The 143,779-nt window shown below is 35.9% G+C and overlaps 19 protein-coding genes and 2 non-coding genes across 21 annotated transcripts; 11 read left to right on the top strand and 10 right to left on the bottom strand.

Annotated features, from left to right (window-relative positions):
• The first annotated feature begins 201 nt into the window (after positions 1 to 201).
• On the top strand, positions 202 to 1,185 carry LOC136412445 (putative carboxypeptidase RC0549). The gene has a single exon (XM_066395508.1). The coding sequence runs from the start codon at positions 202 to 204 to the stop codon at positions 1,183 to 1,185; it is 984 nt and encodes a 327-aa protein (XP_066251605.1).
• An 8,833-nt stretch (positions 1,186 to 10,018) lies between these two features.
• Positions 10,019 to 10,417, bottom strand: LOC136412446 (possible hemolysin C-like). Its single transcript, XM_066395510.1, has one exon. The coding sequence runs from the start codon at positions 10,415 to 10,417 to the stop codon at positions 10,019 to 10,021; it is 399 nt and encodes a 132-aa protein (XP_066251607.1).
• A 1,908-nt stretch (positions 10,418 to 12,325) lies between these two features.
• LOC136412447 (probable aspartate/prephenate aminotransferase) lies at positions 12,326 to 13,519 on the top strand. Its single transcript, XM_066395511.1, has one exon. It carries the CDS (start codon positions 12,326 to 12,328, stop codon positions 13,517 to 13,519), a length of 1,194 nt encoding a protein of 397 aa, XP_066251608.1.
• Positions 13,520 to 25,943: 12,424 nt separating this feature from the next.
• On the top strand, positions 25,944 to 26,016 carry TRNAM-CAU (transfer RNA methionine (anticodon CAU)). Its single transcript has one exon. It is a non-coding gene; the product is annotated as a tRNA-Met (tRNA).
• Positions 26,017 to 26,186: 170 nt separating this feature from the next.
• Positions 26,187 to 27,194, bottom strand: LOC136412448 (glycerol-1-phosphate dehydrogenase [NAD(P)+]-like). The gene has a single exon (XM_066395512.1). It carries the CDS (start codon positions 27,192 to 27,194, stop codon positions 26,187 to 26,189), a length of 1,008 nt encoding a protein of 335 aa, XP_066251609.1.
• A 1,629-nt stretch (positions 27,195 to 28,823) lies between these two features.
• Positions 28,824 to 29,462, bottom strand: LOC136412449 (endonuclease III-like). Its single transcript, XM_066395514.1, has one exon. The coding sequence runs from the start codon at positions 29,460 to 29,462 to the stop codon at positions 28,824 to 28,826; it is 639 nt and encodes a 212-aa protein (XP_066251611.1).
• Positions 29,463 to 35,403: 5,941 nt separating this feature from the next.
• Positions 35,404 to 36,378, top strand: LOC136412450 ((3aS,4S,5R,7aS)-5-hydroxy-7a-methyl-1-oxo-octahydro-1H-indene-4-carboxyl-CoA dehydrogenase-like). Its single transcript, XM_066395515.1, has one exon. The coding sequence runs from the start codon at positions 35,404 to 35,406 to the stop codon at positions 36,376 to 36,378; it is 975 nt and encodes a 324-aa protein (XP_066251612.1).
• Positions 36,379 to 44,487: 8,109 nt separating this feature from the next.
• Positions 44,488 to 45,813, top strand: LOC136412451 (dihydrolipoyllysine-residue acetyltransferase component of pyruvate dehydrogenase complex-like). Its single transcript, XM_066395516.1, has one exon. The coding sequence runs from the start codon at positions 44,488 to 44,490 to the stop codon at positions 45,811 to 45,813; it is 1,326 nt and encodes a 441-aa protein (XP_066251613.1).
• Positions 45,814 to 48,054: 2,241 nt separating this feature from the next.
• Positions 48,055 to 49,410, bottom strand: LOC136412452 (phosphomannomutase-like). Its single transcript, XM_066395518.1, has one exon. It carries the CDS (start codon positions 49,408 to 49,410, stop codon positions 48,055 to 48,057), a length of 1,356 nt encoding a protein of 451 aa, XP_066251615.1.
• A 128-nt stretch (positions 49,411 to 49,538) lies between these two features.
• LOC136412453 (myosin heavy chain, clone 203-like) lies at positions 49,539 to 51,452 on the top strand. The gene has a single exon (XM_066395519.1). The coding sequence runs from the start codon at positions 49,539 to 49,541 to the stop codon at positions 51,450 to 51,452; it is 1,914 nt and encodes a 637-aa protein (XP_066251616.1).
• A 5,496-nt stretch (positions 51,453 to 56,948) lies between these two features.
• On the bottom strand, positions 56,949 to 58,085 carry LOC136412454 (cysteine desulfurase IscS-like). The gene has a single exon (XM_066395520.1). The coding sequence runs from the start codon at positions 58,083 to 58,085 to the stop codon at positions 56,949 to 56,951; it is 1,137 nt and encodes a 378-aa protein (XP_066251617.1).
• Positions 58,086 to 58,240: 155 nt separating this feature from the next.
• Positions 58,241 to 58,939, top strand: LOC136412455 (uncharacterized protein RP471-like). The gene has a single exon (XM_066395521.1). The coding sequence runs from the start codon at positions 58,241 to 58,243 to the stop codon at positions 58,937 to 58,939; it is 699 nt and encodes a 232-aa protein (XP_066251618.1).
• A 238-nt stretch (positions 58,940 to 59,177) lies between these two features.
• LOC136412456 (lipoprotein-releasing system ATP-binding protein LolD-like) lies at positions 59,178 to 60,628 on the bottom strand. Its single transcript, XM_066395522.1, has 3 exons — positions 60,349 to 60,628; positions 59,669 to 59,863; positions 59,178 to 59,512 (listed from the first exon to the last, which is right to left on the bottom strand). The coding sequence occupies exons 1-3, from the start codon at positions 60,626 to 60,628 to the stop codon at positions 59,178 to 59,180; spliced, it is 810 nt and encodes a 269-aa protein (XP_066251619.1).
• Positions 60,629 to 60,675: 47 nt separating this feature from the next.
• On the top strand, positions 60,676 to 61,875 carry LOC136412457 (deoxyguanosinetriphosphate triphosphohydrolase-like protein). The gene has a single exon (XM_066395523.1). The coding sequence runs from the start codon at positions 60,676 to 60,678 to the stop codon at positions 61,873 to 61,875; it is 1,200 nt and encodes a 399-aa protein (XP_066251620.1).
• On the top strand, positions 61,875 to 63,083 carry LOC136412458 (riboflavin biosynthesis protein RibD-like). The gene is made up of 2 exons (XM_066395525.1): positions 61,875 to 62,586; positions 62,719 to 63,083. The coding sequence occupies exons 1-2, from the start codon at positions 61,875 to 61,877 to the stop codon at positions 63,081 to 63,083; spliced, it is 1,077 nt and encodes a 358-aa protein (XP_066251622.1).
• Positions 63,084 to 64,734: 1,651 nt separating this feature from the next.
• LOC136412459 (ribulose-phosphate 3-epimerase-like) lies at positions 64,735 to 67,505 on the bottom strand. Its single transcript, XM_066395526.1, has 2 exons — positions 67,229 to 67,505; positions 64,735 to 65,381 (listed from the first exon to the last, which is right to left on the bottom strand). The coding sequence occupies exons 1-2, from the start codon at positions 67,503 to 67,505 to the stop codon at positions 64,735 to 64,737; spliced, it is 924 nt and encodes a 307-aa protein (XP_066251623.1).
• A 101-nt stretch (positions 67,506 to 67,606) lies between these two features.
• Positions 67,607 to 68,647, top strand: LOC136412460 (protein arginine methyltransferase NDUFAF7 homolog, mitochondrial-like). Its single transcript, XM_066395527.1, has one exon. The coding sequence runs from the start codon at positions 67,607 to 67,609 to the stop codon at positions 68,645 to 68,647; it is 1,041 nt and encodes a 346-aa protein (XP_066251624.1).
• Positions 68,648 to 69,871: 1,224 nt separating this feature from the next.
• On the bottom strand, positions 69,872 to 71,089 carry LOC136412461 (peptidoglycan D,D-transpeptidase MrdA-like). Its single transcript, XM_066395528.1, has one exon. The coding sequence runs from the start codon at positions 71,087 to 71,089 to the stop codon at positions 69,872 to 69,874; it is 1,218 nt and encodes a 405-aa protein (XP_066251625.1).
• Positions 71,090 to 120,249: 49,160 nt separating this feature from the next.
• On the bottom strand, positions 120,250 to 120,984 carry LOC136412462 (pilin gene-inverting protein-like). The gene has a single exon (XM_066395529.1). It carries the CDS (start codon positions 120,982 to 120,984, stop codon positions 120,250 to 120,252), a length of 735 nt encoding a protein of 244 aa, XP_066251626.1.
• An 8,227-nt stretch (positions 120,985 to 129,211) lies between these two features.
• LOC136412463 (protein YkfC-like) lies at positions 129,212 to 130,438 on the bottom strand. Its single transcript, XM_066395530.1, has one exon. It carries the CDS (start codon positions 130,436 to 130,438, stop codon positions 129,212 to 129,214), a length of 1,227 nt encoding a protein of 408 aa, XP_066251627.1.
• Positions 130,439 to 139,396: 8,958 nt separating this feature from the next.
• Positions 139,397 to 139,471, top strand: TRNAR-ACG (transfer RNA arginine (anticodon ACG)). The gene has a single exon. It is a non-coding gene; the product is annotated as a tRNA-Arg (tRNA).
• Positions 139,472 to 143,779: the final 4,308 nt, after the last annotated feature.

A 143,779-nucleotide genomic window follows, 5' to 3' on the forward strand; every position in this document is an offset into this window, starting at 1 on the left:
AGCTTTTGGTATTCGCTTAAGAAAATGGGTAACTTATCATGGCATAGCGCTTAACGTCTTTCCAGACCTCTCTCACTATAAGGGTATTATTCCTTGTGGGTTGCAAGGTTATGGCGTCACGTCAATGGAAGAACTAGGAGTGAAAGTTCCACTCTCTGAATTGGATGATATACTAAAAAAAGAGTTTTATAAGATATTTTAATGATTGTTTATCTTTTATATTTCATTCTCACTTTATGTGCTAACACAAGTATTCATGCAATCGACCAAGTTGATATTATTGCTCCTTCTTCGAAGGGAAAAGAATCAGATCTGACTACTATAAAAGAATATGTAGAAGCTTTGGATTTTAATCCCCACATTTCGGAGAAAATATATAGTAATGATAATCCATTTTATTCCAACTCTGATGAATTCAGAGCAAATGATTTGATTAGTGCACTAACTAATGACAGTAAAATAATTTGGTGTATCAGAGGAGGAGAAGGGGCTTCTCGGTTAATTCCCTATCTAGAAAAGCTACCCAATGATAAAAAAGAAAGGATTGCTCAAAACAAAAAAATCCTCATAGGCTATAGCGATATAACTGCCTTGCACATTCATCTACAAGCTAAATATGATTGGCAAACTCTTCACGGCACCATGTTGGAAATGATAGTAAATAACTCCGTTTCTGAAAGCTCTGTTGAAAAATTGAAAGAGTTAATTCTTAACAAGCGGGATTCTATCAGATTTAATAACCTAAAGACGATAAATAATGGCATTAGACTAAAAGATGGCAGATTAGAGTCTAAAATCATCGGTGGTAATATGACTCTAGTTGAAAATAGTATAGGAACCGCTTGGCAAATAAATGCGAAAGGTAAAATTCTATTTTTAGAGGACATAAGAGTTTACCCATACGCAATAGAGCGCAGTTTAGATCACCTAAAACAAGCCCACATCTTTGATGGAGTACATGCAGTAATCTTTGGGGATTTCGTTAACTGCTATAACGATAACCTTGTTGAAGTTATAAAAGAAAGGTTTGCAAAAAGTGTTAACTTTCCTGTATTTACAATGAAAGGGGTAGGCCATGGACATACAAATGATCCTTTACCTTTTAACACTCACGCTATTATTAGCGTTCAAGACGAAAAAGAAGGTTTGTTTTTTATGGACGTGCAGAATGTTAGCTACACATAGCTGATAGCTCACTAGGCTTCTTTTGAAATTGTTAAGGTAATTGTCATCCCAGTGCCCTGACTACTTGGATCCAGAAGACTTAATTTTAACCAAGCAGGCTGCATAATAAAGGCTGGATTCCAGCGTCACGCGCTGGAATGACAAGGTATAAACCTTATCGTCATGCCGCCGCGAACCGTCATACCGCGATTCATTCGCGGTATCTCATCAGCTAACAAGCAGCAGTTCTACGTCATACCGCCGTGGTATCTTTTAGCATAGATCCCGCTAACACGTAGCGGGATGACGAGCTTATCGTCATGCTGCCGCGAACCGTCATACCGCCACGAACTGTCATACCACCACGAACCGTCATACCGCGATTCATTCGCGGTATCTCTAGATCCCGCTAACACGTAGCGGGATGACGGTTGTCAGGGTGTCATGCAAGTAGCTGACTCTTGGATCTGGTAGACTCAAATTACAATGCCCGTAAAGCTGCGACCCTAGAGCTACTATCTCTCACCCACTGCAAATATTGCACGGTACTATCCACTTGATCATCGTGTCGAGTTTCAGGAAACATTAAAATCTCATACTCAAAATCGTTCAGCCATACTGCTTGGTGCGGCAGAAAAACCTTGCCAGACTCTATAATCGGAACAATTTGATAAAATCGAGTGAGTTTGTCATCATGTGGTACTATTTCGATAATTGGTAAATCACTGTTTGTCTTTAGCTCTTGCACCAATTGCTGACCACTTGTTTTTGCTTCGATTAAAATTGCGTGCGGTGTCCATCTTGCAGCTAGTGACAGAACTTGCTCTTTAAGCTTTGGATACTCAAGTTTTGCGCGATATACATCGAGTAAATAGAATTTATTGCCCACTTTTGTCCAGGTGGTGCAGACGCTAAAGTTGCTCATGCTGCTTGTTGAAACTGCAGTGTCCCAGCTCTGAGTGACATATGAGAGACTATCAGAAAAATTTCTATAGCGCTTCAGCCACTCTCGTTTAATTATACCACTTGAAAGTGGCAGAGGGTTTTGTTGATATTGTGCAGCAAAAGCATAACTCCCAAGTTCAACTTTTATCGTCTCAACTTCTTCTTTTCCTCCATCTAGGTGGTATAGCAACTGACCTTCTTCTCTTAAGTATAGTATTTTTGCAGGTAATGCTGTTTTATTTCTGGTGTACTCATTTATAGTTGACCAAGCTATTCTGGTGACAGGAACAGGAGGCGCTGGCTTTTTGATTGAATAAGTAATCTCCTTATTTTCAGCTATTATTGGTAAACAAATATGATGCCATATGCTTTTCGGTTTGGAGAGAAGGTGTCCGGTCAAATCTTCCAGGTGGAGCCTATGCATCACAAGAACAATTACTCCTTTTTTTCTATTGTTGAGCCTGGCTACTAAAGTCTGGTCAAACCAGTTTGTAGCACGCTTTCTAAGCGTTTCACTCAAAGCTTGGGCGGGACTCAGTGGATCATCCACGATGATGAAATCACCACCTTCACCTGTTAACGTCCCTCCAACTGATGTTGCGATTCTGTATCCTCTCTGCACTGTTTGGAATTTGTATTTGGTATTTTGATCTTTGGATAGTTCTACCTCTGGAAACAGCTCTCTATACCAACTAGACTGCATTATACACCTTGTATCGAGCGAGTGTTTTTCGCTAAGCAGCCGGGAGTAACTTGCAACTATTATTCTTGCAGTTGGCTGATTTCCCAGTATCCATGCGGGCCACGCAACACTTACACATATGGACTTCATCGAGCGCGGAGGCATATTGAATATTATTCGTTTCACTTCACCAGCGCTCGCTGCTTCCAGCCTATCTGCTATGACTTTTATGTACCGATAATTATTATACTCACACCCCGGCACTACCGTTTGAAAGCATAACTCAATGAATTTTATAAAGTTCATGATATAATGTTGAAACCAGCGCGTGACGCTGGGATGACAAAAAAAGGAGCACTGGAATGACAAGGCTATAGGTTGCAAGCGAGACGTCATACCGCCACGGTATCTCGGCAGATCCCGCTAACACGTAGCGGGATGACGAGGCTTATCATCATGCCACCGCGAACCGTCATACCGCCGCAGACCGTCATACCGTCACGGTATCTCTAGATCCCGCTAACACGTAGCGGGATGACGAGCTTATCGTCATGCCACCATGAACCGTCATACCTTAACATAGATCCCGCTAACAAGCAGCGGGATGACGGTTGTTGTTTAGCTATAAATGTTAAGAAATTTACCAAACGAAAAAAAAGGCAAAAGAAGCCCCGTGGTGGTTGGCTATTCACTATGTACTAAAATATCGGCGCTTTTTTTATTCTAAAACGCTTGATTAAGAGCGATTTAGCTGCTTTTAACTTGCAACTAACCTACACCGCAAGTGTTTAAGAAATTTACTAAGCAGGAAAAAAGGCAAAGAAACCCCGTAGTAGCTAGCATTCAAATTCTCCCTTGTCAATTTGACGTTTTTTGCTGTCTTAAACGCTTTGTAAGCGCGTTTCGGCTTATATAGGTAAAAACCCAGAATTTTTAAAGACATGCGATGCACGTAGTGCGAAAAATTAAACATGAGACGCCAAATACCCTAAGTTTTTTGTCATTAACCTGCACAGATTGCGAAGATAAATAAATAGCTTCAGTTTCATGATAAGGGGGCTGGCAAGGCTTGTCAAGCAAGTTTTTTGCAATATCAGGGGATAATTTCGACCATAAATCCCTATCAATAAATTTTAACAAAAATACTTCAGTGCATTTTCAAATATAAGCATTCCATCGCCATATTTTGGCACAGCAACACCTAAACGCTTGCTCTTTTCTTTTTCAAGGGGCCAATTATCTTGCTGGGTAAAAAATATTCCCCTTTCTGGATGGGGCATTAAAGCTAGCACTCTTCCACTTTTATCTGATAAAGCTGCTAGGTCATATGTAGATCCATTCGGATTGTAAGGAAATTGTAGGTTAGCATAGTTGCCATTTTTATCAATGTAACGTAATGCGGTGGAATTGCTCTCAATCAATTGGTTCAAAATATCTTGATCCATAAAAAATTTGCCTTCCCCATGAGCAACAGGGAGATATAGTTCACTCAGACCCCGTAGCCAAACAGAATTACTCTGCGGATTAACTCTCACTCTAATCCAGCGGCATTGGTAATTGCCTATATCATTATGGATTAAAGCTAGATTAGAGAACTCTGGAATTAATTTTACTAATATCTGACAACCATTACATATTCCTATAATCAGCTTGTCCTGAGATAAAAACTCTTGAAACTCATCCAACAAGTTGTTTTTAATACGTAAAGCAAACGCATTACCAGCACCAGTGTCATCACCATAGGAAAAACCCCCTGGAATTGCAAGTATATTGCTTAATTTCAGTTCACCTGGATTATCTATGATATCGTTAATGTGAACGATTTTTACTTCAATATTACCAATACCAAGTTTTCTGCTGCATTTCATAAATGCAAATGCAGTTTCTTTTTCGCAATTTAAGCCATAACCAGATAGGACTGTGATTTTCATGAATTGCTAAAAATTAAAAAATTCGAATTTCCTTTTTACAAAATTTGCTACTAAATTTAACGCAAATAACATCAATAATAAAGCTATAATTGCAATAGCAGCAAGTTCAATAAATGCAATTTCAGGACTACTTGACCATATGTATATTTGTACAGGCAGAACAGTCGCCGGATCGAAAAAGGACGTAGGTGTATCAGCAATAAATGCCACCATACCCATCATAAGTAAAGGAGAAGATTCACCTAAAATCCTTGCAATTGCAAGCACAGTACCATGTATTATTCTTGGTAACGCAATCGGTAAAGAGTGATCTAATATCACCTTGATGTGAGGTGCACCGAGCGCAAACGCTGCATCTTTTATCGTAATAGGAACATTCGCAAAGGCATTTTTTGTTGCAATTATAATATTAGGTAACATCATAAATGAAAGAGTCATTCCACCAACAAGTGGTGAAGAGCGTGGTAGCCCAAATATGCCAAGATAGAGAGTTAAGCCCACTACACCAAATATTATTGAAGGTACTGCAGCAAGATTATTTATGCTAATTTCTACAATATTAGTCATTAGCCTATTTTTAGGCATAAATTCGTAAAGACAGATGCCCGACATAATTCCTATTGGTAATGCTAATGCTAGGCACACTATAATTGTCATTAATGAACCGATAAATGCCCCTAAAATCCCTGCATTCTCAGGTTCACGAGAGTCAGATTTAAGGAATAAAGACTTATTAAAAAATTTTTTCACTCTCCTCTTTTCTTTTAGCCAATCAAGTAATTTAGCATAACGATCATTCAAATGTTTATCTTTATTTATTGAATTAATTATACTTGACGCGGTAAACCAGATCTCATATTCACCACTATCTTTTACTTTCTTACGAAAAAATTTCTCTAGTTCTTTGTAAGAATTACGACTTAAAATTTCGTCACCGTCTTTAAAATCAGTTCCTCCAAACACCTTACGTAAAGAATCGTTGAGTAAGCCAATGGACTTATACCGCAAATCACTAGGATTACTCGCCAAAGTAAGATCAGCATTTATTTCAACTGGCAATAAAATTTTCGTTACTGTTAAGGCACTGTAAGAGTTAACTAATATACTCAACAATATACACACAGGACAGCCAAGTGAGATAACTAGTGCCGTGAAAGAACAAAAGCGTAGCGCTCTGTTCTTTTTATTTTTCCTTTTTATACGAGCATGTACACGCCTTGACTGAAGTAATTTAAGGAATTTTTTCTTTATACTCATTTACTTTTCTTTACACGAGGATTTGAAAAAACTTTCCCCTTTTTTGTCATGCAAGTAGCTGACACTGGGATCCAGCAGGCTTTGCCTGCAAATAATTTTTACATTTTCCATGAAAGCACAAACCAAAAGGAGAATAATGAATGCTGGATCCCAGTGTCGGAGCACTGGGATGACACCACAGCGGGAGGCAAACACAATGTTCGTACAGTTGTGTGTCACGCACTGGGATGACAAGAGAGAGTTCTGAGATGATACAATTGACATCACTCCCTATTGTATCTACTTAGATTTCTTTTTAACATAAGTAGTACGCTCTTTGATCCTTGCAGCTTTTCCAAATAGTTTGCACAGATAATACAGTTTTGCTCTACGAACCTTTCCTTTTCTTGTCACTTGCACTGAAACCAGTGCAGGAGAATAAACAAAAAACTGAGACACTATACTTTCTCCATGGCTCACTTTTCTGACTGCAAAAGAAGAATGTAACCCGCGGTTCCTTTTTGATATACATACACCTTCAAATATCTGTATACGTTCACTTGTACCGTCAACTACTTTAAAAGTGACCTTCAAATCATCGCCAGGACGAAATTCTGGTATTTCTTTAGCTAACACTTGCATTTGCTGTTCGTTAAATTTTTTAAGTAAATTTGTCATTTATCTCTCCATTCAATAATTCAGGCCTACGCTTTTTTGTTATAACATGAGACTGCTTCTGCCTCCAATCACTTATTTTTTTGTGATTGCCAGATAACAAAACCTCAGGTACTTTATATCCCTTCCACTGCTCAGGTCTAGTATATTGAGGATATTCAAGTACACCACCACCATAATTAAAACTTTCTTCAGTAATACTATCGGTATTATTTACTACACCTGGGAGAAGTCTAATGCATGCATCAAGAACCACCATTGCAGCTGGCTCACCTCCTGAAAGTATATAATCTCCAATACTTAACTCATAAGGAGTATACGCATCAATTATCCTTTGGTCAATACCTTCAAATCGACCACACAATATTGTTATATGAGGAAACTCTAATAATTCTCTGGCAATATTCTGATTAAACTTAGTTCCAGATGGAGTCATGTAAATAAACTTAGTGTTTTTATGAACAGAGAGCATACTATCTACTGCATCACCAACTACATCAGAACGCATAACCATTCCTGCTCCACCTCCATATGGAACATCATCCACAGTTGAATGTTTATCTTTCGCAAAAGAACGAATATTTATTACTTCAAGGTTCCATATTTTTTTTTCTAACGCTTTTCCGGCAAGAGAATAGTTCAAAAACCCGGGGAACATTTCTGGAAATATGGTTAATATTGTAACATTGAATGCCATTAAGGTTTATTTTAAGTTATTTGGGACTATACTCTAAGAACAGTAAATTGATATAATATATAGTTAAATTAAGCATGTCACTGAATAAAACGATATACGAAGGTAAAGCGAAAGCCATTATTGAAACTGAAGACTCATCAACTGTTATACAGCACTTTAAAGATGATGTTACAGCATTCAATAAGGAAAAATATGAAATTATTGAGAGCAAAGGAATAATTAATAATCATGTTAGTGCTTTTATCATGGAAAAGCTTGAGAAAGCAGGAATTAGCACACACTTTATAAAAACTCTGAATGAAAGAGAGCAGCTAGTCAAAAAACTCAAAATCATACCTCTTGAAGTAGTAGTGAGGAATGTTGCAGCTGGCAGCTTTTGCAAACGTTTTAATATCAAAGAAGGTGAGAGGCTTGCATCTCCTATAATCGAGTTTTTTTACAAAAATGATGACCTAGCCGACCCAATGGTAAATGAAAATCACATACTGTATTTTGATTGGCTATCTAGCAAAGAAATGGATGAAGTAAAAACTACAACTTTAAAGATCAACGAAATCCTAATTGATTTATTCTCAAATGCAGGCATAGATCTAGTTGACCTTAAATTGGAATTTGGCAGATTGATAAATGACAGTACTAAAATCATTTTAGCCGATGAAATCAGCCCTGATAACTGCAGGTTATGGGATAAAAATACTTATAAAAAGCTAGATAAAGACGTCTTTCGTTTGAATTTAGGCAACTTGAAAAAAGCATACTTAGAAGTTGCGGAAAGATTGTCAGTAGAGTTAGGTTAACTAAATACTACTCTATCAAGTGGAGGGTTACATGCCTCATCAAGTTTTCCAATAATTTCAATTTTTTCTCCACGTTTTTGGAAATGATTTTTCACGTTTTGCATATTCTCAGAACTTACGATCAATACCATACCAATACCACAATTAAATGTTTTTAGCATTTCTTTCTTCTCTATTTTACCCTCCTTTGTTAGCCATAAAAATATATCTGGCCATTTCCAGGAATTAATGTCTATGTTTGCAAATAAGTTTTTTGGAAGAATTCGCGGAATATTGTCTACCAAACCACCACCCGTGATGTGCGCAATACCTTTTACTTGTGACATGATAGGCAGCAAAGAATCAACATATATTTTTGTTGGTTCAAGTAGTATTTCACTCCAAGATTTATTATTCCATAGAGATGTATCGTTATAATTTATACCTAAGCTTTTGAAAACATGGCGCACTAAAGAAAACCCATTTGAGTGAATTCCACTTGACTCTAAGCCAACTATATAATCACCTGCTTTCATCATACTACAGTTTGGAAGAATTTGCTTTCGATCAACTACACCAACCACAAACCCTGCAAGGTCATAGTGATTATTACCATACATTCCAGGCATTTCTGCAGTTTCCCCACCAACCAATGCTATTTTAGCTTGCTTGCACCCCTTTGCAATGCCTTGGACCACAGATAATAAAACGTCCTTGCTCAAAACACCTGTTGCAAAGTAATCAAGGAAAAATAAAGGCGTTGCTCCTTGTGCAAGTAAGTCATTTACACACATTGCAACTAAATCTATACCTATAGTATCATGTTTATTCACTTCTTGAGCTATCAACAGTTTCGTACCTACTCCATCAGTTGAGGAAACGAGTACTGGATGGTCATACTTCTTACTTAGTGCAGCAAAATCAAATAACGCAGAAAATGAACCTATTTCGCTGATTACTTCTTCTCTAGTAGTTTCTTGAGCAATAGGCTTGACTTCTTTTATTAACTTATTGTATAGTTCAAGATCTATTCCTGATCTGATATAAGTATTCATAATCCTTCTATAAATTTTAAAATTGTTAATACTATATTAATGCCTTGATATAAAAAGTGCAACGAAACTTTCTCTTAATTGACTATTATATGCTTACCAATATAGGGTAACTTAAATCATTTATAATTATCCAATGAACGAAAATACCAAAAACATACTGTTAATAACGGAACTGCTATCAGGACGGCTGCTTCATGACTTTGCTAACTCTATGAATGGAATAACGTTTGGCGTAGAAGAGCTTGAAGTAATAGATAAGAATGATGCTGATGCGCAGAAGGAAGCGTTGTTGTTTCTTAAAGAAAGCTCCGATGATTTAATATATAAACATAAAGTTATGAAGCAGGCATATTCTTCTTCAATGGATAATTATAGCTTTGATAAGACCAAATCTAATATCGAAAATTATTTATTAAAAAAAAAGTAAAGCTTACGTGGAAAATAGACGCATACTCTGCAAAAAATAAGGAAGATTTAATTGAAAAGATAAATAAGATAATTTCTAATATGGTGCTAACTATAGCCAGTGCAGTGGCGGAAGTTGAACTAGTATCTGTTTTACTGAGTCAAACAGAAGATAAAATGCTATTAACTATAAAAATTCTAAATGAACACAAACCAATAAGCAAATCATTAGTAGACAAATTAATCAAAAAAAATGACACTAATTTAAATACAAAAGATATTAATATCTATATGACCTCTTTATTATTAGAGTACTATAACACTGAAATGCATTATACTTGCGAAAATAATTTGCTGGAAATAGGTTTAACTATAACTTGAGTTGCATATTTGGTTATTACAACTTTTTCTTCGTGTCAAGGCAAGGCATTCCCCGACAAGGGGTACCAAATCTAATTTTTGTAATCACTTAAGTCTAGTACTATTTTATTAATGTAGCGCTCATTTGCATCTTTGATGATAAACTTCATACCATTCTTATATTTAATGACTTCATCTACAGAAGGCACTTTACCAGCAATCGAAAGAATCAAACCACCAAGTGTAACATAGTCTTCTTCAGGGTCACGTAATTCTATTTTTAGATCCTCTTCTGTATCTTTTATAAGAGCCCTTGCTGATACTTCAAACTTATTTTGAGACAATTCAGTAATGGTATATTCTGAATTTATTTCGTTTTCACTATCAACGTTTGGTATTAGTTCCTCTATAAGATCAGTCATTGAAATTAAACCATCAGTTCCACCATATTCATCCAATACGATAGCTAAGCATGATTTAGAAGAGTTCATCCTAACAAAAAGATTAGTTGTCTTCATCGAGGGTGGAACAAATATTACGCTTTGTATAATATGTTTCAGATTAAAATTTTTATCCCTATTAAAAATAACATCTTTTACATAAAAAAAGCCTATTACGTTATCAAAGTTATTTTTATAAATTGGTATTTTAGTGTGGCAAGTGTTTTTTATCTTCTTTATTATTTCACGCTTGCTTGACTCAATATCTACTGCGCATATCTCTGTACGTGGAGTCATTATATCCATTATACCACAATCGCGGAATTTTAATAGACCATTAAATATATTAAGGTCTGGCAGATCTTTCATTAATGCCTCAGTCGCACACTTTTTCAACACAGAAGCTTTTTTGAAAAGGAAGAGAAAAATTCTATATGCTATTTTTTCTACTAAGGTTCTTTTTTTACTCAATTTATTCCCTGTAATGGCAAAAACGTTTTCAGATTAGATTTATCAAGAAAACTGTTATTAAATGTTTAATAAGCATGTGAATAATGTCAAATTAATTTGTGAATTATTTGTTGATATAAAATACCAACAATTGATCAACAACTTTTTCAACAACATATACATAGTTGTGTAACAATGCATGATGGTAAAGTATTTTCCATAAAAGAAAATTACTGACACTCTAAACACCTTACTTATACACATAAATCATAACAGAAAATCAATAATATACGAAAGTTACTCACATATTTATCCACAAGTTGAACAACGCCAATTTTTACTGAATTTTAAGTTAGTAACAAGTTATTGATAGAACTATTATTACTACTATACTTTAACATACAAAAGAATAAACAGAATAGGTTGGAAAGCAGCAAAACAACAATAGCGAGAATTATTAAGAGAAATGAGCCAGGTGGAAGAGTGCCTATCTGGCTAATGCGTCAGGCTGGCAGGTCTCTTCCTGAGTACCGCGAAGCAGTAGAAAATATGAATAATTTTATGGAGATATGCTACAACACAGATTTAGTGACAGAATTGACGTTACAGCCGGTGACAAGATTTGACATGGATGCGGCGATAATTTTTTCAGACATTTTAATAATAGCTGATGTTTTGGGTTGTAACGTGAATTTCGTACGCGGTGTGGGTCCAATAATAAAACCCGTGGAAAGTCCTAAGGAATTGAAGGGTCCACAAGAAATTGAAACTAAAACCTTACCAATTCTAAACGCTATAAAAAAAGTCAGAAGCCAATTACCAAAAGAAAAATCTCTCATAGGATTTGCTGGTGGACCATGGACAGTAGCCTCATACATCATAGAAGGTGGGAGCAGCAAAACTTTTTCTAAAGTATTAAATTTTTATCCTTCGTGTTTGAAGGAAATAATTGAACGAATAACGGAAGCAACGATTATTTATCTAATTAAACAGATAGAATTTGGAGCAGATGTTATTCAGCTATTTGACAGTAATGCTGGTGCGTTATCGGAACCATTGTTTAAAGAATATGTTATCGAACCAACAAAGAGAATTATCTTGGCAATAAAGGATAGATTTTCTGATTTTCCAATAATAGGTTTTCCAAGGTCTGCTGGAAATCTTTATAAGGATTACTGCGAACAAACAGGTGTATCTGCAGTAAGTATAGATTATAATGTTCCAATAAAATGGGCGAAAGCGAATCTAAACATCCCTCTACAAGGAAACCTTGATCCTAATCTTTTAGCCTATAATAAAACGGAAGCAATCAAAGAAGCAAAACGTATAATAGATTGCTTTAGAGATTTACCCTTCATATTTAATCTCGGACATGGAGTACTCCCTGATACTCCAGTTGAAAATATTGCTGCGTTGGTAAACCTGGTAAAAAGCTACTAATACAATACACAAAGTTCCTAGCTTTTTTGTTGTACGGGGTTTATCATTTAAATTTAGCTTCAGTAAAATATGTCAGACCTTGCAAAAAGAATGTTCCTAATAAAACCATCACCTACGATTGCTGTAACTGATAAGGCAAATAAGTTGAAAAATGAAGGAAAAAAGATCTGTGTTTTAGCTGCAGGAGAACCGGATTTTGATACTCCAGATCATATAAAAAAAGCAGCTATTCAAGCAATAAGTGAAGGTAAAACTAAATATACTGCTGTTGATGGAACGCGTGAGCTGAAAGAAGCAATAATTAATAAGTTAAGAAAGGATAATAACCTCGAGTACACGCTTAACCAAATCTGTGTTGGTACAGGTGCTAAGCAGGTGTTATTCAATTTGTTCATGGCAACAATTAACTCTGGAGATGAAGTTATTATTCCAGCTCCTTATTGGGTTTCATATGTTGATATGGTAAGTCTTTTTGGCGGCTTGCCAGTTGTAGTAGAATGCAAACAAAATTTTAAACTGACAGCGGAATTATTGAAAAGCAAAATAACTAAAAAAACTAAATGGTTAATTCTTAACTCACCGAACAACCCTGCAGGAGCTGTGTACACATGTGATGAATTGAAAGACATAGCACAAATATTGCTTGAATATCCACATATGAATGTCGTTACAGATGATATTTATGAGCATATAATATACGACGAAAAGTTTTTTACTATCGCTCAGGTTGAGCCGAAGCTTTATGATAGAGTTTTTGTAGTCAATGGAGTATCAAAAGCCTATGCAATGACAGGCTGGAGAATAGGGTATATTGCAGGTAGAAGTGATGTAGTAAAAGCTATCTCTACGCTGCAGTCTCAAAGCACTTCTAATCCAAATTCGATAGCACAAGCAGCAGCAGCAGCAGCATTAAACGGTGAACATAGTTTTTTGAAGGAAAGAACAAGGATTTTTAAGAGTCGTAGAGATTTTATGGTGAAAAAGCTAAATTCTGCCCCGGGATTATCAGCATCTGTTCCACAAGGTGCGTTTTATTTATTTGTCTCATGTGAAGGATTGCTCAGTAAAAGCACAAAAAGTGGTAAGATAATAAATAATGATTTAGATTTTACTGAATACTTACTGGAAGATCATTTGGTTGCTGTGGTTCCAGGAATTGCATTTGGTCTAGAAAATTTTATCAGAATTTCTTATGCAACCTCTCAGGAACAATTAGAAATTGGATGTGATAGTATTACTAAAGCGTGCCAGGAGTTAAAATGAAATAGACTAGGGAATGTTAAATAAACTGTGTCAAACCGCATTTTTAATTCAACTCAATTTTCAATCTACCAGGAAAGAAAATATCAAGCTGAGAGATGGTTAACGCCCAGTCATGTACAGGCATAGTCCATTTTTCCTCTGCTTTCTTTATAGCACAATATACCTGTTTATACAAGGCATTTGTGCTGGTAAATGAACCCTTAGTTTTAGTGAATTTTCTGATCTGTCTATGCAACCCCTCAATTGGGTTGGTAGTATAAATTAGGCTTCTAACAGGGCCAGAATACTTGAAATAACCAGACAAATTTTCCCAATTGTTCTGCCACGATTTTACAACCAATGGATACTTTTCTCCCCATTTTTCTTCCAGCTCAAGTAAGTAATTCTCAGCAATTTCTCTACTTGTAGCACGATATATTTTTTTCAAATCATTCATGAAAACTTTTACATCTTTGCTCGATACATATTTTAGTAAATTCCTTATTTGATGCACGATACATAGCTGTACCTCTGCGTTAGGAAATACGCTGTTTATTGCTGTAGGAAAGCTTTTTAGACCATCAACACATGCAATTAGAACATCTTCTACCCCTCTTTCTTTGAGGTCATTTAGCACCCCTAACCAGAAGTTAACTCCTTCGCTTTCAGCTAAATAAAAGCCCAAAACTTCTTTTCTGCCATTCTGGTCTATACCTAATATATTGTACATACATTTACTTACACAACGTCCATCTTCTTTCACTTTAAAGAACATTCCATCCATAAAAACTATTGGATAAATCGCTTGCAGCGGACGGTTGCGCCATTCATTGATTACTGGTAGCAGTTTATCAGTAATGCTGGATATCTCTGCTGCCGATATTTTGTGATCATAAATTTCCTCGACATGTGACGCTATATCTCTATAGCCCATACCACTGGCAAATGTACTTAATACCTTTGCTTCAAGCTCTGGATGTAGGCTTGTTTGTCTTTTTCTGACTATTTGCGGTTCAAAACTTCCTTCTCTATCTCTTGGCGTTAAAAGCTCAAACGACCCTGCACTTGTGCGCAAAGTCTTCGCATTTCTTCATCTTCATTTGATAAGTGATTTTCTATTTCACCTTCCAAGCTTGCCTCCAACAGCCTTTTTATCAATGGTGTTAATGCTCCACCCCTTCCTGTTAGCGGTTTACCTTCTCTGATAGATGATAAAATATTTGATTCTAGTTCTTTGTAATCTACCAATCCGTTAGTTCTATTTGCTATTTTTTGACTCATGTCAAACCTCCATTTTTTTATATCAATTATTACTTTGTTTTTCGGTTTGACACAGTTTATTTAACACTCCCTTCCAGTGTCAGCTACTTGCATGACACCATTTGTTGTAAACTCACTTTTACTCTATGGTCTTGCCGCTATCCTGAACGGATACATCCAAGTATCATTTGAACACTCCCAAACTTATCACTTTATGCCACTGGTCTTCATCTAAAATTTCTACACCTAATTCCACTGCCTTTTTATATTTGGATCCTGGTTTTTCTCCTGCAATTAGGTAGTCAGTTTTAGCAGAAAGATGTGAGCTGACCTTTGCTCCCAGAGTTTTGGCTCTTACTTTTGCCTCCCCTCTACTCATGGCAAGTAGCTTACCAGTAAACACTATAATTTTATTATTTAAAACAGAGTCACTAGAGTTGGAGCGCGCAGGAAGAATTTGAAGACAAGCAGTAAGATCATTTAACATTTTGATGTTATGTTCCTTAGAAAAAAATGATTCCAAAGATTCAGCCACTTTTTTTCCTATGCCGTCTATACTGACTAGCTCAGTATTATCTGATGACAGTTCAATCATCGAATTATACCAATTATCATAAGAAACATAATAATCTGCAAGCAATTCTGCTGCAACTTGGCCAATAAATCTAATACCTAAAGAAAATATAAACCTATCTAGAGTTATTACCCTTCTGCTTTGTATAGAATTTAACAAATTAGCTATTGATTTCTTGCCCCAACCAGACTGTTCTTCCAGATTAAATTCATCCAATTTTTCTTCTAAAGTAAAAATATCATGGATTTGTTTTATCAGACCAAGGTCGTAAAAAAACTCTATCTGCTTATCACCAAGGCCAACAATGTCAAATGCATCTTTCGATACAAAATGCTTTAGTTTTTCTATTATTTGAGCTTTACAGGCAAATTCCTCAGGACATCTTACTGCCGCCTCTCCCTCAACCTGACGTACTTTACTACCACATTCAGGGCATACTCCAGGAAACACAAATTCAGGTGTATTTGGAAGACGAGAATCTCTGCTTACTTCAATGATCTGGGGAATTACATCTCCTGCCCTTTTGATTGTTACAATATCTCCCTCTCTTATGTCTTTACGTTTTATCTCATCTTGGTTATGCAGACTTGCTCTACTAACTAGCACCCCACCAATATTGACTGGCACTAAATCTGCAACTGGAGTTAAAACCCCTGTTCTGCCCACCTGTATAAATATTTTATTTAACTTTGTTTTTGCATAAACCGCAGAAAACTTGTATGCAAGTGCTGAGCGCGGTGCTTTGTGAGTATTCCCTAGACGATTTTGTAGTACCAAATCATTCACTTTATAGACTATTCCATCAATATCATAATCCAAGTTATAGCGACAGTTATAGACCTCGTTATAGAACTTCAGCATTCCATCTAAACTACTCGTTAAGGACTGATGCTCATTTACGCAAAAACCAAGTGCCTCAAGCTTATTTAGTACCTCACTTTGACTTTTCTCTGCCCCACCAATTAAAGAATAAGCAAAATATCTAAGAGGTCTGCTTGCTGTAATGTTTGCATCCAATTGCTTTAGAGAACCAGCGGCTGCATTTCGAGGATTGGCAAATTCATCGTTTTCATTTAACTTTAAAAAGTCGCTGTTACTGATGTATATTTCACCTCTTACTTCTAGTCTTCCTTGCACACCTTGCAAAAACTTAGGAAAGCCTTTTATTGTTGCAACATTGTGAGTGACATCTTCTCCTACAAAACCGTCGCCTCGAGTTGCAGCTTTAACAAATCTTCCATCCTCATAAATTGCAGAAAACGACAACCCATCAATTTTTGGCTCACATAATATCTCTATTTTGTCCTCAATTAAAAACCTCTTTATTTTAGACAAAAATTTCTCTACACCTTGTTCATCATAAGCATTCTCAAGGGAAAGCATAGGTTCTTGATGTTCCACCTTAGAAAACCTCTCATCAGGTGAAGCACCAACACTATCTTGTGTTGCATAAGCTTCTGGAAGTTGTGCCTCTATTTCAGCTAACTTTTTCTTCAGTTCATCATATTCAGCATCACTTATTTCTGGCTTATTTTTTTGGTGATATAAAACATTATGATAATTTATTTGATCTTGCAGTTTTTCTCTCATCTTTTCTAAGTTAGTCATGATACCAATATAATGCTACATTAACCTTTGTCGTCAAGCCATGAATTTTCTTGAATTCATCATATGGTAGGAAATATACCCTAATCCACCAAATATCAAAGGTGCCACAATGCCATAGCCATACTTATTCTTCTTTTGCTCAATTGTATTAGCAGATCTCGCTTGCTCTAGCCATATATTTATATAAAATTAGAACAAATAAGTTATTATTTTACAATATTGCTATTTAAATGCTAACAAGATTCGCTCCAAGCCCAACTGGCTACCTCCACGTAGGAAACGTACGAACTGCCTTGGTTTGTTGGATGTACACACGCAATCAAAATGGAAAATTTTTACTCCGTTTTGATGATACTGACCTTCAGCGTTCAGATGTCAAATATATAAATGATATCATACAAGATTTGAAATGGATTGGTATCAATTGGAGTGCAAGTTTCAAGCAATCAGAGCGCTTTGAGCGTTACAATGAGGTGTTTTTGCAGTTAATAAAAGAAGGGCATATTTATGCATGCTATGAAACAAGAGAAGAGTTAGACATTAAACGAAAATTGCAGTTAAAACAAGGACTTCCCCCTGTATATGACAGAAGCGCGTTACTTCTAACTGAGCAAGAGAAAATTAGTTATGGGCAAGAAGGAAGAAGACCACATTTTAGATTTAAGTTGGATAGAAATGAGGTTGTTAAATGGAATGATAAAGTTAAAGGCGAAATAAATATTGCAACCAATAGCATCAGCGACCCTGTGGTAAAAAGAGAAGATGGAATGTACACATACATGTTACCTTCTGCTATCGATGATGTTGACTTTAATGTAACCCATGTTGTACGTGGGGAAGATCATGTAACTAATACCGCAGTGCAAATCCAAATGATTAAAGCATTAAAAGCGAAAATTCCTATGTTTGCTCACCTTTCTCTGCTACATTTTGATGATAGCAAGATATCGAAACGGAAAGGCGGGCTGGATATCAAGTCCATAAGAGAAGATGAAATTGAACCAATGGCACTAACTAGCTATTTAGTGAAGCTCGGAACATCTGATCCGATAGAAGCTTATGTTGACATACAGTCTTTAATTGACTCATTTGACATTAAAAAATTTAGCTCAGCATCTGTACAATTCATCTTGAGTGAAATATATAAGCTGAATAGCAAAGTTCTGCAACAAATACCATTTGAAATGGTGCAAGACCGTTTAAATCAAATTGGAGTGGACTCCTCAGAGTTTTGGTATTTTATAAGGAACAATATAGAAAGGTTTTCTGAGGTGGCCAAGTGGTGGAAAATATGCAAATCTGATATAGAGCCTGTGATTCTTGATAAGGAGCTTATAAAAATTGCGTTCAATGCATTGCCCCAAGGTGATTGTAATGAAAACACGTTGTCAGAATGGGTCAAAACTATTCGACAAACAGTGGATATAAAGGCAAAAAACCTATTTACGCAGTTGCGTTCAGCTTTAACAGGAACAGAAACAGGACCAGAGCTCGCTAAACTATTAATTTTTATCGGCAAAGAAAATATCATTGCAAGGTTAAAAGAAAAGTGAAAACTAAAGAATTATAGCTAATGCAATCCCTACATTATACCGCGATTCATTCGCGGTATCTCTTAGCCGCTAACAAGTAGCGGAATGACGATTGTCAGGGTGTCACTCCAGCGCCCCTATGACGTCATCCGAGTAGCCGACACTGGTTTCCATCCAAGACGGTGTCATTCCAGTGCTTGACACTGGAATCCAGACTTTAATTGTTATACTTGTAAATAATCTGGTGAAAATAAACGTTCATCTCAAAATGCAGTATTTTTGTTGAAATAGCTCAACTGGATCCCAGTGTCTGGGCACTGGGATGACACCATAGGAGGCTACTTGGATGACAAAAAAAGGAGCACTGACCTCTCTTGGGCTCTTTTAGCTACAAACGTTAAGAAATTTACCAAATGAAAAAAAAGGCAAAAGAAGCCCTGGGGTTATTATCCGCTTTAAAATATTGGCGTTTTTTATGTTTTAAACGCTTGACAAGCGAAATTCAGCTGCTTTTAATTGCAACTAACCTACACTGCAAATGTTTAAGAAATTTACTAAGCAGAAAAAAAGACAAAGAATCCCCGAGTTAGCTAGTCTTTTACTATCTCTGTCGAGTATTGGCATTTTTTGATGTCTTGTAACGCTTTATAAGCGCGTTCAGCTTATTTAGATAAAAATCTAGATGTAGATGAAGTCTTGTAAAGACATACAGTATCTATATACTGCAAAAAATTGAACATAAGACGCCGATACATTAAGTAATCCTTACCTTTTAATCTGCAGATTGGCGAAAGCAAATACAATAGTTTCACTATCATGATAAGGGAGCTGGCGGAGTTTGTCAAGTAAGTTTTTGTATTTTAATTTTAGAATTTTATAGGCTTTTGTTCTCATGAAAATTATGTTCTCATGAGTAAATTAATGTTATCCTTTTTTGTTGATCTAAAGTTTTTTATGTTCATACACTTGCGTGTTCATAGTGTTTATTCGCTGCTTGAAAGCTCGGTTAAAATTGAGGAGCTGATCGGCCTTTGTTTGCGAAATAAAATGCCAGCGGTTGCAATTACTGATTCAGGTAACTTGTTTGGCTCACTTGAATTTGCAGAATATGCGGCAAGTAGGGGAATACAGCTAATAATAGGATGCAATATTATAGTTAAACATTCAGAACAAAATTTACCTATATTATTGCTTGCAAAAAATGAGCAAGGGTACACTAATTTAGTCACTTTGGTGAGTGAGTCTTTTAGAAAGCGCAAGAATAACAGCGATATTCCTTACGTTGATTTTGATGAGCTATTGAATTTAAGTACGGGTCTGATCGCTTTAACCGGTGGATGTTTGGCTCAACTATTGTTGGGGCAAGATAAAGAAACGGTTGAAAAACTGCTTTCAGCATTCAATGGTCATTTATATGTTGAATTGCAGCGTCATGGGTTGAATAAAGAGCTAGAGCTTGAAGAAGCTTTGATAGACTTTGCTTATCAGCGCAATATACCACTAGTTGCAACGAACGATGTGTTTTTTCCAAATAGGTCTGACTATGAGGCTTATGATATATTAACGTGTATATCGGAGGGGAGTTATGCCCTGGAGAATAACAGAAAGAAGTTAACTACCGAGCATTACTTCAAGTCTGTGGCAGAAATGGAGGAGCTGTTCAGCGACATTCCCGAAGCAATTCATAACACTTTAGTGATAGCTAAGCGGTGCTCTTACATGCCAAGAAGCAGGCAGCCTATTTTGCCTAAATTTCCTTGTCGAGAAAATAAAACTGAGAATGAAGAACTGAGGGAGCAGGCAGTTGCAGGATTAGAATTCCGTATTGCGAATGAGACAGACATAGACCTTAAACAATACTACGATCGGCTGAATTACGAACTGAGTGTGATAACTTCGATGAACTACGCTGGCTACTTTTTGATAGTTTCTGATTTCATTCGTTGGAGCAAAGCAAATGGCATTCCAGTTGGTCCAGGAAGAGGCTCTGGTGCTGGATCAATTGTTGCTTGGGGCTTGCAGATTACAGACCTTGATCCAATAAAGTTTGGCCTAATATTTGAAAGATTTTTGAATCCTGATCGTGTATCGATGCCTGACTTTGATATCGATTTCTGCCAAGAGAAAAGGGACCTGGTTATTGATTATGTTCAGAAAAAGTACGGTTATGTTGCTCAAATAATCACTTTTGGTAAATTGCAGGCAAGGGCAGTATTGCGTGATGTTGGTAGAGTATTGCAAATGCCTTACTCTCAAGTGGATAAAATATCTAAAATGGTTCCATTTAATCCAGTAAATCCTGTAACTTTATCACAAGCGATAGAGTTTGATCAAAACCTGCAGAAAGAGCGGGATAGTGATGAGGTAATTGCAAAGCTTCTTGATATATCTCTTAAGCTTGAAGGAATATATCGTCACGTTTCAACCCATGCTGCTGGAATTGTAATATGTGATCAAAAGTTGGAAAATTTTGTTCCTGTGTATTATGATCCAAATTCAGCTTTGCCAATCACTCAATACAGCATGAAATATGTGGAGAAAGCTGGGCTAATAAAATTTGATTTTCTTGGGCTTGGTACGCTAACGCTAATAGATCATGTATGTCGTTTAATTAATCGTGATGGAAAAAAGATTGATATTTCTTCAGTTCCTTTGAATGACCAAAAAACCTATGAGATACTCTCAAGCGGTGACTCAATTGGAGTGTTTCAGCTTGAAAGTTCGGGAATGAGAGAAGCTTTAATTAAACTAAAACCGGACTGCATTGAAGATATTATCGCTTTAATTTCCCTTTATCGTCCAGGACCTATGGATAACATTCCAACTTATGTTGCAAGAAAACACGGACTTGAAAAGCCAGATTATATTCATCCGTTACTTGAGGAAGTATTAAAAGAGACATTTGGGGTAATAATTTACCAAGAACAAGTAATGGAAATAGCCCGTATTCTTTCCGGGTATAGCTTAGCGGAAGCAGATCTGCTGAGACGTGCCATGGGTAAGAAAATCAAGGAAGAGATGGATAAACAACGTGAACTTTTCATCCAAGGGGCAACGAAGAATGGCGTTGATTATGACAGGGCAAGTTATATTTTTGACCTTGTTGCAAAATTTGCTGGTTATGGGTTCAATAAATCTCACGCAGCCGCATATGCGGTTATATCTTATCAAACGGCTTACCTTAAAGCTAATTATCCGTTAGAATTTTTTACAGCACTAATGAATCTGAATATTGATGATAGAGATAAACTGAATTTATTTTATCATGCAGCAAAGTTTAGTGGCGTTACCGTTCTTCCACCTGATATAAACAAATCTAAAGCTGAATTCTCAATAGAGAACGAACGCATACGTTATGGTATTGCTGCCTTGAGGAATGTTGGTTTTTCTATAGCGGAAGGAATAGTGAACATACGTTCAAGCGCTTGTAAGGACATATGGAAATTCATTCAAAATTCAGGTCATATAATAAATAAGAGAGCGCTAGAAAGCCTGATTAAATCCGGAGCATTCGATAGCGTGCATAAGAACAGAAAGCAGCTATATGAGTCAATGGACATGCTGATTTACTTTGCAAATAAAAACAAACAGGATAGAGAATCAAGTCAAGCTGCTTTGTTTGGTAGTCTTGATGTCCTCAAACCGAAACTTGAGAATGTGGAAGATTTTGATGAGGAGGAAAAATTAGAACATGAGTTATTTTCACTAGGATTTTATTTAACTAATCATCCACTTGAAAAATTTAGAACTCTTCTGGAAAAGTTAAATATTGGGTTTATCGGAGAAAATAGAACAGCAAAAACTGCTGGGGTAATATTAAATGCACGTATGAGAACTTCAGAGCGTGGAAGGTTTGTTATCCTCACACTTTCTGATCCCCATAACGTTTCTGAAATAGCATTCTATAATAATGAAATAATAGAAGAAAAAAGAGATTTATTTTCACCAGGAACATTTGTGATAATTGATCTTGAAGCTTCGGAAAATACGACAAGATTAGCAGGCAAGGATATATCTGAGTTTACAAAAAGAGTCACTTCTACAATAAAAGAATTAGTTCTCACCACTGAGTGCACGGATTCGCAAAAAGCCGCTATGGAATTAAACACAATATTGAAAGATGAAGGCAGAACCAAAATAATGCTAAAACTTCTTCTCGAAAAACATAAAGTGAGCATCTTATTACCAGGTGCATACTCAATTGCTCCTCAAGTAATTTATGAAATATCTAACTTAAGCTGGATTAAAGGCGTAGAAATTAATACAAATAACTTGCTTATATAAAAAAGCTTTATATAATGAAATATTTAATCGGTATTAAAGGAAGATATAGTGAATCTTTATGAATTTACTTTTATAGCACAACAAGGATTATTACAGCAAGAAGTAGAGGAGATGGTCCAAGAGCTAGCTGTCTTGTTGAAAAACATTAAAACAGATGTTATGTTCCAGCAAATTAGGGATATTCTGAAAAAAGGAAATGACAAGCTTACAAAACAAGAGTTAGAAGTGCGTGCTGAGAACATTAAAGAAAGTCTAGTTGCTTACTCTGATTTCTTGGAAGATCTTACAAAAATTTTATGGGTTGAATTAGAAGAAGATTTTTCAAATTTGAAAGAAGTGAAGTCAAAAATCGATAAAGAGTTGAAAGATGACCTAAAAGATTTAGGAATAACGCAAGATTTTACAAAATTTCTAGGAGGCAGTACTAAAAGTGCGTTTATCCATAACGCAGTAAATGCTTTGAAGAGAAATATTTCAGAACATCTAATAAAGATTTTTCAAGATATTTTGAAAGATTTTAGAATAAACGGTCCAACTCAATCGAGCAAAGCGTTGGAAATGCTTTTGAAAAACATTGAAGCATCAGGATTAATCAAGTATGAACATTGGGGTCTTTTGGATTTTGCATATCACAAAAATAAAATGAAGAGCGGTCATTATTGTATAATGTGCATAAGTTCTACTGCAAGCATTCTGGATGAATTTATGCGTAGAATGAAACTTAATGAGAACGTTATTCGCCACTTTCCTGTGCAGGTTGATAAAATTTTTGAAGGTAAATCTCATATGATGAATAAACAAATTGAGGAGCAAAGCGCATAATGATGAAAAGACGAAATAGTTTTAATAATTCTTACGTATCTGTAAATAATAGGACTGGCTTTAGGTGTTCTAAAGTTTGCCCTCTTGCTGCGTCTAAAGATGAAGACATAGATTATAAGAATATAGATTTATTATCCAAGTTTACCTCTGACTATGGTAGGATATTACCTAGAAGATTAACAGGCGTATGTGCAAAAAAACAAAGGAAGTTACGCTTAGCGATCATAAGGGCACGTTTTTTAGCTCTTATTCCTTACTGTACTAAAAAAGTTTAGGTAATTTATGTTGATAATTTTAAAGGAAAATATAAGGACTTTAGGTAAGCTTGGTGAAGTTGTCAAAGTTAAACCAGGTTATGCACGTAATTTTCTTTTTCCACAAAGAAAAGCGGTGAAAGCTACCAAGGAAAATTTAACAAAGCTAGAGGAGCAACGTTTATTACTGGAAGAAGAGAATATAAAAAGATTAAATGTAGCAAAAGAGCTTGCATTGTCACTACATGATAAGTTTGTGGTATTGATAAAGCAAGCTTCAGAGGATGGTAAAATTTTTGGTTCTGTAACAACACGTGAAATTGCGAAAATTTTACTACAAGAAGGACATGTGATAGATCACCGTAGTTTATCTTTTGGTGGAGTAAGCATCAAAAACTTGGGTGAATACCAAGTAAACGTAGAATTACATAGTGAAGTAGTGGTACCAATTACTATATACGTCGTAAAATCCGAAACAGACGCAAATGAGCTAAGGCAAGTAAAATTGCAAAATCAGAAGTCTGAGCAACAAGAGGCAGAGCAAGATGCGAATAAAAAAGCTACTGATGGTGATGATAGCTGATCAAAGATGATCCCTTGTTATAGTCGTAAAGAAATGTCTGCCATGGCTAAGCTGGTGTCATCCCAGTGCTCCCCTCATGTCATCCCAGTGCGTGACACTGGGATCCAGTTTATTTCATCATGGACATTATTTTATGCTTCTAGAATCCGTTGTCCATTGAATAATTTGCAAATACTTTTATATCTGGATTCCAGTGTCACGCACTGGAATGACACCATTATTGGAATAAATCAAAAATGATTCCCCGCTATAGCAGAAAAGAAATGTCTTCCATTTGGGAGGAAAATAATAAATTTAATATATGGCTTAAAATAGAAAAATCAGCGTGTGAAGCTCAAGCAAAGTTAGGAGTGATTCCGAATAATATTGCTGAGAACCTCTCTGGTGCTATTGAATTTGATGTTGAATGTATCAACGAAATTGAATCCATTGTAAAACATGATGTTATAGCTTTTCTGACATATGTTGCTGAAAAAGCGGGAGTTGATGTTCGTTATCTTCATTATGGAATGACAAGTTCTGATGTTTTGGATACATGCCTTGCGGTGCAACTGAAAGAGTCCTGTGATATTTTGCTCGAGAATCTAAAAAATTTACTTGCAGCATTGAAAAAAAAAGCTGAGGACTATAAAGATATTGTTTGTGTTGGACGCAGTCACGGAATGCATGCAGAACCAACAACTCTTGGAATAAAATTTGCCAGATTTTATGCTGAATTTAAACGCAATTATCAGAGATTAATTAGCGCGCAAAAAGAGATCTCAATTTGTAAAATATCAGGTGCAGTAGGCAATTTTGCAAATGTTGATCCGTTTGTTGAAGAATATGTAGCGAAAGAAATAGGACTCATACCTGAAATCATATCGTCTCAAGTCATTCCTCGTGATAGACATGCTATGTTCTTTTCAGTTTTGGGAGTGATTGCAAGCTCAATAGAAAATGTTGCTGTTGAAATTCGTCATTTGCAAAGAACTGAAATCGGCGAAATTTCTGAGCATTTTTCCACTGGGCAGAAGGGAAGCTCTGCTATGCCACACAAATGTAATCCTATTTTAAGTGAAAATCTGACTGGACTCTCACGTTTAATACGCAGTTATGTTTTTCCTGCGTTAGAAAATGTTGCATTGTGGCACGAACGTGATATATCACACTCGTCTGTGGAAAGATGCATTGCTCCTGATGCTTGTATAACAATGGATTTTGCTTTAGTGCGATTAACAGATTTGATAGATAAATTGGTGATCAATAAGGAAAACATTGAAAAGAACTTAAATTCTTCAAAAGGTTTAGTTTTCTCACAGCGTGTATTGCTTAAGTTAGTAAATAGTGGTTTGGCGAGGGAAGAGGCGTATAAAATTGTTCAGAGCAATGCAATGAAAGTGAAACAAAACAACAGTGATTTTCTGGCCGAATTGAAACAAGATAAACCCTTACTTAAGGTTATTAACTCGGAAAAACTTGAATCTTTGTTTGATTTGAAGTATTATACGAAACATATAGATCGTGTGTATAATAAGGTTTTTAATTAGGCTGAGTAGCTCAGTTGGTAGAGCAGGAGGATCATAATCTCTTGGTCGGGGGTTCAAGTCCCTCCTCAGCCACTCGAACTAAACTATGTTTAGCAAAGCAGTGCTATTGGTGAAACCCAGTGTCAGTTACTTGGAATGAGTTGTATATCCACTCAGGTGAGGAGACAATGGATAAGAGATTGTGAAAAGGGTTTAGCTTTTGGCCTATGATCTCTTTAAATGACAGAATTTCACTACAAAACTTAACTTTCTTCTATGCAGTTAGCTAAGTCAAGAAAGGTGAATCTATCTCTTGTTATAAACGCAAGATCGACCACTTTACAATATTGTTCTTTATTCCAACTGAGGTGCTCTGGTAAGTGTGGAATTGATAGATCTTCAAATATTTTTTGCAGGTGTTTTGCAGGTAGTAAATTTTGCTTAATTAAACTGGAAATATTATGCCATTCTTTACAAATAATCTCTTGGATTTTTTGCTGCATAATTTGCTTCTGTTCAAAAGTTCTTACAAATTCGATATTATCAAAGCACTGAGTTATATGTTTTACATCTAAAGTGGTCGGTTTGATAATCGGGTTTTGTATTGATAATATCTTTTCCTGCAAATTAGCCATGGTAATCGTCGTAACAGCAATTTTCTCGCCATGTAGTAAGGAATGATCTCTTGTTACCATTTCCATTGCGTGAGCTATCATATGCTCTCCTTGGCTTGCAGAATAGCTGCCTTTTGATATTACCATTCCAAGTCCTGAAATTAGTAGAACTTCCATAAGTAATAGGACCACTTTTCTACTTCTTTTAGTAAGCGCCGTATACTCTCTTAGCAAAATTTGCTCCAAATCGCGAACAAGTGTAAAAGGTAATTCATTGTATTCTGTGCCAAGCAACAAATGAGATAGTAGCCAGTCAGCCTGAACTGTTGAACGACAAATGAAATCTGCAAATCCGCTTAATGTGAGACGCAGTGGTGCATTGGCAAGTATGTCTATATCTATATATACTGCTCTTGGAAGATGTGCTTTGAACGATTTTTTATATCCATTTACTAATATTGAAGCATTTGCAGAGGTATATCCATTCATAGAAGCGGCTGTTGGGAACGATATATAATCTTTTTTCTCGAGGTAGCTTGCATATTTGCAGATATCGTTAACAGTGCCGCTACCAAATGCAACTATTAAGTCACTGTCTTTTGCTTTGTTTCTAACTAGATTTACGGTTTCAAGAGAGGCAGCTCTGCTTGGTGTCATGCAAGTAGCTGACACTGGGATCCAGGAAAACAACTTATGGATTCCAGTGTCACGCGCTGGAATGACAGGTGGAGCTGGAATAATTAAGTTAGGAATTTTATTAAGTACGTTTTTGTTTAAAAGTTTTGCTGTATTTTTATCTGCAACTAGAAAGACGTCATTTCCGTGTCGTGTGCATATTTCATAGATATCATCAGCAAGGTAGTAATCTGTTATTACTTCCCTTAGAAAAGTTTGTTCGGTTTGATGTAATATTTGTTTTAAATAGTGCATAGAGTGTTTACAATATAGCAGTATAAGTATTTTAAGATTGACATGAAAATTGACCCCGTAGAGCTAACTAGGAAATTGATCTCTTTTGAGAGTATAACACCAGAAGACAGCGGGGCAATAGAGTATATGGCAACAATCTTCAAGAAGAGCGGCTTTGATTGTGAGATTTTAGAATTTGGTGATAAAGTTAAAAATCTTTATGCGAAATATATAAATGGAGTACCAAATTTGTGCTTTGCTGGGCACGTTGATGTTGTACCACCGGGTCAGTTAAAAGATTGGGCATTTGGTCCATTTAATCCAGAAGTGAGGGATGGAATGCTATATGGAAGAGGGGCCGCTGATATGAAAAGCGGAGTAGCTGCATTTATTGCTGCTATGGTAAATTTGATTGCAGAGAAGTTTCAATTTAATGGTTCGATAAGTGCATTGATTACCAGTGCTGAAGAAAGCATGGAAGAATATGGAACAAAGGCAGTTTTGGAATGGATGAAAAATAAGCAGAAAAAGATAGATTTTTGTGTGGTTGGCGAACCAACCAGTAGTGAGAAATTAGGTGATACCATAAAAATAGGCAGAAGAGGTTCTGTAACATTTGAATTAATTTGCCATGGAAAACAAGGGCACGTTGCCTACCCAGACCTAGCAGACAATCCAATATATAAGGTAATATCGATATTGAGTAAGGTAAAAAATACTACTTTTGATCATGGTAATAAATATTTTCAGCCTTCACATTGCGAAGTTACTACTATCGATGTTGGAAATAATACTAGCAATCTAATACCTGGCTCAGCAACTACACGTTTTAACATTCGATATAACAATGAACAAACACCGGGTGGCTTATATAAGCTGATTGATGAAATATGCTCCAGTGTAACTAGCGATTATAAACTTTCTGTGCATAGCAGCAGGGACGTTTTCCTCTCTACTCCCGATAGAAATACTGATATTATGCTTGATGCAATAAGTAAGGTTACCAACATTGATGCTATACTTAGCACAAGTGGTGGCACATCTGACGCTGCGTTTATCAAAGATGTTTGTCCAGTGATTGAATTTGGTATAATCAACAAAACCGCACATCAGATAAACGAATGCGTATCAGTAAACGATATACACAAGTTAACAGCTATATATAAGGAATTTATAGAAAATTATTTCAATCCCACTAATAAAATATTGAATCAGGTCAACGTGGTTAGTAATATATCTAGTGGTCCATTGTTAGCTTAGATGTAATCAGATCTCTTGCATAACTGTTGTTTGAATAATAACTTGTATCATTCCAGCAAAATGTGTCAAGTAAGTTTTTTCGTTTCTATAGCTACTTGGATGACAAAAAAAGAAATACTAGACTTTATACCTTTTGCACTCAAATTCACATAAATCATGAATTATGCACGTTTCACACGAAGGTTTCTGTGCTTTGCAAACATATCTACCATGCAAAACTAGCCAATGATGAGCATAAAGCAGGTATTTTTTGGGAACCACATTTAAAAGAGATTGTTCTGTTTTAAACACATCTTTTTCTTTCACAAGCCCGATTCTATTGCTCACTCTAAAAACGTGAGTATCAACTGCCAATGTTGGAATGCCAAGCCCCGAATTTAAGAATACATTAGCGCTCTTTCTTCCCACTCCCGGCAAAGACACCAAATCATCGAAATCAGTAGGCACTTTGCTATTGTACCTCTCAATCAATATTTTGCTGAGCCCGATTATGTTTTTTGCTTTGGAATTATATAAACCAATACTGCTTATGCATTTTCTTAGCTCACTCTGCCCAAAACCCAGCATTTTTTCTGGCGTATCAGTGATACTAAATAGCTCCTTTGTAATTTTATTAACGCTTATATCAGTTGTTCGCGCTGATAGAACTATCGCAACTAATAACGTAAAATCATTGGTATAATTCAGCTCTATTTTTGGTGCAGGATTTGATTGCTTGAATTTTTCAAATATCAGTTCTACTTTTTTTGAGTCCATGCATAGAGCTAAAAGCTTATACTACACTGGTTGCTGTGCAAATTCAATTCCTTTAGGCTTAGATAGTCCTTCAGCATTAACATCAGACATATCAGTTTTTACCTCATCAAAATTCCTCTCAGCAAATTCGCTTGCCACTTCCGCAAAACACTTTTTAATAAGAGGCATAACAATTGGCATTAACAGTTTTCGTGGATCATACCATCCTAATAGGTCAGTTTCCTTTTGTACCCTATCTCTTGGATCCTCTTCTAGTAAATCTTTTGTGTGCTTTTCAGCATATATTTCACAGCCTTTTGAGAAAACAGGAGCTAACATTTCAATTAATACTGCCAATAACAATAGTGAACCAAGTATGGTTCCACCAACAGTTAATCTATTAGCAATGAAATTTGTTGTAAGTAGATAAACAGAAAAAGCAGCTAAAGGATAGTTGATAAGAAGCTTACTACCTAGTGCGATATAGTTTATTTTACTCATGAATTCATCAGTAGAAATTTCTGAGTTGGCATATTTTTTCATATAATGACCTATTAATAAACGAGAGGCGTTACTAATAATGATATTAAGTGCTATGATCCACCATGAAAAATAGCAACCTATAGTAATTGTAGTTAATAGAGCTAAAGGCAGAACACTTAGGGAGTGTTAAATAAACTGTGTCAAACCGCATTTTTAATTCAACTCAATTTTCAATCTACCAGGAAAGAAAATATCAAGCTGAGAGATGGTTAACGCCCAGTCATGTACAGGCATAGTCCATTTTTCCTCTGCTTTCTTTATAGCACAATATACCTGTTTATACAAGGCATTTGTGCTGGTAAATGAACCCTTAGTTTTAGTGAATTTTCTGATCTGTCTATGCAACCCCTCAATTGGGTTGGTAGTATAAATTAGGCTTCTAACAGGGCCAGAATACTTGAAATAACCAGACAAATTTTCCCAATTGTTCTGCCACGATTTTACAACCAATGGATACTTTTCTCCCCATTTTTCTTCCAGCTCAAGTAAGTAATTCTCAGCAATTTCTCTACTTGTAGCACGATATATTTTTTTCAAATCATTCATGAAAACTTTTACATCTTTGCTCGATACATATTTTAGTAAATTCCTTATTTGATGCACGATACATAGCTGTACCTCTGCGTTAGGAAATACGCTGTTTATTGCTGTAGGAAAGCTTTTTAGACCATCAACACATGCAATTAGAACATCTTCTACCCCTCTTTCTTTGAGGTCATTTAGCACCCCTAACCAGAAGTTAGCTCCTTCGCTTTCAGCTAAATAAAAGCCCAAAACTTCTTTTCTGCCATTCTGATCTATACCTAATATATTGTACATACATTTACTTACACAACGTCCATCTTCTTTCACTTTAAAGAACATTCCATCCATAAAAACTATTGGATAAATCGCTTGCAGCGGGCGGTTGCGCCATTCATTGATTACTGGTAGCAGTTTATCAGTAATGCTGGATATCTCTGCTGCTGATATTTTGTGATCATAAATTTCCTCGACATGTGACGCTATATCTCTATAGCCCATACCACTGGCAAATGTACTTAATACCTTTGCTTCAAGCTCTGGATGTAGGCTTGTTTGTCTTTTTCTGACTATTTGCGGTTCAAAACTTCCTTCTCTATCTCTTGGCGTTAAAAGCTCAAACGACCCTGCACTTGTGCGCAAAGTCTTCGCATTTCTTCATCTTCATTTGATAAGTGATTTTCTATTTCACCTTCCAAGCTTGCCTCCAACAGCCTTTTTATCAATGGTGTTAATGCTCCACCCCTTCCTGTTAGCGGTTTACCTTCTCTGATAGATGATAAAATATTTGATTCTAGTTCTTTGTAATCTACCAATCCGTTAGTTCTATTTGCTATTTTTTGACTCATGTCAAACCTCCATTTTTTTATATCAATTATTACTTTGTTTTTCGGTTTGACACAGTTTATTTAACACTCCCAAAGCAGTGTTAACAATTTCCACAATTAACACCAGGAATAGGCTGCTTATCATTACTGCACGTTCTAGATTACTTACATCCAAAACAAACAAAATTGAGACACATACTATAAAAAGTAGCAACTCCTGTCTGAACGCAATTTCTGATATAAAAGCTGATTTTATTCCTTCACAAGAGTATTGAATTGCTTTTATTAGACGAATAATGCCCTTCTTCATTATTACTCACAAAACCCTTTAATCAAAATTTTAACTCATTTGGATTTGCTACACCCTATAGCATTTTATCATTTGTTCACCCTATTGGTTTTGAAATTAAGATTTACTGCAACTACAATAAGTGCTCTTATCATCACATTTTGGTGTTAAGTCGGGATAGAACGTGAGTATAGCATCATTCTTTCTTACAAACACTGATTGATAATTGTCATCCTCCATTTTATACAGGCACATTCCATCTTTTCCCAATTCCTTAAACGCCTTAGTTGCAGAAATTAAAATATCATCGGCATGAAGGTTATATGCATATCCATTTGGGCATTTAACTTTCACTTCTCCATCCTTGCCCAAACATTTCATTCCGAATGTATAAACTGGTGGCTTAATATCTGATTTATTGCATAGGGACTTATCATTCCAAATTGCACCTGCCCATTTATCTTCTTGAGCTTCAACGTATCTACCTACAAAATGCATACCACCTAATTTATTGTTTGGCTCACCACAAAAAATATGTTCAAACCCTACAGTTTCTTTTTCACTTCCACTATTTGTAAACCAAATGTTAGCCAGCTCATCTTTAAATAATTCCAAATCCGCATCTGGTGTGACAATTTGATGATCAAGCTCATCATATATTCCTTTCACTACTTCTTGATGCTGCGGACAACTAAGTAAAATTTTGAAATCTTCTTTATCTGGATGTGCTCCCCAATCTCCACAAACTTTCAACACTCCTCTATCGAAGTCAGTTAATTCTGGAAACGGTGGCTGGTTGTGAACTGAAAAATGGTTCAAAATTGACCTCAACATTTTCTTCTACATAGCCGGTGTGAAAATAATGATCCTTAATATAAAAAATAAATCCTATTATTGGTATTATTAAACATAAAATTAGTTTAACTGTCTTCGACATAATCATGTTCACAAAAAAGCTAGCTTACAAGAAACAATTTAAAAAAGTTTTAATCTAATCATTTTTGCAGAGCAGCAACTCCCGGCATTTCATCACCACTTAACCAATCTAAAAATGCTCCTCCACCAGTGGAAACATATGTAAAATCCTTATCGGTAAAGCCTGCAGCGCTTATTGCAGATAGACTATCACCTCCCCCTATTATGCTGGTTAACTTTCCTTTGTGCGTTAAGTCACTTACGATTTTCATTACCCCTATTGTACCACTTGCAAAAGCTGAATGTTCAAAAACACCAATAGGTCCATTCCACAGCAGAGTCTTACTGCTTGCTATTATACTGCTTATTGTACTCAAAGTTTGTGGTCCGATATCCAAAATTATATCACCGTCCAAAATGGACTCAGTTCTTCTTGAAATACTAGTACTGTAATCAGAGTTTACTGCAACCAGAACGTCTTCTGGCACAACTATTTTGCAATTGTTTTTATTTGCTGTTTCAACAATATTATGTAGAAGGTCGTCAACACCATTTTGAAAGAAAGATTTCCCTATATTTACTTTGCTAAATGACAAAAAATTATTAGCAATTGCACCACCGAGAACTAGGTAATCAACCTTTTCTGTTAGCTTTATAAGCATTTTTATCTTAGTTGACATTTTGGCTCCCCCAACTATCGCAGTAATAGGTTTAGCTTTAAATGATACAGCTTTTTCAAGATACTTTAGCTCATCTTGCAAGCAAAATCCTGCATAGGAGGGTAAAAATTCTGTAATGCGTGAAATAGAAGCGTGAGCTCTGTGAGAGCAAGAAAATGCATCATTTACATATATATCCGCCAGAGATGCTAATTGTCTGGCAAAGTTTGCATCATTCTCCTTTTCCTCTTCATAAAATCTTAGATTCTCCAGTAATATTATATCTCCTGCATCCATAGCACTCACTGCTTTTTGCACTTTTTCACCAACGCAATCATCAATGAATTTCACTTTTTTATTTAGTAACTGTGATAAAGTGTCAATTATATTTTTTAGCGACAGATTATCGTCTCTAGCCTTTGGGCGTCCGAAATGCGATATAATAATAATCTTTGCACTCGCATTCACTAAATACTGAATAGTAGGCAATGCTCTCAAAATACGAGTGACGTCACGAATTTCTCCATCTTTTATAGGAACATTGAAGTCAACTCTAAGTAAGACGGCTTTATTGTGAAGATCACAATTTTCTATACTAGGTATGTTCATTACAAAATTGAAGCTATAAAGTCACTATACAGCAGTTTGATCTAAAGTAAAGTTTTAAGCTTACGAACGTTTAAGGAAATTTGCATGCCAAACACTTGACACTGGAACCTTATCGTCATGTCACCGCAAACTGTCATACCGCCGCGGTATCTCTAGATCCCGCTAACACGTAGCGGGATGACGATTGTCAGGGTGTCATCCCAGCGCCCCTATGATGTCATTCAAGTAGCTGACACTGGTTCCTTTATGATGGCAGTGCTCCTATGGTGTCATTCCAGTGCTTGACACTGGAATCCAGCCTTTCCATAATCATCAAAACATTGTATTTTAACGTAAAACAGCTATTTTTATGCTCACCAACTTAATAAAATTCCTGGATTCCAGTGCCAAGCACTGGAATGACACCTCTCTTGGGCTCTTTTAGCTATAAACATTAAGAAATTTACCAAATAAAAAAAAGGCAAAAAAAGCCCTAGTCATTGTCTATTTTCAGTATTGGCGTTTTTTAAGTCTTAAACACTGCAATTTAGCTGCTTTTAATTGCAACTAACCTATGCTGCAAATATTTAAGAAATTTACTAAGCAGAAAAAAAAGCAAAAGAAACCCCGTGTTAGCTAGTTGTCACTCTCTAATCCTGCAAATCGGCGTACTATACTGTCTTAAACGACTTATAAGCGCGTTTCAGCTTATATAGGTAAAAACCCAGAAATGTTGTGAAGACATAAGGTGCACATAGTGCAAAAAATTAAAAATAAGACGCCAACTACGTTGTTTTCTTGCTGTTTAATCTGCACAGATGAAGATAACTGAATACCTTCAGTACCATGATAAGGAGGCTGGCGGAGTTTGTCAAGTAAGTTTTTCGTTTAATCCGTTTCTATGGCTTAGGTGCCCTTGACTTCCGGCTGGGTCGAATTTGTATAGCTACATTGTCAGTAAATCTAAATTGCTTTAATAATTTTGATTGAAAAATAGTTTTTCTATTATATAAATGCTACTTTAGGGTAATCAAAATGGAAGACGATAAATATAGCCTAGGTTTAAGAGTTATCCATTGGTTGATGGCTATTTTTATTATCGGTATGCTTTGCTCTGGACTTTATATGAAAAGCTTACCACTTAGCAATGAAATTAAGTTCAACATATACGCTATTCATAAGGCTTGCGGTATCACTATTCTTGGATTAATCATAGTACGCATATTTTTTCGCGTCTTTACTTATGTTCCACCACTTCCAGCAAATTTTTCTCGGTTTGTAATCAATATAAGTAAAGCAGTACACTTTGGTTTATATTCTTTGATGGTGCTAATGCCACTATCTGGCTATGTCATGTCTTCTGCTTCTAGCAAACAGATCAAATATTTTTTTCATATCCCTTTGTTGATTAATCAAAACAAAGATCTAGCTAATACGGCTAACGAGCTACATTCGATGCTTGCATATTTTATGGTACTCTTTATAGTCTTACATATACTTGGCGCCTTAAAACACACATTTATAGATAAACAAAACATTTTTAAACGTATGATATAGGTTATATGTTAAGTAGCCTCTGGAAAAAAGGAACAGATTTTCTTGGCAGTGAGTTTGCTATAATGGGTGGTGCTATGAGCTGGGTTTCAGAGAGAAATTTGGTTTCAGCAATTTCAAACGCTGGTGGTTTTGGTGTAATTGCATGTGGTGCAATGTTTCCAGACTTACTGGAAAAAGAAATCATAGAGACGCAGAAATTAACTAACAAACCATTTGGTGTAAACCTAATTACTATGCACCCAAAGTTGGGTGAGTTGATAGATGTGTGTATTGAAACGAAAGTAAGCCATATAGTACTTGCTGGTGGGCTACCAACAAAGCCTAATATAGAAAAAATCAAGGGTGCAGGCATTAAAGTTATGTGCTTTGCACCAGCATTAAGCCTTGCGAAAAGGTTAGTAAAAATGGGAGTAGATGCATTAATAATAGAAGGAATGGAAGCAGGTGGGCATATAGGTCCAGTTAGCACTTCTGTTCTTGCACAAGAGATATTGCCTCATTTTAAAAATGAACAAATACCAGTGTTTGTTGCAGGTGGAATAGGAAGAGGTGAAATGATAATTAATTACCTGGAAATGGGAGCAAGTGGCTGTCAAATAGGTACATTATTTGTCTGCACTAATGAGTCAATTGCCCACAAAAATTTCAAGGAAGTGTTTATTAAATCGGCCGCACGTAATGCAATACCTTCTGTACAGATAAGTGCTGATTTTCCTGTAATTCCTGTAAGAGCTATAGCCAACAAAGCAAGTGATGACTTCATGAAGCGTCAAAAAGAAGTTATTGATGAATACCAAAAGGGCCAGATCTCAAAAGAAGATGGGCAGCTTGAAATAGAAAAATTCTGGGCTGGAGCTTTAAGAAGAGCAGTAATTGATGGAGATGTTGAAACAGGATCTCTAATGGCTGGCCAAAGTGTTGGTATGGTTGATAGGGAAAAGCCTGTAAAAGAAGTAGTGAATATGTTAGTTCAACAGGCAAACAATCATATTGAACGCAAATCTGTAGAAGCAGCAAAGCAAATAGTTAACCAGTAAGCAAGTCATAATTATCTCTGAAAGAGCCCATTATAGGGCATAATTGCCCAGTTTTAATGTAAAATTAACGCTAAAGAGGTATCTATACATTTTGTTATGTATGGAGGAGTCTATGCTAAGTTCTAAAAAAGATATTAACCAACAATTGCACGACACTATATACAAAAAGGTAACAAAAAAAACACATAATCATAAAAGCCCAAAAAAAAATGGAGATGGAACTATCAAAAAATGCATAGAGTTGTTCAAGCAAGGGGCTGATCCTAAGGTATTAATTCGATTAGAAAAATCACTGAAAGAGCAAGAAGAATCTTATAATTATTACACCAAAAAATTTCTTCCAGTGTTGGAAACAGAAGTAATGAAATTAGAGGTCGAGCTTTCAGTATCTAACAATGAAAGAGAACAATTACAAAGATCACCAACAAGAAGAGGGAAAATATTAGAAATAATTTCAGGGATTATTAAAAGGAGCAGCAATAAAGATTCAAAAATAGAAGAACAACCTATTAATTCCATAAAAAAAGAGATCCCAGTGTCAAGCACTGGGATGACAGAAAATAATGTAGAAAGTCCAACTAAAGAAGAAGTATGTGCTAGTAGCTCAGATAGTGGAGTAAGTTCACGCAAACCGAGTGAAGAAAGTTTAGAATCACCAATAAGTAGTAGAAGGAGCCGTATGAGCTCAATATTAAGCTCTGCTGGAGAAAATAACGATCCACAAAAAGAAGATACTGGGAATCAAATGCAACCAGAGCAGACTGCAGAAGAAGAGCCACAGGTGTCATCCCAGTGCGTGACACTGGGATCCAGAGAAAAAGAAAGTATGGATCCAAATAGTCAAACTACTCAGATGACAGGCAGCCAGGCAAAAGATTCAATGCAACCCGAAGAAAAAAGGGACAGAAAAAACGCCATTACAATCGTGCAGAAATTTCCTTTGAATAAGAAAAAGGGTGAAGATACTCCACTTGAAAAACAACCCAATAACAGAAATCTTCACGTTGCACTTGTAGCAGGTTGTGCTCTCTCCACAATAGGGTGCATTGTTGCAGGAGCAATGACATCAGGATTGATAGGAGCAGGACTACTTGCTATGGCTGCAGTGTTTGCTATAGCAGCAGTAGCTGAATTGCATTTAAACTTCCTATCAAGTAAATTAACATCCATTAATGTGAGTCCTCTTGTTGATGATAAAGAGCTTACAGCATGTTCACAGCGGTAAAAATTAAATATGTGTTACTTGTAGTGGATAAGTGAATTCAGTTCTTGCCTATTGATATAAAAGTTGTTATATTTGAGGAATGTTTAAAAGGTGTTTAGTTGATGCGCATTCAATTGAATAAAGTTTTGGTTTTTATAGCCTTATTAAGTTTCATTTTTGCATCATATTCTAGCGAAGCAAGTTCGGTGAGTGATGAGTTAAAGGATGTACAAGAAACGGTAAAAAATTTTATTTCTTCATTTTCAATTAAAGATACTGTAGAAAATATGAGTCCTTCAACAATCATAGGGTTGTGTATAGCTGCGGTGATACTTGCAGTAGTGTTCAGAGGTCTAATCTTTTTTATGATAATGTTTGGTGTACTGGTCCTGATGTTCGGTAGTACAGAAAAGGCAACAGACTACTTAAAAGAAAAATTTAACTTTGCAAAAGATATAAAATTACAATCCGATAGCGAAAAAAAAGATAAAAATTAAGATAGTATTTTTATCTTTTTTAATTATCTTTATTGAATACGCATATGCAGCTAAAAGTACCAGCGATTAACTCTAAGTTTGAAAAAAAGAACAACTTAGCATTACTAGAAAGCATCGATTTAGATTTTGTTCCTTATGCTTGTCATTACGATGAAGAAACCATACTAACAAAACAGGGAGAATTGTTAAAAATAACCAAGTTAGAAGATTATTCTTCTGTTGATAACTACAGCGACCTCAGAACTGAAATTAGAAAAAGCATATCAAAAAATATTAATAGCCTGTATTTTACCGTTTGGATTCATACCGTTAGAAAGCGCAATAAACTGAGCTTGAAATGGAATAAAACTGAAGACTTCTCTGACAACCTACATTCAACGTGGTTTAATAAACTAACTGATAGTAAATTACAGTATATAAATGAACTATACATTGTAATATTGTTTAGCGATTTTGGCAAGCATACTAATAATTCGTTTTTTTTCAATAGAATAAAGAATAAGCATAAATTGTCTTTACAAGAAAGCCATCAGGAGTTGCAAAAGATAACTGACTTAATTCAAAATGATTTAGAACCTTTTGGAGCTAAAAAACTGGGCCTAAGGTTTAGTGAAGGTAAAATATATTCTGAAATGATAGAATTTCTCCACTATATTGTTACATTAACGCACAAAGATTATCCAATACATGAAAGGGACCTGTCGCAATATATTAGAAATTTTAAAATAGCTTTTGGTTTCAATACGTTTCAAACAATATTTGAAAATCAACAGAAATTTGGCTCTATTTTCAGCATAAAAGAATACCGGGAAATCTCTTTAGGTAATATAGATAGATGCTTGCAGCTTGAATCTGAATTTATCATTACAGAAATAATGATATTTACTAGTAATAATAAAGCAATAAAAGAATTTAAAAAACAAATCAACATGCTGCAAATTAGTGAGGATAATACCTTACTTAAAAGCTCAGGAATTGAAGAAATAATAGAGCTTGAAAAGACCTCTAGTATAGACTTCTGCCAACAGAAAATTATTTTTACAATATTTGCAGATGATAGGAATAAGTTAGCTGAAAGTATTAGTGATTTATCTTCTATAATGTCATTAGTTGGCTTCATGATGTTTAGAACTGATTTACATATGGAAAGTCATTTTTGGGCACAACTTCCAGGCAATTTTGCTTTTATTACGCAACCGAAAAATATCTTAACAAAATACGCTTGCAGCTTTGCTATGCTGCACGATTTTACGTCAGGTACATTAAAAGGAAGAAGGTGGAAAGAAGCGGTAATGATTTTTTTCTCAAAAAAAGGAAATCCTTACTTCTTTAATTTTCATGGAAAAAGAAATAATGGCCATACTACGATACTCGGAGCTCCAAATTCAGGCAGAACTTCACTCATTAATTTTCTATTATCAGAATCAAGAAAGTTTAACCCAAGAATTGTCATATTGGATAACACTGGAAAATCAATAATTTTTACTAAAGCAGTGAGTGGTAAATATTACATAATCGATCCAAAATATAAGGACAAAAGCCTAAAATTTAATCCACTAAACATTGAAGATAGTGCTTCCAATCGCAATATGTTGGTTGAACTGATCAGAAGAATGGTAGCCGATACGAGCTTGGCGGACGTAGAAGAAAAGATAAGAAAAATTGTGGATTCTATATTTGCTATACCCAAGGAATCACGTTCTATTTCACAAATTTCTGAGGTGCTCTTGCTCCTTGGGGGTAAGATAAGTAGATGGTGTAACGATGGTGACTTTGCTTACTTATTTCAAGATGGTGATGAATCAGATATTGACTGGGAAACAAAAATTATATCTCTCAACACCGCAAACCTTACAAAAAAAAAGGAATGTATGTCCGTGATACTTTACTATTTTTTATATTCTTTTGAGGCAAAATGTGATGGCTCGCCTGCAATACTTGTTTTGGATGAAGCATGGGAGATAAGTAATATTTTTCCTACAGAGAAAGAGTTTGATAACTGGATGCAAAGAATGACGGAACTAAATGTTGTAGTAATCCTAAGTACTGAAAATTTAAATCTCGCATTTGCTAGCAAATTTACTCAATATTTAGATAAACATGTTGATACAAGAATCTTGATGCCGAACGTCAATGCAAATAGATTATACATGAAGGCATTTTCTCTATCGAAAGAGGAGCTGAATATAATTCTGCAGACGCCAACACAGGAAGGTTTATTTTTGATAAAACAGTACAAAGGATTAGTAACCTTAAATCTGGATTTGAAGGATATGCAAGAAATACATGTACTTTCAGCTAACAAAGAGACTATAAAGTATATGTATGAGGCAATAAAAGAAAAAGGAGAAGAAGTTAATGAGTGGTTACCGGTATTTTATGAGAAGTGTAAAGCTTAATTTCTTATTGATATTTTTTTTGATACTTGGTCTTTCGTATCAAGGATATGCTGATTGTCCAACATTTGTAGAAAGTAATACTTGGTGGGAAGCAATAGTTGGTGGAGATTGGGTAAAGGAAATTAAGGTGCAAGCAATAAAAGATCAAGGAGTTGATGGTTACTTTAATCCCAAAATTAGAGTATGTGCTTATGATGGACAAAGTTATTGTTATGACTTACAAAGTGGGGAATCCTGCCGCCAGATATATGGAACGCAAGGTACAGGAGCTGGAGTTTCTGCTGCAGCTTTTATTGATTGGGAAGGGGATAAAACAAAAGCTGGAGGAGAAATTGCTCGGGGTCTTAAATGGGAATGGGCAGACGGTGTTACTGATGAGGAAAAAAGAAGATTCGCTAACTCTCCTAAAATATGTGCTTGCAGTCAAAAAGGGGCTTGTATGTCAGGAATTTCTTCATGGGGTTCTAGAGTATTTTCGGGTGAGAATATTTTTCGTCCTGGGGAGATGGAAAAAGTCTGTGATACCTGCTACCAAACGGCAGTAAAATGTGCTCCCGTGCCACTTGCACCTAGCCCCCCTCCATTTTGCGAGCAACTTGCAATGTCACCTCCACAAGTTAGAATTGTTCCTATAACAGATAAAGACAATGATTACTTTAATCCTAAGGTTAAGGTAATCATTGGTGATCTGAAAGGAAGAGACGGAGAGATTGGAGAAAAATTAGATTTCCCTAAAGGGTATGGAGAAAATAAAGCTGAGTGGCGCTCTATTTTAGACAAAGATGGCATCACGTACTACTTCAAAACTTATAGAGAAAAAGATAAGCTCTGTGCTAAATACCATGGAACTCAAGGTATAGATGAAGAGAGTCTGCAGTTTATTCGCTGTTTCCCTGCACCACCTGCTCCAGAGCCTGAAGTAGTAGAAATAGTACAAAGTAACACGTCTGGAAAGCAGAGTGACACGTTAAAGATAAGAATGAAGATGAGCGAGAGCGCTTGTACTTATGAAGCACGTGGAACCTACAGTGATGGTTTATGTACTTTTAATGTTAATACCGCTGTAAATATTGGCCCCCTATCTTTAAAAGTAGTAAAACCAGCAATAGTAGCAAAAACAACTGATAGTAATATTGATAATATTATAAAAGGTATATTAGAAAGTAATCCGCAACAATTTAAAGTTCTGAAAGAATATGGCTATGTTCTTGATGTGCAAGTTAAATGTTCTAAAGGCGGAAGTTTTTATAGTTTTAATGATTTTGAGAAAAAGTTAAAAGACAAATCTATTCAATGTGAATTTAATAACTCTGGGCAGCCGGAAATAGAAGTAAAGTATAAAGGAAATTCTAACAGTAAAATGCTTTGTCTTTCTGGATGGCAGCCAGAACCAGAGGAGTTTGTTCTTGAAAGAGAAAATAAAATAATACCACTAAAATTAATGGGAACAAGATATACTAAATACAATTCTGTTTATTCAAAGGAATCAAATCAGTTCTATTATCTTCCAAGCAAGGAAATAGGTGACCTTTTGAAAAGACCTCAAAATCAGTTGGATAAAATAATATTTAATAAGCAAGGGTATGGTTTCTTCCCTGACAACAATAAACAGGAAAAGGGGAAATGCAGTTACTGTGTAAAAAGAAATGATGAGATAGACGATACATTTAAATCTAGTAAAGGACTGAAAGTAGTGTACAAGTTGACGGATGTAGAGCATAGAGAAAAATGTAATCAAGGTGATGATGGTTGTATCTGCTTTACTGGAACATGCAGCCGTTCAACACGATATGTAGACAAAGAAAACACTCAACCTTTTTATACAAAGATTTCACAAAATACAAATGGCGTTGTCACGCAACCAGAAGCACCAATAAAAGCAAACAGAACGGAGGTCTTTTACGCTGATAAATTGTGTAGGTTCGATTTAGAAGGTCTCAAAAAGAAATTAAAAGAAAAATTAAAAGAGATAATCAAGGAGCAGCTGAAAAATAAGAAACCAGATCTTGAAAAAAATAATGAAAAATCCTATGATCATAAAAATAAAGATGTTTATACAGATGACTTATCAATAAAATTTGATCGTATTAAAATAGAAGCGTGGGGAAGTGGTGAAGCAGGTCATATACAAGGTAGTGGCTGTGACAATCAAAAATGCCATTCTACTGAAAGCAGAGTAGGGATGCCAGGAGATTATATTAAAGCTAAACTGAAAATCGATCCTAATTATCCTATAATTAAGGTGCAAGTCACAGAGGGAGGGGGTAACCAGGAAGGTAACCTCTCAGATAAGGACGGGGGACCTGTTTTCATAGAAATGTGCAATTCGCAGAAGCAACATTGCCAGCAACTGATTACTGTTGCAGGTGGAGGTGAGTATAGAACATACGGTGGTAAGGGTTATGAGGAAACAGTAATTCATAAGCAAGATTTAAAGCTAGAGGAGAAAATTGTAAAGGCAGATAAACTGAAGTCTACACAAGACAATCAAATAGCATATATAGAAAATGGTGAAATCAAGTATGAAACAGTAGAGTGTGGAAGTGGTTTGAGAAGCAGTAGATCTGGTGCAGGTGGCTGCATTAATAAAAGCAAAGGAATTTATGGTAAAGGCTCTCCAGGGTATGTGAAGATTAGACCTATTATAAAGGAATTTGACGAAGAAGAAATAAATGCTGCTATTAAAAAAGTAATAGAGGATCTATACGATCTTGAAACTATGACTGATTTTTGGGTAGGGGATCTTAACGTGAATATAAGTGGGATAATTAAAGAGGAAGTCAAAAAAGAATTATCAAGGTAAAAAGATATAGCTCTGGAAATGATGCTCTTGTTTTAATAATTAATTAAAGTAAAGCATGTAGTAAATGGTGTAATTGCTGTATCTTAACAAAAAGGTATAACGAATGTAAGAGGAGGGTGCTTTATGTCTCTAAAGAATAAAATTTCTGAGTTAATAGAACAACAATTTAGCATTAAATACCATGACAATTATTTGGCTTGCACTATACATAATTGGGCTGCAAGCGAAATATCTGATTCTATTACTTTTTGCATAATTGGTTGTGGAAATTGCAAGATTGGATATCAAGATGTTGCAAAGTCATTCAACATAACAAAAGAAGAAATTGACCAAGGTAATATTGCAAGCATAGAAAGTAAAATAAAAAGTGAAGCTGAAAAATCAGGTAGCGAGTTTTCTGAGTTGATTTCTAGAGTGGATCAATCGCTAAGAGAGCAGAGTGAAAAGTCTATTGTACAAATTTTAGATTCATCCGCTGAGGAGATGTTAAGGAGTTTCTGTGATAGCCCTGTACAGTCTCCAGAGCCTCAAGAACCCTCTGCTTCATCTGAAGAGCATGCTACAGAAGGCCCAGAAACTAGTGTTAATTCAGATCTTTTGTCAACCTAATCAACCCCATATATATGTTTTTTTTGTACCCATGCTTTGCGTTTTGGGGTGGAAAGAAAGCACCATTCTTCGTTGCATTTTTCTATCTTCATCACAACAAACTTGTCTATTTTCATAGTAATCTTGCTGTCTACACTCTGTTTTTGATATCCATAAGTATCTTCTTTTACAATCGCGTAGCGCTTATCACTAAGAAGATTGCCTTTTATCCATCCGCAGTCTTCATGTATATCACAGGCCTTTTTCCAACTCTCAAACTCTTCTATCACTTTCAGGGGCAGATTTTTGCAAGTGTATATCCATTTTACAGGATAGTGAAACCCTGGCCCCGTTCTCATGTTGATCTTATTTGATTTGGTTGAAACAAAGTTGTTAGCAAGCAAGCTATGGCTAAATAATAAAAACAATAGGATAATAGTACTGAACCAAGATCCCAGTGTCACGCACTGGGATAACGTGAGGGATAGTGTAACAGACTTATTCATCATAATTCACGATTAGGTTGACATAAGATAAAGAGTAAATTAAAAATTGAATAGATCTTTAAATGCAAAATCAATGCCTATAGAAATATTAATGCCTGCTCTTTCACCGACAATGAGCAAAACTGGAGGAAAAATTGTAAAGTGGCATAAAAAAGAACAAGACAAAGTTGAAGTAGGCGACGTAATTGCTGAGATAGAGACTGATAAAGCCATAATGGAGTTTGAATCTATAGATGAAGGAGTTTTAGCAAAAATTTTAGTAACAGAAGGAACAAGTGGCGTGCCTGTAAATCAACCAATAGCTTTAATACTGGAAGAAGGAGAAGATGAAAGTGCACTTAACAACTATACTTCAACTTCCATCAATAGTGCAGTTAAAAAGGAAGTGACAAAAAGTGCTGTTGATAATCAAAAATCAGAACACCAAGATTTAAACGGAAAGCCAATAAGTCATTCTTCGGTGTCATTCCAGCGTGTGACGCTGGAATCCAACCCCTCAATGTCATCCCAGTGCTTGACACTGGGATCTAGAAAAGAAGAATGGATCCCAGTGTCAGCTACTCAGATGACAGAGGGTTATGCAGAAGGTAGAACAAAAATAAGCCCATTAGCTAAGAAAATAGCTCAAAATGAAGGGGTTAATGTGCAGCAATTAAAAGGTACAGGACCATATGGTCGCATAATTAAGGCTGATGTGTTGGAGTTTTTAGGCAGTGGTATACATACTGAAAGTCCTGAGAAAGATACCATAGTTGAAGTAAGCAACATGCGCCAAGTGATAGCACAGCGCCTGACTGAATCAAAACAGAATGTTCCACATTTTTATTTAACTGTAGACTGCCAGGTTGATAAGTTAATATCGTTAAAAAACGAGATTAACTCAGCAGATGAAAACAATAAAGTAACAATTAATGACTTAGTAATAAAAGCTGTGGCCTTCAGTATGAAAAAATTTCCTGATATAAATTCTTCGTGGATAGATAATAAAATACTTAAATACTCGAATGTAGATATTTCAATTGCTGTAGCACTTGAAGATGGGCTAATTACTCCTATAGTAAAAAATGCTGATAAAAAGGGTATTTTATCTATATCAAAAGAAGTGAAAGATTTAGTAAGCAGAGCAAGATCTGGAAAATTGAAACCTGAAGAGTTTCAAGGAGGTGGGTTTACTATTTCTAATTTAGGAATGTTTGGTATAAAAGCCTTCAGTGCTATAATCAATCCGCCGCAATCTTGCATTATGGCAGTTGGTGCATCCAAAAAACAACCAATTGTTATGAATGAGAAAATAGAGATAGCAGAAATAATGACAGTAACACTTTCTGTTGACCATAGAGCAGTTGATGGGGCACTCGGAGCAAAGTTTTTAAATGCCTTTAAGCATTATATAGAGAATCCTCTGGTGATGTTTATTGAAACTGCGGTAACCTATTAGCATCGTTATTACAAAATTAATACCTCTAAGTTTATAATTCTACTAGTTAATAGGCTTAGAGGTAAAAAAATGAATACTACAGTAGAAAAAAATAATCCAAAAATTTTTCCTAAAAATGAAGGAAAGATTAACTCAAAAGGCATGGTTGCCCCACCGGTACCACCAAGAGCACCAGAGACCAAGTTATCGTCGCAGAATGAGTTAGAAAAAATAGTAAAGCTTAAGAAAGTTGCTCCACCTGTTCCTCCGAAATCTTCCCAAGCTAAATTTGCTGGAATAAAAGCAATTTTTGAGCGAAATGCACCTCATTCTCAAGCAAATGATAGTAATAAAACAGTGAGTAGCAATCTTGGAAGAACATTTGGCTCAACAATGCAAAAACTCATGGAAGACAACATTCATAGCACTCCTAACAAACAACGCCGCGATTCAGGGGATAGTGGCATATCTTCATGCAGTGATGTTAGTAGCAGTACTCTTGATAAAAAAGCTAAAACTTATAATCCACTTGATTGGAATCCAATCTATCAAGGTAAAAAGCTCTTTAGCTTAGGCGATATGTCGAGTAATTCGTCTTCATGTAGTGAAAAAAGCAATATTTCAGATGTAAGCGATAAGTCTAATAATTCAAACATTGTCAGATGTAATATTACTAGGAGTAACAGTAAGGAAGACCTTCGTAAACCTGATGCTTCACATAATGACAAATCTGCAGGTAAAAAATTATCTAATGTCAATGTAAGCGAATTAATCAGAAAGTTTGAACAAGGTAATGACATAGTAAAAGGGCGTTAATCAAATGTTACCCTATCTTTGTATATGTGAAGGTAGGGTATCTTTTGGGAGTGTTAAATAAACTGTGTCAAACCGCATTTTTAATTCAACTCAATTTTCAATCTACCAGGAAAGAAAATATCAAGCTGAGAGATGGTTAACGCCCAGTCATGTACAGGCATAGTCCATTTTTCCTCTGCTTTCTTTATAGCACAATATACCTGTTTATACAAGGCATTTGTGCTGGTAAATGAACCCTTAGTTTTAGTGAATTTTCTGATCTGTCTATGCAACCCCTCAATTGGGTTGGTAGTATAAATTAGGCTTCTAACAGGGCCAGAATACTTGAAATAACCAGACAAATTTTCCCAATTGTTCTGCCACGATTTTACAACCAATGGATACTTTTCTCCCCATTTTTCTTCCAGCTCAAGTAAGTAATTCTCAGCAATTTCTCTACTTGTAGCACGATATATTTTTTTCAAATCATTCATGAAAACTTTTACATCTTTGCTCGATACATATTTTAGTAAATTCCTTATTTGATGCACGATACATAGCTGTACCTCTGCGTTAGGAAATACGCTGTTTATTGCTGTAGGAAAGCTTTTTAGACCATCAACACATGCAATTAGAACATCTTCTACCCCTCTTTCTTTGAGGTCATTTAGCACCCCTAACCAGAAGTTAGCTCCTTCGCTTTCAGCTAAATAAAAGCCCAAAACTTCTTTTCTGCCATTCTGATCTATACCTAATATATTGTACATACATTTACTTACACAACGTCCATCTTCTTTCACTTTAAAGAACATTCCATCCATAAAAACTATTGGATAAATCGCTTGCAGCGGGCGGTTGCGCCATTCATTGATTACTGGTAGCAGTTTATCAGTAATGCTGGATATCTCTGCTGCTGATATTTTGTGATCATAAATTTCCTCGACATGTGACGCTATATCTCTATAGCCCATACCACTGGCAAATGTACTTAATACCTTTGCTTCAAGCTCTGGATGTAGGCTTGTTTGTCTTTTTCTGACTATTTGCGGTTCAAAACTTCCTTCTCTATCTCTTGGCGTTAAAAGCTCAAACGACCCTGCACTTGTGCGCAAAGTCTTCGCATTTCTTCATCTTCATTTGATAAGTGATTTTCTATTTCACCTTCCAAGCTTGCCTCCAACAGCCTTTTTATCAATGGTGTTAATGCTCCACCCCTTCCTGTTAGCGGTTTACCTTCTCTGATAGATGATAAAATATTTGATTCTAGTTCTTTGTAATCTACCAATCCGTTAGTTCTATTTGCTATTTTTTGACTCATGTCAAACCTCCATTTTTTTATATCAATTATTACTTTGTTTTTCGGTTTGACACAGTTTATTTAACACTCCCATGCTGCAGCCTGACCAGGTGATAAGTACATTTAGCCTATTTATCTTTATACTTTCATGTCAATTTTATAAATCAAATTTATTTCTGTGAGTAGCTACAATTTAAAGACCTTGCTTCATCAATGTAATGGAACAAAACCTTTTTAGTAAGTTCAAAACCCTCTAAAGTCTCTCCTTCACATCTTGCTGTAATGCAGTTTTGCGTATTTGATACCCTAAGAAGCCACCAACCTTTATTATCGGTTACCTTAACACCATCAAGATCTGAAAATACAATATTTTGCTTCTCCAGTGTTTTCTTTATTGATTCAATTATTTGAAATTTTTTCTCATCTTTCACTACAATCTTTACTTCATGAGTGATATATAACTTCGGTAAATCCTCAATCACCTGAGATAGGCTTTGGTTTTTCTTAAGCAAAATGTCAACTGCTTTAACAGCAGAATATAGCCCATCATCAAAACTTAGCTCAGAAAAGAAGAAGTGCCCGCTTAATTCACCAGCAAACTTTGCCTCTTCCTCTACCATCTTCTTCTTAACTAGTGAATGTCCAGTAGCGCAGGTAATAACTTGCCCTCCTAACTTGCTAACAAAATCATGCACTTTCATACTCATTTTTACGTTAGCAATAACTTTGCTTTCTGGATATTCCTCCAACACTTCACGTGCAAAAATTATAAATAAATGGTCATTGGAAACAACGTTGCCTTTATTATCAATTAAGCGCACCCTATCGCTATCGCCATCTAGCGCAATGCCAAGATCACATCCATACTCCTTCACAACGTCAATTAATTGAGCGAGATTTTTTTCCTCTATGGGATCTGGATCATGCAGTGGAAATGTCCCATCTATAGAATTATTGGTTACGATGTGCGTATGACCAGGCAAGATCTTTTCAATATACCTTATGATTCCACTTGCTGGACTATTTCCACAATCCCAGGCTATTTTTAATTTCTGTGTAGTATTATTCTTCACTGCACTTTTTAATATGCGAATGTACTCACTATATATATTTATGTTAATTAAGCTTCCAATTCTTGTGCTGTTTTTAATTGGACTGCTTATAATTTCCTTTATCTCTTGATCTGAGAAGACTTTTTTATTACTAAAAAATTTAAAGCCATTATATTCGCTGGGGTTATGAGAGGCAGTTATTATGATACCAAGATCCGCCTGTGTGATTTGTGTTGCAGCGTAAAGCATAGGTGAAGAGCATAGTCCAACGCGTATAACATTTGCACCGGATAAAGTTAAGCCCCTAATTAATTCTCTTTCTATACCTGGTGAATCTATTCTACTATCGTAGCCGACACAAACATTAGCTACGGTTTGGCCAAACTTTCTGCCTATTTCGTACCCATCATTAATCTGCAAATCTTTGCCTATTATACCTCTAATATCGTATTTTCTTATAATGGTATTGTCCATACTGTACTTCTTGAAGTGACTACTATATAACATTTTGGCCAAATGCACAAGTTTATTTATCAAACAATTAGTTGACTTTTTAAAGAAATCTGTTAATATTATAGCATGCTTTCTAAAAATGTAAAATTATGCCGTGGGAAAACGAAAATGTATTTATAGCTGAAAGTCAAAGCTTAGATGTGGATGAACAGAAGAAAAATGATATTTTAAGTGTCATTGAATCTTGCAACGATCTTCAGGATTTTATAAAAAAACTAAAGGAAGAAAATCTCATCTGGTACTTTATTGGTCCTTTACGCAAAAATGAGAACATTACAGGACAGATAAATTTAAAGTGGGAAAAGGAGTTCCAAAAATTTGAGCAATCAATAGACGCAATGCATAAAGAACTTAAGTCGTCTCTGCCTGGTCAAAATTTCTTAGTGTATCCAACAAAGGATAATGACTTCAAAATTAGATTTGAAAATGAAGAAAAACCAATAGAAATTAGCAATATTTTAAGGACCAGCAGTGAAGGTAAGGTTTATAATATATCTTTAGGGAAAGATAGTCAAATAACCGCAAGCAAGAAAAATGGTAATGAGAGGCACTATGATTTTACTGGTTCAAGCTCATGTGAAATGACCATTAATTGGCAGGCTAAGGATTCTGAAGGTAACAGCATAGACTGTAGCATGACCGTGAAATTGGATTCTGGTGGTATACAGAGTGTTATTGGTGAGCCAAAATTTGGAGGAATAACGAGTTCAGAAGAAGTATTAAAGTTAGTTGGACAAAATAAAGAAGTTTTTATCAACAGAAAAACTCTGTATCAAGCTTTTACTGATATAGGTCAAGATATGGACAGTCTCGAGCCCACACAAGATCTATCATCGCAATTGCCTACACCAAGCAGCAGTGGGTATTCCTCTCCTAGCACACCTTCTTCACGTAGAAGTTCTTCTTCTGTTGAAAGCGAGATTGGTGATGAAGAGTCTGAAATCACTGATGAATACATTGACGACGACTACGATGAACAAGAAATACACAAAGATTATAAGAAAAAGTATAAACAAGAAGGATTAAAAGGTGTAGATGAGGCTATAAATGAAATTAACAAACTTGCAGAGCAGCGTGACAATCTAAGCTTAGAACGTGACTCCTTGAGAGATAAAGTTAATGAACAACAGCGAGTGATATTTGAAAGAGATCAAAGAATAAAGGAGCAAGATGCTTCTATTAAGTCACTTATAGAGAAACTCGAAAAATTAGAAGAACTTAATCAAAAGATAGAAAAAGAAGGTGATACACAAATAAGCGAATTAAGTGAAGAAAAGCAAACTGGGGAAGAAGAAGCTGAAAGACTTAAAGCTGAATTAAAAAGGATGACGCAAGAATTAGCTTGGAAGAATCAAAATATTGAGCAGTTAACACAAAAGATAGAGAAAGAACTGCAGGATAAAAATGATGTAATAGAAAGCTTAAATGATAAGTTGAAAGATAAAGAAGATGAAGTTCAATCAGTAAATGGGATAAATAAAGAACTACAGAAGAAATTGAAGCAAAGTGAAGCTAATTTAACTGTACTAGAGAAAAAGAGTGCAAATTTGGAGAATGATCTGAAGAAAATAGTGGAAGGTTTAAAGGATGATCATAAAAAGCAGTTGGCAGAACAGTTAATGGAAACAAAAAAGGAAAACAATACATTGGCTGAAACGGCGAGCCAATTGTCTAAAGAATTAAATGAATTACAGAGAGAAAAGGAAGATTTAGAGAGGGAAATTCGACAACTTGAACCTGGAAGATCACTTGCAGATGAGCTAAGCGAAGAAAATACGAAGAGGGAAATAGAAAAACTTCAATATCAACTTAAGGAAAAGGAAGGGATGTTAACGTGTACACAGGAAGAGCTGGCATCTGTCAAAGAGAGTCTAGAGCAACTGCAGAACATATTACAGCAGGAAAAAGGTCAGGCAACTCAAACTGAAGTTGAATATGAAAGTAGAGGAACAAGCATGCAGCAGCAAGACCAAGGTATACAAGCTGTAAATGTAATAGTTTAGACTTGATCTGACAGGCATGAATTATCTGACAGAAGAATCGACGAAGTCAAAACCGATATCAGAATCTGTTTTAATGTTATCAATATTTTTTTGGTAAGCAATATGCATACTATCAAAAAAGGTCTGCATAGGAGTCTTACCATAGCAATACTTACCGGAATGAGGTCTAGCTCTGTTGTAAGAATGCAACCAATGATCGACATCTAACTGAAGCTCCTCCAAAGTACTATAAATCTTTTTCCTAAAGATAATATTGTAACATTCATCTTGCATAGTTCTATGAAACCTTTCACATATACCATTAGTCTGTGGAGAATAAGCTTTGGTTCTAGAATGATCAATATTTTCTACTCCCAAATATAACTGGTACGCATGATTCCCTGGTTTGCCACAATACTCTGTACCACGATCAGTTAAAATGCGTAGCAATGGAACTTTCTGTTCATCAAAAAATGGTATAACTCTATCATTGAGAAGATCTGCAGCTGTGATAGCAGTTTTCTCCGTATAAAGCTTAGCGAAGGCCACTCTAGAGTAGGTGTCAATAAAAGTTTGTTGATAAATTCTTCCAATACCTTTGATATTGCCTACATAATAGGTATCTTGACTACCTAAGTATCCAGGGTGTTGTGTCTCAATTTCGCCATTGGCTTCTTTTTGTTCCTTAGTTTTTTCTAAAGCAGCAACTTGCTCCTCTGTTAAAATTATACCGTCTTGGACCACCTTTGCTTCCAGGGCTTTCAATCTCTTTTTAAAATTTTCGAGATCGTTTCTTTGCCATATTGACCTTATCCCACTAGCAGATATTAGAATTCCTTTTTTCTTTAATTCATTAGCTGCTCTTTCTTGTCCATATGCTGGAAACTCTACTGCTATTTTAACTACTGCTTCTTCTGTATCCTTTGGTACTCTATTGGCAAGTAATGGTTTGCTTTTGTTTATCTCATATAATGCTTTTTCCCCTCCTGTTTCATACAGCTCTTTGAAGCGGTAAAATGTATCCCTTGAATATCCCATTACTTTACACGCCTGGGATACATTTCCTAATTGCTTTGCAAGTTCTAGCAACCCCAACTTTGGTTTTAGTATTTTTTCTTGTGTTGTACTCATATCTGACACTCCTTTAAAATTTATTTATATTTTTATCTTACTTTATTAATCTGTCAGATCAAGTCTAAACTATTACATCTAATTGCATGTGTTGATGGTCTAAAAAGCTTTCCTACAGCAATAAACAGCGTATTTCCTAACGCAGAGGTACAGCTATGTATCGTGCATCAAATAAGGAATTTACTAAAATATGTATCGAGCAAAGATGTAAAAGTTTTCATGAATGATTTGAAAAAAATATATCGTGCTACAAGTAGAGAAATTGCTGAGAATTACTTACTTGAGCTGGAAGAAAAATGGGGAGAAAAGTATCCATTGGTTGTAAAATCGTGGCAGAACAATTGGGAAAATTTGTCTGGTTATTTCAAGTATTCTGGCCCTGTTAGAAGCCTAATTTATACTACCAACCCAATTGAGGGGTTGCATAGACAGATCAGAAAATTCACTAAAACTAAGGGTTCATTTACCAGCACAAATGCCTTGTATAAACAGGTATATTGTGCTATAAAGAAAGCAGAGGAAAAATGGACTATGCCTGTACATGACTGGGCGTTAACCATCTCTCAGCTTGATATTTTCTTTCCTGGTAGATTGAAAATTGAGTTGAATTAAAAATGCGGTTTGACACAGTTTATTTAACACTCCCAAACATGTTGCCGTCCACTTCCGCCTAACAAGTATAATGCGGCTTGACAAATTTATTGTCATCTCAGACCGCGGAGAGAACCATATGCTACTTTTAACTTACGTGGAATTACCAAGGATTACGGAGAAGATATGCTGTTTTGATTTGTGTGAAAATTATTGTTGACTTATGTGCAATTAGAGAACCTAAGTCACTTTAGCTATAATTCAGAATTGAGAGCTTTTAATAACTCTCTAACTCCCACTTAGGTCTTGGTGCAAAATTGAGAGAATCTATATAGCTTTTCTGTAACATTTCAATTCCTGCCCATCCAACCATTATTGCATTATCTGTACATAGGTTGTTGGGAGGAAAAAATATGTTTAAGTTTATGTGTTGTTTTAATTTTTCTCTCAAGAAATTATTTGCTGCAACTCCGCCGGTAATCACAAAGTCATTGATTTTGATATTTAAAGATTCGGCCATAATAATCGCATTACTAACCCTGTCCAGCAGTATGTCACTAATACACTCTTGAAACGAAGCACATACATCACACACATCTTGCTCGCTCATTTTAAGTTCTTGCACTAAGTTTTTTACTGCTGTTTTAATTCCAGAAAACGAAAAGTTACATCCAGAACGTTTTATCATTGCCCTTGGCAATTTAAATCTTGCACCATTGCCTTTTTTAGCTAACTTTTCAATTAATGGCCCTCCGGGATAGCTTAAACCCAGCATCTTAGCAACTTTATCAAATGCTTCTCCTAGTGAATCATCGAGCGTTTCTCCAAGTTTAATGTATTTACCTACATCCTGTGCAATTAAAAATTGACAGTGACCACCTGATATTAGTAGGACTAAAAATGGAAATTTTACCTCATGCAGTAACCTAATAACCAATGTATGCGCTTCTAAGTGATTCACTGCAATGAACGGTTTTTGTGCTACATGCGCAATTGCTTTAGCCATCATTGTACCAACTATTAATCCACCTATGAGTCCTGGTCCTGACGTTGCTGCAATTGCATTGAGGTCACAAAAGTTAAGGTTAGATTTTTCCACGACGCTTTTTATTAGACCACTTAAATGCTTCATATGAGCACGTGAAGCTATTTCAGGGATCACCCCACCACGTTTTTTGTGTTCTGCTTGGGAGAGAATTTCGTGAGCAAGGACTTGCTTGTCACTATTTACAATCGCTACTGCAGTTTCGTCGCAGCTTGTTTCAACAGCTAAAATGGTTTTCATGTATATTCGAGCACTTTATTATCAAAACTATATCTTGAAATGCTGTAGAAGTTAACTGCAAAGTTAACTTCTACAGCTAAAAGATTTACCGACAACCGTCATCCCGCTGCTTGTTAGCGGGATCTATACCGCGAATGAATCCACAACTGTACGAACGTTGTGATTTGAGAGCAATTTCCACTAGGAAGGTGTCATTCCAGTGCCTCTATGATGTCATCCCAGTGCTTGACACTGGGATCCAGCTTTTTCATAATCATCAAAATGTTGTATTTTTACATAAAATGGCTACTTTTATGCTTACCAACTTAATAAAATTCCTGGATCCCAGTGTCTGGGCACTGGGATGACACCCCACTGGTGGGAATTGCTCCCAAACTACAACGTTCGTACAGTTGTGGAATGAATCGCGGTATGACGGTTCGCGGCGGTATGACGTCTGGCCTGCACTATAAGCTAATCATCATCTCCAAATATAGAGCTAATTTTTTTGCCCCCAGGAGAAAATTTATTAGTCCAACTGCTTTGCACTTTGGTTACGTCTTTAGTGGCAGTTTTATTGCTGTATTCCTTGATTTCCTTATCTATTCTCTCCATCATTTGTGGATCAAGGTAGCTCTTTTTCCATTGGTCAGTAGCAAGAAAAACTTTGTTTAAATCTTGAGTGCGGATTAAGTATTCTTTGTCTTTAGGGTAAACTTCCTGCGCCCAAGCAAATAGCTCAAAGTAGCGTGCAAATAATTCAGATGCGCGTGATTTTGCAGTTTGATAAGCCTGTATCTCCTTAAATATGACTTGGCCGATAATTTTCTGTACAAGAATATTTGACTGCTTTAAGTTCTGCTCAATATCTTGATAAACTTTATGGAGAAATTCCTGTTCTAAACTTAAGTTCAGTTCATTTTCAACCATATGTGAAAGTTCATGTACTATAATGTATGGGTTTGACCTTCTTAGCACAATAACATATCTATTTACACCGGAAGACCTGATTGTCTTACACACTCCCTCTTCCATATCCACTAATCCCTCTTGGTATATTTCAAATGAGAGCCTATTTTGCTTTATTAGTGACAAAGTGAGGTTTAATGTGTTTCTAAACTTCTCAAATTGATAGAGATATTCGACATACCGTATTGCATTTTCACTGCTTCCTACTCCCGTTGCTTGTTTTATTAAATTCCTGATTAGCATACCTTATTATTAAAGGAATTTTTTTTATACTCAAGAATTGATTGGCTACAAAGTGTTTTTAGGAAGCCTGATTGCATAGCTAAAGTAATTCATGTTTACTGATAACCGTCATCCCGCTGCTTGTCAGCGGGATCTATGGTGAGATACCGCGAATGAATCCAGTTATCTAAGTGGAGAAAGTCACCTCTCCCCACTCGACTTCAAAACCGGACTAGTGACTTTCACCACATCCGGCTTCTCTCTAACTTGGTGTTTGTCATACATACTTCTCCATGTAATTAACATTTCAAAGCTTGGTAAATTTGTTTTTATAGCTTAAATACAGCATTCTCTATATTACTAGAGAAGTCGTATTCATTCATACCTAACACTTAATGTTGGCTCATAACATATTAACCACTACTCACAACTTTACCTTCCAAATTACAGTGTCCACGTCAGCATATCCTAAACATTACTTTAGGCCTTGGCTTCTTAGACAATCCCTCATTATAGGTGCATACGGGTGGCTCCCTGCTTAAAGAATAAGAGCATCTATAATGTTACTCCGTTCCATGAAATTGTTTCATGTTAGACTTAGGTTCCAACTTTTTGCCGGGAGATGGGAAACATCTTAATCAGACCAGTCAAGTTCTAATTATCCACTTTCTCCGTACCTTTTGGTCTATGCGTTAACCAACCTTATTTCGCATATCGTTCGTTACGACAATTCAGGCATTGGTTCCTCTCGTAACCATATCTAACTCTGTTTGCAGGAATTCACTATAAGGTTTAGTGTTACCTGCTTTTATCTCATGCTTGCATCCTAGAGGTTGCCACTCTCTAAAATGTGAGACATACATTACCCCCGATGTCTAGGGAAGATGGAATTTTACCATCACAAAATCACGACTTTCGGGTCGCACTAGCTGTACGAACATTCATTTTTGAAGGTAAATTGCACAGCAAATGGTGTCATTCCAGTGCTCTTTTTTTGTCATCCCAGTCTGGGATCTATTTTGCATGTAACTCCAATTGTGTTTTGGCATAAAACGCGACACGTATTAGACTTATTTGCAAGCAAAGCTTGCTAGATCCAAGTAGTCAGGGCACTGGGATGACAGGGGAGGGAGGCTACTTGGATGACATCATAGGGGCACTGGAATGACACCATAGGGGCACTGCCGTCATAAAGGAACCAGTGTCAGCTACTTGGATGACAGCTAGCCTAACAACCGTCATCCCGCTGCTTGTTAGCGGGATCTAGAGATACCGCGGGGTTGTAAAGTAATTTTTTACATCTAATGCTCGGCCAGTGCCTGCATGATACCACGTATTATCTATACCAAGGTGTTCTGCTTGTAGATATTATACCAACAATCCACTATTTTTTTTATGTCTTGTGGTTTAGTTTCTGGACCTATACTGATTCTAATTGAACACTCTGCTTGCTCTTTTGTTGCCCCCATTGCAAGCAAAACATGGGAAGGCTCAACTTTTCCAGAAGAACATGCGGAGCCATTACTAACTGCAATATAATTCAAGTCAAAATGCATGAGCTGCACATCACTCTTTACTCCTGGCATATAAATAAAACTTGTGTTTGGCAGCCTCTTAGAGTTTTTACCGAAGATTCTTATGTCACTGGCAAGATTTAATAATTCACACTCTAATTGATCGCGTAGCTCCTTTACTTCATCCATTTTTGATAAAAGATCTGGAATATTTTGCAGTGCAGCAGAAAGGCCTGCAATTGCAACAATATTTTCCGTACCACCACGAAATCCCTTCTCTTGTCCACCACCTATTATAATAGGTTCTATCGCAAGTTCTTTATTGAATATTAAAACTCCACTGCCTGCTACACCGCCAAATTTATGGGCGGATAAAGTGAGTAAATCCACTCCTAAATCTTCCATATTAACTTTAATTTTCCCAACACTTTGAGCAGTGTCAGTGTGGCAAATTGCTCCAAACTTGTGTACTATTTTAGCTATTTCCTCAATAGGTTGAATAACTCCGGTTTCGTTATTTGCCATCATAACTGAAACTATTGCTTTGTTTCCTTTAAGTTCGCTTAGAATTTTTTCTAGCTCTAAAAAGTCAACAATGCCCTCCTGATTAACAGGTATTATATATGGATTACATGCAGAATTAAGAATTGAAGGATGCTCTATAGCTGAAATTATATGCAGGTAGCCTGCTATTCCTCTCATAACAAGGTTATTCGCTTCAGTTGCACCAGACGTAAAAACTATTTCTTTATCACTTGAGACGCCAATAGCACCACGTACGTTATCTCTTGCATCCTGAAGAATCTTCCTCGCTTCTTGTCCTCTTTTATGTAGTGATGATGGATTGAGCGTTTGTTTTAACAAGACCTCAAATATACTTTTTTTTACATTTTCACTAATTGGAGCAGTTGCATTGTAATCAGCATATACGCAACCACTATTTTCTAAAGAAAATGGACTCATCTGTCACTTAAATAAGTTTACCATCAACTATAACCATAACTATGTACGTTAGCTTTAACACGATAAAAAATTTATTGCAAAAACAGCGAGATTAATACATAATTAATAACTCACGTCATCAATACCTGTCAAGCGGGTTCTTATTAGGAGTTATCATGGTTGAAGTTTTTTTAAATAATGCAACAAGAAAGATAGAAGGTGAATACCACCAAAGCAAAGATGCCAACGTGCCGGTTGTGCTGGTTTTACATCATCATCCTCAATATGGTGGTAATATGGATAGTAAAATTGTACATAGTACATATACGTCTTTTATCGATAACAATTTTTCTGCATTGAAAATTAACTTTCGTGGTGTGGGAAAATCTACCGGAACTTTTGATAAGGGTATAGGAGAATTAACTGACGCTGCGGTAGCCATTGATTGGCTTCAGGAACATAATCCTAGCAATGTTCCAATTTGGATCGCTGGTTTTTCTTTTGGAGCATGGGTGGCTATGCAGCTAACAATGCGCCGCCCTGAGATAGTGGGTTTTATTGCTCTTTCTCTTCCGGTAACTAAGTACGATTTTTCTTTTCTTTCTCCCTGTCCAGTTTCTGGGCTTATAATACAAAGCAGTAATGATACAATCTCAGAAGAAAGCGATGTAACAGAATTAGCAAAAAGGTTGATAAATTCAGTAAGAAGTGATCACATGAAATACCATATAATAGATGATACTAATCACTTTCTAAAGGATAAAGAAGAGGAAGTGACTCAAATCGTGGACAATTATATAAAACTGCGCTTGAATAGTGCAACTATTTCTTCTCAAAAGGTCAAAAAAGAGGTAAGGGTAAAAGAATATGCCTAATCTTTACAAACAAGAGAAATGAGTGTAGTAATATAAATGAAAAGGTTTTGTTATGTTTAAAAAGCTATTATTTTTTGTTTTAGCTGTGTTTATGTTATCGGGGTGTTCCCTAAGTAAACAGCGTAAGTTAAAAAGTCCGTGTATAAAAAGCAATGAAAGCATTTCATGCGAGTTGTACTCTGTTAATGATCATTGGTTAGATAAGTATAAGGCATAGAAATTGTGCTATTTTTCCTATTCACAACTTCACTAATGATCGATCTCTCAATTGGAAAATGCAGTCTGCCTTTTCTGCAAGGAGATGATTGTGTGTTACTATAAGCATAGAGCTGTTATTTTCCTTTACGTATGAATGTAGCAGTAAAAACACGTTAAAAGAATTTGTTGGATCTAAGTTTCCTGTTGGCTCATCTGCAAGTAAAAGCTTTGGAGAATTTACAATGCTTCTTGCAATTGCAACTCTCTGCCTTTCCCCACCCGAAACTTCAGATACCATGCTACTTGCTTTGTTTTCCAGACCAAATTTTTCCAACATTGCTTGCGAATTTTTTTTTGCTTCAGCTTTGCTTTTTCCTGCAATGAGTTGAGGAAGCATAATATTTTCCAACACCGATAACTCTTGTAACAAATAGTGAAATTGATAAACAAAACTAAGAAAATTTCTTCTTACATGAGTTTTATGCTTATTACTGGCTTGTGTGCAATTTATTCCATCTATCGTAACTATACCTGAAGTTGGCTTGTCCAACAAGCCTGCGATTTGCAATATAGTTGTTTTCCCTGCACCTGAATTGCCAATCAGCGCTACTACTTGCCCTCTTGTAACACTTAAGTTGATATCCTTTACAACAGCAGAATTGTCCTTGAAGCTTTTATCTACAGAAGTTAGTTCTAGTGCTACATTACCACCCATGTTTAAAAGACCTATAACCATACAAATGTTGTGCTTGCATAGCAAATGATAGTGCATGACCAGTAAAAAAGAAATAGAAGAATAAACCTCAGTGTCAAGTATACAACTATATGAACGTTGTGACTTGAGAGCACCCTCCACCAGAGAAGAGTGTCATCCCAGTGCTCCGACACTGGGATCCAGGAATTTTGATTGGACACTAAGTTGGTGAGCATAAAAGTAGCTAATCCTATGTTAAAACACAACGTTTGTGATGGGATTTCGTAAAAGGCTGGATTCCAGTGTCACGCACTGGAATGACATCAAATTTTTGACTAAACTGAGAAGCTGTTGCCACAACCACACTGGGATTTAGCAAAGGCATTCTTTATTTGAAAACCAGAACCACTGAGATCCTCAGTATAATCTATAACTGAGTTATTTAAAAATTTTGCTGAACAATTATCAACCATTAATACAGGATTGCCATTTTCATCATTAATTACTATATCTTTACCTTTTTCGCTAAAACTGGAGTGGCTTCTATAGTCCTCGCTTTCTTCATAATCATCATCTTCGTCTTCGTCATCAAACTCATCATCGTAATCATCGGCTTCATCATCCAAAGATAGATTTTTATTCATTTGATCCATAAGAAAATTGTATTTGAAGCCAGAACATCCACCACCTGAAACTGCAACCCGTAAAATGGAACTCTTATCCCCTTCCTGCTCTGCAAGAGAGTGGATTTTTTTTAGTGCATTATCAGTTAAGTTGATGTTGTAATTTGTTGACATAGTAACCACCGTTTATTATTGATAACTTATTATAGTAGAAATTTTACATGTCAAACAATAATTTTCTATTAAATTATGCATGCTTTCCAAGCAAAACAAAAGGGAGATACTTCAAAGAGCCAGAAGATGAGAATCGCAGCTGCTTTCAGCGTGATAGGGACCGTATCATTCACTCTAATGCGTTTAGAAAATTGGAGTACAAAACACAAGTTTTTATCAATTATGAGCACGACTACTATCGCACTCGGCTTACTCATAGCCTTGAAGTTGCACAAATTGCAAGGTCCATTGCGCGTAGACTTGGCTTAAATGAGGATATCACTGAATGCATAGCGCTCGCACATGATCTTGGTCATCCTCCATTTGGTCATGCAGGTGAAGATGCTCTAAAGAAATCAGTTCAAGATTTGAATCTTGATAACGAGAAGTATGAGTTTGATCATAATGTTCAAGCTATAAGGATTTTAACTTATCTTGAACAAAAACATGCTGATTTTGATGGTATGAATCTAAGTTGGGAGGTGATTGAAGGGGTTGCAAAACATAATGGTCCCTTGCTTGGTCAAAACGCGGAGTCTTCTACAAATAATCAGCTGTTATTAGAATATAATGAAAAATATGATCTAAAACTTGAGGAATTTTCAAGCATTGAAGCGCAAGTTGCTTCAATTGCCGATGATATTGCTTACAGTGTTCACGATCTTGATGATGCACTCAGGGCGAATTTAGTAACCATCGAAGATTTGCTGAATGTCCCTTTAATTGAAAAAATGTTTAAAGACATAAGGAGCAGATATTCAGAATTGCCTCAGAGCAAACTCATACATGAATCACTGAGTGGAACTATAGGAACTATGATAAGTGATGTTGTTTCTCAGACTGAAAGAAATATTGAAGATCACAAAATAAAAAGCGTAGAAGACGTAAGAAGTCTAAATAAAATGCTAGTCACATTTTCACCAGAAGTTGCGAATGCTACAAAAGAAATGAAAAGATTCAACATGGAGAAAATATACAGAAGCTATAAACTGAGTAGAACGATGAACAAAGCAAAACGCATAATACAGGAACTCTTTCAATGTTTTTATGAAAACCCAGGATTACTTCCCACAGAGTGGAGCAAACTCGCTTGTGAATCTCAGCGTTCAGTAATAATATGTGACTATATCTCAGGTATGACAGATAGATTTGCTATACACGAGCACAGAAGAATTTTTGATACCTCATACGAAATGACTTCTTTCTAATGACTGATGATCATTTCATGTCAATTGCATTAAGGCTTGCAGAAAAAAATCTTGGAAATGTTGCACCAAATCCTGCTGTCGGGTGTGTTATTGTAAAAGATGGTACAATTATTAGTGAGGGATATACAGGGATTGGTGGGCGTCCGCATGCGGAGGTAGTCGCTTTGCAAAACGCTAAAGATTCAACTCAAGATGCAACTATGTATATCACGCTCGAGCCATGTTGCCATTTTGGAGTTACAGAACCTTGCACCGCAGGAATTATAAGAGCTGGAATAAAAAGGGTAGTAATTGCAACTATTGACCCAGATAGTAGAGTTTTAGGTGGAGGCATTAAAGCTCTAGAAGAAGCAGGAATTGAAGTTGAGCAAGGTATTATGCAAAAAGAGGCAGAAGAACTGAATGTCGGTTTTTTCACCACCAAAGAATTTCATAGACCATTTATAGCTTGCAAAATCGCAACAACTCTCGATGGAAAAATCGCAACATTTACAGGCAATAGCAAATGGATAACAAGTGAAGATACGAGAAACTGGGTACAGAAGCTTAGAGCAAAATATGATGCAATTATGATTGGCAGCAATACTCTTATTAATGATGATCCACTCTTAACTTGCAGATTACCAGGACTCGGAAGTAGTTCGCCAATAAGACTAATTATTGATAGCCAAGGGAAATTAAAGGAAGAGCATAACATTGCAAAGACTGCAGGTACCTTATATAACCATGATTTAAGCAAAGAGCCAACAGCATACCCCTCGATGTCATTCCAGCGCGTGACGCTGGAATCTAGAAAAAAAGAAGAAGAATGGATCCCAGTGTCACGCACTGGGATGACAGGAGGTTCAACTTGGGTGATTACAAACAGAGAAATAGAGAAAAAAATAAAAAACATTAATTATTTGATAGTCAATTCAAACAATGCTGGCAAAGTCTGCTTAAAAGACATGGCATCAAAACTTGTTTCAGAAATTGGTATAACAAGATTATTAGTTGAAGGTGGAGGAGTGTTAATCACAGAACTATTAAAGTGTAATTTAATTGACAGGTTAATAATCTGCCGTAGTGGTAAAATTTTAGGTAATGACGCCACTCCTTTCATAGGAGATTTAGGAATTCAATCTATTAACAACTGTTATCAGTTCAAAAAAGCAAAGGTAATAGAGTTTAGTGAGGATGTAGTTGAGGTTTGGGATAGGTCGTCATAATCCTTACATACTCAAACAGTAAAAAAAAGGTATCCGTTCAGCGGAGCGGTAAAATAAAAAGTAGACAAGGAGTGCTAAAAACATAATATCACAAGTAGTATGTGTGGTAAATATGTCTGATCTACTAGCTAGTCTTCTCAAGCTCTGTGAAAGCTTTAAAATAGAGATAGAGCAACTAAAAGCAGAGATAAAGAGGTTAGAGATAGAAAACGAAAATTTTAGATCTGAGAATAAGGCGCTAAGAATCGAAAATGCTGAATTGAAAGAAAGACTAGGTCTGAATTCACAAAATTCATCGATACCGAGCTCAAAAGAGTTATACAAGCTAAAGAAGAAAAAGAAAAAAAGTGACAGGAAAATAGGGGCACAGATTGGGCATGAAGGAAAGTATCGCCCTAAAATGGAAGCAGATGAAGTGGTGAAAATAGAGTTCTTGCGAGTGCGGAGGAGAAATTGCGATACCGAAAGAGCCATACATTCATCAAAAAGTTGATTTGCCAGAAATTAAGCCTTATGTTGTGGAATACCAATTACAGCATGGCCGCTGTTGCAAGTGTGGAAAAAGAAAAAGTAGCAGGCTACCAGAAGGTGTTACTGCGGATACATTTGGTCCAAAAGTTAAGTCAACAATCGCGGCGCTGAGCGGATTTTACAAGAACTCGAAAAGAGAAGTAGCAAATATTATAAAAAATATTTTCAACCTGGACATCAGTGTTGGTAGTGTGTCAAATAGCGAGGCTAGAGTTGCAGAAAAATGCCAAGAAGCATATGAGCAAATCGAGCAAGAAGTAAGTAAAAGTGAAGTTCTGCATATCGATGAAACGAGCCATTATAACAAAGGTAAACTTGGTTGGTGCTGGATGTTTGCCAGTAATACAGCAAGTTTTATAAAATTGACAGAGTCAAGAGGAATGAAGGTTTTACAAAATAGTAAGTTCTGCAATCGCAATAGCTTAGTAGTAACCGACAGGTACGCAGCATACAACTACTTTGCCGATAAAAACAGGCAAATCTGTTGGGCACATTTATCAAGAGATTTTGAAAGGTTAGCGCATAGTTGGAACATTGAAGTTAAAGTTCTGGGCTGTTACTTAAGAAACGTAGCCACTGAATTATTTGCACTAAAAAAGGCCTTGCTAAAAAATGAGATAGATGTTTTTAGATTTACCAGACGTGCCAGAAAATTGCGAAAACGTACAAGGTATTACTTGAAGGAAATATCCCGTTTACCTGAAGCAATTGGAGCTTCTCGAGTTGCAAAAAATATTTTGAAATCTGAAAGAATGATGTGGAATTTTTTAGATGACCCAGAAAACATTCCGCTGACAAACAACCATGCTGAACAGCAGATACGGCATTATGTCGTTTACCGCAAAAATTCGTATTTTACACAATCAAAGCGAGGAAACACATTCCTTGAGCGGATAATTTCGTTATACTTAACATGGAAACAAAGGGGTCTCAATCCTTTCCAAAACCTCTTATCTATCATCTCTCACACCGCTTAGCTGAACGGATACAACCCAAGAAAGGTTTTTCTACGTCATACCGCTGCGGTATCTCAGCATAGATTCCGCTAACGAGTAGCGGAATGACGAATTTGTTGTTTTTCAAATTGTAGGTAAACCTAAGCCACTTTAGCTATATATGGTCACAACAATAGATTTTTAAGATCGTTTACGGCCTTCTTAATATCTTCAGCCTTGAATATCGCCGATCCCGCAACTAAAATATCTGCACCTGCTTTTATTATATCAGCTGCGTTAAAAAAGTTAATTCCACCATCTACTGAAATTTGTGTTTTAAGGTTACGCTCTTGTATCATTTTTTTTATAGTAGATATCTTGTTCAACTGTGAATGAATGAATTCCTGTCCTCCAAAGCCAGGGTTGACTGTCATAATCAGCACAATATCTAGCTCATGTATTATGTATTCAAGCACACTTGGAGAAGTTGAAGGAACAATTGAAACTCCAACTTGAATCGGTTTTTTTTCGTCGTTTACATTTTTGTATGACTTTATCTTTCTTATCAACCTCTCAAGGTGTGTCTCTGCTTCTGCATGTACAGTGATAATATCAGCACCAGCATTTATAAAGCTTTCAATGTGGTTACCAGGAGATTTGACCATTAAATGCACATCAAAAGGAAGATTGCTATATTTACGTATTGCAGAAACAACGCTAGGACCAATTGTAATATTTGGAACGAAATTCCCATCCATAACGTCTATGTGTATGTAATCCACACCTAAATCGCTAATTTTTCTTACTTCTTCCCCTAATTTTGCAAAATCTGCTGAAAGTATAGAAGGTGCAATTTTAATACTCATGAGCTGCCTTTTTTGCTAAAAAATAACTTATTTTTAAAACTCTGTCACCCTAAGCACCATCTGAGTAGCTAGAGACCGATATCGGTATGCCTATTTAACTAGATCTTAAATTAGATAAAAAAAGGTAGTCTTGATAAAACTTATTTACAGCAAGTTCTTTTACATTTGGACTTTCTGTTTGTTCTTTTTTGTACCCTAATTTATAGCTTATTGAATCCCTATATGAACTGATCGTTTTGTATGCTTTGTTCATCTCTCTAGGAAAGATGCCATTAGCTATTACGACGCATAACCCTGTAGCTGTTGCAAAAGCTAGAGTGGTAAATGCTAGATTTTGTAAAAAATTCCTTCCACTAACTTTTTTTTCCTGTATATTAGCAAAGTGCGGTTTGTTTGACACTTCTTCTAGATATTCATGCCATATGTGATTGCAGTTCGTACACTTCACTTTTCTTCCAGATGCACCTATTTGCTCGTGAGATACTAAGTAAGTCTTAGTACAATTATAACATTGTATTTTCATAGTACTTACATATAAGTAGTAACAAGCCCAAATGATACGAGCTATAAATTTAATATCAATATATATATAACAAATGGAAGGTTTGCAACTAAAAAAAACACAGAGTGAGATAAAAGATATTTGGAAAAATAGAGAAAAATTTAATGACTGTAATCTAAAGAAAACAGCAAGAATAGCAATTAAAGAGGTAATTGAGCTCCTTGATAGTGGCAAAATTAGAGTAGCAGAAAAGCTATCAAGTGGAGAATGGGTAGTACATAAGTGGATAAAGCAGGCAATATTATTACATTTTCTCACTGAAGAAAGCAAAATAATAGACAATACCAATTGCTGGTTTGACAAGATCGGTAACAAGTTTAGTGAATGGAATGAGGAAAAATTTCGCCGGTTAAAAATTAGAGCAGTTCCTGGGTATTTTGTTCGCCGATCTGCTTATATAGGTACAAATGTTGTTCTAATGCCAAGTTTTATCAACGTTGGTGCATATGTTGATTCAGGAACAATGATAGATACCTGGTCAACGATTGGTAGCTGTGCGCAAATAGGAAAAAACTGTCATATTTCCGGTGGAGTGGGAATAGGTGGAGTTCTTGAGCCTATTCAAGCTTCACCTGTCATTATAGAAGATAATTGCTTTATTGGAGCACGTAGCGAAGTGGCCGAGGGTGTGGTAGTGAGAGAAGGATCAGTCCTTGGCATGGGTGTGTTTATTGGGGCGTCAACAAAAATTATTGATAGAGAAACTAGCAAGGTATTTTATGGCGAAGTGCCGCCTTATTCTGTAGTGATACCAGGGTCTATTCCATCTAAAAATAACATTTCAACCTATTGTGCAGTCATAGTAAAAAAAGTGGATGAAAAGACGAGATCGAAAATCTCTATAAATGAAATATTGAGGGATTAAACTATCTCACTGCTTGTCGTCACTTTTTTTATCATTATTACTAACCACAGTAATGGCATACGCACATAACTCTGAGAAAGAGACTCTATTTTCTTGAGATAATTTATATAATTTTTGTAGACTTTCTTTTACTTTATTAGGGATATTCCCTCCACGTTCTTTTACAAGCCAGGAATCTTGATGATGAATTGGATGAGCATCACTTTTTGGATTTCCTATATATATTGCAAAAGGTGAACTTTGCCCTTTGAAGTCACATTGTACAGTAAATTTTTTTATAGATTCAGCCATCTAAAGACCTCTACTTTTCTTTTTGGTCGATTTTATAGCAGGTGGAAGAGGTGGTTTCTTTATAAAATCTTGTCTATTGACAACACTTTCTTTACCTTCCAAAGCTCGGCGAACATCAGCTCTGCTTAATTGCGACTCTTTTGCTACCTTCATTCCATGCTTTGCCATAATATTAGCATATGCTAGTACTTTTTTTACCAATTCTAGATCACCATTTAGCATTTGAACTAGCACTTGAAACACTTCCGCTAAAGTTAGTCCATCAGCATTTATAACCTTGTTTTCTATAAAATTGACAGCTTCTTCAAATTTGTATTCAATACTATCATCTTGAGGTATAAGGGCAACATAATCGGTGTTTTTGTCGTCCATAACTGAAGTGCTATTACTCACAAACTTAAGTTTATACTATATATATAAATACTCTACTATTTTATATTATGGCACGCTATAGTTAAACATTTATTAATAACATGCTCACTTATATACACGAATTAATTGACAAAAGTCAAGGATCAATATCCATCAGTGATTTCATGAATGCCGTTTTGTACCATGAAAAATACGGCTATTATACAAGTAAATTACCGCTTGGTAAGGATGGTGATTTTACTACCGCACCTGAGATCAGCCAATTATTTGGTGAAGTAATTGCAGTTTGGATAATGCATACATGGGAAAAATTAGGAAAGCCATCAAAATTTTCTCTAGTTGAACTTGGGCCAGGCAAAGGAACACTCATTCACGATATAATAAGAGTCACTAGAAAATACAGCAGCTTTTTTAATTCAATGTTGATCCACTTAGTTGAAATAAGCCCTACTTTACAGAAGATACAAAAGGAAAAATTAAAAGGCTTAGATGTTAATTGGCACAAAAATATTGACAACCTACCAGAACAACCAACCATTTTTTTAGCAAATGAGTTCTTTGACGCTCTTCCGATAGATCAGTTTGTATATCGTGATGAGGGGTGGTATGAAAATAGGGTGACAAAACAAGATGATGAAGTGTCATTCCAGTGCGTGGCACTGAAATCCAGAAAGAAAGAATCATGGGTTCCAGTATTAGCGACTCAGACGACAAACGGAAAACTTTCTAATGGTGCAGTGGTGGAAATATGTTCAGTTGGGGTTGAAATATTAAAAAAACTTGAGAAGAAGATATATAATAATAAAGGAGCTGCTTTGATTATAGATTACGGTTATGTATACCCCGCATATAAGAGCACTTTGCAATCGATAAAACAACATAAGTATGCTAATTTTCTTGAGAATGTTGGTAATAGTGATATTACCGCACTTGTAAATTTTCAAGCATTAAAAGATTCATTAAAACACGTAGATTGCGAGATTTTAACTCAAAGAGAATTTTTATATCTTTTTGGCATAAAAGAAAGAACCCTGGCTTTAATGAAAAGCGCAAGTGATGAACAAAAGAATAGGATCTTTAGTGAATTCTTAAGGTTGACTGAAAATATGGGCACTCTTTTTAAAGCAATGCTATTGATATAGGGAGAGTAGACCGGCGGACCTCCCCCGCCAGCCTCTCGCAGAACTGTGCATGAACCTCTCGACTCACACAGCTCCCATTATTCGGCCCTTGCTACTAATTATAGCATAATCAAGGACTCTGTTTTAATCAATTGCTCATCCCATTTCTGGTTGATAAATAACCAAACTAAATCCCTTCGCTCCATCTCCATTACAGAGATTTCTTCACTACTACGCGCCCCTGTTTTCCGTATCGGTACTCTCACCCTTGGAGTTTAGCTCCTTGGATTTCTCCCTTATCATCGAAATGACAGGTTCCCGCAGTTCCACGCAATAGCCCAAAATAGATTCACGCCACCTCTATGCCGGACGCCACCTATCCAGTAAACAAGCTCCCGATACCAGGTTAGCCTGGTTTTGACGTCGTCTAGTTCCTTTCGACACTTTTTCAGTGGTTCATTTGCATTCGTCTCTCTATTTCATACATGACACATAATTGTGCCTTTTCCATAACGCTCACTACCTTAGCTCTTTACCAAAGCAGCTTATGGCTGTTTGAAGCCTGCTCTTGCAAACCGGCTCCGAGGGGCCCTCCCTCATCTATTGCACAGCTTCAACACTTCCCGTGTTTCTACGACGCACTGTCATCCCAGTGCCCTGACTACTTGGATCCAGAAAACTTAACTTTAAATAAGTGGCTGCATAATAAAGACTAGATTCCAGCGTCACGCGCTGGAATGACACCATTTTCGGTCTCTTAAATTGCTTTAGCTACAAACATTAAGAAATTTACCAAACGAAAAAAAAGGCAAAAGAAGCCCTAGTCATTGTCTATTTTCAGTATTGGCGTTTTTTAAGTCTAAAACACTGCAATTTAGCTGCTTTTAAATGCAACTCACCTTAGTTTAAATGTTTAAGAAATTTACTAAGCAGAAAAAAAGGCAAAAGAAATCCCGTGTTAGCTAGTTGTCACTCTCTAATCCTGCAAATTGGCGTACTATACTGTCTTAAACGACTTATAAGCGCGTTTCAGCTTATATAGGTAAAAACCCAGAAATGTTGTGAAGACATAAGGTGCACATAGTGCAAAAAATTAAAAATAAGACGCCAACCACGTTGTTTTCTTGCTGTTTAATCTGCACAGATGAAGATAACTGAATACCTTCAGTTTCATGATAAGGGCGCTGGCGGAGTTTGTCAAGTAAGTTTTTTCGTTTCTATTCCCAATAAAAGTTTGTTATATGGTTATGCAAGAAGTTTAATACTCATAGTTTCAAGCATATACTGAAATATTTCATTAGCTATAGCAACATCTTGGCGTGGGGCTTTGCCGTGTTCTATAAACACAGAGATTGCATAGCGCGGGTTATGGTAAGGGCCATAGGCGATAAATAACTTATGACTTTCGCCCTTAGAGTTTATTTCTGGTGTACCGGTTTTGCCGGCAATTTGTATACCGCTTAGCCCTTTCTTATAGGTTCCAGTTTTAGAATTCACCACATCAAACATAGCTTTTCGAACTATGCTAAGATGCTCACAATCCACATCAATATCGGGAAAATCTTGTATTGTTTCATTCATCTTAATGCGGGGAATTACCTCTTTTCCTGTTGCAATCCTCGCTGCAAGAACTGCAAGCTGTAGTGGTGTTGTAAGCATATACCCTTGTCCTATAACTAAGTTGATAGTGTCACCTAAATACCACTGCGAATATAGCTTTCGTGTACGCCAATCTCTATCTGGCAACAACCCTGGAGCTTCTTCTTTAAACGTTCCAATCAGTGGCCCACTTCCAATACCAAATTTTCTGGCCATTTCTACCAGAGAGTCTACACTTATTTTTTTCCCTATATTATAAAAGTAAGTGTTGCATGATAATGCCATTGCCTCATTTAAAGATACATACCCATGGACTTTACTTTTCAAGCAGCGAAATTTCCGCTCACCTATTTTCATATAGCCCTTACACGAGAATTTTTCTTCTGGTGTGATTATTCCGTCCTTTAAGCCTGCAAGCGCAACTATGATTTTAAATATTGAACCAGGTGGAATTTGATACGACAATGCACGATTCACAAGCGGCAATGAAGGAGCATTCAAGCTCTCCCAAGTCTCGTTTGATAGCCTGCTAGCAAAAAGATTATTATCGTAAGAAGGTGAATTATATAATGCTAAAATTTCTCCATTATTTACATCAATTACCACTGCGGAGCCTTGGTGATCTTTAAATACCTCTGCGGTTTTCTCTTGCAGATTAATATCAATTGTCAGTTGTACATCTTGTCCGTCTTGTTGTGGTATGCTTGATAATTCTTTTATGACGCGTTTTTTAGAATTTATTTCCTGCTCAGATTTTCCTGACTTGCCTTTCAATATATGATCATATGTATATTCAATACCGCTGATTCCTACTTCGCTTATGCCTTGCTGTCTTTTTGTATATCCGATTACATGAGAACACATTGAACCAAACGGGTAATAACGTTTATAAAGAGCAGTTATTTTTTCTGACGATTTTGCTATTTTAGACTCGACTTCTGATAATGTCTGCAAATCAACTTCCTTACCAGAACCATCAAACAAAACAACATACGAAATTTTGTTTACCGCAAGTTCAATGCTATTCCTATCTAAAATTTTGCCCCGCTTAGGCATAATAGTAGCAACTCTTATTCTATTACTATTAGATAGTGCTTCGTACTTTTGTCTGTTTCGTATTTGTAAATTATATAACCTGCAACTAAAAACCGCAGAAATGGTAAGCTGAATACCACCTAATATGAATGCTCTGCGGTTAAAGACTTTGTTTTTTGTCCACATAACATTCCTTCAAAACGCACTTTTTTCCCCTCTTTTATTGTTACACTTCTGGCTTTTACCGTATTACAAACCCTTTTTTCCCACTCACTTAAGGTCACAAACTTATAACCTGATTTTTTTAGTATTTTAATAATATGAGGTAAAGCTTCAATTGTGTTTGACCTGTTATTGTGATCATGAAACAGTATAACTGCTCCATTATGTACATTACTTAAAACTCTTTCAACTAAAGTTTCTGGCTTATCACCTTGCCAATCTAGCGAATCAACTGTCCATAATATTGAATACATATTTAATTGATCAGTATTTTCAATCAGATTATCGTCATAACATCCATATGGCGGACGAAACCATTTTACATCTTGTTTTATTGCATTTTTAATTGCTGTATTTGTCTTTTCTAGTTCTTGCAATTGTTCCTCACTTGAAAGTGATGTCAACTTCCTATGCGACCAAGAGTGATTGCCTAACTCATGACCTGATTCATGAATTTTCTTTACTATTTCAGACGTTTTTTCATTTATACGTTCACCAAGCACAAAAAATGTTGCTTTTGCTTCATAGCTTTCCAGAACATTAATAATATCGTTTATTCTATTGTTGGAAGGCCCATCATCAAACGTAAGCGCAACAAACTTATCGTCGTTATTCAATAATTTTTTTATATTACTTAAATTTCTATATGATAGATCCAGATTACAACTGAGCCCACAGTATGGTAAATTAAAATTACAATCACTACAAAAAGCCGTACTTGAATATAGTAAGAAAAAAGTGATTATCCTTATAAACATTTGTAATCAGCAAAGTGATAGAATACTACACTTTTTTGCTAAGTTAAGCCATCTTTAATTGCTGTAGCCTTTACTTCATCGCTTCTTTAATATATTGTATTAACAATTTTATATAACATATTATGATTGCAAATATAAATACCGTTGCGCTTCAGGGAATTAGCACAGTAAATGTCAATGCACAAATTCATATGGCAAATGGTATTCCAGCTTTTAAAGCAACAAGGACAACATTGCAAATTTAGAGTTCAAAAGGGTTATTCCTCGAGAACTACTGCGTCAGAAAGCTGGCGCTGAATTTGTATATAATGTTGATCTTGGAGGTTTTTATGAATAATAGTGAGAGAAAAGAGAAGTTAGAAACTCGCATTTTATCAAGTAGAGGCAGGTCTTTGCTTGACCATGAGCTACTAGAACGTACTCTATCTGAATATGCAGAAGGAAGAGAAGTGGCAAAAAGGCTAATTGAGCTCTTTAGTAGTTTAGGAAGGGTAATTAATGCTGATTTTCATGAGCTAAAAAACGTTACAGGAATGAATGATGGAGCAATAGCAAATATCTTTTGTCTGAAAGAGATTTTTGATAGGATACTGAAAGGTAAGTTAAAAAAATTGTCAATTCTTGATAATAGAGAAGAGCTACTAAAATACTTTAAAGCAGCAATAGGGCAGTCACGAAAGGAAAGCTTACGAGTGGTATACTTAGATCGAAGTGGTCATTTAATATATGAGTATATTCAAGACTGTGGAACTATAGACAGAGTACCTCTGTATGTCAGGGAAATAATAAAACAGGGATTACTGATTGACGCATCATCTGTTGCAATTTCACATAATCATCCAAGTGGAGATATAGAGCCATCAAAGGAGGATGAGGATAACACACTTACATTAGCTGCAACCTGTGAAAATGTAGGAATGAAATTAATAGATCATATAATCGTAACACAGAAGAGCCACTTTAGTTTTTATGATAGTGGTTTATTATAGTATGCTATAAATCAAAGAAGGAAAGTTCTCTAGCTTTCCTTCTTTTTTTCCACTTCATAAATTAAAAAATTCAATATAAGCTTGAACAGCTAAAATTAGTAATAAAAAGTGGAATTAGGCAAAAAAATAAAGGAACTTAGGTTATACTGTGGTTTGACACAAACTGAATTAGGAAAAAGAATAGGTGTTTCATATAGACAGATACAAAGGTACGAAAATGGTTCAAATTGTATTTTAGCCAGTAGACTGTATGACTTAGCAAAAGCCCTATCGATTAATGTTGCTGATTTTTTTACTGATATGCACGCTGACTCACATGAAAGTTACGATGAAGAAATACTAAAATTAGTCAAAGGATATAACGAAATTAAGAGCAAAAGGTTACGTAGTGTAGTTTATATATTGGTAAAATCTTTTTCTCAAAGTGATAATACATAGATCTGATACGTAAAATGACCATACAACATCCTATCGATAGGCAAATAGGTGAAAGAATAAGGAAAAGAAGGCTAATGTGTGGTTTTAGCCAAAGGGACTTAGGAAAAAAGCTTAAAATTTCATTTCAGCATATACAAGGATATGAAACTGGAGAGGTAAGGCTTGTAGTTGATAGATTGTATAATTTGGCAGAAGCTTTGTCTGTTGACATGTCATATTTTTTTACCAAAGCCTCTGAAGACTTGCATGATAAGGCCTTTCACAGCGATGTAGGCAGCGAAGAAATATCAAGATTAGTAAGAGAATATAGAAAAATTAAAGATGAAACATTGCGTGATATTGTACATTCAGTGATAAAGGCTCTTGCTAACAAATAGTACAAATTTTAAAGTTCAGGTATTTTTTATAATATAAAACACTTCTACAAGCAATACTAATTAAAGTAAATTATTTATGGTAAATTGGATTAAGTTTTAAAAACCACTTTACTTTGTAATAGTTAACCATTTATTTCTGATATACAAGTAGCTATGTGAAACATAGCCACTTGTCTCCGATCAAGAACGCCCTACGGATGTCGTTTTGTTGTCTTTTAATTTATTCACCCAAGAAAAAGTCTCACTACTTTTAGAATTTTGGTCTCCCCACCTTCCACATCTAGTAAAGCTGCCTTTTTCCACTACTTCTTTAACAGACATTCCACCAAATAAACAACCCTTTCCTACGATTTCTCCTATTTCTTGCAACTCATTCCACATTTCTTCATCTTCTACCTCAATTTGTACTTGATGATAGTCTTCTGTGTCATGATATACCATTAAATTTAGTTCTCCTAGGCTAGTGCAAAGTGTTACTGTAAAAGCGCTGTTATCGGATATATCTACGTAATTTCTTTTACCGTCTTTGCCAGTTTTGACTTCAACTTCACCATCACCTATTTTTATAATATTGCCACCAAGGTTTAAGTCTCCTTTACTTAAGCCCAAATTTTTTGCACCTTCTACAACTTTGGCAACATCAACTATGCAGCTATGTGAAAATTCCATATAGAAGGTCTTATTATCGATTTCTACATTTTCAACAGTTCCTTCTATAGTAGCGTTCTCTCCAACTTCCCTGAGTTTTTTGAGCCTACTATATATTTGTGGCTCAATTTCTTTTTGCACCTTTTGATGAATTTCAGTTATTTTCTTATCAACTTGTACATTAAAATCTGCTCCATTTAAGGCTAACTTCCTGATTATATCCTCTTGTTTATTCCCTTTGAATTCATCACGATACATCTTAAACATTGTAACGTTAGCGAAGCCAAAGCCATCTTCATTGGCAGCATTTATTCTTATTCCTAAGTCCAAAGCTTCATCGATAACTTTACTTAACTCGTTTATATTTTTAGCTGCAATAGCTTTTTCCAGGAATTCATTTAGTTTCATATTTTCATACTCACTTAGTCTTGTCCTGCATAAAGCTGATCGAAATGGATTGAGCTCCTCAGGATATGTTAAGACAGGTAATTTACTAATCTTTTTATTCGCTGTTGGAGCAGCTTTTATAAAATTAGGTAATAACCCTTCTTTTGCTATTCGCTCTACCGCTTTTAACATTTTACTAGACAATTTTTTACCATTTATTTTTTTCATTGTAACCCTCACTTAATTTCATTACTATTCGATCATATCGTGATAAATATTATTTAATTGTTAATATTATATGACTTATTGATTTACTGTATGTTATAATAACAAGTTTTACGGGCATTTACACTAGAAAAACACATCTTGTAAAAATTATTTCAATTTCAATCAAAGTTGGGTATTGTGATTGTAAAACTGAAAGAAATGGATCTCTTGTCTTACTCCACTGAAAAGTTGAAGAAGCATTGTCAGCTACTTGATAATGAAGAAAAAATAATTCTATATGAGCAGCTGCTAGACAAGACTAAAGACATACTTGAAAATTCAAGAGATAATATTTCTGAACTGAAAAAGATCAGTAAAGCTGCTGTAGCAATAGAGGAAACCACCTATAAGCAGTTACTAGAAAAGTTTAATAATGACCACCCGCTAAGAGAAGTGGACATTTTAATCTACTCTCCTCAAGGAAATACTGAATATCTATTCAGCATAGATAACTCGTCAGAGCTTTATGATTTAAAAGAAGATAAGGATAAAGCTCTTTATAATGCAGTAAAATCAAATGATGTTGAGCTTGTAAAAAAGCTGCTAATGATCCTTTTACCTACAGAAGTAGGTAATTTTGATGTAGAATACTTGGAAGAATTGAAAATATTGCTGTCAGGAATTCACAAAGAATTACAATTATCACAAGATATGAAAAACTATCTTGAGAAGACGATAAAGTTCTATAATTTTCTATGTAGTAATTTTAGCTTATTAGTTGCAAATCCTACTGATGTAAAAGCTATGATCAATCTATTTGCTACTCAACCAAATATTGATTACCAAATAGATAAGCTTCTGCTTTCTTTTATTGTGAGAGATGTTGAGGAAAAAAAGCTAAATTCTAAAATCAAACACATGATAGAGCTTCTTGAGCAGCATGAAAGATTTGCTGAGCTCGAATATAAGGTTAGAAGATTAAGATCAGAGTTTGCATCTGGCAAAAGCAGATATTCGGCTGAAGTAATACGAAATAGCATTGCAGAACGAGAAAAAGAGATGAGGGAAATTGAGAAAAGGTATATAACGCTACATGATTTAATTAGCGAAAGGCAGAAATTATTAAAGCAATTTCTCTGTTGACTTTTTTTCCACTTCATAAAATTTGTTGCAGGTTTGAGTAAGGAATGAAAGGTACAATTAGGTAAAAAAATAAAACAACTTAGGTTAGATCGTGGTTTGACACAGACCGAATTAGGAAAGAGAATAGGTGTTTCGTATAGACAGATACAAAAGTACGAAAATGGTTCAAATTGCATTTTAGCTAGTAGACTATACGACTTAGCAAAAGCCCTATCGATCAATGTTGCTGATTTCTTTACTGGTATGCATACTGACTCACATGAAGCTTATGATGAAGAAATACTAAAACTAGTCAAAGGATATAATGAAATTAAAAGCAAAAGGTTGCGTAGTGCGGTTTATATATTAGTAAAATCCTTTTCTCAAAGTTGCAATGAGAGTTAGTATTGCTTTGATATATAAATCAAGATATTAACAAATGATTGTGCAAGCTGAACAACATCCTATTGATAAACAAATAGGGGAAAGAATAAGGAAAAGAAGGCTAATGTGTGGTTTTAGCCAAAGGGACTTAGGAAAAAAGCTTGGAATTTCATTTCAGCATATACAAGGATATGAAACTGGAGAGGTAAGGCTTATAGTTGATAGGCTGTATAATTTGGCAGAAGCTTTGTCCGTTGATATGTCGTATTTTTTTACCAAAGCCTCTGAAGATTTGCATGATAAGGCCTTTCACAGCGATGTAGGCAGCGAAGAAATATCAAGATTAGTAAGGGAATATAGAAAAATTAAGGATGAAACGTTGCATGATATTGTCCATTCAGTAATAAAAGCGCTTGCTAATAAATAATATAGGCCCCAAAGAAAATATCGTATCAAATTTCGTTCTATCAAGCCAAGACCTCCACATCTTAACGGCAAAGTAAAGCAATTGCTATGCAAACAGCAGTGTAGCATTTTTCGTCAATATTAGGTTCTGTTTCTAGTGTTTGCGTAGTAGAAATTGCGTCTAGCAGCCTTCTCATCCTATCATTTTTAGCTGAGCCTTTTAGAGCACAACCAACTAATAAGGGATAGAACCTCTTGAGCAGATCAAAATATTCCTAAATCGATCTGCTTCATTAACTTCGGCTTCTTTTTCTATTAGGGCTTCTACTAGACTAGTATCAAGACCCAAGTCCAAATGTAGGCTGTGTATAATATCATTTTATGGACCTTGAAAGAAATATTTGCATTGTAAAATGATCAGGTTATATATAGAGATTGGAATATTGGTACATATAGCTTCTTACTAGTGAGTGGTGATTAATTTGAAAATTAGGAGGGTAAAGTGGTAGGTCAACAATCTTTTAATGACACTATAATACAAGCTATACAAAATAATGATGTAGGAGAGTTAAAAAAGTTCATTGTTGATGTTGGGGCCAATGATAAAGATGGCTGGAAGTTATTACACTATGCTGCCAAATTTGGCAGTTATAAAGTTGTAGAGCATTTGGTAGATAAGGAAAATGCAGACATTGACGTTAAAACTAATGAAGGGAATAAACCTTTGCATATTGCAGCTGATAATGGACATAAAAAAACTGTGGAGTTCTTTATTGATAAAGGAATGGATGTTAATGATCAAGGTAAAGATCAATGGACCCTTTTGCATTATGTTGCTAATAAAGGTCACTTAGAGCTTGTGAAGTTTTTACTAAGAAAAAATGCAACCATTGATGCTCAAGATGAAAATGGTAGGACACCTCTTCATCTTGCTGCTGAAAAAGGTCATTTGCTAATTGTAAGGTTCCTAATAAAAAAAGAAGCAAATATTGATGTTCAAGACTCCAGTGATAAAACACCTTTACAAGTAGCTATCGAACAAGGTGATAGTCATGAGAAGGTTGTGAAATTATTGAGAAGCAGAGGATTATTTAATGCTGTAAAAAGTAATACTCTTGACGATAATCTTGATGAAATTAAAGAGTTTTTCAATAATGAAATTGATGTTAATTATTCAGACCAGAATGATTGGACACCACTTCATCATGCTGCTGGTAAAGGTTGTCTGAAAGTTGTGGAATTTTTAGTAAGAAAAGGAGCAGACATCAATGCTAAAACTGATGATAGAGACAAGCCTATACATATTGCTGCAAAAAATGGACATAAAAACATTATCGGATTTTTCATTGATGATCAGAAATTAAGTATTAATGAGCAAGGAAAAGATAAATGGACACTGCTACATTATGCTGCTGCAAACAACCATCTTAACGTTCTACAGTACCTAATTGAGGATAAAAAAGCAGATATTGATATACAAGACAAAGATAATTGGACGCCTTTGCATCATGCTGCTAATAAAGGTCATCTACCAATCGTAAAATTCCTTATAAAGAAAGGAGTAAACATTAATGCTGAAAATTCTCAAGGTAAGGTACCAGTAGATCTGGCAAGCGAGTCTGAAGTAATTCAATTCTTACTGAATGAAGCACTATTTAATGCTGTAAAACAAAATAGAGTATTGGAGGTGACGAATTACCTTAATAAGAAAGTTAACGGCACAAAAGTTGAGGTTGACTATAGAGATCAAAGTAACGGAACTTCGCTTCACCACGCTGCACAGCATGGCTATTTAAATATAGTTGAACCTTTAATTGAGCATGGAGCTAACGTAAATGCAACTGATGTAAATAAGTGGACTCCACTGCATTATGCATCTGAAGGCAGACATCTAAAAATCGTAAAATTTTTAACGAAAAAACGGGCAGACATTAACATTAGAAATTCCGATGAGGACAGACCATTACACGTTGCAGCCAAAAGTGGGCATCAACCAATAGTAAGATTTTTCATTAATGAACGGGGAATGGATATTAATGATTCAGGTAGAGATGGTTGGACACCACTTCACTATGCTAGTGCAAATAATCATTCACAAATTGTAAGTTTTCTTTTAGGAAAGGTAGGCATAGATATTACTATCGAAAATGCTCAAGGTAAAACACCTTTGGAACTTGCAAGTGGTAATCAAGAAATTATAAGATTATTGCAAAGTAAGTCATTGCTTGATGCTATAAAACAAGAAAGATATGTTCAGGTTCAAAAGTCTCTTGAGAGTGGGGCTGATCCTAACTCTCCAGGTGAAGGTAATTGGACACCACTCCATTATGCAGCTAAAAAAGGTAACTTATCAATTGTTATTCTTCTTATGGAAAAAGGAGCAAATATTGAAACTAAAAATTCAGAGGGAAATAAGCCCATACATATTGCTTCACAATATGGTCATACAAATACTGTAAAGCTTCTACTCAATAGCAAAGTTAATGACAGGGGTAAAGATAACAGAACACCTCTACACTATGCTGCTGAGAACAATCATTTTGAAATTGTCCGATATTTGGTAGAAGAAAAAAGCGCAAACATTAATCTTAAAGATGCCGATGAGAATAAACCTCTGCACTTTGCAGCAAAGAATGGACATACGGATATAGTAAAGTTTTTTCTTGATAAAAAGCTCAGTGTTAACGATTTAGGTAAAGATAGCTGGACACCACTCCATTATGCCGCTGAGCAGGGCAGGTCGGAAGTTGCAGAGCTTTTGATAACAAGAGGTGCAGATATCAATGCAGAAAACTCTGGTGGCAAAACACCTCTACAACTTGCCAAGAATGAAAGAGTCAAGGAGTTATTGTTAAATAAAGCGCTTTTTGATGCTGTGAAAGAAGGAAGTTTAGTTAGAGTACAAGACTCTTTCAGAGATGGGGCTAATGTAAACTCTACTAATAGGTGGGGATGGGGGCTTTTACATGTTGCTTCTGTAAGAGATGATTTACCATTAATAAAGTTTTTGGTGGAAACTCAAGGAGCGGATATCAATGCTAAAACTAAAGATGGAGATAAACCTTTACATATTGCCGCTGAAAAAGGTTCTTTAGAGACTATAAAATATTTTCTTAATAGAAAAAATAGTGTAAGTGAAGCAAACGTTGGAAAGTTAAATGTTAATGACAGAGGCAAAAATAATTGGACGCCTCTACACTATGCTGCCAAATATGGCCACTCAGAAGTAGTGGAGTTTCTTATAGGGAATGGAGCAGATGTTAATTCGATAAGTTTTGATGGAAAAACACCATTGCAGCTTACTACCGAAGAGCGCATTAAAGGGCTCCTGCAAAATGAAGCATTATCTCGTGCTGTAAAATTGGGGAATGATGATGAAGTTATAAGGTATTTAGACAGCGGAGCCGACGTTAATTACTCAAGTAGGAATGGTTGGACGGTATTGCATGATGCATCCAGTAAAGGACATCTTGGAATTGTAGAAGCGCTAACTTCAAGAAAAGCAAATATTAACGCTCGAGATTCAAATCATAACAAGCCTTTGCACATTGCTGCTGATTACGGTCGTAAAAATATAGTCGAATTTTTTCTTAGGGAGCCAAGAGTAGGTCTTAGTGTTAATGATATAGGCAAAAACAATTGGACACCGCTGCACTACGCTGCAAACAGAGGCGGTTTAGCAGTTGTAAAGCTTCTCATAACAAAAAAGGCAAATATTAATGCCCAAGACTCTAGTGGCAATAAGCCATTGCATATTGCTGCTGATAATGGACATAGAGGCATTATAGAATTTTTTTTAAGACAGCATGAAAACGAAGTAAGTATTAATGACAAAGGTCATGACGATTGGACTATGCTACATTGTGCTGCTGATAAGGGTTATCCAGAAGTTGTAAAGTTCCTGATAGAAAAAGGAGCAGATATTGATGCTAAAAGTACTGACAACAAAACACCACTGCAATTAGCTAGTGGTAAAAATCATCAAGAAGCGACCAGATTATTGCTTAACAATGCATTATTTAATGCTGTGAGACAAGGAGATCGTGGTAAAGTTGAGCAGTACCTTGTTGATGGAGCCGACCCTAATTATAAAGGTAAGAATGATTGGACACCATTACATGACGCTGCTAGCAAAGGTTATATTGAAATTGTCAGACTTTTAAAGGAACGAGGAGCAAATGTTGATGCCAAGTCTTATGATGCCAAACCTTTGCATTATGCTGCAAGAAACGGGCACGAAAATTTGGTAAAATTTTTACTACAAGGAAGGAGAGAAAATGTTGACGATCGTGGTAGAAATAATTGGACGCCGCTACATTATGCTGCTAGACATGGACGCTTGGCAGTAGTAGAACTTCTGGTAGGAGAAGACGCGGATATCAACCTTAAGGATACTAACAGAAATAAGCCATTGCATATTGCTGCTCAATATGGTCATACAAACGTGGTGGAGTTTTTCCTAAGAAAAAACAGAGAAGGGTTGAGTATCGATGACAAAGGTGCAAGTGGAAAAACAGCTTTGCATCAAGCAGCTGAGAAAAGCCATTCAGCAGTTGTAGAATTTTTGATAGAGAAAGGCGCAGATATCAATATTCAAGATTCTGAAGAAAACATGCCATTACAACTCGCAACTGACCATGAGATTATTAAATTGTTACAAAATAAGGCGTTATTTAATGCTGTTAAGCAGGGAGATCGTGATAAAGTTAATGAGTATCTTAATAATGGAGCTAATGTTAACATTACTAATAAATGGGGATGGGGAATGTTACATACCGCTGCTGCAGATGGTAATCTATCAATAATCAGGTTTTTAGTAGATGATAGAGGAGCAGACATTAATATTAAGAATATCGACAGAGAAAATCCATTACATATTGCTGCTAAGAACGGGCAAGTTGATGTTGTAGAGTTTTTCCTTGATCGTGGAGCAAGTGTTGACAGTCTGGGTAAAAATAACTGGACACCACTGTACTATGCTGTTGATGGAGATTATTTAGAACTCTCGAAACTTCTACTCAAAAAAGGGGCGAACATTAATGCTAGAAGCACTGATGATAGAACAATATTGCAACTTGCTGAGGAAAAGGATCATAACGAGATTGTTGATTTGTTGTTAAACGAAGCACTGTATTATGCTGTATTGCATAATGATATACCAAGGGTTAAAGGATATCTTAAAAAAGGAGCTGATGTCAATTATACTGGGCATAGTGGTTGGACATTGCTGCATTGTGCCACGGATTTAGGGAATTTAAAGCTTGTAAAAGTTTTAGTCGAAGAAGGAGCAGATATTAATATTGCAGCTAATGATGTAAAGCCATTACATGTCGCTACTTTGCGTGGAAATAGAGACATGGTAGAGTTTTTTCTCGACAAGGGTGCAAATGTTAGCGATCCAGGTTATAAAAGCTGGACGCCATTACATTATGCAGCTGAAAAAGGCAATTTGAGCGTTGTTAAGTTTTTAGTAAAAAGAAAAGCAGACATTAATGCTCAGGACTGTAATGGTAAAACACCATTACAGTTAGCTACTGAAAAGCGCAATCTTGAAGTGGTAAAAGCTCTGTCAGGTGCAGGTCTATTTTATGCAGTAGAGCAGAAAGATTTAAGAAGAGTTGAGCATTATTTTCATATAGGTGCAGATGTTAATGCAGGAGATAGCAGTGGTTTTACGCCACTACATAAAGCTGCATCACTTGGTGACCTAGAAATTGTAAGGTTTTTGCTTAATAAGAATGCTAGTGTTAATGCTAAAGATAATAAGCATTATTTTAGTGCATTACATGAAGCTGCAAAAGGTGGTAACTTAGAGGTGATGAAATTGCTTATCGGCCATAAAGCAAATATTTGTGATAAAGCAAGAAATGGAGTAAACCTTATGCATATTGCTGCTCAATACGGTCATAAGGACGTTGTAAAATTTCTCCTGAATGAGAGGATGTCGGTTGATGATTGTGATAATGATAAATGGACACCACTTCATTATGCAGCTAAAGGCGGTAATCTGGAGATTATAAAGCTCCTTATATGCGAAGGAGCAAGTGTTGATGCACAAGATTCTAATAGCTTAAAACCTCTGCATGTTGCTGCTCAACATGGCCATACAGATTTAGTAGAGTTCTTTGTCGTAGAAAAGAAGTTAAATGCTAATGATCAAGACAAAAACAATCGTACAGTAATGCATTATGCAGCCGAGAGCGGTAATTTACGTACTATCAACTTTCTCTTCAATAAAGGAGCAGATGTTAATGTACTTGATGCTAGGGGCGTAAATCCTTTACATGTAGCAGCTGAGCACGGGCACAAAGCTGCAGCTGAGTTTTTCTTAAATAGAAGATTAAACATTAATTATCCAGACAGTGATAATAGAGTATCACTCCACTATGCTGCCAAAGGAGGTAGTTTGGAAATGGTTAAATTGCTTTGCAACAAAGGGGCAAATGTAAATGCCAAAGATTCTAATGATGGAAAGCCTTTTCACACTGCTGCTCAATATGGTCATAAAGATATTGTAGAGTTTTTCATTATACAAAAGCTGTTAAGTGTTAATGATAAAGGTAAAGATGGTTGGACACCTTTATATTATGCTGCTAGTGGCAGGGATGACATAACTCATAAATATGTGAACGAGAGTAAGCTTCTGGAAGTCATCAAATTTCTTTTTCGTCAAGATAGGAATGTTATTAACACAAGAGATTCCTATGGCGCTGGGCCTTTACATATTGCAGCTGAGTATGGACATAAAGGTATTGTAGAGTTTTTCATGCAAAAGGAATTAAATGTTAACAGCACTGATTTTGACCAACTAACACCTTTGCATTATGCTGCTCTACATAGCCATTTAGAGGTTGTAAAGCTTCTTGTAGAAGAAGGAGGAAATATTAGAGCTATAGATAATCATGGTAACAAACCAATGCACTCTGCAGCTAAAAATGTGCATAAGAACATTGTACTGTTTTTTGTACAGCAAGGATTAAGTATCAATGATCCCAATACTCGCAAAATGTGGACACCGTTACACTATGCTGTTTATTCTGGTAACCTAGATTTTGTTCAGTCGCTTTTAGCTGAAGGAGCAGACTTTAATGCTATAGATACTAATGGTGCAAAGCCATTACATATTGCTGCAGAACGTGGGTACCCAAGGATTATAGACCTTTTAATCAACCAGGGGATGAGTGTTAATGATTTAGGTAAGAACAATTGGACACTCCTTCATTATGCCACAAGAAACGGTCACTTGGACACAGTAAGGTTTTTAGTGAAAGAGAAAAGAGCGGATATTAATGTGAAGGATTCAAGAAGTAGAAAGCCATTACACATTGCTGCTGAGAATGGACATAAGAATATTACAAAATTTTTCCTTGATAAGGGATTGAGTATTAATGATCAGGATGCTAGGAAATGGACACCACTCCATTATGCTGTTAGTCATGGTCATTTGGAGACTGTAAAATTCCTTATAGAAGAGATGGGAGCAGATGTATACTCACTCACTGTTAACCGTGAGAGTCCTCTTGATATAGCCATTGCTAAACAATACGAAGGAGTTGCAGAATATTTAACTCAAGTACAGGAGAGAAGAGGTCAAAGAAATAGACGTTTTGCTATTGCTGATCAATCACAAAGTAGCGGAGCAGGCACACAAACCTCATTTATAAATAGTGGAATAACTTGGATAAAAGATTGGACAAGCAAGTTATTTTCACAATCGATCAAAGCCATAGAGCAACCAAGTTCTTTAAATTATCCTGTTTCTTTACTTGAAAAAGATCGCACGAATCAGAAAACATCATCTCCTTACTGCCAAACAGCCACATCGATTATTCAAGAGAGACTTAACAATATTAACAGTGGGGATATGATATTTTACTATATGTTATATAGTTGGTTTCAGGGAAATAAACATAAAATCACACCTGTAAATTTTGAGAACAATGGTTTATCTAGTGAAAGCATAATCGCATACTCATTACGCGTCGGAGAAGAATTTACACTAGCAGTAAAAAATGCAGCATATAGAAGTGGTATAGCATGGAAGTCATTAAAAATTGACTTTTTAGAAGTACAAAAAGCTATTTCAGCGAAAATTGCAAGTGGTGATTCAATTCCTAGTCTTTTAGATTCATATGTAGACAAAGCATGTCCACAGAATTTAAGCTCAAAACAGGTTAATAATTTTAAAAGAGCTTATAATAGCGAAAAAAGTCAAATTCTATATGACAATTATTATGAGCTACAGAGTAGCCCAAGCAAAATCCAGGCTGGTGTTCAGGTTGCTTCTCATATGCAGAACATTTTTGTAGAAAAATGCATAAAAAACGAAAGTAAAGAAGCGCTGACATAACTATATAAACCTGCTACTCGTTATTAAAATAGCAGGTTTAGGAGGTTACCAATTAATCATTGCTTTATAAGGAACCATAATCATGATTTCCTCAATTTTGTTTGTATCAGCGTTGTTAATTTCCATACTCCAATCACTGCCAATTGTAAGTGAAGGATTAACAATCTTTTTAGAATTACGTTCCCAACTATAGTTATTCACCTTAATGGTTATTCTACTCATATCTGGTGTAGTGGGTATAACACAAATATTATTTTCTCCATCTAAATCAACAGATGGGTTTTTAATGTGAATAGGGAAAATTTCAGAGGATAGTTTGAATTTCAGTTCAGCAGGACGTCCTTTTGTTTGTTTAAATTTTTCCCATTCTTCTGGGTAAAGAGTACTTAAATTTGCTACTAATGTGCCTTGATAATACTTTATTTGATCAAGATTTTTTACTTGACGACTTAAAACCTCACCTCTATTTAGAGCTGTATAGTCCAAATGAATTATCACATCAGAAATAGTACTAATATCAAACCTATTGGTTGCTTGAGGAAGGCTTAATTCCCAGGTAGAAACTGCACCTGTGCCTTCAAATGGTAAGTAACGTTCATCACCAAAACTAAGTTCAAATAACCCACTATCTTGATCAGCTTTTGAGATAGCAATTTCTTGATTTGGCTTCCAGTTAATTCTTAAAAGATCAGTTTCAGGCTGTTCTTCTTCACTTGGGTTCACTAAATATTCAATTGCATTTATTGCACCATCACTTTTTAACACTACTTGGTTACTTGTTTGTTGCAAACTTGCATGAACATTTTCATAAGGACCAACTACTGCTGGAACAGTAATCTTTATATCTTTAATCTTACGAGCATAGTGACCAGGGAAATCCAGATCGAAAAGTTTTTCTGTGAAAGGGAATTTACAACTGCCTTTAGCTTTAAGATTATAAAGTGCTATAGGATCGAGTTGTTTTAGTGAAACTACTTTAGTGATTTCTAACCTTCTTTCATTGATGTCATGGTACTCTTTGTCAAGTTGCTCAAGTTCAAACTTTAACTTTTGCCCTGAAAGTAGGCCTTCTTTTAAACTGTTCCAGTGTCCAGATTGAATGAATGTTTTATCATTATCAATCTCATACTGATAAGCCCATTCAGCTTGCCTTGCAACTTCTAGTGCAAGTCTATAAGTTTTAATATATAAGCTTTTAAGTTCTCCCTTCATCCAGCTATATAACTCTTGGTTAGTAAATTTACTTCTAAAGAACTCTTCTTTTTCTCTGATTTGCTTGATTGATTCCTTGTGGGCTCTAAGGTCTTGTGTAGCATTAGCTTGATTTATTCTATTAGCTTCTATTTGATGGCTAATTTGCTCAACATCATGAGTTGCCATGATTTTTTGCAGATCCCAATCTTGTGCCCGTCTTTCGTAGCTTGCTGAGATACTGAGATTCTGCGAGAGAGCACCAGTTACACTAGAGAATATTTCAAGCCCACGTGCTATTGAATCTGCTGAACTACCAGGTTGAAACCCTCCACAAGAAAAGCCAAATATTGTAGGAATAGCGTGTAGCGGAGCTGCAACTTGTCTAGCAATACCTGCTGCAGCTAATGTAATTGTTGATGCTACAGATGTAGCCATAGAAGAAATTTCAAGAGCTGACCAATCTTGTTCAATCAATTTTTCATAATGAGATTTTCGATCTCTTGCACTGCTTAAGCTTGCATTAAGGGCTTTAGCTTCTTCTTTTAATGTTTCTACGGCTTTTTCCTTAATAGTTGTCATTAGGTTAGCCATTGTAGCTTCTTGCTTGTTGTAAAGCAAGGTAAGTGCTTCAGCATCTTTCTTTTCTAAAATACTGAGCAACTCTGAACCAATTTGAGTAACAGTATCAGCAATTGATTTAGCATAAGTGATCATGTACTTAAAGCGATAATGAGGTACTTGAGCTATCTTTGGTAACCTTATAGTACTTCCACCTGCTGCTGCACTTACCAATTGCCTTGGGTCAATTGGTGGTTGAAATAGAGGAAGCTCTAAACGTTTACCTTTGATATCCAAGCAATGTCTTATTTTATAAAGACGATCCTCAATTCTATCCCATAAACCAATAAAGTCTTTATTTTCCGGAGTACAGAAATAGCTGCAATATTCAGTTGTATCAGATGAAACAGGATTAAGTGCAAATTGACCATTCCCACTACTTTGGGCTGGGGTTATTGTTTCTGCTTTACATAGCATTTCCCTGTTAGCAGTTAATACTTCGTACACGTTTCTAGATCTAATTTTAAATTTTCCTTTCTTTTTAGGCTTTTCTCCAAGAAGATCCCAAGCTCTGATATAAAGCATTGTTGCTTGATTAATCCCCTCCCATGAGTTTTGAGAGAATAGCATATCACCCCAGTCAATTAGATTATCTACATACGATATGATTATGTATTTTTCAAAAGAAACCTTTCCCTCTTTGTCAGCTTCCTTATATGGATTAAGTGAGTCAACTAATTCTCTGCTATCACATTGGTGATTAATATTGCCTGGAGGACATTTAGTTTTAAAAGGAGAAAATTGCCAAGCATTACAATCTTTTTTGAGAGGGTTAAAGATATATTGGTACCACTTACGTGCCTCAGCAAACTTCTGCTCCTGGTTGAAAAGATATGCAACCAGTGTTGGAATATGGAAGAATATTTCCCATAAATATATTCCATAAAATCCGTAGAAGTTGAGAGCTTGTTGCTTCTCAGACATTAAGATAACCTCTGTTCCTTTTGTATAAGCTTCTCTGTAAGCTTCACTAACAAATTCAACAACTGTTTTATCTTTATAACTGTCTTGTTTGTTATCTGCATCCCTTCGACTAACTAAAGCTTTAGCTAATTCTACCTCTTCATCTTGCTTTACTTTGTTTAGCGCTTTATAATCCTTATGCTTTTTACCGTTAATTTCATATTCTGTTTTCTCTTTGTTTAAGGATTCTATTTTATTATTAATTTCCTTTATTTCATTTTTCTTGTCTGTTATTTTCTTATCTAATTTGCTTATTGCATCTGTAAGGCCATCTATGGTACCTTTTCTCTGCAACTCATTCTTTTCTTTTTCTAAAATCTCTATGGTTTTTTCCTTTGCTAATTTATTAATCTTATCAATCAGCTCCATTATTTCTTTCTCTAGATCTGTTAATTGTGTCTTCACTTCCTCTCTTTTACTTTTTGCAATCTGCTTTGATTTTGTTAGCCTTTGCTTCAAATTATTTACTGCTGCCTGTAACTTTCCTTTTTCTATTGGTACTGTTGTTAAATCGTCTTGTATTGACTCTTGTTGTTGTAGATTATCTAACCGTTTCTTCAGATCTTCTGCGTTTTTCTGTAAATTGCTTTCGTTACTTTTTCTATCTGCTATAGCATCTATCTTACTTTGCAGTGATTCTTTTTGCTGTACTTTGTCATTCTTTTCTTTCTCTAGCCCTTTCAGATTTTTTTCTAATTTTTTTACCTCTTGGCTACCCCTTTCTATTCTTTCTTTTATTTCTTTTTCTTGATCCTCAACGCTTTCCTTATATCGCTTTTCGTACATCTCCCCGATACTTTTTTCTATATCTGCTGATTCGATACTATTGAAACTTAAATTTGAATCTACTTTTTCTATACTTAAATTCTTTTTCAATACAAATCGGCTATTTTCAAAACCTTCTTCCAATGATACAAATATTATTTCCCTTTTCTGCTTATCAAAATGCGCTCCTAGCTTTCCTCTAAATTCCTTACTTATATCCTTTGATTTTTGCGCTTCACCTTGTATAAAGTTGTTTAGACTTTTAATCTTGTTCTTAAAGTATTCTATAGCTCCTTCTACAGGTTGATTTATAGTCCATTCACCATCTTTGCTATAATTTACTTTTGTCTTCTCATCCCTTGCTCGCCAATTTTCACACATTTCTTGGTATTTCTTATTCTGATCTCTTAAATCAAAATTTTTTCTTATCTGAGACTCAAACTCTCTACTTACAATAACCTCACTTGGCAATTTCTGCTGAGCGGACCAGCTACCATCTACTCTTTTAAAAATATAACTCACACTCAAAGTAGAGTCATTAATTGACACATCCTCAATTTGCTTTTGCTTTTCAGTCTTTTGTAGCCAAAAAATAAATACTTTACCAAATGCATGAATTACCCTTGCTAAACTAGCCGATACTTGTGTATTGACTTTTTCCCAAGGTAGCCAATTTTGCACCTTACCACCTCCAAAATCAGCAACACGATAATAGTAAGCATAAGGTTCTGCTTGAGTTCGACCTAGAATGTGTAATATATTATTCGCAAAATAAGTATCAACTATCTGCAAATTAATAAGCTGTGAAAAATCTTCAAAGTACTTAATATATGCATAAGCTGCTTCTTCGTCTGCAAGATTGCCTTGCATTAAAGTATTTTGTAATTCCCTATACTCTGCAGTTGCAGATTTACGTAGCGTAGGGTTGAGGTAATTTTCAGGGTAAATGCAACCTTTTTAGTTGCTTCCCATTCTCTATAATTATCCAACAAATCCCACATTTCCTCGGTTAATTTAGAATTAACTGTTACTCCTTCTTCGAGACCCAATATGCAACGGTGAATATAAAGCTGAAGACTATTTAGCCCTGCTTTGAGCGGAGAAATTTTTGAGCAATCGCTCATTTCAACATCGATTAATAGGAATGCGTATAGGTTGCGCATATTCTTGTTCTTGATTCCAGGGTATGTGTGTAACATGTAACCTGCCAGAATATTGCGCTTATGGTTTTCTAGATGTTCTTTTACCCCCTCTACATAACTTAGCAATTCCCGTAGTTTCCTTTTAATGCCATTGTACTTATTCCATCCAGTAGATGCTGGTAAATTATGCAAGTCTTTTAGTTCCAACAAAATCTCACCAGCTATTCCTGATTGCTCTGACATGTACGTAAAAGACTTGATTTTTAGTAAAGAATCTAGAGGGTGATTCTCTTTACTGAAACACTTTTTAAAAGCATTAATTTCTTTGATTTGATTTAGTAACTTTTTATCCAAATTAGCAAGCTGTGCTATTTTTTCTGTGACTTTGCTTTCATCATAACTGTCACGTAGCCATTCTACATATTGTGAAAGAGTAAGTTCGTTACCTGGAAACTCATCCTGAAGTGTTTTGTAATTTTCAAGAGTCTTAATCTAATCTTCTGTCCACGTTGCTCTTAGCCTATAGGCATCTGCATGATTTGTAATATGATTTATATCTTCTGCATCCATCTTGAGCGTTATAAATACAGCTGTATTATTTAAAAGCTCTTCGATTGCTGCGTCATACGTTACAGATAAACCTATCGAGTATACCCGTTCGTATGTATCACCTTTTGCATTCTTGAAAACTAGAGTTGCTTTATTATTTCGAACACTTATGAAAGTACACTCACCAGGTTTGTAAACATCAACAGCTTTCCAAGCTTTAGCCGTGTCGTCATAAATATCTATTTTTCCACAATATCTTGTGCTACTTGTGATTTCTGCAAGCAATCCATCAGGTATTTCATTATCTACAGCTACATGCACTACCCAACTTTTACTTATAGAATCATAAATATATACTTGACCGGTAGCTCTATTATCCTTCTTCCTTGTAAAAAATATAGCCTTTGCACCGACTACAGCTACTGATACATTTTCACAAACTTCACTAACTGTATGCGTTGTCCAACTATTAGCAATACTATCATAAATATCTACTTGTGAAGAGAACTGTTCATTACCCTTATCGCCGCCAAAGAAAATAGCCTGTTTATTAACTACAGCAACTGATGTCATATCACGTGCTTCACTTACTGTATCGTGCACTTCTACCCACTTTTCAGTTTTAGCATCATAAACGTCTATTTTATTGGACCTTGTTTGACCTATTTTACCGCCAAAGAAAATAGCCTTGCCATCAACTACGGCTACTGATGCATTTTCACGGGCTTTACTAATTGTATGTGTTGTCCATTCTTCAGTCTTACTATCATAGATATCAACTTTGGCAGAAGGTTGGTTACCGCCCTTATTGCCACCAAAGAAAATAACTTTTGTATCAACCACAGCTACTGACGCATTTGATCGTGCTTCACTTGCTGTATGCACTATCCATGTTCCATTACTATATATATCTACCGCACTGGATCTCGTATTATTAATTCTGCCACCAAAGAAAATGGCTTTTTCACCAATTACAGCAACCGAAGCATCAGAGCGAGCTCCACTAGCTATATGCTTTTTCCATACTCCATTATCATATGTGTCTACTTGTGATGAGCATCGTTTGCTATCTTTATTTCCACCAAGGAAAATAGCTTTGCCGCCAATAACAACCACTGCAGCACTATCACGTGCCTCACTAGCTGCTTCAGTTGACCAGCCTCCAGTATCTTCATCATAAATGTCTATTTTTCGTGAGTATTCATTTTCACTTTTCTTACCGCCAAAGAAAATAGTCTTTGCACCAACCGTTGCTACTGCAACATTCTCTCTTGGCTCACTAATTGCATGCTCTACAAGATCCTTTTTAAGTACTTTGCTTTCTCCAAGAAAAACAGCCTTTTGACCAATGATTCCTACATCATGAACGATACTTTTATCTAATGATTCAAGCCTTAGCAGTTGTAAATTTGTTGGTTGTTTTTTTGTAAACTCATGTGTTGCAGCTAGTCCTTCTTCATTAAGCTGTTCTCCTATATATTGCAGTACTAAGTTATGAAAGGCTTTTTCATCACGCTTTAGCTCCGGATCCCTTTCCAGTTCTTCACATATTTTGCTTATCTGTTCTGTATACTTATGAGAAAGCGCAGAAGAATTTACCAGTGTACTTAACTGCTCAATAGTGATGGAATTGTTGCTTAACCAATCGCTTAACTCAATAACGTGCTCTACGTTGTTTATTGTTAGCTCACTAATGTTTAACTGTAGTAAAATCTGTATAACTTCAGCTATTGAAATATTCATCAACTTTGCTAGCAGAATTTGTTTGTGTACTTCTAAAATAAGCGATTTTCCAGCTTTGCTTGATACTTTGTCGTTATAATTAATCAAAGAAGTCAGTTCTTCCTTACTGATGTTCCAAATTTTTTGTAATACGATGCTGTTATCTATGTTTGCAACTAAATCTTTAAGCTTAAATTCACTTGACAAAGCCTTAGTCAAATTGCTTAACTGTTTAAACAATAATTTAAACCTTTCAGTTAACCGGTCGAAATTGTGTAAAAATTTCTGCTCTTTGACACTAATTTTTTCTTGTTTCTTGGCTTTCTTGCTATGAGTAGTAGATTTATAGTTATCAAGCAGCCATTCCACTTCCTGACGTTTGACTCCAGTTCTTGCAATGAATTCATCAAAATTTTCTTCTTTAAATGGTTCAGAAGGTTCCTCTATACCATAAATTTTCTTTAAGTCTGATTCTTTTACTCCTTGTAAAAAGAATAGAGATTCTGCTGCATTACTAGCATCTTCTTTATTTTTACTGGCTTCTATTGATATAGAGGCATCTTGGTACAGTTTACATACCTCACTCAAAGGCTTCTTAAATTTTTCCTGTAAGTTTTTTATTCTGCTTATCTCCTTTAAAGAATTTGCATCGATTTCTTTTATTTTTCTATTATCAACAGCAATCAGTACGCCACTCAGTTCGTCAAATGACCAGCCAAGTTTATTTGCAAGGCGAATAAAGCGATGTAGAAAGCCTAATGCCTGATCAATGTTATCTATATTACCAGAATTGATACTTAGCTTATTGGCAGGATCAATTCTGTTATAGCAGTCAATTAGCCGCTCTAATTTATCAGAGTCTATATTAGTTTGAGCAATGAACTTCTCAACGTTTTTAAGTTCACTTTCACTTGTACCATAAACTTCGCTTAAGTTAGAATTTGTAGAAGTGATAAGATCATATTCTTCTGGAGAAAGGCCTAAAGATTCCGCAACATTATTAGCTTCTGGTTTTAGCACCTTATATAGGTCAGCTAAAGTAATGCCTTGTTTTTCGAGATAAGCGCGTATGCTAGCTAAAGGAAAATTAGCAGGCAGATTAAATGGATATTTAGCTGTTGCTAACTTCTGTAGAGCATTGCCACCTAGTTCCTTATCTAGATTCTTCTCCATTATTTCATTAGCAATCTCCAGGTATAACTTTGTTTTGTTAGTGCTATTACAATCTAATGGAAGCTCAAATAAGTCAGGACGACGTTCTTTAAGCTTATGCCATGGAATATACTTTTCAATAGTCTCAACTAGCTTAACAAAGTAAGCTGCTGGACTTAAGACTGACTGGCAGTGATCACATTCGTTGTAACCATCTTTAGTTTTAAATATATCTTCAACTATGTTGCTATCTGCATTAGTATTTGTGGTTGTCATATTATTCCCCTTGTAAACTGTGTATAATTCCGTCGCACTCCGCTGCAGTATCATGATCAATATTGCAAACTCGTAGTGCTCGATAATGTGGTTCGGTCATTTCTCTGGCATTTTCTATATACCGAGAGACGAATTCTCTCCTATTTAAAGCTTTTTGATAAATATCCTTCGCTTCTTCCTCTGTAATTACGTCTTTTACCTTTTCAATAAAGACATCCTCACATAAATCTGTTATCTTAAATGCTGAGTCATATAAATACTCATCATTTTCATTTTTAAAGCTGAGTAATTTCTCAGCTTCTTCAACATTTATTCCCATCTTCTCTAGGCGAAGTTGAGATTCATTTACTGTATTTTTATTCATTGTAATTTCTCCTTTAGTCGTAAAAACTCTTATGTTTTTGATGTTACTCAGGTTTATTTATCCAGCATCAGCTCTTGGCTTTTTATTAGAACTGCTATCTTTGTTATCATTAGCAGGTTTTTGTTCATATAACATACTGTAAGTTCTTTTCTTACCTAGTGCAACTTCTGTGGACGCATCTATTGTTGATTGCACATGAGTATATCCATGCTTACTAAGCCCAGGACCTTCTGGTACTTCAGGATCACTTTCTGAGAAAATGTCAACTAATGTTATATTGTTGATTTCCTCTAAAGATCCTCTCTTTCCCTTTTTGTTCTCTTCCAGGCCATAAATCCGGTTATGTTGTCCAGGCTTACTATATTTAGTAGGATGAGGAGTTGTGATTCCAATCTTTGCCTTACTTAACCTCAAACGTTCCGGTATTTTAACAGTATCTGTAATAAGTTTTTGAGTCGAATATCCTTTAGTTCCTTGCGGCACACGGGGCATTCGAAACTTGAACTCGGTACTATCTTTAGTTACATGAGGTTCTAATTTTTTTATAGACTCATCGTCAGCAATATCTACGTCACTTAATACGGTAACACCTTCTTCAGTCAATTTTTTCTTATTCTCAGCAAAATTCGAATATTTTTTTGTTGAATCTTCACTACTATCAAAAGTAGTTATCACCATTTTTTTAGCTATATTCTTGTCCTGTTTTACTCGTGCTACACCTTCCGAAAGATCACCTCCTGAAAGGATTATTATCTTTTCATCATCAGCATCATAACCACTACTCATTCCATTATCGAACTTCTTTCCTCTGCCTTTATCGTGTTCGTACTTTTCAGTATTTGCTGGTAAATGTGGCTCCCCTTGTGGTAGCTTTTTTGATTCATTGCTACGACCCATCCCCCCAACATCAACACTATTAACTGGATTCCCTTTCACAAACTGATAAAGGTTTGGTCCATCAACAGTTCCAGCAGGATCAGGATTTATCCATCTTAGAAGCCATGGTGCATAATAACGCATACCATAGTAATATAGACCAGTGCTATCGTCTCTTTCCTTTCCTGAATACCTATACTCTTTTTCAGTTACTTCACGAGCAGTTTTTCCAGCAATCAGCGCTGTACCACCAAATTGCAAATATTCCTCATAAGTTATGATTTCAGCATCATCATTTAATTCTAGTGCTACTGAATCTAAATGATTACTCAGCTGATAGCGGTCTTGACTTTCTCTAGTTTCTTCAGGGCTTCCTTTAGTGTAGTAGTGATGGAGAGCTACTCTACTTTTATCATCCATTACATGGACAGTATACTTCTCCTTTTTTAAACTGCTCTCTTGATAAGTTCTCGTAACTTCAATATCACCAAAGTAAATTTTTTCTACTCGAGTAGAGTTTGTTTCATTATTCTGATAGGTTTCAGTTACCTTGCGAACCCTTTGTCCACTGCTATCATAAACATAATATTCACTATCATTTTTACCACTTGTCCTGGTTATAATATCAACATACGCTATGTTATCACGGTAATTCCAGCGTAAATTCTGCGAGCTGTTGAGCTTCAGTAAATTACCTCTTTCATCATAACTTCCATCTATATCACTTTCATTTATAGGCCTACTATCTATTATCGGCAAACTTCGATTAGATTTATTAGATATGTAAAACTCTTTAGTGGAACTATTTTTTCCGTTATGCCTAATTTTCGTAATGTTACTTCCATAATCAAAATCATAGTACTCAGTGTAATTACTAATCGCATTTTGGTTATTTAGATGCGGAATTGGCGTAATAATTTCCTCTTTTCCGCTTAGAGCCGGATGCTCCTTTCCTATTGCCTCAATCAGCCGATAAAGCGAATCATAATGATAATCGGACTTAGTATCTATACTTTTATTATTTGGAAAAATAGTCTTATAAGACTCATCATTCGTTGTAGTAATGTTTCCTATTGGATCATACGTATAGTTAATACTTTGTAATTTCTTTTGTTCTTTGACACTTTCAAGTTTAGTAAGCCGAAAAGTTTTAGGATCATAACTATAGCTGGTAACAACACCATTGCCATAGGTAATCGATGTACGCTGACCTTTAGGATTATAGCTGATATCAGAAACATAGGTTTTTATATTTTCTCCTTGCTTCTTAAGGTTAATTTGTTTTACTCTGCCAGCTATATCATAAATTGGAATATGAGTATTATTTTGCGAATCTGTTTTCTCAATTATTTCGCCTAAGGCATTGTACTTAACTGTGGAATTAAATACTTCCTGCTCAAGATCTGCATGAACTGTAACAATACTTTCAACGTTTTGCCAATTTGCCTCTTGTTTATAATTCTTTCTCAGAATGTAGCTACTTTTTAATGTCTGACCTTTAAAATCATTTTCTTTAGCTTCAGTTAGTCCTGCCTGATCATAATGGGCAATAAGCATTCCATAACGGTTTGTTGCCTTATCTTGAATATTCTCAGAGTAAAAGAATCTTTCAACGATATTGCTATTTAAATTTAGATCCTTATCAGTAACTTTTACCTTTATTGGCCGTTGCAATTTATCATATTCTGTGTAAGTAAGCGATCCTTTGCCATCCCAATTGTATACGCTACTCCCTACAACATTTGCTAGATTCCAGGTTTCTCCAGCATCAATACTGCTACTCTTTAAAAGCCCAGACATTGAATAGATGTGGATAAAATTCTTTATTTTTTCAGTTTCTTCCTTACCCTGGTTTTGCTCATAAAATCTTGCATCAACACTTTCCAGCTCATTTCCTTGAATATCAAGTTTTACGTGGGATTTTAATTCTACATTGCTTTGTCCGTCTTTACTTAAAGTTTCTATCTGCAGAAACTTTCTTCCTAAACTGTCTAGATGCTCTATGGTTGGCGTATTGTAATGCTTTTCTGCTTTGCTGAGTGCATCTTTTTCGTCCTTTAAAGCTGTTTTTCCTCCTGCACTTGCTTTATTCCATTTCTCGGTAAATTCTTTGTAGTATGTCGAATCTTTCACTGTATCATTAAGATCAAAATTCTTGATAGTCCACGAATCAAATTCTACTTTGCTGAAAACCCCTTTTGCCGTATCAATGCGAACATTCCTCAGCAGAGGGTCATAATAAAGAGTGTCAGATACTCCTTGATTACGTACGCTCTCTTCGAAGTCATAAAGAGGAAAATTACTATAAAAAGGTTCATACTTTTTCACCTCCGTACCTTTATTGTTATAAACAACTCTTCCTGATGCTAGCCATTTTTCACTCTTAGAGTCTGCAAGCATTTTAGTCTCAAGGGTTCTGCCAAACCCATCGATGTGAGTGACAACTCTCCTGATTCTTGTCGAACTTCCTTCTGAAACATGAGTTTCTCTCTGCAGATTAATCACATGCACAGGTTGGCCATTTTTTCTCCAAGCATCTAAGTCATAATAAAAGAAACTTGTCGCACTCTGTAAATAGTACTCTGGGCCATTTGCCTCTTCTGCTAGGCCTAAAATATCTTCAAAGCTCGAATCCTTTCTCACTTGATATTCGAGTAATGGTTTATCTCCTTTCTCTTGCCCGTTTTCGCTGCCATAAAGAGATGTGGCAACTACCACTCCAAGTGGATTTAATATAACTTCTGAAACATTATCGTTATGATCAGTGAGCTTTACTGGACTTAATCGTTGATAATCATATTCTGCTGTCGTTTCATAACTTGAGCTTGCAGTTGCTTTTACTATCGTCTTTATTGGCAGTAAATTATACTGATCATAAACAACTGCAGTCTCAGCGCCAAAAACATCAATTACTTTTTCAGGTAAATAGTATTTATCACTACCATAATAGTATTGTGTCGGACTTGGTACCCACCAAAAGTTATTTGACGTTTTTTCGTAGCCAAGATCTTTGAGCATTTGATCAGAGGTTATTTTACCTAAAAATACTTTTTTGATTTGACTATCAGAAAATGCCATAGCTTCAGTATGGTGAAGTAGTGCTTGCTTAGTTACCGATCCCAGCAGCAAGACTCCACTTTGCTTTTCATTCCAATAGTAATTATGATTTTCACTTAAGAGCCTTGCTTGCGGATTTGTATAATTTAAAGCTTCTTCAAACCTTATCGTATTTTGTAGAGATTTTTCTACGTGATTTCTTAAGTCACTAATATTGATATAACCGTCAAGTAAGCCCCCAATCTCAAAAGCTTGCGATTTGTACGAAGTTCCAAGCAGATAAAATCTCTCAGTATTATTAGCGTAAAAGCTCTGTTCTAAAGTAGCGTGTAACTTTTGCTGCTCTAAATAATTATTTGGCTGATTTCGACGCGGATAAGTAATACTTGCTGATTTAGTGACATTACCATATTCATCTACTTCTAAAACAAAATCGTGCTGAATACGTGGATCACAGCAATTTCTTTCATAGTGATAACTAATTGTTTCTTGTAAGTTAACAAAAAATGTTCCGTATTTAAAAACTTTGTGAGAACTATCATTACTAGACTTCAATAATTTTACTGCAGCGCTGGATTCAGTGACTGAGTATGGATGCAAGTAGAGCTCTCCTTTATCTAAACCATAGACTTCTTGTCTTAGCACCTGCCCCTGAATAGCTCGGTATGCCTGTCTTTTGTCCTCTATTGAGATGATATTTTCATCAAATACCTGAGGAGTGATTCTTAAGGCTTTCTCATCCCCTTGGTAAAATTCTTTTCTATAACTTTCAACTAAATCTTTCGCCTTTTTATAAGCTCCAGTATGATACCAAGTCTTAGTGTAAATTGGCGCTACATAATGCTCTTTTTCGGTTTGATTGATCATGGAAAAATCTTCTGTATCCCAAGTTTCTACAAAACCAAAACCTCGAAATTCTTTTTCTGTATAATCATAAAAACCATGATGATAGCGATATTTATTGGTAAGCTTGCTACCTACTATGTTGTCTATGGTTTCCATCTTTTCAATTACTTGTACTGGAAACGGCAGACTTGTTACCCAAGGGCGATTTTCCTTTCTATCTTGCAAATAAAATTGAGTAGAAGCTGCATAATGAAGACGGGTAATATTACCCATATTATTATCTATTTGCTTCAGTAAGTGCGGCTTTACCCCATTGTAAAAATCATAGTATAAATGTTGTAACCTTAAGTTTTGATCTAGATAGCTAATAAGCAAACAATTAGTTCCATTTCCTAGAATGTCAGCAAACTCAATACGACCAATTTGATTGTAATCTATCGGCAATTTCAAAGTTACTGGTTTACTGAAAGAGTTGCCACTGTTGTTATAATAGATATCTAAGCTATTGTGATTGGCATAAACTAAATCAGTAGTACCAGAGCCATCAATATCAGCAAAATAAAGTCTTTTTGCATTAAATCCATCCCTAAAATATGGAGCATTTTTAAATACAACTTTTTCACCAAATTTACCATAGCCAAGATTTGGCCAACATTCTACTTTGCCATTTTCTATTTTAACTAGATGGCTTTTACCATCACCAAACATGTCAGCAAAACGTACTAAAGTACTCTCTGAATTAAAACGCTGATTTGGTAGACCTTTTGGTGCACTGCTATAAATAGCTTTTTTGTAACCTTTTTTTCCTTGCGATGGATATACTCTGACCTTTTCTCCTTCAAATACTACGATGTCAGTTCTTCCATCTCCAGTGACATCGATCATTTCTTTGAGTTCACTACTTAAGTTAACTACTTGCGATTCAAGAGGCTTAAATTCACTCCACTTACTATTGCCATCAAAGTCATGGTAACCTTGAAAACTACTTTCATTTACATAAAGTTGTAACTCACCGTTGCCTTCCATGCTCATCAGTGAATAGGTAGTTTTTCGGAGTAATGATGGAAAACGCTCCAGTAGTTTAGCTTGAGCAAACTCTCCATTCCCATTTGGCCTAAAATAAAGGATTGTGTTTCCGTCATTGTATAATATCCCTTCAATACCTTCTTGATATAAATCAACCGATTGAAACCTTTGATCATTTAAGTACCCAGGAAAGTTTTTGTTTACTCCTTCTATTTTTACCGGTTTAAAAGAGTTTTTATTGTTTGAATTATGAAGGTCTAAAAAATTTCCTTTTTCTTTTATGACAAGAGTTTTTTCACTATCTTTGATTTTCCAATTTGAGTTTTCTTCAGAGACTTCTGAATCTTGTTCTGAAAATACAAAATCTTGTTCTTTTAAAATCTGCAAAAGCTGTTTAGATGGTTTGTTTTCGTCTTTTAGCGTTACAGATGAAACTGTTGAAATGTAGGTAGAATCATCACTGGTATGAGAAAAAACTAAAGTTGGTGTTGATTTAGTAAATCTTTTTTCTTTCCTCTCATAATAGCCAACTTGTTTTACTGCTCTTAAATACGTAATTGTTGGCTTTTCGTCGTAATCAAAATATGTGCCGTTTACTAGCTTTGGCTCTTTACCCAGCTCGTCAAATCGATGGTAAATCCTTATTGCTCGGCATAAGAGTTCAGTTTTTATTGCAAATCCTGTAATGTGCGAAGTAAATGGATCTAGGCGGAGAATTGCTTTTCTTTCTTCATTATATTTTTTATCGACTGGACTTGTAAAATGGACCAAGAGATAGCATAATTTAATTTATATCGTAAAGCGCACCACTAAATTGTTCTCTAATTCGCTCCATTACTTCATCAGCAATACTACGTACGTCTTGTCCAGAGCTTGGGTGAATATTAATATTAAAGTGATTATTGTGTGTTTTATTCTCTATAGTCTTATTATGCTCTGCAATTGGGTGTTTAAGAGAATCGCTTATAACATTATTTACAGACCTAACTTCTAGTCTAGCCTCATTTTTTTTGCTCCACAGATTATTGATTGTTTTAAAAGGCTGAGTAATATTATTCCAAAACTTTCCTACCCAATCAGAAAAAGATTTCCATACAATTTTCACTGATTCCCAGATAGTAACAAAAAAATTCTTTACCACTTGCCATTTGGTAATTATCAAAGTTGCAGCAATAACAAGACCTCCGATAATTAGCCCAATAGGGTTACTCATTAGAGCAATTGTCAGTGCTTTAAATCCAGCAATTACCGCTGGAAAAACTGCAGAAAGACCTATTTTTACCAAAGTAATAACAGATGCAAATACTCTCCAAGTAGATAAAAGAGCGAAGAAGGAACCTTTTATGAAAGTCCAAGCATATTCAAGAGATATAGCTGCTATTTTTATGCTAATCAATGTTGCAATTGTACTTATGACCACTGTAGTCAGTACTGGATATTTCTTGGCACAAAGTGCTACTTGTGTAGTTGCTGACTTTAGAAGATTAACAGTAAAATTTAAAGGTGGTAATAGTACAGAACCAAGATTCATTCCTACTTCTGCTATTGAATTCTTAAGTAGCTGAAGATTATTTGCTGTAGTATTTGCTCTATTTTCAAACTCCCTTTGCATTGAGCCCTTATATTCTCCGTTTATTAATCGTAAAGATTTTTTGTATTCATCAAGACTACCAATAAGTAGTGCTATATCATCTTGATATTCAAGGCCAAAGAGATCAAAGAGAACACTAGAACGCTCTTGCTTACCTAATTTTGCAACTGTTTCTAAAAACTTAAGTAATGTACCTTGTGCATTCTTACCGATTGCTTTCTCAAACTCCTGAGCATTTATTTTTAGCACTTGAAACGCTTTTTGAAAATTGCCACCTTGTTTACTCGCTGTTTGCAACTTGCTGAGCATTGCATTAATCGCCGTACCTGCTTTTTCAGGAGTTTTGCCAAGACCAATGAAGCTACTTGCTAAAGCTCCTGCTTCCATTGCAGTTAAGCCAAATTGCCTTGCTGTACCACCAATCCTGTTTAGCGTTGGAACAATGTCCTGAGCCTTTGCCGCAGTGTTATCAGAGATATGGTTTATCGCATCGCCAACGCTTTTCATTTCACCAATTTTAATTTGATAAATATTAGAAAGTTTAGCAATAGCGTCGCCTGCTTCTTCTGCTGACATATCAAATGCAGTTGCCATTTTGGCCACAGTGTCTGTAAAGATTGTAAGATCTTTAGCTGCAATACCAAGCTGACCACCACTTGCAGTAATTTGCGCAAGTTCTGCTGCAGATAGCGGAATTGTTCGTGACATTTTCTTTAATGTTTCCCCAAGCTTTGTTAAGCCATTTACATCTGTGTCTTCAAACTTTACAACTTTCTTTACATCAGCCATGGCACTCTCAAAACTAATTGCAGTCTTAAGTGGTGCTGCAAGCGTGAGGCCAAGTGCCACCGCATCCATCATTTGAGCTTTGAAATTTGCTCTTTACGCTAAAACTCCTTTACGTTTTTGCATTACAGAGTTTAAAGCCGTATAGTTATTTTTAAGCTTTTCAATAGAGGAGCCAAGTTTAGCTTGATCTCCAATAAGAGATTTTATATCTCTACCACTTTTATTCAGTTCTGTGCGTAAATGGTGGAGAGCACTTCTCTTTTGTAAATAAGCTGTTTTAGCTTTTAGTGCTGCAGCTTTAGATCTTGTAAATTCATTTTGTAGTCTCTTACTTGGTGCTTCTGTGTTTTTTATCTGTTTAGCCAGAGATTTTGTCTTTATTTCTAGCTCATTCCAAGAGCGCCGAGCAAACAGAGCATCACGGCTAAGCTCTTTAAACTTAGACACTGATTTACTTGATGATTCAAGTTGTTTTATCGTACTACCAATACGGGAAAGTTGCTTTGTGCTACCTGCTATCGTACTTAAAACTGCTTTGCAGTGTTGCTCCAATTACTATAGAAATTGCCTTCATTTGTATAATTTTCTGCTACTTTCAAACCACGTAAAAAACTCTTCAATATCCATATCAAGCCACTGATTGATTCCACCACCAACCACTGAGCTAAGCGATAATATGCTCAGCCTCAACTCTTCTGCTAAGACAAAAAACCTTGTAACGCTTCTTGAATTTTGCTGTAGTCTGCAAGATCAAGTTCTTCTACTGCTTCTCTTGAAATACTTGCAAGATTTGCAATCAGTGCTACTTCTTTCTCTGCATCACTATTACCCATACGTTCAACAGCTAAACGGTCTCGAACTTTTGGACGGCGTAGAGTTAGCTCTGAAACTAAAATTCCATCGATTTTTATTGGTTCAGTTAATTTAATTTTTTGCATTATTTTACCCTTTTATTTAAATCCCTAAAGCTGTGCGCATAGAAGTCATTTGATCAACACCATCGATCTTGCGAATCATGTTTTCTGCATCAATTTCAATCAATTCTCTGCCATCAATGGTAAGCTTATAATAGTTGGCAGCAATTATACATTTTAGTGTTGCTTTTTCAGCAGCCTTCCAGTTACCAAAATCAAGTTCCTTAAAGAGCCCTCTTAAGTTAATTACTACTGATTCGGCATCACTACTTCCCTGCAAACCTCCTCTTAAAGTAAGAGAAACAGCATTATTGTTTATCAATCCGAAAAGTCTAAAGAGCTCAGAGTCATATTCAGAAAAAGTGAAATCTGCTTCAAGCTTTTCCATGCCCATATCAATATTTATTGGAATATCCATACCACCAGCTCTGTATTCTTCTGTTTTTATGGTAAGTTTAGGGTGTGCCGTAGAGACACAAAGAATGCTTAAAAAAAAAATGAGCAAACTAAGTGCAAAGCTGCACAATAGATGAGGGTGGGCCCCTTGAAGTCGGTTTGCAAGAATAGGCTTCAAACAGCCATAAGCTGCTGTGGTAAAGAGCTATGGTAGTGAGCGTTATGGAAAAGGTGCAATTATGCATCATGTGTAAAATAGAGAGGTGAATGAAAATGAACCACTGATGAAGTGTCGAAATTCCAAAGACGACGTCAAAACCATGGGCTCCTGAATCTCTTGGGATAAACCTATCAGGAACTTGTTTACTGGATAGGTGGCGTCCGGCATAGAGGTGGCGTGAATCTATTTTAGGCTATTGTGTGGAACTGCGGGAACCTGTCGTTTCGATGATAAGGGAGAAATTCGAGGAGCTAAACTCTAAGGATGAGAGTACTGATGCGGAAAACAGGGGCGGATCGGCTCGTAGTAGCGAAGAAGTTTCTGTAATGGAAATGGAGCGAAGGGGCTGAGTTATTTAGTTTTAATTATTTATCAACCGAAAGGGAGGAGTTAATGAATAAAACAAAGTCTTTTGATATACCGAAACAACTTATTTGGAGAGCTTATAAACAAGTATCGAAAAATAAAGGTGCTGCAGGTGTAGATGAGGTTTCGATAACAAAGTTTGAGGAAAATCTAAAAGATAATCTGTACAAACTATGGAATCGGATGTCATCCGGAAGTTATTTTCCAGAGCCAGTAAAAGCTGTAGCAATACCGAAGGATACGGGAGAAGGACAAAGAATTTTAGGTGTTCCTTCAGTATTCGACAGGATAGGGCAAACGGCAGCTTCTATGTATCTTGAGCCGCTAGTAGAGCCAAAATTCCACGAGGATTCATATGGTTATAGACCGAATAAATCTGCACTGGATGCGGTAGATACAGCACGCAAGAGATGCTGGAGGTACGATTGGACGATAGATCTTGATATATCTGGATTTTTCGACAATCTGGATCACGAATTAGTTTTGCAAGCTATCAAGAAATATACAAACTGCAAATGGGTCATACTGTATGTTGAGAGGTGGATGAAAGCCCCTATTCAACAAGCAGATGGCACTAGGGAAGTGAGGAATAAGGGAGTTCCGCAAGGAGGTTCTGTAAGCCCAATCATTTCTAACATATTTATGCATCATGCGTTTGATATGTGGATGAGGCAAAACTACCCCACAATACCATTTGAAAGGTATGTTGATGATGCAATAGTGCACTGCAAAACTAAGAGACAGGCAGACTTTATGAGAGTAAAGATTGAAGAAAGATTGGCTGAGTATAAGCTAAAGTTGCATCCCGAAAAGACACGGATAGTGTACTGTAAGAATAGCAACAGGAAGAATACATTTCCTATACAAAGCTTTGATTTTCTAGGATATACCTTTAGACCTAGAGGAGCAAAGAGCAAAATAGGAGAATATTTTGTTGGATTTCTACCTGCAATTAGCAATAAGGCCAAGAAAAAGATCACTCAAACCATAAGGTCATGGAAAATACATAGATTTACAGGAAAGAAGTTGGAGGAAATATCAAAGGAAGTAAATCCAATAGTCAGAGGCTGGTGTCAGTATTATGGCAGGTTTTACCAAACGGAGATGTATAAACTTCTTAATAATGTAGAGCGGCATCTAGAAAAGTGGGTAAGTAAGAAATATCTGATTGGAAAAAGACTAGCAAGGAAACTTCTAGGAAAAATGAGAACAGAAAATCCGAATACTTTTTACCACTGGAGGTTGGTATGGTAATCAAAGTACTGAATAATGGGAGCTGTGTGAATCGAGAGGTTCATGCACAGTTCTGTGAGGGGCTGGGGGGGAAGTTCCACTGGTCTACTCGACCTTCCTAAAGTTATATTAAAAATATATAAGAATTTCATATTTTGAAATTCAATATCACCTAAAGAGCTAAAAATGTGGATTTCGCTATTAAAAGAATAGCTTAAATTTTTAAGAGGAAAATAGTTGAAAAGTATGCTCTCTATAACCTTAAGTTCCGTTCCTAATTACTGGCTTCCTAAATCAGGAATTAGGAATCAGGAATCTAGAACTAGCCTGTATGGCGGGATTTCACCATGCGTTCCTAAAACCGTTCCTAGGAACGGCATATCTGAAGTTCGCCAATATGGAGGATTCTAGCTTCCTGAAACCCTTATATATAATATATATATATAATACATATATAAAAATATACACATATATAAAAACATATAAAATATCAGATTAGAATAATAAAAGAACCTCTGAAAGTAGAAAAATCATGTTGGGGATAAATAAGGTTTTCAAATTCGAGAAAAATTTTTCAAAAATTGAAGATTTTTTGGACGAAAATTTTCCAAATCTTGTATATATATGTACTCGGCAATTGAAAGATTTGGTAAACAAACTGGCTGTAAAAGAGTTTTCATGTTAGTTGTAAAATTTCAAAAATTAAAGATTTTTTGGACGTAATTTTTTCAAATCTTGTATATATATGTACCTGACGATTGAAAGGGGAATGCTTACACTAGATCTTGGTAAACAAACTGGTTGGACTATTTTACATGATGGAATAGTACAAAGTGGAAGTAAGAGTTTTCATGTTAGCAGGTTTAGTGGTGGTGGAGTGCAGTTTTTAAACTTTCGTAATTGGCTTAATGCACTTAAGTATAAATTTCCAGGTATTGAAGTTGTGTACTTTGAAGAAGTGAGAAGACATCTAGGAACTGATGCTGCACATATCTATGGAGGGTTTTTAGCACACCTTTCTGCTTGGTGCGAGGAAAGCAATATTCCCTATCAAGGTGTTTCGGTTAAGACTATTAAACGTTTTATAACTGGCAAGGGAAATGCAAGTAAAGCTGATGTTATTGAAGCAGTGCAGAAAAAGGGTTTTTGTCCAACAGATGATAATGAAGCAGATTCTTTAGCATTAATGTTCTATGTTATGAATTTTAGTAAAGATTTTAATACACTAGAAATATCATAAAAAGTGGGTCCTTTTGGCCAGAATAGCGGATTTGGTGGTCCTGACCTCGGGCCTTCTTTAGCGTTAGACATATTTCAAATGTTAACTACTTACGAAATTATAGCTGAGAAGTGCTTGAGCAGTGCTAAAAAAGGAGAAAAAAAGGTGAGAATTACGCAAGCAGAATGGGCAAGAGAAAAAGGGTTTTCGAGGCAATATGTCTGTTCTTTGGTAAAGAAAGGAATTGTTGAACTCAAAGATGGGCTCATTGACCGAGAACAAGCAAATGAAGCGGTAGCAGCAATAAGAGATCCAAGTCAACCACTCAGGAGAAAGAACAACCTAGAGCACGAAGAAAAACTTTCAACGATATTGCTAAAAACGCGAATAAAAAATGAAATGGAGCGTGGTAAACTATTGGAAGCTAAAGTGAAAGCTGAAGTAGGTAAATTTGTGTCAATTGAAGAGGTAAAAACTGAAGCATTTAACATAGCAAGAGTTGTCCGTAATAATTTACTTAATATTCCAAATAGAGTTTCAGCACTGCTTGCATCACTGAGTGACACTGAAAAGATTCATATGGCGCTAACTGAAGAGATTACAAGCTCACTTGAAGAATTATCTAACGCTAAATTTTAAACATAAAAAGATTTTGAATACAAAATGGCTGATAACTTAAGTTTAGAGTTAATAAAGTGTTTAATCAATCAACCTGGATTAGATGTTAATGTCAGAGGGTTAAACGGAAAGACCCCACTACATTGCGCTATAGAATTTGACGAATTAAGCATGGTGGACTTGTTACTCACGAAGAAGAACATTAATCCTTTTGTAGAAGATAATGATGGTAAAACATCTCTTGATTACGCCAAAGAGGGGAAAAAAGCAGAAATATTACAAGCGCTAATTAATAACAAGTACGGGTCAGAACAAGATAGCTTACTTCATTTAGCTGCAATGATAGGTGAAGTTAATGCAGTTAGATATTTGATAGGAAAAGGTATTGACGTTAATGTACGAAATGCTTTGCACCATACGCCATTACATCTAGCAGCAGGCATAGGACATGCAGAAGTTGTAAAGATTTTGATAAGAGAAGGAAATGCTGAAATCGAGGTTTTTGATGCACGAAATCAGACACCGATGCACTATGCAGTTAACAACAAAAAATTGGAGATAGTAAAGTTATTACTGGAGCTAGGAGCAGATGTAAATAGCGCACGTGTAGGACAAAACTCGATGAAATTATCACCTGTTCATATAGCTGTAAGTAATACTAATTACGATGAAAGAGACTTATGTCTTGATATCCTCAAATGCTTAATAAAGGAGCCTAATGCTCAAGTGAATCTACAAGACTACGAAAATAAAACGCCACTACATTACGCTGAAAGACTTAAAACAATAGAAGTTTTACTAACGCGAGAAGATATAGACCCTCTGGTAAAAGACGATAGTGGCAAAACACCATTTGATTATGCTAAACCTGAGATAAAGAAGACTTTGATGAACAATAAGTATGGTTCTGAAAAGAATAGTCTACTCCATTTAGCTGCACAAAAAGGAGAAATTGAGCTTATATATGCAATTTTAAAGGAAGAAATCGATATTAATATCTTAAATAACAAAGGTCACTCTCCGATTTACCTTGCTGCAGAAAAAGGGCATTTACATGTAGTAAAGTTATTGCTGAAAAAAGGAGCAAATTATACACCTGTTTTGCACTTAGCAATCAAATCAAACAATTTAGAGTTACTTAAAGTTTTGTTTACTGAAAAAAATGGGTCTTTGCTCTGCAGAGATACCATTGTTAATTTTCCAACCCTTCATAATAAATATATAGCACAGAGAGAAATAGCAGATAAAAGGATGAAAAAACATAATAATATTATCTGCATCTGTATTACAGTTAGCGCAGTAGCAATGGCAGCATATATAGGTTTAACAGCAGCAACAATAAGCAGTGCAATCATTTTTGCAACAATAACAGGGATATTTGCGCTTGTTATAGCAATAATGATAAGTGAGATGAGCAAAAGATGTATAGAAAACGAATTTCAGAAAAAGATGTTTATGGAATTGGAGGAGTGTAGTTCTACTGTTAATGGTGTCGAGATAGAACCAATTATGAGTAGATGCAGACAATGATATACGCAACATCTTTTTCTGAAGGTTTAAGACCAGATCCCCAGCTTTAAAGTATCAGAGTGGGCAAATGAGTATCGAGTTTTAGCCCCAACTGCAGCATCAGAGCCAGGAAAATGGAGAACGGAAAGAACTCCTTATTTAAAAGAAATCATGGATTCACTATCTCCTTCTTCACAGGCTGAAAAAGTAGTATTTATGAAAGGAGCACAGATTGGAGGAACAGAAGCTGGTAACAACTGGATAGGCTATATCATCGATCAAACACCAGGTCCAATGCTAGTAGTACAGCCAACAGTCGAAATGGGAAAACGTTGGTCGAAGGGAAGATTTGCACCGTTGATAGAGAGTACACCATGTTTAAAGAGTAAAGTAAAAGACCCAAGATCAAGAGACTCAGGCAATACTGTACAAAGTAAGGAGTTTCCAGGTGGAATAGTAGTAATAACTGGAGCAAATAGCAGTGTAAGCCTCCGATCTATGCCAGTAAAGTATCTCTTTCTTGATGAGATAGATGCCTATCCAGGAGATTCAGGAGGAGAAGGTGATCCAGTACTGCTTAGTATTGCTCGAACTAATACATTTGCACGGCGAAAGATTTTTTTAGTATCAACACCAACGATTCATGGAATAAGCAGAATTGAGAAAGAATTTGAAGCAACAGATAAGCAGTACTTTTTTGTACCATGTCCGAATTGTAATTACTATCAAGTTCTAAAATGGTCACAAATAAAATGGGAAGATAAAAATCCAAATACAGCACACTATATATGTATAGAATGTGGTAAAAAGATAGAAAATCATCAAAAGACAGAGATGCTGGAACGTGGAGAATGGAGAGCTACTAATCCAATAAAAGGGGAGAAAAAAGGATTTCATCTTTCAAGTCTTTATAGCCCAGTTGGGTGGTATAGTTGGCAACAAGCAGTAGAGGATTTTCTGCATGCAAAGGAAAGTGAACAATTACTGAAAGTTTGGATCAACACAACGCTTGGAGAAACCTGGGTAGATAAGGGAGAAGTACCAGACTGGAAGCAATTATTTAACCGAAGAGAATTTTTTCCCGTAGGCACAGTGCCTAGGAGAGAAGTGGTACTTACTGCAGGTGTTGATGTCCAAAAAGATCGGTTAGAAGTAGAAGTTGTAGCATGGGGAAAAAGCCGCGAAAGTTGGTCAATAGACTACCGAGTATTTGAAGGTGATACTGGAGGCGGAGAAGTATGGGGAAAACTCTCTGAGCTCTTAAATCATCATTTTATCGGTCAAAATGGGCTTGAATATATGATAAGCATGATAGCAGTAGATGCTGGATATGCAACGCAAGAAGTATACAACTGGGTAAGAGGTCATCAAGGAGCTGGAAGAGTAATGGCAGTTAAAGGTGTAAATAAAGCCCTAGTACCACTTAGCAGTCCAAGTAGAGTAGATATAACAGTTGGTGGTCAAAAGCTAAAAAGAGGAATAAAGCTATGGCCAGTGGGAGTATCGATATTAAAGTCAGAGCTTTTTCAATTACTTAATATTTTAAAAGAAGAAGAAGGAAAAGCTCTACCTGGATATTGTCATTTTCCCGAGTATGCACCTGAGTATTTTAAGCAGCTAACGGCAGAGCAATTAGTCAGCAAGGTAGTAAAAGGATACACCAAACAAGAGTGGCAGAAGGTAAGAGAAAGAAATGAAGTGTTAGATTGCCGAATTTATGCCAGAGCAGCATCTATTGCGCTTGGAATCGATCGTTGGCCAGAGAGTAAATGGAATAGTTTAAGTGAAAAGCCAGAAAGCAAAAAACCTAAAAAAGTGAGACAAAGCAAATGGTTGAATGAGAAGTAAGATGTACAACGAAGAGTATTTAATTCAAGTCGAAGAAGCGATAAAAAAGCTGCAAAGCGGAGAGCGAGTAGTATCAATTGCTTATGGTGACCATGTGGTGAGATATGCTGAAGTTCAAATAAATGATTTATTGAATTTAAGACAACGAATTAAGGCTGAGTTAAAAGTTGCAGGTATGAAGCCAAAGAGGAAAATTGTTTTTTCAACGAGTAAAGGGATCATATAATGATAAAAATCGTTGAAAGGAATTTTATGACAAAAGTTATAGCAAAAGAATATACAGAATTTTTAGAGCAGCTGAAAGAGCAGATTGCTACTAGTCGTTATAAAGCAGCATTAGCAGTAAATAGCAAGCTTATTGTGCTTTATCACCATATTGGCACAGAGATCTTAAAGCGGCAAAAAGAACATGGTTGGGGTGCTAAAATTATTGATCAACTCAGTCGTGATTTAAGAGATGCTTTTCCTGATATGAAGGGGTTTAGCATTCAGAATCTAAAATATATGAGAAGGTTTGCGGAAGAATATAGCGAAAATGAAATTGGTCAACAAGCTGTTGACCAATTACCTTGGGGACACAATATTGTAATAATGTACGAAGTTAAAAATAAAGAAGAAAGATTTTGGTATATTAAAAAATCATGTGAACACGGCTGGTCTCGCAATATCTTGTCTATGCAAATAGAGACAAATTTGTATAAACGTGAAGGTAAAGCAATAACAAACTTTAGGAATAATCTTATATCACCTCAATCAGATTTAGCACAGCAAACGCTCAAAAATCCTTATGTATTTGATTTTTTAAGCCTTGGTAAAAAAGCGCATGAAAGGGAGATAGAAAAAGCTCTTGTAGCTCACATAGAACGTTTTCTTTTAGAGCTTGGTGAAGGGTTTGCATTTTTAGGAAGGCAGTACCATTTACGGGTTGGAGACAGAGATTTCTATTTAGATTTGGTTTTTTACCATATTAAGCTCCGTTGCTATGTTGTAATTGAGTTAAAGGCCGGTAAATTTAGGCCAGAATATACTGGGAAGATGAATTTTTACCTTTCAGCAGTTGATGATTTATTAAGACAGCCAGGTGATAATCAATCAATTGGTCTTATCCTATACCGCTCTAAAGTTGGTGTTATAGCCGAGTACGCATTACGTGACATAAATAAGCCGATAGGCCTTGCGGAATATAGGATAACCGAGAATCTACCAGAGAATATAAAGACAGCTTTACCAACGATAGAGGAATTAGAAGCTGAGTTATCTAAAGTTTCAGATCAGGAAAAGTGATGCTACTTAAGTCATTCAAACAACTATTTAACAAGCCAAAAATCAAAAGCTCAGCATGGGATGCAGCAGGCTCAGGAAGAAGATTTTTACACTTTCAACCAGAGTTAGGAAGTATAAACAATTTGCTGTCTCAAAGCCTTGAAACTTTACGTAGCCGCTCTCGTGATATGGTAAGAAAAAATCCATATGCAGCAAATATCATTGATACAATAGTAAGTAACTCTATTGGAACAGGAATAAAACCGCAATCAAAAGCAAGAGATGGAGAATTTCGAAAGAAAGTACAAGAATTATGGCTGAAATGGACAGATGAAGCAGACAGTAGTGGAGTAAGTGATTTTTATGGATTACAAGCTCTAGTGTGCAGAAGTATGATAGAGGGAGGAGAATGTTTTGTACGTTTAAGAACGAGAAAGCTGGAAGATAGATTTTCTGTACCATTACAACTGCAAGTACTTGAGTCTGAACATTTAGATAATAAAACAAATCAAACTTTAGGAAATGGTAATGTAATAAGAAACGGGATTGAGTTTAACAGGCTTGGGCAAAGAGAAGCATACTACCTATTTAAAGAACACCCTGGTGAAAGTATGTTTGGAGAATCAGTGAGAGTGCCAGCAAATGATGTTTTACATATTTATAGACCATTAAGACCTGGGCAAATCAGAGGGGAGCCTTGGCTTTCTAATATACTGCTGAAGCTTTATGAGCTTGATCAATATGATGATGCAGAGCTGGTGAGAAAGAAAACTGCAGCAATGTTTGCTGGATTTATTACGAGACTCGATCCAGAAGCAAATATCATGGGAGAAAGTGAAAGTAATGAGCAAGGAGTGGCACTATCAGGTTTAGAGCCAGGAACAATGCAGCTTTTAGACCCAGGAGAAGATATAAAATTTTCAGAGCCGTCAGATGTAGGAGGAAGTTATGAAGCGTTTATGAGACAGCAGCTAAGGGCAATAGCAATAGGCACAGGGATAACATATGAACAGCTAACAGGAGATTTAACAGGCGTTAATTATTCATCCATTCGAGCAGGATTGATAGAGTTTCGCAGGAGGTGCACGATGTTACAGCATAACATTATGGTATTTCAGTTTTGCCGTCCTGTATGGGATAGGTGGTTAGAGTTAGCACTACTTTCTGGAGAGCTAGACATAGGTGAAGAATGGACAAAGGGAAAAGAAGGAGCAAAAAAAGAAGTAAAATGGATACCACAGGGATTTGATTGGGTCGATCCGCTAAAAGATCAGCAAGCACAGCAAATGGCAGTAAGAAATGGATTTAAGAGTCGATCGGAAGTAGTATCAGAAATGGGTTATGATGTAGAAGAAATTGACCAAGAAATAGCAGAAGATCAAAGACGTACAAGTGAACTGGGCTTAAGTTTTGATTCTGACGTTACGGCCAATCAAGAGGTGATATGAAACAACAAACAATATGGCTAAACAGATGTGTAATGGTAGAACCAAGGAGTTTTGAATTACTGTCACTACAAACAGGAAAGCAGCCTATCTTTAAAAATATAAAACATGCAGTAAGAAATAGTGAAAGAGGAATAATACCGATACATGGAATCTTGACAAAAAAGTCAGAAACTTTTGATGATATTTTTGGAATGACTTCCTATAATCAAATAGAAGCACAAATTACACAAGCAATAGAAGATAGTGATATAGAAACAATCCTGTTGGATATAGACAGTCCTGGAGGAGAGGTCAATGGAGTGTTTGACCTTGCTGATTTTATTTACAGTGCAAGGGGAAAAAAGAGGATAATAGCGATAGCAAATGATGATGCATATTCTGCAGCGTACGCTATAGCTTCTAGTGCTGAAAAGGTATTTGTGAGTAGAACTTCAGGAGTAGGAAGCATAGGAGTAATAGCAAGTCATATAGATCAAAGTGGGTTTGATGAAAAACAGGGAATAAAATATACGACAGTATTTGCAGGAAGTAGAAAAAATGATTTAAACCCACATGAGCCAATAACTTCTGAGAGTTTAGAAAACCTAAAAAGCGAAGTGAATCGTTTATATGGAATGCTGGTTGAGCTAATAGCACGTAATAGAAACCTTTCTGTAGAGGCAATCAAATCAACAGAAGCAGGGCTATATTTTGGCGAGAAAGCAGTAGAAATAGGTCTTGCAGATGGAATTACAATTCTTTCAGAGTTTAAATATATTAATAAAAACAGGAGTATTACTATGAACGAACAAACTATAACTGACCTAAAAGAAGAAACTAATAATTTAACTAAGTATCGTACTGAAGTTCTTGAATTAATACGTTTATGTAACTTATCACGAATGCCAGAGAAAATAGGAGAATTTATTGAGCAGGGCGTAAGTGTTGAGCAAGCAAGGGAGGTTTTAATGGAATTACTTGCAGAGCAAACGAAAAAGACAGAGATACTGAGTGCAATACCACAGAATTCAGGAGAAGAGTTGATGATGCAGGTAGCGAAAAGTCGTAGGCATTTAAAATATATAACAAAAGGAGAAAAGCAAAATGAGTACTATAACCGAACAAAATAATCTAGGTGACTTATTAAAGTATGAGGCATCAAGCCTGTATTCAAGAGACTCAATAGCAGTAGCTAAAGGTCAAAATCTTAAACTTGGTACAGTTGTTGGTCGTGATAAAGACAACATGATTAAGGTAATAAATCCAACTGCCACAGATGGCACACAAACAGCGATAGGTGTAATAACAAGCGATGTAAATAGCAAAGATGGAGATACTAAAGCAATAATAATTACTCGTATTGCTCTTCTTGCCGATCATGCAGTTGTGTGGCCAGCAAATATTACTGAAGAGCAGAAAAATGCAGCAGTAAAGCAACTTGAAGCACGAGGGATCATTATCCGCAAGGGAGCTTAAAAAAACTATTAAAAACACAAAAGGGGAAAATAAAAAATGCAAAATCCATTTACAAATACAGCATTTAGCATGACAGCACTAACAAATGCGATAAATATATTGCCGATAAATTATGGACGAGTTGAAAATTTAAATTTGTTTCCAAGTAGGTCAATAAAATTTAGACATATTACGATAGAAGAGCAAAATGGAGTATTAAGTTTACTACCAACGCAAGTACCCGGAGCACCAGCAACAGTAGGAAAAAGAGGAAAAAGAAAGGTAAGAACATTTACGATTCCGCACATTCCGCATGATGATGTAGTACTGCCAGAAGAAGTACAAGGAATAAGGGCATTTGGATCAGAGAGTGAACTTAAAGCGCTGGCAGATGTAATAACCGATCATTTACAGCTAATGAGAAACAAACACGCAATAACGTTAGAGCATTTGCGAATGGGAGCGCTGAAAGGGATTATTCTGGACGCAGATGGCAGTGAATTATTAAATCTGTACAACGAATTTGAAATTACGCCAAAAGTAGTAAATTTTGCACTAGGAACTGCAACAACTGATGTAAAGCGTAAGTGTATGGAGGTATTGAGGCACATAGAAGATAACCTAAGTGGTGAATATATGACTGGAATTCATGCCTTGGTAAGCCCTGAGTTTTTTGATGCACTAACTTCTCATGCTAAAGTGAAAGAAGCATATGAAAGATGGCAAGAAGGAGCAGCGCTAAGAAATGATATGAGGTCAGGATTTACGTTCTGTGGAATCACATTTGAGGAATATAGAGGGCAAGCAACTGACCCTGAAGGAACGGTGAGAAGATTTATTGACAAAGATACAGGGCACTGTTTTCCAGTAGGAACAGCAAGCACATTTACAACATACTTTGCACCAGCAGATTTTAATGAGACAGTGAATACTCTTGGACAGCCACTCTATGCAAAACAAGAGCCAAGAAGATTTGATAGAGGGACTGATTTGCATACGCAGTCAAACCCTCTGCCAATGTGCCACCGTCCAGCAATACTAGTCAAGATCGTTGTAACATAGGTAGAGCAAATATAAAGCGGTGTGAGGCAGAAGAATGCTTTACCTCTTCTTAGCATATGAATGTTAGTATATAGCGGAGAAATGTGCAAGAGAATATTAAGAGATTATTTAAAGATTGTTTTGCCCATTTAGGAGAAGTGGCTTGTTATAAATCAAAGGATAAGTCATATATGGTACAGGTATTAAAGCAACAGCCAGATAAATTATACGAGATTGGTGAAGGACAATTTGTGGGAGAGATGCTTTTTCTTGAGGTAAGCATTTTTGATATACTGAGGCCAATGGTAGGAGATATTTTTGTTATAGGTGACCGTAAATATAAAGTATATTCTCCACCGCTGCAAGATAATTCAGGAATAGTATGGAATATAAAATGCACAGTACTTGGAGAGAAAGATGTTTAAAATTGAAGTTAATGAAAACATTAAGAGAATTACTTACAACATTGATGCTAACAAAGCCAAAATAGAATTGGCAGCGGTAAGAGCACTAAACAAAACGGCATTATGGTTAAAATCTCAGGCTGTCCGAGAAATCAGTGAAGAAAAGCAAATTAGGCTAAAAGTAATTAGAAAAAGGCTAAGAATTATCAAGGCAAGGAAAAGTGCTTTGAAAGTTTTAATTAGGGTATATCTATATGATGTGAGAATGATAAATATAAGACAAGCAAAAATAAGAACAGCATTTAATGATGCATTTATGGCAACGATGCCAAGAGGCTATCGTGGTATTTTTAAACGTGAAGGAAAAACAGCACTGCCAATACAGGAAGTTAAACTACCACTTGAACCTGAGGCTTCAAGGATAATAGAAAATCTTGTTAATTATGAAGTTGAAAGGATATTTGAAAAATATTTCACACATGAGTTATTTTATGACGGCATTTTGGACTAATTTACATGAAGCGATTTGTAATACGCTAGAGGCAGAGATACCAGCGATACAGACATGTGAAGTATATCCAGCAATAAGGAAAGAGTTAGCGGCTCCAGCGGTATTTGTAGAATTGTCAAGTCTAGAGCAAGGAAAAGATCCAGGAACAGAGGAGCTGGCGCTGAGAGCAAAATTTGAAGCACGAATTGTGATTGATAGCACAATAGAAAATGCCCCTATTATTGTCAGAACATTAGCTACTGAGGTTGCCAGAGTAGTAAATAAAAATACTTGGAACGTGAAAAATGTTTCACCAGGAGAATTTATATCAGGAGGAGGAGATGATTTTAGGCCAGAGCTCGATGCATATTTAGTGTGGATGGTAGACTGGGCGCACGAATTGCATGTAGGGCGATCGATTTGGGAAGTGAGTAAAATAAAACCTCATTTAATCGATGTGAATGTTGGAAAGTAATTTTGCAATTTCAGAATTGCGGAGGAAATTGGCCAACATTGTCCGTATAGGCATTGTCGAAAAAATAGATTATGAAAAAGCTAAAGTAAAAGTTAAAATAGGTGAACTTGTAACAGATTTTCTTCCATGGATAACAAATAGAGCTGAAAGTTGGTCACCACCAAATATTGATGAACAGGTAATAGTATTATCACCATTGGGAGAATTGTCTTTGGGGGTGGTGTTACCGGCAATATATCAGGAAAAATACCCTCCTCCAGAGAATAAAAAGGAAGTAAATAGTGTAAAATTTCAAGATGGGACAAGATTTACATATGATAAAGGGAAACATCATTTAGAGATTGAAGTAGTAGACAAAATAACACTGAAGGTTGGGGAATCAAGCATAGAGATAACAAAGAACGAAATAAAACTAAAAGCAAAAAGAATAAATCTAAATTAGGGAAAGTAATGAATAAATCAGTTATACGCCTAGGAGATCACTGTGAAGAAGCATTGCCGCATTTTTGTATAAGTGGAAGCAGAGATGTATTTATAAACGGAAGACCTGTCTGTAGGCAAGGAGATAGTTTGAGTGAAGGAAAAGTAATGACTCAAGGGTCGAAAGCAGTGTTTGCAAATGGCAAAGCGATTGCTCGTACTGGTGACCTAATTTCCTGTGGAGCAATAGCAGAACAAGGAAGTAACAATGTCTTTGCAGGGTAAATAATATGCGTGGTATGAGTTCTGAAACTGGCAAAAGAATCAGTGGTATAGAGCATTTAAAACAATCAATAGTTGATATTTTAACTACACCAATTGGTACTCGTGTTATGCGCCGAGATTACGGATCAAGATTATTTGAGCTGATTGATCATCCAATTGTACCTGGTTTTGCACAAGAACTTTATGCAGCAGTTGCAGAAGCACTGGAAAAGTGGGAGCGTCGATTTAAGCTTAAACGTGTACAAGTAACAGAAATTAAAGAAGGCAAAGTAACTCTCATTTTAGAAGGAACCTATCTACCAAATGGAGAGCCGATCCGCCTTGATGGTATTATAGTATAAGGCAGTAGAATGAAAACACCAAATATTGTCGAAACATTAAAATTTGAGGAAATCCTTTCGCGAATGAAAGAAGAGTTAATGCGTCGAGATGCAAGTTTTTCTGCGCTAACTGAGAGTGATCCAGCAATAAAAATCCTGGAAGTGTCAGCCTGGCGTGAACTACTTCTTAGGCAAAGGATTAATGATGCAGCACAGGCAAATTTACTTGCTTTTGCAAGAGGTAATGACCTTGATCACTTGGCTGAATTTTATGGTGTGCTGAGAAAGGAGTCAGAGAATGATGAATCCTTAAGAAAGCGGGTAAAAGCCAAAATTGTTGGTTGGTCAACAGCAGGAAGCAAAGAGCATTATCGTTATCATGCATTATCTGCTGACACAAGAGTAAAAGATGCGCAAGTGGTATCAACTATACCAGGAAGTGTACAGATTTCAATATTTTCCACAGAAAATGATGGAGTACCTTCAGAAGAATTGCTAGAGATCGTCAGAAATCACGTTATTCGCGATGATATTCGTGTATTAACAGATACGCTTACAGTTATTGGCTGTGGTATTATTCCCATTACTATTCATGCTAAAGTGCATATTTACCCTACTGCATCCAAAGATGTTATCGAAGCTGCAAAGGAACAATTTATCAAAGATCTTGAATCTGCTAAAGGTTTAGGGTGGAATGTTACCAGATCATGGATTATTGCCCACCTCTTTATAGAAGGTATGCAGAATATAGAGCTTACAGAGCCGATAGAAGACATCGTCGTGCGAGATAATGAATGCGTTACTTTAAATAATTTAAGTGTTAGGTAAAAATTGGTGATACTTCCTCCAAATGCTTCAAAGCAAGAGCAAATACTTACAGACATAATTAATTATTCTTTTGATGCAAATTCTCTACGGGGATTTAAAATTAACCCACAGACTGAAATGTTGCCGTGGCTAGTAGCGGAATACGGCTTGGGAGAAATTTTATCCTGGGGTAAGAAAGCTACTAAGAGTGCATTAAAAGAATGGGTCTCAGCTAAGCAAAACGGAATAAGATTTCAACGTTTGCGCGGTACACCACAGTCACTGAAGATGGCGCTGAAGTGGGCAAACATTGATAATATTACCATTCAAGAAGAACCACCAGGAGAGCATTTTGCTGAATTTCAAATTGGCATCTCTGATGTTCCTAATGACTTTTTTGTCGATAGTGTAATTGCTCTGGCAAAACTTTCTGCACCGGCAAGATCTCGATTAATGCGAATATTCAATGACTATTATAATGCTCAGCGATTTATGTTAGATGAAAGTATTTTTGGAGATCTTCTTTCAGACTACTCAGGTGTAAAAATAGCAAAAGAAGGACCAGTATTATCGTTTGGAAGAAAAAACTCATTTGAGCTGAAAATAGGAAATCCAAGATTTAAATTTGGCACTTTTAGATCACATTATGATAGAAGTTACAGTAATGATTTATATAGGTTAGATGTTGCAACATTAGGAGAGAAAGAGCCTCACACGAAGAATTACAACGGTACATATGAAAGAAATCATGAGTGGTACAACTTAGAAGCACTATATCCTCTACCACAGAGTTTATTGCCAGAAATTAAGTGTGCTAAAGCATTAATAGTATTGTCAGATCAACTATGTTTTTTAAAATTTCTTCAATTTTGTTTTATTACAACTTTTTATTGTAATTCTACAATTCTACTCAATCATGAGGGGTATTTTGGTAATTAAAAACCTATTCATTATAGAAAAAGAATTTTATATCAAACAGTCATCACAGCAATTCCTGCTTAGATTTTGTGGTTAGTGAATATGTGCTTTAAATTTGTGTGGACGCACATATTCACTGTAGATTCAAATAGTATGTAGGCTCATTGCTTCTTTCAGTCTCGCATTAGCAATCACTATGATTTTACGCATTAGAGCTGTCATAGCCACCATCTTCTTTTTACCTTTACCAACAAGCTTGGAATAGAAGGTACCAAGCGCAGACTTAGACCTTGAAGCAGCCATTGCAGCTGTAAAAAGCTTTTCACGAACGTTGCTTCTACCACCTGTTATTCTTCGGTAACCAATAGTTTTTCCACTTTCTTTTGGATGAGGTGCAACTCCAGCAAGACTTGCAACTTCTCCTCTACCTAAGTAGCCAAGTTCCGGCATTAGACATAGAAAATCTTGAGATAATTTTGGACCTATTCCTGGAACTGTTCTAAGAATTTTTTGGCGCTTCTGTAACTCTAGATTCTCATCAATAATTTTTTGTATAGTATTGTTGAGTTCATTTACCTGACTGTTGAAAAATTCAATGGTTTTTTGACAACTTTCTTTTATATGGTCGTTTTCAGGTGCTGCAAGCCTACATTTCTCTTGAGCTCTCATTTTTGTAATGTCATCACGACGTTGACAAAGTGCAGCTAAGGTTGTTTGTTCTTTTGACATAGGCACAAATAGAGATAGAGTACTATAGCGTTCAAACCCATATTGAGCAAGGGCTCTTGCATCTGATTGATCAGACTTTGCTAAAGTTCCATGAGATAGGACAAAGCTTTTTACTTTGCGAGTATTAGCTCGATGTACAGCAATATTCATGTCAATAAGAAAATGTGATAAACCAAGCTCATATTTTCCTGTATTTTCTAAAGTCACTAAAGAATTAGGTAGGATATCTGAAAATTTTTGAAACATTCGTTGCCAACCAGCAGTATCATTGTCAAATTCGACAGCGCTCTTCTGTTTGTGAACAGCAATAACATTTTTAAATTTTCCGATGTCAATGCCAATAAAATTTTGATAAGACGTAATCATAATAACCTCGATAGTTTTAATTGATTTAAGATTGTAAACGGGTGCATATTTATGTCCCACACAACTATTCAAACATATCGAGAGATGGGCTAGTGTACCTTGATCCGAACGGTTGTAATACCAATAGTTGGTCGGTCGCACACGCCCGTGATAGCCCTATTTTCTTATAAAGATAGGACTATCTTCCCTCTTATCTTCTTTATATCATATTTTTAACTTACAATAGTTGGAATTTAGGGGATATCAATGCTTGTTTTGCATCAACTACTTATGAAGAAATAGAGCATACATTTCACTTAAGTGAAGATAAACTTTCTGAGCAGATTTGGAATTTTCAACGTACACCAATTTTAGAGCGATTTAGTATAACTTATTACTATGAAGCGAAGAATTTTACTGATCAAAAAATAATAGAGTCTAATTTAGTGGAATATCACGTTGATTGTAAAAATGATTCAGATTCAAAACAGAAAGATCCCATTCATGAGCTAGAAAATTACGTAGCAGCATTCTATCTAGGTATGGTTACTTGGCATGAACATCGCCACTTAAATCGCCCTTGGAAAGATTTTGATCCTATTATTGCAAAAAAATTGGACGTTTTTTCTACGGATCTTGTATATACATAATATCAACTGCACAATCAACTATGTCAGTACTCACACAATCAGGCAGAGCAGCTATTGCTGCAAGCATAAAAGAGCAACCAATACATCTTGCTTGGGGATCTGGAGATTCTACCTGGGAAAGCAGCTATAAAGTTGAAAAAACTTTTACAGCAGGCGGCAAGATAAGTTTAGATCACCACACTATTAAAGATGTAAAAGTTTATACAGGGCAAACAATTTATCAGTCAAGCATAGATTATATAGTTGATAGTAGCTCAGGCGCTATTGAGCGTGTAGAAAATGTGCAATTATAGCAGATAGCGTAATCACTATAGAGTATACTCAAGACACATCACCGGAACTAATTACTTCTGCAACATTAATTAAGGAAGTTGGACGTCGTGTTGTTGATGAGGTTCTCTTCTGCAGCGGTGATGAGAATGGAGAACTTGTGACTCCATCTGGAAGGTTTAAACCATCTAATGTACCAACCAATAATCTGTATCTTAAATTTACTTTCGATTTCACGGACGCAGCAAATCAAGTTATACGGGAATTAGGGGTTATGGTTGGTACAAAGGTAAAGGAGACAGTACCTTCTGGACAGAGATACTTTGAGCTAAAAGACGTGGAAAATCCTGGAATTTTGTTAGTACTTGAGCACACAGTACCACTAATCAGAACAGCAGCCACTCGTGAAACTTTTTCCTTTGTTGTAACATTTTAGAAAAAAATGACACTTAAAAATTATTATAACCGCTTTAATCCAGCAAAAAGATATGAACGTAGTTTATTTCTTGCAGGAAGAGGTTTGCAGTCAGCAGAACTCAATGAAATTCAAGATTATGCTCTTTTGAAGCTCAAAGGCATTGGTGATGCAATATTCCGTGATGGTGATGTTATAACGGGAAGCAATTGTATCATAGATGGAGAAAAAGTTACACTTGAAGAGGGGAAGATATATCTGCGTGGTGCAGTAAGAGATGTAGAAAAGCAGAGTTAACAATTCCTATCAGTACTACAGTTCGCATTGGTGTTTGGTATGTTGAATCTACAATTACCGAACTAGAGGATGAAAATCTTCGTGATCCTGCTGTTGGCACAAGGAATTACCAAGAAGTTGGAGCAGCAAGAACTAAGATTACTATTACCTGGGATTATCAGGCAGAAGGAGTAACTGCAAGTTTCAAGAATGGAGAATTTTACCCTATTTACAATGTGGAAAACGGCGTATTAATTCAGCATGCTCCACCACCACAAGCAAATGCAGTGAATACTGCCCTTGCTCGTTATGACCGAGAAGCAAATGGTTCCTATGTCGTAAATGGTCTTGAAGTAATGTTCCTGCAAAAGGAAGAGGGAGAAGGAGGAAAAAAAATATTTGTGATTAATGAGGGCAAAGCTCATGTTGATGGTTATGAGATTGAACTTCCTCACAGTATTCGCATTTCTTTTGATGAAGATCCAGACATTAAAGAGGTTGAATCGGAGCCCCATACTTTTCAGCCAAATAGCCAAAGAGTAATGGAACTTAAAGTTAATGATTTTCCAATAAGTGAAATTAAAAAACTAGATATAACTGTTCAAAAAACCATTACTATTACTCACGGTTCATACTCTGGAGCTGTTGATTCGATACCTGACTCTGCAGTACTTGAGATTATTCAAATAAAGCAAGGAAATGTTATTTATGAAAACAGTATAGATTACAAATTAAACGCAGGAAACGTTGATTGGTCATTACCCGGCAAAGAACCAGCTCCTGGAAGTAGTTATCAAATAACCTATCGCTGTCGCACTCATGTAAGCCCTGAAGATATAAATGAAGAGGGGTGTAAAGTAAAAGGAGCAGTTGATAACAGCTTGGTTCTGATTGACTACACTTGGAAAATGCCCCGCTTTGATTTAATTACTATCGATAGCAAAGGGGTGGTAAGAAGAATAAAAGGAATTTCTCACCCATGGAGACCATCGATGCCAAAAGCGCCTAGCGGACAACTTTTGCTTTGCTACATTCATCAGACGTGGAAAGAAGGTGAAAAAGTGAAAGTAGTGAACAATGCTATTCATGCTGTACCGATGAATGAGCTTGAAGCAATGAAAAAAGGAATAAATGATCTTTATGCGCTGGTTGCACAGGAGCGTTTACGTAGTGATGCAAATTCAAGAGAACCTACCACCAAAAAAGGAGTATTTGTTGATTCGTTCTTCGATGATGATATGCGTGATCAAGGAATTTCGCAGACTGCAGCAATAGTAAATGAGGAATTAATTTTACCGATAAACGTGGAAATTATTGATGTTGAAAAGGGGAAAGAACCTTATTTATTGCCATATAAACTTGAGCCGGTACTGGAGCAGCTTTTACAGACCAAAGGAGAAAAGATAAATCCATATCAAGCTTTTGATCCAGTCCCGGCACAAATTACTCTAAATAAAAATATTGATCACTGGACGGAGGTTACCACGAATTGGAAAAGTCCAGTAACCAGAGTATTTAATGTTAAAGAAACAACAGAGCTGCTGTCAAGTACTTCATATGAAGCTGAATTTATGAGAGAAGCAGTACAGAATTTTGAAATTGAAGGTTTTGAGCCAGATGAAAAGCTCAAGGAAGTAAAATTTGATGGCATAAGCATTCAACCCATAGCATAGAGGAAAAAAGTGGAAAATCAAGGACGAATAAGTGGAAAGATAAAAATCCCAGCAAATATTCCAGCAGGTACCAAATTAGTGCAATTTTATGGAGATAAAGGAAGCTATGGAGAAACAACTTATACTGGTAAAAAAACAATTACCATAGAAGAGAGAAGAAGAGTTATCGCAGCAAGAAGAGTTGATCCTTTAGCGCAAACATTTACTTTAAATGAGAGCAGACACATAGGAGGTGTAGAGCTATGGTTTGTAAATAAAGGCAAAAAACGTGTTGTTGTGCAGATTAGAGAAACAGCAGTGGGAATGCCCTCGCAGACTGTCATTGCTGAAAGCTATATTGAGCCAAAAGATATAAAGATAGATGGCACAGCAACACGTATTACTTGGTCTCCTGTCTGGTGTGAAGCTGGTAGAGAATATGCAATAATCTTACTTACCGATGATCAGGGTACTGCAGTAAAAATAGCAGAACTTGGCAAATATGATGCAGTAAATAGCCGATGGGTAACGAGTCAGCCATATCAAGTAGGAGTATTACTCTCATCAAGCAATGCAAGTACCTGGACTCCACATCAAAATTTAGATTTAACGTTTCGATTACTAGCTGCAAAATTTAGTGAAAATTCTCACGTTATTGATCTGGGAAAAGTTACTGCAAACAATACTTCAGATTTAATTGTTTTGACGAACGTCGAAAAAGTAGCATTTGATACCAATGTGGAATTTATTTTAACAGATGAAGAAGGAAAAGAAAATTTTCTATCTGATAACTTGCCGCTCGCGCTGCGTGAAAGACTATCTGGAGAGTTAACAGTAAAGGCAAATTTAAAAGGGTCAAAAGAAAAAAGTCCAGTGCTATATCCAGGGTTACAGCTAGTTCTAGGTAATCTTTCAGAGTCTGGAGATTATGTTACAAGAAGTATTACAGCAGGAGCTAACACTAAGATTACCATAACATATGATGCGCTAATACCTGGCACTGCAGACATTAAAACTTATGTAGAGAAAAACGTGGGAGAATGGCAATTAGTAAATTTAACATTAGGAAAACCAATTGGAGAAAATTGGGTAGAGAGAACTCATGTGCTGACAAACTTTAATGGCAATGAGACAAGGATAAAATTAGTTTTAAGTGGAACAGTTATCTATCGTCCTAAAGTCAAAAATTTGCGAGTGATTATTACTTGAATCAATGCCAAATGACCAAAGCAAACGAGGATATACACTACCACATCCAGAAAATATTGCAGTGGAAGATGTAGTACGTATTCGAAAAGCTATAGAGAAAATAGATGAGGATATGAGTAAGGGAGAAAATAAACATAATCAACTGAAAAGTAATTTTGAACGATTTAGATTTGAAACTTTTTTGAATTTTTGGGAATGAAAGAAGCAATATACCAAAGGATAAAGGATTTAGCAGTAAGTAGCACAGCTGATCAACTGGCATATCTTGCAAAATCGCTGGAATTGATAGCAGATAAAAAAGCTATTTCCAACGTTGTGCAGATGACTGAAGTAAAAGGAATAATTGATGCACTACAAAAAAGACTTAAGGATTTAGTAGCAAACAGTACACCAGATCAATTAGCATATCTTGCTAAAGCATTGGAATCAATAGTCGACAAAAGTGCGGTTTCTGAAATTGTGCAAATGACTGATGGTAAGTTAAAAGAACTTCTTGATAGTGCAAAAAAACACTTAAGTGACATAAACAGCAACAAAACAAACTCAATATCGTCCATAACTGCAGTAAAAACAGAGTCTGTTAATGAAATCAACAAGCTTAGGGATAATTCCTTAAACACTTTAAAAGCATCATCAGATTCGCATATATCGCTACTTGATACGAGAAAGAATGCCAATATTGCAGCAATAAATAGCATTAGTAACAGTCATAAAGATGGTCTTAAAGGTTTAGTAGAAGATTTTCGTGCTGTTAATAATGTACCATCTGGCTCATCAATTATTAGGGAAATAGAAACTCGTGATAACCAATTAAAAACATCCCTGATAAATGAGGTAAAAACTCGGGATGAACAGTTAAAAGCGTCTCTTATAAATGAAATAAGAAAGCGTAATATGGTTGAACCAGGGTCATTACCTTTCTTATTTGGTGTACTTGGAAGAAAAAATAATTACTTTGGCCACGGAACTTTTACAACAGAGCTTGGAAAGTGGAGTAGTGATATAACAAAAACCGACTGTATGTTGCAATTACTAGCAGGTAGCCATACATACGATACAGATTACGTTAGTTTTTATCGGCCAAGACAACTCAGTTTTATAGAAGGAAATGAAGGAACATTTATTTATGGAGAGTTATGCACAAACAGTTTTTCGGGTAGTTACGATGAGATATACTATTACCCATATGCTGCACTTGGAGTAGTGTTTGTAAAAAATACAACAAATGTGAACATAAATAAAACAATAGAATTTGTTGGATCATCATACTCGAGTACGGAGTATGGGGGTGCAGGATTATTTGTGGGAACGCCAGATAATACCGATAAATCAAGAATTTCGAAAATAGTATGGAAAAATGTTTACCAATATATGAGCTCTGATAGCAAATTAGCTGGATCTGGAAATGTGGAGATTCCAGCAGGAAAAACAGTTGCAATATTACTTTACACATCATCTTACCTGTATTCCAGAACAAAAGTTAGTCAAGGTATGCTTGCATCAAATTATGTACACAACTATGGTCAATTTATTCAGTGGGGAATTTATAACATACGTAGCAATTTTCTAACTACAGGACTTGAAGTAGATGTGGAAAGGACTCTCAGGGCTTGGCAATGCCCAGGATTAGATGCCACCCACAAAATCTGGAATTAAAACGGAGAAAACCAATGCCAATTTATATTAGATTTGAACATAACAAACAAGTAGAAACAACGACGCTTAAAAGCAAACCAGCTGGAAATGATTGGTATGAAGCGCCAGAAAATTTTGAATGGCAAAAGAGTTATTGTCTAACGGAAGGAGAAGAAATTGCTCAGCGTACTAAAGAAGATATACAAAAGGAGTTACTGGATAATGCGAAGCTCTGTGCATTTGACAATATTCGTACTCATTTTAATAACTTTACTAGTAGATTCTCAGGGCACTCTCATCAAAAGGCTAAGTCGTACGAGATTCAAGCAAAAACCGCGGAGAACATTTTAACAACACAAGAATCTATAGATGAGAAGAATGCAGCAATTATAGAGCCACTGGCAAGAGTGAGAGGAATTTCAGTAGTAGAGATGGCAAAAATAATAGAAGAGAAGGCAGAAAAAGCAATAATTAAATGTGAAGAGCTTGAAGATTTAGCCAAGAGAAAGATTGAAGAAGCCAAAAGTGAAGAAGAGCTAGAGGACTTACTAAACGATTTTAAACAAAAGATGCAAAGAAATGGCTGAAGAATTTTTACACGGAGTAAAGGTTATTGAGGTAACCTCAGGAGCAAGATCAGTACGTACAGCTAAATCATCAGTGATAGGTGTAATTGGTACTGCCCCTGAAGCTGATGAGCAAAAATTTCCACTCAATAGTCCAGTATTAATAGCAGGAAGCTTAAAGGAAGCAGCAAAGCTTGGGAAAAGTGGAACACTACCTTCTGCAATAAACGGAATATTTTCCCAAATTGGTGCAACAGTAGTAGTTATTCGAGTTGAAGAAAGTGAAGCTATTCAAAATATAATTGGTGGAGTTGATGAAGAGACTGGAAAATATCAGGGAATTGAGGCATTTCTCAGCAGTGAAAGCATAATACATGTTGCCCCAAGAATACTAATTGCACCTCAGTTTACTCATCAATTGCCTGAATCTGAAAATCCTAAAAACCCAGTAGTAGCAGCTTTGATAGGAGTAGCAGAAAAGCTAAGGGCAATAATAGTTGCAGATGGACCAAATACCAATGATGAAGAAGCCATAAAATGGAGAAAAAGTGTAGGTAGCTCAAGAGTTTACGTTGTTGACCCATGGGTTAAGGTGTTTATTGAAGGAAAAGAAGAAATTTTGCCGTCTAGCCCATTTGTAGCTGGTTTAATAGCGAAAGTAGATAGCGAACAAGGATTTTGGCATTCACCTTCAAATAAAGAAATAAACGGTATTGTTGGCATAAGCAGGCCTATTGATTTTACGCTCGGTAATACAAATTGTAGAGCAAACTACTTAAATGAAAATGAAGTAACAACGATAATTCATCAAAATGGCTATAGGCTTTGGGGAAATAGGACATGTTCAAATGACTCAAAATGGGCTTTTCTGTCAGTAAGAAGAACTGCAGATTTAATCAACGATAGTCTACTTCGAGCTCATTTATGGGCAGTTGATCGCAATATCACAAAAACTTATATAGATGATGTGATTGAGGGGGTGAATTCTTATTTGGCCAATTTAAAAGCTCAAGGAGCTATTATCAGCGGAAAATGTTATGAAACTCTAGAGCTCAATACACCGGCAAACATTGCAAGCGGAAAAGTGTCTTTTGATTTTGAGTTCACGCCACCATATCCAGCTGAACAGATTACTTTCAGGTCACACCTTGTGAGTGGCGCAATATTGTAAAAGGAGAAAGAGAGATGTTACCAAAGATCCTAAAGGATTTTAACGTATTTGTTGATGGTCGTGGTTATGCAGGAAAAATAGATGAAGTAACCTTGGTCGAGTAGACCAGTGGAACTTCCCCCCCAGCCCCTCACAGAACTGTGCATGAACCTCTCGATTCACACAGCTCCCATTATTCAGTACTTTGATTACCATACCAACCTCCAGTGGTAAAAAGTATTCGGATTTTCTGTTCTCATTTTTCCTAGAAGTTTCCTTGCTAGTCTTTTTCCAATCAGATATTTCTTACTTACCCACTTTTCTAGATGCCGCTCTACATTATTAAGAAGTTTATACATCTCCGTTTGGTAAAACCTGCCATAATACTGACACCAGCCTCTGACTATTGGATTTACTTCCTTTGATATTTCCTCCAACTTCTTTCCTGTAAATCTATGTATTTTCCATGACCTTATGGTTTGAGTGATCTTTTTCTTGGCCTTATTGCTAATTGCAGGTAGAAATCCAACAAAATATTCTCCTATTTTGCTCTTTGCTCCTCTAGGTCTAAAGGTATATCCTAGAAAATCAAAGCTTTGTATAGGAAATGTATTCTTCCTGTTGCTATTCTTACAGTACACTATCCGTGTCTTTTCGGGATGCAACTTTAGCTTATACTCAGCCAATCTTTCTTCAATCTTTACTCTCATAAAGTCTGCCTGTCTCTTAGTTTTGCAGTGCACTATTGCATCATCAACATACCTTTCAAATGGTATTGTGGGGTAGTTTTGCCTCATCCACATATCAAACGCATGATGCATAAATATGTTAGAAATGATTGGGCTTACAGAACCTCCTTGCGGAACTCCCTTATTCCTCACTTCCCTAGTGCCATCTGCTTGTTGAATAGGGGCTTTCATCCACCTCTCAACATACAGTATGACCCATTTGCAGTTTGTATATTTCTTGATAGCTTGCAAAACTAATTCGTGATCCAGATTGTCGAAAAATCCAGATATATCAAGATCTATCGTCCAATCGTACCTCCAGCATCTCTTGCGTGCTGTATCTACCGCATCCAGTGCAGATTTATTCGGTCTATAACCATATGAATCCTCGTGGAATTTTGGCTCTACTAGCGGCTCAAGATACATAGAAGCTGCCGTTTGCCCTATCCTGTCGAATACTGAAGGAACACCTAAAATTCTTTGTCCTTCTCCCGTATCCTTCGGTATTGCTACAGCTTTTACTGGCTCTGGAAAATAACTTCCGGATGACATCCGATTCCATAGTTTGTACAGATTATCTTTTAGATTTTCCTCAAACTTTGTTATCGAAACCTCATCTACACCTGCAGCACCTTTATTTTTCGATACTTGTTTATAAGCTCTCCAAATAAGTTGTTTCGGTATATCAAAAGACTTTGTTTTATTCATTAACTCCTCCCTTTCGGTTGATAAATAATTAAAACTAAATAACTCAGCCCCTTCGCTCCATTTCCATTACAGAAACTTCTTCGCTACTACGAGCCGATCCGCCCCTGTTTTCCGCATCAGTACTCTCATCCTTAGAGTTTAGCTCCTCGAATTTCTCCCTTATCATCGAAACGACAGGTTCCCGCAGTTCCACACAATAGCCTAAAATAGATTCACGCCACCTCTATGCCGGACGCCACCTATCCAGTAAACAAGTTCCTGATAGGTTTATCCCAAGAGATTCAGGAGCCCATGGTTTTGACGTCGTCTTTGGAATTTCGACACTTCATCAGTGGTTCATTTTCATTCACCTCTCTATTTTACACATGATGCATAATTGCACCTTTTCCATAACGCTCACTACCATAGCTCTTTACCACAGCAGCTTATGGCTGTTTGAAGCCTATTCTTGCAAACCGACTTCAAGGGGCCCACCCTCATCTATTGTGCAGCTTTGCACTTAGTTTGCTCATTTTTTTTTTAAGCATTCTTTGTGTCTCTACGGCACACCCTAAACTTACCAAATACATTTCTGTAGATTCAGATCTACTTGACTTTGGTTTAAAGTATTTTACTGTTTTAAACATTTTTTTTAGCTCGTTACAAAAATCTTTATCAGATTCTCCTTGGAAAATTTTTACTACAAACGTGCCACCATGACTCAAGAAATGCTTTGCAAAATTGAGCGCTGTCTCACATAAAAGCATAATTCTGATATGATCCAACGATTTTAAACCACAAGATTCGGGTGCCATGTCAGATAAAATTACATCAAATTTTTGATCCTTGAATTTTTCTCTTAAAATTTCAAACTCATTGATAATATCACATTGTATAAACTCTACTCCATTAATTGCGTTCATTGGTTTTATGTCAAGAGCAACCACATTTGCACCTTTCTGAGATGCAACTTGTGACCATCCACCAGGAGAAGCACCAAGATCAATAATTTTTTGCCCTTCTTGGAATAATTTAAATTTGTTATCCATTTCTACCAGCTTATATGCTGAGCGTGACCTATAACCATCCTTGCTAGTTTTTTGCACATACTGATCATTCAAATGACGATGTAGCCACCTTGTTGAAGATAGTTTTCTGCCTCTAGCCGTCTTTACTCTAGTTTTTATTGCTAATACCCTACTTATTATTGATTATATCTTTAAGCTCTTTTTCAACTACTTCTTTTACCAGTGCATGTAGATATTTATTCAGCCATTCTGAGAGCTGAGGTTTTAAAAGAGATGTAACTAATTCTTCAACAGTAAGGTTCGCTTTTTTTTGTTGTTTATGCTGTAATTCGTTTTGCATTTTTCCAAGCAACGCTTTGATCTCTTCCATATTCTCTTTTAAAATTAGATGATCATTATTTTGCGCTTGTAAGCCGCTATTACTCGCTTTGTTATTACTCATTTGGATATTATCGTACAAATAAATATCTTTTTTTTCTTCTGAATTGTAGCTATGGCCATTAAATTGGTTATTGTTGCAAGCCATTTCCTCACTTTGGTCATCATTATCAATGTCCTCTTTTTCATTATTTTCTTTTTTGCCATCTTCTTCTATTTCTTCTGGATACTCTTCCTCAAGGTATAGCACATCATCATTTTCATCCTTTATTTCTGCTTTATCGTTACTTGCGTTTTTACCCGATATAGCTTTTTTTATATCTTCTAGGATATCTTTTACAGATTGATTACCTTGTTCATCATGCATAGTGCTAATACCATTGAATTTAGAGGTTTATACTATTTATCATAAAAAGCAAGTTGTAAACACTAATCACATAATTGCTTTTTGCTTCAACTAAGTCTGAACGTGCTTTAAATAATGCATCTTCAGTGTCCAAAAGGTCAGATGTACTCTTTAAATTTAAGTTTACTTCTTGCTCAACTCCTTCCAATGCTAGAGCTGCTGCTTTTTCCGCTTCTTGACTTGCTTTGATAATGGCCTTTGCTGTCAACACATTATTCCAAGCATTTACAACTGCTTGTTCTATATTTTTTACCGTTTCATAATAATCGTAGGTAGATTTTTTTGCATCCATTTTAGCTTTACTGACACCAAAAGCATTAACTCCTCTCTTAAAGATTGGAACATCAAGAGTAAAAACAACACTGCCCTCTAATAGCTTGTCTAACTTTGTATCATCCTCCCCAAAATTTTTGCTTGCGCTTAGATTTAAAGAAGGAAGCCACTTGGAGCTTTCAGCAATCACTTCCATTCTGGCTGCTCTTTTTTGATAAACTGCTGCTTTTAGAGATAAATTATTGGTTTTTGCTAACTGTAAACATTCATTTAGCTCTGGAACAGAAGGTAGTTTATCATTAGCTTCAGAAAGGTCATCAGCATCTTCGCCAATCAAATGATAATAAGCAATATTTACCAACTTTAATTTACCTTCAGCATCAACTCTTTCGGATATAGAAGACGAAAATTTTGCTTTTGCTAACAAAACTTCAGCATTGGTTACCTCTCCAAGGGAAAAGCGTTTTTTCATAGCTGACAAATGTTCCAAAGAAACGCGTTCTTTATGTTCTCTGAGCTTTAATATTTCTGTCTTTTGTAAAACATTAACATATGCTTTCACAGCATTAAGTGCAAGCTCTTGTTTTAATTGCTGAAATCGCATCTTTTCTGCTTTGAGAAGATGACTTGATCGACTGAATGTGGCAAAGGTGCCACCTCCATCTATTATCCTTTGGCTTAATATCAGGCGTTTTCCAGGTAAATTAGGTTTATTATAAAGATTAAAATTACTATCAAAATTGTACTGCAAACTAATGTCAGGTAAAAATCCAGCTAACCCAGAGGATTTATAGTGTTTTTCTGCGCTTTTATATTGGTAAAATTGAGACTTTATTTTTGAGCTATTTTTGATGGCTTTGCTTATCACTTCTCCCACATCGGTTGCATAGCAACTTATAGTACTAAAAATGATCGCAAGTGTGATAATCAATCGAAACATTCTATTTCCTATGCATATTGGTTGCGCAGCTTAATTACTAACATAAATTACTTTAATAATCAATAACTAATATTGTTGACACTATTTAGAAATTAAGTATATCATAGCTTACTATTGTTGGATCAAATAATGAAGACTTTTTTCTTAAAAGAGAAACAAATCAATAAAAAGTGGTTTGTCATAGATGCAGAAGGATTAGTAGTAGGAAGGCTCGCAGCATTTGTAGCGACACTATTACGTGGAAAGCATAAACCTGAGTATACACCTCATATGGATTGTGGCGATAATATAATTATTATCAACGCAGAAAAGGTGCATTTTACTGGGAAGAAGCTTAAAGATAAAATTTACTATAAGCATACAGGTTATTCTGGTGGTTTGAAGAAAACTACTCCAGATAATATTTTAAATGGTAAATTTCCTGAGCGTGTAATAGAAATGGCAGTGAAAAGGATGCTTGATGATGGGCCTATGGCACGTAGACGCTTTGAAAATTTGTATGTTTATTCTGGTTCAGAGCATAAGCACCAAGGACAGCAACCTGAAAAGATAGATTTTGCCTCTTTGAATCGTAAAAATAAAAAGTAATGGAGTAAAAATGAAGAGTTCTACAATAAATAACAATGATTGGTCAGAAAAGACAATTAAATCAGCAGTTGATTCGCTTGGTCGTTTATATGCTACAGGCCGAAGAAAAGAATCTGTAGCAAGAGTATGGATAAAGCCGGGGAGTGGAAAATTTAGTGTTAACAAAAAAGGCGATCTAATTTCTTATTTTAAAAGAGAGTCAGTGTGCCAAATAGTAAAAATGCCATTTGTTGCAACTTCCACATTGGATAAATACGATGTATTTGCAACTGTAAAAGGTGGAGGGCTATCTGGTCAAGCAGGTGCTCTAGCTCATGGAATAAGCAGAGCTTTAAGTAGTGTAAGCCAAGATTTGCATTCTATACTACGTAATGGTGAGTTCTTAACTAGAGATTCACGTGTTGTTGAACGTAAGAAATATGGTCAACATAAAGCTCGGAAAAAGTGTCAATTTTCTAAGAGATAGTTATTTTATAGGGGTGTTTTTTTGTAAGTATTATACAAATATTTGCAAAAGTGTATGATATCCTCTATTTTTGTGATGAATTTAGTTGACTATCGATGTCAACATAATATGCTATTTATGTGATTTTTTCAATATTAAGGTAATTTATGAGTAAAGAAGATATAATAAAACAATTAAAGGAAGATTGTTCTAGTCAGAATATAGATATAACAAAATCTGATTTGAGCAAGATTCATGATGCGTTTATTAAAATAATGAAGAATGAGCTGCATGGGAAAGGTGAAATACGTTTGCATGGAATAGGAACATTTTCTACTGCTATCAGTCAGGAAAAACAATGTCGTAACCCCCAAAGTGGTGAGATCATGACTGTTCCTAAAAAGACAAGGGTAAAATTTAAAGCAAGCCAAACTCTTTTAAGTATTTTAAATGAGAAGGAAAAAGCAGCAGTTAGTTAGACATTGTCATTTTCATTGTTTTTACTACGCTGTGTAAGCCGTAAAATACAGCTTCGCTAATTAAATAGTGGCCTATGTTAAGAGCTGAGATGTGAGGTATTCTTGTCATCTTCTTAGCGTGTTTATAAGTTATGCCATGTCCTGCGTGGCATTCTATTCCTAATTTATTGACGTACTCTGCAGCATTAGTAATTAACTGTAACTTTTTTTCTGATGGATTATCACAGTAATCCCCTGTGTGAATTTCTATTATGTCAGGTTTTGTCCCTAGCTTTTCAAGATATTTTAGTTGATCAATATTTGGATCGATAAACAGTGAGACTTTTATGCTAGAGCTATGCATTTCCTCTATTATACTAGAAAGTCTACTGTGCATATTCACGATATCCAGGCCACCTTCGGTTGTTAATTCTTCTCTTTTTTCTGGTACTATACAAATCGAATAGGGTTTTACTTCTTTTGCTATTTCAAGCATTTCTTCCGTGGCTGCAATTTCAAGATTTAGCTCAGTGCTAATGCTTTTTTTTAGGTTAAATACGTCTTCATCTCTAATATGCCTTCTATCTTCTCGTAAGTGTACAGTAATAAAGTCTGCTCCAGCGTCAATGGCTATTTCTGCTGCTTTCAATGGATCTGGATAAGAAGTTCCGCGTGCGTTGCGGAGGGTTGCAACGTGATCGATATTAACACCTAGTTTCACAATCTACCTCAGAAATTATTTATAGATTATACATGTTATTAGGTTTTTTGCATAGTCATTGTTTGATTAGCAATACCATAGCCAAGAGACGGGGCTAGAAGTTACTTGACAAATTCCGCCAGTCCCCTTATCATGAAACTGAAGCTATTTATTTATCTTCGCAATCTCTGCAGTGGATTAATGACAAAAAAACTTAATGTATTTGGCGTAAATCATGCTTAATTTTTTGCACTAAAAAACGCCAACTTAAAAAATGGATAGTGAATAACTATAGTATTTTCAAAAGCGAATGATAAAGGTATAATATGTTTTTTTAAAGTAGGGAAAGCAATGGTATATAGTGTAGATTTAAGGGAAAAAGCAGTGTCTTTGGTAGAAAAAGGAAAGTCAAAGGTTGAAGTTGCAGAGGTTTTTGAGATAGGGATAGCAACACTATATAGATGGCTAAAAAAGAAAGCTACTGGCCAAGGTCTCAAAGCGGTAAAAAGTACTGGTTTTATTCGAAAAATAGATCCAGAAATACTCAAAGAATATGTCAAAAAACACCCAGATCACACACTAGCAGAAATGAAACAAAACCTTGGCTTTGGGATAAGTGCAATTTGGTATAGATTAAGACAGCTAAAAATAACCTTTAAAAAAAGTCACATTCTATCAAGAGCGCAATCAAGAAGATAGGCAGCAATTTATCGATAAAGTCTCAAAAATAGACCACTGTAGCATTTTATATATAGATGAAGCAGGAGTTGATAATAGACTATACCGAGAATATGCACGAGCTCCAAGAGGAGAAAAAATATATGCTGATGTTCCAGGAAAAAAGCGGGAAAGAGTGAGTATAATAGGTGGATGAGAAGTTTATTGCACCAATGACCTTCACAGGAGGGTGTAATAAAGATATATTTAATGTATGGTTAGAGCGAAGATTACTTCCACAATTACAGCGGGGAGTGTTAAATAAACTGTGTCAAACCGAAAAACAAAGTAATAATTGATATAAAAAAATGGAGGTTTGACATGAGTCAAAAAATAGCAAATAGAACTAACGGATTGGTAGATTACAAAGAACTAGAATCAAATATTTTATCATCTATCAGAGAAGGTAAACCGCTAACAGGAAGGGGTGGAGCATTAACACCATTGATAAAAAGGCTGTTGGAGGCAAGCTTGGAAGGTGAAATAGAAAATCACTTATCAAATGAAGATGAAGAAATGCGAAGACTTTGCGCACAAGTGCAGGGTCGTTTGAGCTTTTAACGCCAAGAGATAGAGAAGGAAGTTTTGAACCGCAAATAGTCAGAAAAAGACAAACAAGCCTACATCCAGAGCTTGAAGCAAAGGTATTAAGTACATTTGCCAGTGGTATGGGCTATAGAGATATAGCGTCACATGTCGAGGAAATTTATGATCACAAAATATCGGCAGCAGAGATATCCAGCATTACTGATAAACTGCTACCAGTAATCAATGAATGGCGCAACCGTCCGCTGCAAGCGATTTATCCAATAGTTTTTATGGATGGAATGTTCTTTAAAGTGAAAGAAGATGGACGTTGTGTAAGTAAATGTATGTACAATATATTAGGTATAGACCAGAATGGCAGAAAAGAAGTTTTGGGCTTTTATTTAGCTGAAAGCGAAGGAGTTAACTTCTGGTTAGGGGTGCTAAATGACCTCAAAGAAAGAGGGGTAGAAGATGTTCTAATTGCATGTGTTGATGGTCTAAAAAGCTTTCCTACAGCAATAAACAGCGTATTTCCTAACGCAGAGGTACAGCTATGTATCGTGCATCAAATAAGGAATTTACTAAAATATGTATCGAGCAAAGATGTAAAAGTTTTCATGAATGATTTGAAAAAAATATATCGTGCTACAAGTAGAGAAATTGCTGAGAATTACTTACTTGAGCTGGAAGAAAAATGGGGAGAAAAGTATCCATTGGTTGTAAAATCGTGGCAGAACAATTGGGAAAATTTGTCTGGTTATTTCAAGTATTCTGGCCCTGTTAGAAGCCTAATTTATACTACCAACCCAATTGAGGGGTTGCATAGACAGATCAGAAAATTCACTAAAACTAAGGGTTCATTTACCAGCACAAATGCCTTGTATAAACAGGTATATTGTGCTATAAAGAAAGCAGAGGAAAAATGGACTATGCCTGTACATGACTGGGCGTTAACCATCTCTCAGCTTGATATTTTCTTTCCTGGTAGATTGAAAATTGAGTTGAATTAAAAATGCGGTTTGACACAGTTTATTTAACACTCCCGAAAAATCACCAATAGTAAAGCTAGCATATGATGAGTTAGACAAGTTTTGCTGGAATGAGAAAGATTTAGTAGCTTACGAAGAAAGAATAATGGATCTGCGTAAGGAAGAAGCCATTCTTGAATACAAACTTGAGGAAGGTATAGAGAAAGGAAAAATCGAAGTTGCAAAAAATTTACTTAAAGCTGGTGTATCTGTTAATTTAATAGCTGAATCCACTGGCCTTTCTCAAGCTGAAATTGTACAGCTTAAGCAAGAAGTGGCCTAAGTATCACGGTTTTCAGGGCTTTTTTAGCTCGGCAGTGGTCTGAAAAGTCCATTTTTCACTTTATAAAATGTTTATATTTTACCACCTACTTTATTTGAATAAGTTCTTCTGCCACACTCTGAACGGATACTTGAATCAGGCTCAAGTTGACAAGTAGATGTTATCTTGTTATAATAAGTAAGTATTTATTAATTTAATCTTAACTTAAGAGGGTATTTATGGTAGCAGAAGATAGTGCTTTAAAAAGGTATGCGTTAGCCTATATAAAGAAATTAGGTAATAATAATATTGAAGGGTTTCTACAGTATTGTAATAATACACCGAATTTAACTTGGAGCAAGGAGAATTTTAACGATGTGTATAAAAGATTTAATGAGAATCAAAATTCAAGTTATGAACGCAGGGAATAACGCACAACCTACAAGCTCTCAGACTACACATATACATGTACACAATAATAGAGGTTTAGACTTTTGGGATTATTTACTACTTAGCAACCTGTTTGGTGGTCATACTACGGTTAATAATATAACGAATATTAACAATGGTAATACCACTCATCAAGAGAAAAAAGGGAATAAAAAAGAATCAGAAGATAGTAGGAAGTTATTAGCTTTAGGTATAGCAGTTGCAGTTGTGTGTGTTGCTTTCCATGCTGGTATGTGTTTTTGGTATAACAGCAGCAGAAAAACGGCTAGAAAAGAAGAAAAAATAGATTACCTGGATAATAAACTTAAGATGCTTAGGAATATAGAATTTGCGGTTGGCGCTGTTTCTTTGGCAGCTTTGGTAGCTTGTGCTGTTTACCCAGTCTTACCAGTGTGGGATTTAGTTATCCTTGGTGTTAATTCTCTCGTATGTTTTGCTGGTGGTTTAGCTTTTCATATGAAGCATGAGAAAGAATCAAGTAATATTGAGAAGGTTGAAGAAGCGGTAGATAGCTATCTTAAACAAGTGCATGGTTATGGAGATTCTTCTCGTGATGCACCACCTCCTTACTCTCCTCAATATCCTAATACTACTCCAAGCGCTCCTCTTTACTTTCCTCAAAGCGCTCCTCCTTCTTATAGTGAATTTAATAGTTCTAATGTGGAACAGCAGTTTGGGAGTTATGAGGGGGTTCATGCGTGATAAAAATTAACAGTTTTATTTTTAGCCAAATTAATTGAATCAAGCCACAAAATCTGCTAAAGTTAACTTTATGAAAGCACCCTTAGCTCAGTTGGATTAGAGCATTTGACTACGGATCAAAAGGTCGGGCGTTCAAGTCGCTCAGGGTGCACCACATTTTATAGGAAACAGAAGTCACACTTGAAATTAATATATGTAATGCCTATCTTTAAAGGTTAAACACTAAACTATTATATATGAGCAAAAAAGACTACTATGATCTGCTGGAAGTAGGCAGAAATGCCAATATTGATGAGATAAAAAAAGCATATAAAAAATTAGCGTTAAAATATCATCCTGATAGAAATCCTGGCAATAAAGAAGCAGAGGAAAAATTTAAAGAAGTAACAGCTGCATATGAAGTTCTGTCTGACTCTGAGAAAAGGGCAGGCTATGACCGTTATGGCCACGAAGGTGCTTCTGGTGGATTTCAAGGCTTTAGCTCTGCAGGAGATTTTAGCGACATATTCAATGACTTCTTTGGTGGAGGATTCGGTGGTGGTGCAAGTAGATCGAGAGCAAAAAGAAGTACAACAGGAGTATCTGGAGCAGACCTACGTTATGATCTTGAAATTACCTTAGAAGATGCATTTAAAGGAATACAAGCGCCTATACATTATGTGACAAATGTAAAATGTGATACATGCCAAGGCACAGGTGGCGAAGGAGCAATTAAACCAGTTCAGTGCCACACATGCCAGGGAAGCGGTAGGATTAGAACTCAACAAGGCTTTTTTACCATCGAAAGAACATGTACTACATGCTATGGGGAAGGAGAAATAATACAAAACAAATGTAAGAAATGTGGTGGAAGTGGACGTAGAAGAGATGAAGTAAATATATCCGTTTCAATTCCAAAAGGCATAGAAGAAGGAGCTAAGGTAAGGATAAATGGTAAAGGAGAAGCTGGAACAAAAGGTGGAAAAAGTGGAGATTTATACGTATACGTGAAAATAATTTTCCATAAAATCTTTGCTAGAAATAAAGCAGATTTACACTGTAAAGTGCCTATAAGAATGACACTAGCAGTGCTTGGTGGTGAAATCGATATTCAATCAATTGATGGAGCTAAAATAAAAGTAAAGGTCCCTGAAGGCACTCAAACTGGTACCAAACTACGTTGTAGGGAAAAGGGTATGCCATATATGAACTCACATGCTCGTGGTGATTTATACGTACAGGTAATAGTTGAGACTTTAAATCCAAAAAATTTAACTAAAAAGCAAATTGAACTATTAAAAGCGCTTGAAGAAGAGGAAAATGCAAGTGTACAACAGCAATCTGAAGGGTTTTTTAGTAAAGTAAAAAAAAAATAAGAAATCTGCTAAATGACATAAAGGGGTAACTGTTTACGGGTTTTCATTTAATCCTGCAATTCTTTGACCTTATTAATGGAAAACTTAACAATAGTGTTATTATTAGCCAACAGAAACTTCTTAGTTCCTTAAAACTATGTAAAAGCAATAAATTTCTTTATTTAAGGTCGAAGTTTTGCTATTCTCAGGTTTTAATAATTTAAATTTAATGAATATAAACAAAAATGAGTTTTTATTTCTTCCGCTTGGGGGAGTAGGAAGAATCGGGATGAATGTTAGCCTATATCATTACCAAGGTAAGTGGATTATGATCGACCTTGGTGTTGGTTTTGCAGATGAAGCTATGCCAGGTGTTGAGCTGCTCATTGCTGATATAGATTTTATTGCTCAAAGAAAAAAAGATTTACTTGGAATAATAATTACACATGCACATGAGGACCACTGCGGTGCAGTGCCCCACTTGTGGGAAGAGTTGCAGTGCTCCATATATACAACAAAGTTTACGGTTAATTTTCTTAAAGAGAAACTAAAAGAATTTCGATTGGAAGGTATAGTGCCTGTAAAAGAGGTAGACATAAATGGCAGCATAAATTTGGGTCCTTTTACCGTCGAGTTTATAAATGTAACTCATTCAATTCCTGAGGCAAATTCAATATTAATTAGCACTGAAATGGGTAGTGCACTCCATACCGGAGACTGGAAATTTGATCCAAAACCTGTTGTTGGATTAACTTCTAATATGGAGCGTCTAAAAGAAATTGGCGATAAAGGTGACCTGCTTGCAGCAATTTGCGATTCAACCAATATATTAAGCAAGCATCACCCTGAGTCAGAAGGTGAAATTTATAATAATATTTATAACATAATAAAGCGGTCTAAAAAATTAGTTGCTGTATCGCTATTTGCTTCAAATGTGGCACGAATTGAAACGATAAGCCAAGCTGCAAAAGCACTAAATAGAAAAGTAGTTTTACTTGGTAGATCTTTATGGAGAATCGTAAAAGTTGCGCAAGATAGTGGTTATTTAACCGATTCTGCTCAGTTTCTTGAAGCAAAAGATGCGGCAGATTTGCCAAGGGAAAAGCTGGTGCTACTTTGCACAGGTTGTCAAGGTGAGCCACTGGCAGCTACCGCAAGACTTGCTGCTAAGAGTCATCAAGCATTTAAAATGCAGCAAGGTGATACCATGATCTTTTCGTCAAAAATCATTCCTGGAAATGAAACTCGTGCGCACAACATGCTCAATGCCTTTATTGAGATGGGGGTAGAAGTTATTACTGAAAAAACAGAGCATGTTCATGCTTCTGGGCATCCAACAAGAGAAGAGCTAAAGGAAATGTATTCTTTAATAAAACCGAAGATGTCTATTCCAGTTCACGGCGAATATATTCACATGCATGCACATGTAAAATTTGCTAAAGAGTGCGGTGTGGCAAAAGCAATAACGATTGCACCAGGTGATATTGTTAATTTGGAGAACGGAGAAAAGGTTGATTCAATTGATGTTGACTACTTTGGTATTGATGGTATGTTGCTACGTCATCCGGAGAGCAGTGTTATAAAAATGCGTAAAAGAATGAGAGATGCCGGAGTTATTGTGGTAACAGCAGTTGTAAACAAGAAAAATAAATTACTTGCTAAACCAAAAGTATTTGTACCTGGTGTTTTTGAAGTGCTAGAAGATGCAGCTACCATACAGAAAATTGTCAAGAAAGTTGAGTCGTTGTTTAGTTTGCAGCCAACAAAAAAAATTAAAAATAAGATTGAAAGTTCAATATTGAGTATCTTAAAGGAATATTTACTAAAAAGACCTATAATTGAGGTTCAGATAGAACAGGTATGAAATGAATGAAGCTATTCGTTCATCTGGTGTTATTTATTTCGTTATTTATTCCTTATTTTACAAAAGCTGCTTTATATGTTGATATAAAAAAAAGCAGTGTTGGTAACATTGGTCTTGTTGTATCTAAATGTACATGTAAAACAGCGTTGGAAAGCGAATTAAGCGAAAATATTGCAAAGGTAATAGGAACAAATTTATCTAATTGTGGCTTATTTAATGTAAAACGTGGCGCGGAAGCTGAATCTAAAACTTGGAAAAGCGATACTGTAGTCACAGTAAGTTTAAGCGAAATATCTGGTAGTGCATTAGAGCTATCATTTCGTTTATTTGACACTTTTACAAAAAGAGAATTACTTACTCAGTCAGTTGTTTTTCCAGCAAAAGACTGGAGAAAAATTGGTCACCTCGTTTCGGATGTGATACATGATAGATTAATTGGTGAAAAAGGGCACTTCAACACAAAAATCACGTATATCGCTGAAGAAAAAGATAGCAACTACAAATCTGTGCGTAAAATTGCTGTGATGAATCAAGATGGAAGTAATATAAAATACTTAACAAATGGCGATAGATTTGTGTCAACACCGAGATTCTCACCAAATGGAAAGGGTATTGTTTATATCTCGTACGCAAATGGTAAAAGTTATATAATATTAAAAAATTTAAAAGATAGCACTGAATCAATAATCAGCGCATTTGAAGGAGTTGTTTCTGCACCAAGATTTTCTCCCGATGGTAAATCTCTTTTAATTTCCCACTCATTGGGTGGTGAAACGAATATATTATCTTTGGATTTAAGTAGTAAACGAACAAAAAAAATTACTAAAGGTTCAGCTATAAGCACTTCTCCCTCTTTTTCTCCAGATCAAAAGTATATGGCTTTTAGTTCTGATATAAGTGGAAGTCAGCAACTGTACGTTATCGATTTTACTAACAAAAGTAAAAAACCTAAAAGAATTAGTTTTGGAAGTGGAAGATATGCTACGCCTGTTTGGTCGCCAAAAGGAGATCTGATAGCTTTTACAAAGATTCAGTCAGGAAAATTTTACATAGGAGTTATGAAGCCAGATGGCAAAGAAGAACGTCTGCTTTCAGAGGGGCATAAAATTGAATCCCCGGCATGGTTACCAAATGGTAGAGAAATCATTTTTACAAGAACAGAATCACCAAGCAACTCTAAACTATATTTAGTAGACTTGGTAAAGAAAAATCAAAAAATGGTTTCCACTCCCACAAATGCTTCTTTACCGGATTGGTCGGG

The sequence above is a fragment of the Euwallacea similis genome, chromosome 12 (genome assembly GCF_039881205.1).
Source record: "Euwallacea similis isolate ESF13 chromosome 12, ESF131.1, whole genome shotgun sequence".
NCBI lineage: Eukaryota > Metazoa > Arthropoda > Insecta > Coleoptera > Curculionidae > Euwallacea > Euwallacea similis.

What these genes read in the sequence shown, in the direction of transcription:
- LOC136412445 (XM_066395508.1), top strand. Translation starts at nt 202, where the DNA reads ATGATTGTTTATCTTTTATATTTCATTCTCACTTTATGTGCTAACACA.
- LOC136412446 (XM_066395510.1), bottom strand. Translation starts at nt 10,417, where the DNA reads ATGAACTCTTCTAAATCATGCTTAGCTATCGTATTGGATGAATATGGT.
- LOC136412447 (XM_066395511.1), top strand. Translation starts at nt 12,326, where the DNA reads ATGTCAGACCTTGCAAAAAGAATGTTCCTAATAAAACCATCACCTACG.
- LOC136412448 (XM_066395512.1), bottom strand. Translation starts at nt 27,194, where the DNA reads ATGACACCAAGCAGAGCTGCCTCTCTTGAAACCGTAAATCTAGTTAGA.
- LOC136412449 (XM_066395514.1), bottom strand. Translation starts at nt 29,462, where the DNA reads ATGGACTCAAAAAAAGTAGAACTGATATTTGAAAAATTCAAGCAATCA.
- LOC136412450 (XM_066395515.1), top strand. Translation starts at nt 35,404, where the DNA reads ATGGGTGGTGCTATGAGCTGGGTTTCAGAGAGAAATTTGGTTTCAGCA.
- LOC136412451 (XM_066395516.1), top strand. Translation starts at nt 44,488, where the DNA reads ATGAGCAAAACTGGAGGAAAAATTGTAAAGTGGCATAAAAAAGAACAA.
- LOC136412452 (XM_066395518.1), bottom strand. Translation starts at nt 49,410, where the DNA reads ATGGACAATACCATTATAAGAAAATACGATATTAGAGGTATAATAGGC.
- LOC136412453 (XM_066395519.1), top strand. Translation starts at nt 49,539, where the DNA reads ATGCCGTGGGAAAACGAAAATGTATTTATAGCTGAAAGTCAAAGCTTA.
- LOC136412454 (XM_066395520.1), bottom strand. Translation starts at nt 58,085, where the DNA reads ATGAGTCCATTTTCTTTAGAAAATAGTGGTTGCGTATATGCTGATTAC.
- LOC136412455 (XM_066395521.1), top strand. Translation starts at nt 58,241, where the DNA reads ATGGTTGAAGTTTTTTTAAATAATGCAACAAGAAAGATAGAAGGTGAA.
- LOC136412456 (XM_066395522.1), bottom strand. Translation starts at nt 60,628, where the DNA reads ATGTCAACAAATTACAACATCAACTTAACTGATAATGCACTAAAAAAA. An exon ending in CTCCAGTTTTAGCGAAAAAG is followed by an intron (nt 59,864 to 60,348) that starts GTAAAGATATAG and finishes GTATGGTTATAG; the next exon opens with GTCTTTTAAACATGGGTGGT. An exon ending in GTTGGACAAGCCAACTTCAG is followed by an intron (nt 59,513 to 59,668) that starts GTATAGTTACGA and finishes AACTCATTGCAG; the next exon opens with GAAAAAGCAAAGCTGAAGCA.
- LOC136412457 (XM_066395523.1), top strand. Translation starts at nt 60,676, where the DNA reads ATGTCAAACAATAATTTTCTATTAAATTATGCATGCTTTCCAAGCAAA.
- LOC136412458 (XM_066395525.1), top strand. Translation starts at nt 61,875, where the DNA reads ATGACTGATGATCATTTCATGTCAATTGCATTAAGGCTTGCAGAAAAA. An exon ending in TAACATTGCAAAGACTGCAG is followed by an intron (nt 62,587 to 62,718) that starts GTACCTTATATA and finishes GGATGACAGGAG; the next exon opens with GTTCAACTTGGGTGATTACA.
- LOC136412459 (XM_066395526.1), bottom strand. Translation starts at nt 67,505, where the DNA reads ATGGACGACAAAAACACCGATTATGTTGCCCTTATACCTCAAGATGAT. An exon ending in TGTTCGCCGAGCTTTGGAAG is followed by an intron (nt 65,382 to 67,228) that starts GTAAAGAAAGTG and finishes CTATACTTTCAG; the next exon opens with CAGATTTTGCAAAATTAGGG.
- LOC136412460 (XM_066395527.1), top strand. Translation starts at nt 67,607, where the DNA reads ATGCTCACTTATATACACGAATTAATTGACAAAAGTCAAGGATCAATA.
- LOC136412461 (XM_066395528.1), bottom strand. Translation starts at nt 71,089, where the DNA reads ATGTGTTCTCATGTAATCGGATATACAAAAAGACAGCAAGGCATAAGC.
- LOC136412462 (XM_066395529.1), bottom strand. Translation starts at nt 120,984, where the DNA reads ATGAATATTGCTGTACATCGAGCTAATACTCGCAAAGTAAAAAGCTTT.
- LOC136412463 (XM_066395530.1), bottom strand. Translation starts at nt 130,438, where the DNA reads ATGAATAAAACAAAGTCTTTTGATATACCGAAACAACTTATTTGGAGA.